Genomic DNA, 115696 nt, shown 5'->3' with positions numbered 1-115696 from the left:
AGGTAGAGTAGAAGTTCAGGCTGTTTTCTCTATTCTAATGGTTCTCAAACTGGTGATTCGTGACCCACCAGTTCGTGTAAAGCTTCCCCTGCCCCATTAAGGGGCAGGGAAGAGGAAAGGCAGGAAAACAATCCCCAGGATCATGTCCCTAAGGGGGGTGAAGGGGGTGCTTGCTTCAGAAGTGCTTTGTGATCACTCTGTTTGAACATTCCAGACCTCGGGGAGCCTTGCAAAAGACTGTGCAGGGTTCCCAACACCTCCTGCAGCCCTAACTACTTAAATGTAAGTGCAAGAACCCCCCTTAACCCCTTCAGCAATGCAATCCTGGGGATCATGTCGCTGCCATTGCCACTCCCCCACAAAGACTTACTGAGGGAGTAAAGGTCCCTTAAAGTATGAAAACCACTGCAAGTCTAATTTGTTGTTTACAGCCTTCTTCACACTGTTCCCTCCCAGCCCCAGGTGTCAGGTACCTTGCTTTGCACACACAGAATAGTCATATCAAGCCCTTGAGCACATAAATCTTTTCTTTAAAATGAATTGCATAAAATATTTTATCCTGTAAAAGCTTTGATACCACAAATACACAATGACCCTATATTTGTTTACAGATGTGGTTTATAAAGTATTGGGCTGTAAGACTTTGAATGGGCTTGGTTTGAATGCTTTCTCATGAAAAGTTCTTGGGAGTAGGGTGGGAGTGTATTTACAATAAGAAGCAACCCCCACATATATACACAGTAATCAGTTACGAAAACGATCTTTTTCTTTGTTCACAATACTAATTGTACTGCATGATTGTTGCATCGTTATAAAAGTGAAGGAGCCAACTCCATTAATAGGGCACATTAAATATAAATGTAAAAAACCAACAGCTCATTAAATCTGAAAAATAAGTTTTATTTTAAACCAGTGGCATTGTGTGATATCCTACATGGCATACACCAATTAGAGCAAAGTTCCTGGATATGAGCAAAATTACAGAATTTCTCTTTAAAGTGTGTATTTTCTGTCCAGAGTTCAAGCAGTAGAACAGCACCACACTAATGACAGGGAGTGCACTCCACAGGGGCTCCCATGCAGAATCTCTGCTTTGAAATATTCCCACTCACACATACAAATACCTACATGTTTTAAAATTCTTTTTTTCTGTATTCCTGCATGAAAATCACATTGTATCATTTACACATGAAATGACTGATAAAAATAGTCTTCCCATTATGTTTTACAGAATATATCTACATTTCCATCTGAACACCTAGACTGTAGGTCCAGCAGAGGGAGTTGATTTTGTTTGGTCTTAAGGAGGCCTCCGAACCAGAAGCATGAAGGAGCACTGCTCTCTAGACTCCAAAGCCCAGGCTTCTCTACAGAGAGTCTGACCTGAAGGGAGATCACTAGAAAGGATGATCTGATGGCTTCATTATCTGCATGCCATCTTTTTTTGGTGGCTTCTCTGTACAAAAAGGGATAAATACACAAAAACCCCAGATTCCTCATAAAACAAAAATACTGCAAAGCTTCACTCTTTCAGAAACAGGCATATAATCCATGCACGATACCTGCATTATATAAATTTCAGAAAATACTTTAAAAATAGGATCTTGGATACTCAGAATACCTGATGAACATAAAATACTTGAACTGATGCCCCCCCCCCCCAGTCCCAAAACTGGGAAATTTCAATATTACTTGATTTGTATAATATAGGAATACAATGAACTGAATCTTGTGTTCAGGCAAGTTGATAAGGATGCAAATTGATAAGCGAACACATTTTTAAAGCCACAAAAGGAAGAACAAAAAAGGTGCATGTTCACCTGCCCCCTTCCATCTTAAAAGTGCCCAGAACGTCAACAATGAGTTGAACAAGGATAGATGGATGCTGCAATTGTTTATGGCTCTGAACATGGTACTAAATAGAATAATTTATTGGTTGATTTACTGCCCCATTGCCTCCTCCAAGGTAACACAAATAACCCTGCATGCACATACAGCTACAACATGCAAAAACCCACACTCCATCTTAAGGATCAGATTCACGAAATGAACAGGCAGCATGACAGAGCGATTGCTGGGATGTTTCAGGGTAGGGCAGGGAAGAGAGAAAGAAGACCAAATTCAATACACGAGGGACACACTATTTTTGTCAAAGATCAGTATCCTGGCTACACTGATGACCAAACCCTAGAAAGTAGCAAGCTCAGACTTCATAGTCAAAAGGGCACTAAGCCAGACTCAGTTTTCCCCTCAGTCATTTTAAGGCACTAACTTTTTTTAAAAAAATTTTTTTAACCGTTTCAAACAAAGCCAGTCATTCATGGGTCAATTTTTCTTGTTGTACAGAATATTGGGAACAAACATTGGACTTACAGTGACACATTTCTTCTTGGGCAGTTTAAGAGTGTCTTTGTACCGGCTGTCCCTCCTACTCACCCCTTGATAGGCAGGGGCCATGCAATGCTGAATCTTCTCCCCACACTTTAAGAGGTCAGTGCCCAGTTCCAGGCTTGAGAATGACAGCAGCTTACGTAGTGAAATGCTTATTGGAAGTTTTGCTCACTTAAGCAGCAGCATAAAGGTACTGACCATAACAACAGTATGGAAGCCATACAAAGCCACAACACATTTCTCCTGTTTCAGTGTTAGGGTAATGGATGAACAGTGCATGTTCACATGCTCTCTTGCTCCTATGAGAAAAGACTGGGGAGGAGGGCTGACTCAGGATACTTGCCATTAATTATTAAGAAGGTACATGTCACAGTAAGTCCAACACCAGTGTTTGGGCAGTGGAGAGGGATATCCAAAGAAGTGGTTCAAATGTAAGGTGAACTCTTTGGTAGGTGATCTAAATTTGCACTGCCTGCTGAACAACTCCGAGGCAAGACTAAAGAGAAAAGCTCTGTATGGAGGCCAAGGAGGAAAGAAAAATTTTGAAGCTGCTCCTTTTCGATAAGGTGAGGATCAGAAGAACCTGAGTTATAGCTCCATGATGAGGCTTGATATGGACCCCTTCGATGAGAGCTTGTTCACCTCCTTTCCCCCAAGACAGGAATCTGGGATCTTGGCGAGCTTTTCAGCTTGAACTATGAGTATCCAATACTGTCTCATACTGGAGCACATTGCTTAAAAAAAATGTCCTGAGAAGGCAATTGATCATTTAAGCAGTTCCACAGCTACCAGCCACTTGAACTAGCAGCAGAGAAGTCCCCCCAGAACGGACTGGGGAGAAGGATGCAGATTCTGTGGTGTTTGGACAGCTCACTTCCCCTGGGAAGACTTCTCTTGGTTGTTTCCTGGTCTGCTCCACTGTGGCTTCTACTAAGCCTACGAGGCTCTTGCTACCAGTCAAAGCACAGCACAAAAGTTGTGAGCAGATGAAATATCAATAAACTGAGACAGCTCTTCAGTTTGAGGTTGGTGCTAAGGGCTTTTGCTGCTAGGCACTGCATTGTTGGCACTAGGAACTGGAAGTACCTTTCAGTATCCCTGGAGAAGTTGGTTCTTTTATCCTCTAAAAATTTTAGCCCATTTGTGCTTCCCTTGCTGCCCTTGACTCTCTTACCAGTGACCTGCCCTTCTGGGTATCTTGCTGTTTGGGGCAGGTTGAGAAACCTCCAACCCATTCCTTCCTGCTTCTCTTTATCCTCATCTGCATGGACGGTTTACCCACCTGGGCTCTGGTGGGCAGCACCCAAGAGTTCTGTTTTTTCAATGGAGCAGTCTGTCTACAGAAGAAGCTGTGCCCTTGGGAAAGGAGCCAGATGGGGAATTATCCCTTTGCATAACGATGCTGCTGCTTTTTCTCTTTAAAATTCTGGTATAAATTAGAGAAAGTTCCACAGAAGAATGGAGCACAATGTGACCAGAACTTGAATTGAGGGGAGAACATTCAACATCACATGGCCTGGTCTATCAAGGGGTGAGGAGGAGAGATAACCCATGCAAGGATACGCTTCACTGTCAGAGAAGAGGTTTTGGGTGTAAAGCAGTTATATGGCATGGAATGGAAAGACATCCCTTATCTTATCTTCTCTCACCTTGGTAAGCAGAGGGCACAGTACAGTTCAAGTAATAGTTCAGCTTCCATTATGTAAGTTCAAATCTTTTCTTGATAGGAGAGCCATTTAATGGCAAAAATTGCTACTGAAAACTCAGCTTCCCTGCATAATGTCTGCCTTGCCCCTCCGATCAGTGAAAGCTGGTTACCAACTGTAAAGGCTAAAAAGCAATCAAACAGATCTTCAGAAGCATGTCCCAGGCTGTATACAAAATACAAGAGAACACGCTGCATGTTTACACAGTAACTGCATAAATACTTTGCTCCAAATTCTCCCTCCCCCCATTCAACACACAAACACACGCGCACACACACAGACAAAAACCCGTCCACCAAGGAGAATCTTCACGACAAGAGGCACTTGAATGGTAGCTGGAGAATCCCTTGAAAAAGACCTCCTCACAGTGACATGGGACAAAAAGAGAAACAGAATCTCAGGACTCCATCTCCTCTTGGTCAAGCGGTGGTGGCACAAAGCTTACTACTTCATCATAGGTCAGGCCTGGTGGAGAAAGGGAGGGAGACAAAGATTTCAGTGCAACTGTAAGTAAGAGTTCTCTAGCAGCCACTACCTCTCCCCCGCCACCAAATCACTCCAAGTCATTTCAAGCCACCAAGTCACCTTTCAAAAAGAGCAAACACGGTCATTAGAGTAAAAAGTAAGCACTCTCAGATTTACTCTGGACCCAAGTAAATATGGATCAGTCCACAATCTAGGTAAAACAACAGGTAGTTACTAGTCAGCTCTAGATTCCTTTGGAAAGAACTGGTTATCTAGGCATTTCAATCTGGCTTCAGATCTGGTTTAGGAACAATGCACTGGTCACACTGGTGGATAGCCTACAGCAGGAGATGACACTGGAATTGTGTCCTCAAATATTCTCTTGGTCTTCTTGCAGCCCTCAATACCACTGTCAATGAACAATATCCTTCTGAACTATCTGGCAAGGTTGGAAGTTGCCAGAAACCAATGCAGAGCAGTGCCACCATTAGCATTTGTCAGATAAACTACAGAAGGAGGTACTGAGAAACTGCTACTCCACTTCACTGGAGTTACACTGTGGGATGCAATAAAGTTCCATCTTTTTCCTCAAGAAGCCTTTGGCAGAGGTTTTGTGGAGATTTGGAATGCAGTGTCCTCAGCATGCCAATGATGCAGTTCTCTGCCATCACCTTCAAATCCTTGTGAGGCACTAGCATTCTGAGTCACCAAGGGACTGAATTAGGGGTAACCAAAAACTCTCTCTTTCTGGTTTATCAAAAAGATGAACACATTGGTAGTGTAGGGTAGTGGCCAAGAGACTGAATTGCAAATCAGGACTCCCTAGTTCAAGTCTCATCTCTATTTTCAATTCACTAGGTGGCCTTATGCAAGCTATTCCCTCTCAGCCTTGGTTCTCCAACTATAATATAGGTAATAATAATAGTCACCTAACAAGATTGCTGTAAGGACAGCATCAAGACAATACATGTCTTGCACACTCCAAAAGTGCTACATAAAAATTTTATGAGCAGCAATTTGATATAGGACCAAGCAGAAACAGGGAGTGTTATGAAACTTCTCTTCATGAAATGAACCCTCCATTTTGGTCAACATTGGGGGATGAAAATAGCTCACTCCACTTTGATTTTTGACACATCACACAGCCTAATCCAACTGGCTGCTGGACATTCTGCTGCCTAGATGATACCTGATTGGCTGGGATTACCTCTGACAATGAAGAAGCAAATCAGAAAAAGCAACTGTGAGCAAGCAGCAGACAGCACAAAAAAGAAGTACCTGAGAGATTCTGCAAATCTCCCCCTGCCCAAAGGTTTAGCCCTGATTTGATAGCAAAGATAGCTGGTAAAAAACTGGATTAATTTCTTTGACAATGCAGAACTGAAACAGTACTATTTGTTCCTCACTATACAGGAGTTGACTAGTACTAGCACCTACGTACATTAGCTACATTATTTGTTGCATTTAAATACCATTATCTCTCCATCATAGAACTCAAGCAGTCACCTATCCAGGCACTGATAAGACCTAGACCTGCTTAACTTCAGTAAGGAAGCTTTATTATGCCCTCAGACCATGCCTCAGGCATTCAAGCTTTCATTATTTTCTGTCATGTTTTGTTCTCCTCATATGGGACACAGAAATAATGTCAAGTGAATAACATCTAACAAGACAGCTTGGCTCCCCCGAAACTTACTTTTCCATTCCTCAATATCAAGTTCTCTACTTTCAAAGGACTGATCATAGGGATCTGCCACTGGCTCATCATCGGGGTCGTGGTACTGAGCAAAATAGGCATGGGCCAGTGCTTCAGCAGCAGTGATTCGTTTGTCTGTGTCCAGCACCAGCATCTTCTCCAGCAAGTCTACAGCTACAGGAGACGTGGGATGGGTGGGAGAAGAGAAGTCAAAGTTATTTACACAATTTTGGGACTACCGTTCAAGCGGTCCATCAGGGTGGCATGCAATCCAGAATACAATCAAACGACAACAATTATATACAGTAGAAGTAGAAAGTACAGCAGTGCTAAACGCACAGCAAAGGTAAAATCACTTCACACACATTTAGAAATCACTGGGCACTTGGAACTGAAAAGACATGAATTGGTACCAAGTGAGCTTCCTTGGTAGGTTATTCCAGAGTTGGGGTGCCATGGCTTTTCCTGGATACTATCCACCTAACTACAGCTGTGACAGGACTACAAATAACTAAAGCACCCCTCTCCTGAGCTGTAAGAGATCAGAATCCAATCTCAGCAGCCTTCTGAAGAGTATTAGACCATTTTTCCAATGACAAAAACTTTAGTATCCAAGTCAGCGATTTTCAAACCTTTTCATCTCATGGCACACTGACAAGGCGCTAAAATGGTCAAGGCACACCATCAGTTTTTTTGACAATTAACAAGATATACTGCGCTGTCAGTGGGAGGCTTGCATCCCCCAATGGCCTTACTAATAAATGACTCTCCCCCCTCCCAAACTCCTGTGACACACCTGCAGACCACTCACAGCACACTGGTTGAAAATGGCTGATCTAAGTCATATTTGGGAAGGAACAGCTGACATTTCAAAATATGCCTGCAAGATATCGCTGTACTTTGTAAGGCAAAGCTTACAAAGCTGTAGAAAAAGTTTTCAGAAAGAAAACTATTAGTACTATATAAAAACAAAATTTCTCTCGAGCCGAATGTTCCCCATGAAGTTAAATTTGCCAAAAGATGCAAAAGCTTCACCTTGGTCAAGAGTGCCATGACACTGAAAAGTCAGAAAGTTCTTAACAGAATTTCAGAGTTTTATTTTTAGAAGACATTTGTTTTAAAATACAATTCGATGGAAAAAATATGCCATTTTTGAGTACCTTGGAGGGGATGTCCGAGGGTCACCTTTACAAAGCTCCATTTTAACACATTAACCTGTTGCACAATACCCAAAGAAGCCTCCTGCTCATCGTATACAGTTCTATTGTTCAATGAAATCAAACTGCTACAAGTCTTACCCAACGGATTGGCACCAATAAATACGTTTTCAAAATTCATCTTCGGCATGTAAGATAAGGACTGTATATAGTTTCTTGCCTGGAGAATAAAATGAAGTCTGTTAAATCGTGCCTCACCAAGATACAATAAGCACTTGGGTTTATCTTTTGATGCTCTGAGACCATTTTGGTTCCTCAAATTAGCTTTTGTTCTAGTCCTTCGAAGTCACATATCAACTACAGTGATTTGATATTTTTAACAAGTGCCAAAATGCATTTGGGTTGTGCAAGGCTGGAAAAGCATTATCCATTACATTATAGCACACACACGCAAGTAAGGACAAGCTCTGTAGGCAGCAGTGGCATTCAAATGTCCCCAGGTAGTTGTATATTAACCTGATAAAATATGTTACCAGTACAACATGCTAAAATTGTCATATCTGAATGCACAGGATGCTAAAGGCTGTTGCCAGTTTACTCAGCACTGGTTCACAATCCTCTTACAGCAAAGCAACACTATGAAATTAGAGCCAACTATGCCACCTGAAACTAAGTAATCACAGGTAGAGTATCCCAATAAAGGAATGTTTTGAACTGCAGATCACTATGCACACCTGTCAGGTCTCACCTCATGGCTGGGCATCCTGTTAATGAGATATGCAGGGGGTGTCCCCGTCAGACGCATGATCTGCTGAAGCTGGTTAATATCTTAGGTGCCTAGTCAAGGGCTTTGTTAATATTCCAGATTCAGAGTGAATGAGACAATCAAGACAATGGCATACAAGGCTTCTAGCCTGCACACAACTGGTGGGAATTGCTCTGTGCATCATACCATCTTCAAGCACAGGAATGTGGAGTAGACACACACACACACACAGAGAAAACCCTGTTAAGGACTTTTCAGCAAAGCCAGACTTTTGCTCAGTGGTTATACTCAGAAGACTCCTTTTAGAGGATATGTAAGCAAGGTCATTAGGCCAATTTGGTAAGGTTGCTACACAGATATTATTTTGCACTCTTCCTATCAGGCTTTACAAAGTTTAGCATTCACTCTTTTGCTGCATAAGACAATGCACTGAGGCTGCATTCTCCCTCATATAACACAAGAAGAGCAACATGCAATGTTAGAAAGCCATTGGTACTGGAGCAAAAATGTTTGTCAGTTAACAAAAAAGATAAAGCTGTTTTAATGGCAAGTAAAACCAAGCAAATGCCTGCATAATGGTTAAGAAACACATTCAGTGCATAACTGTTAGTTTAGCTTTAGCACATTTTTTCTATTCAGCAGAACATAACTATTGACTGCACTTAATTTTGTACTACAGGGAGGAAAGAAAACATGACATTTTAACCAATATGTGGTCTGCTTGTGTTGTAACTGTAAGCAGAATCAGATTATGTTCATTTAAGGAATATACTTTCTTAAAATAAAGGGTCATAGCAACTTATTTTCCCTAGGAAAAAATCTACCCTCTTCATTCTTTTTTCCAAAGTGTAATATCGTTTCCGGCAGACTTGCAATGAATACTTGTTCTTCTTAAGTAGGAACACATATTACTGGTTTAAGATCTATGCTGTGTGGATCAAATCAAATCCATATAGAGATATACAGGTCCAAACTTGTTAGACATGGATTTGACTCAACTCGAATGACCACTGCAAATGAGAAGAAATGTGCTGATCCCTGGAGAAGGGGAAAAATGCATCCCCTTAAAATCACAGTTTAAAAAACTACTTTTCTTACTGTTGCAGAGGGATAGTCATGAAAGCAATTACTGACAATCCATCATTCTCTCTCCAAGGCAACCAACCCCTCCCTTCCCCCTGAGCACTTGAAAGACCTGGCTCAGAGTGAAGCTTTCTAAGCCACTAGAGCAAGGGCAGGCAACCTTAAACACTCAAAGAGCCATTTGGACCCGTTTTCCGGAAGAATAAAAACACCTCAGGAGCCACAAAACCCTTTTGACATCTAAAATGAAGATAACACTGCATATATAGGTTTTTTTTTAACCTTTATGCTCTTATAGGTCCCATTTTTGTAATGTAGCCCCCTAGCTTTTAGTTAGTTTTGTCGTACATTCTTGTCCTGTGTTTTCAGGCGCCTGGTCCTCTATGGTGTTTTGCCTGATTTGGTGTTTTGCCTGAGTTGATATGGTGTTTTGCCTGAGACAGGGTTGAGCAGTGAAGTGGCTAAGTTTGCAGACGACACCAAACTTTTCCGAGTGGTGAAGACCAGAAGTGATTGTGAGGAGCTCCAGAAGGATCTCTCCAGACTGGCAGAATGGGCAGCAAAATGGCAGATGTGCTTCATTGTCAGTAAGTGTAAAGTCATGCACATTGGGGCAAAAAATCAAAACTTTAGATATAGGCTGATGGGTTCTGAGCTGTCTGTGACAGATCTGGAGAGAGATCTTGGGGTGGTGGTGGACAGGTCGATGAAAGTGTCGACCCAATGTGCAGCAGCAGTGAAGAAGGCCAATTCTATGCTTGGGATCATTAGGAAGGGTATTGAGAACAAAACGGCTAGTATTATAATGCCATTGTACAAATCTATGGTAAGGCCACACCTGGAGTACTGTGTCCAGTTCTGGTTGCCGCATCTCAAAAAAGACATGGTGGAAATGGAAAAGGTGCAAAAGAGAGCGACTAAGATGATTACGGGGCTGGGGCACCTTCCTTATGAGGAAAGGCTACGGCGTTTGGGCCTCTTCAGCCTAGAAAAGAGACGCCTGAGGGGGGACATGATTGAGACATACAAAATTATGCAGGGGATGGACAGAGTGGATAGGGAGATGCTCTTTACACTCTCACATAATACCAGAACCAGGGGACATCCACTAAAATTGAGTGTTGGGCGGGTTAGGACAGACAAAAGAAAATATTTCTTTACTCAGCGCGTGGTCGGTCTGTGGAACTCCTTGCCACAGGATGTGGTGCTGGCGTCTAGCCTAGATGCCTTTAAAAGGGGACTGGACAAGTTTCTGGAGGAAAAATCCATTATGGGGTACAAGCCATGATGTGTATTCGCAACCTCTTGATTTTAGAAATGGGTTATGTCAGAATGCCAGATGCAAGGGAGGGCACCAGGATGAGGTCTCTTGTTATCTGGTGTGCTCCCTGGGGCATTTGGTGGGCCGCTGTGAGATACAGGAAGCTGGTCTAGATGGGCCTATGGCCTGATTCAGTGGGGCTGTTCTTATGTTCTTATGATTTCAAGGCCATTCTCTGCCTGGAGAATTATGCCTACTTTAAGCAAATTAGCTCCCCTTCTTTCCCCCAACAAATGACCCTGGTTCTGCCCTGCAGTCCTGCTGGACCCCACCTCCAGGGTAGCTCGCCTGTTCAACCTGCAAAGGTCCTCTCTCCTGCCAGCAGCCTCCCACCACTACAGCAGACCCTGGGTCATCAGCAGGTCTTGGGCACAGCAGCCACACACCAAACTCCAGTGTCTCCAGCAGTCACAAAGTCAGAGTATCTAGGGCAGAGCCCAAAGTCAATAAGCCAAGTCACAGTCCAAGGTCAGATTCCAAAGTCAGTCAGTCAAATCAGTCAGAGTATCCAAGTCAATAAGCCAAGTCAGTCCCCTCTCCAACCTGCACTCCTTCTCCAAATCACACCCCCTTCCTGCCTCAGGTGCTCCTTATATCCCTGAGGGCCCTATTGCCTTCAAGTGGCTGGAGCTGTGCAGCACACTCTGTTGGATGCCCAGGCCTTACCCTTAAAGGGGCCACTGCTGACACCACATCTACCTCCTCACCAGATCTTCCAGGATTCCAATACATATGGTGGTTATGACATCTGCTTATCTTACATGGATACTAAAGAACTCCCCCCACCTTCCAGAGGCACCCTGCTGGAAGGAAAAAAGGACACAGACTCCAGAGGTGGAGAAGAAAAGAAGCCAGAGCTGGGGGGGGGGCAGCAGCCACAGGCCAGCTTCTGCCCTGCCTGCCTGTCCTCCCTCACTCAGGCTGCAACCTCTCCACACTATCCTGGGAGTAAGCCCCATTGACTACAATGGGACTTCTGAGCAGACAAGTTGGTTGGAGCTCTCAGGTTGCAGTCCTCTCCACACTTTCCTGGGAGGAAGCCTCACTGACTACTTGTGAGTAGACCTGCATAGGAGGGGGCTGAGGCTGCAGCCCTCCACACCTTCCTGGGAGGAAGCCCCACTGACTACAGCGGGGCTTACTTGTGAGTAGACCTGCACAGGAGGGGGCTGAGGCTACAGCCCTCCACACCTTCCTGGGAGTAGCCCAGGGACTACAGCAGGGCTTGCTCTCGAACAGACCTGCCCGGCTTGGGCTCCCACTCACCCGTCCTTGCACTTGGCCTTGAGCAGGCTCCAAGGCTGCCATCCCAGGCACCCTTTCCTGGGAGTAAGCCTCATCCGCTGTAATGGGGCTTACAACTGAGTAGACACACAGAATGTCTCCTCTGCTGTGGAGGAAAAGCCTCTCCTTGCACTGAGTGGGGACCTGAGTGGGGCTGCAAGGGCTCACAATGGCTGAGGAGGAGGGCGTCCCGCTGGAGAGTTGGGGAAGGGAAAAACAGGGAGCTTAAGCCTGCAGAGTGGGCAAAATTGAAAAGGGAAACCAATGCGGGGCAGGTGGGGGTGAAGGGAGAGGAGGGCAGTGAGCTCAGGGGGCTGAGGGAAGCAGCCTGCCCTCCCAACACAGGTGCCTCCTGTCATCCCCTTTGCCACTTTCACCACAGCAGACGCTGCTGACCCCTGCACTAGAGGAAGACTGATTGATGGATTCTCTGCCTAATCACTCTGTTTTACATCACAAAGGTCAGCAAGACCATTTTTAAATGTCCCTAGCAAAGGAACATTGTTTTTGAAATGGATTTGCTTTAATGTGTTTTTTGCCATCCGCATGGGATCTGGGAACCCTTGTGAATAATGAGACTCAACTTGTATATGTAGCTGCTGCTGACCATGGAAAACTGACATCCCAAATGAAACTGATAGGTACAGCAACGAAAACATTCTAATACCCAGAAAATAACATCTGGCAACTCTTTAGTCCCAGAGATGCTCGTATCACGATTTTCAATATTTTTCCAAATTTCCATTTTTTTCCCCGACAAAAAAAACACAACTGGTTTTCTGCATTGCTGTGACATTTCCAGAAATTTTACATCTCTAGATGCTTGCGCTGTACAGCATCTTCGGTACTATGGGATTCCATTATCACCACACACCCTGCCATGAGGAGGGATAGTGCATTACCTTGATTCCAGGGCAACACACATTGCCACATAAGGCTTGAGGACCTGAGCTTTCCTTTGCTCCAGATCTCCACTTGAAGATAGACCAATAGGCCTTTAAATATTCCAAGGGTGAAAAGATAGATAAGGAAATCACTACTGTCAGGCAGGTTTTGGCCTCTCCCTCTTGAGACATCCAAGAAGAAGCTCTAGAATATGCACCCAAAGGATAAAACACTACCCTGGATTTGTGCCAGTTTCCACACCAGCAAAAGCAGGTGCTATGAGGTGCCTGAGGTGAAGGTAATCAATGTTGCAGTTGGCTCAGCATCTTATGGCTACAACCTTCACCCTACAAGGAAGGGGGTAAAGGGAAGAAAGAGTGAGCAACCTACCCCTTTGTTCCAACCATGACTGGAGAAATCCCTTGTTGCCCATTAAATAAGGGAAGCACAGCTCATTTATTCCCAAGGGTTCAGAATGTAATGCAACAATAGAAATGATGACTGTATCTCTGACATAATCCATGTTGAAAGGAACTACATCAAAATCACAGTATAGCTCCACCTCGCAGTTACAGTACTGTAATTTCACATCAGTGAAAATTTCACTTATCAGTGAAAATCAGTACTGTAATTTTACTTATCCTCCTGGCAATCATTCTACATCTTATCAAAACTGTTTCCATGTGCATCTAGTCAAGACTGCACCCAATCCATATTCTACATCATATGTGATAAAGACAGCTATCTGGTATGAAGCTAAACAGAATCTTCATTTGCTGCTTCATTTCAAGTGTTGGATCTCACTGGGTGCTGCAAATTAATTTTGTTTTCACTACTCAGCATTCTATTTCCTCGATAAACTCTGGGACAGTGGTCAGAGCAAGGCTCAATCTACACAGGCAGAGATCGATACCACAGGTCATCTGTAGCCAACATAATTTAATAGCCATCCTATTAAATGAGACGTTTACCCTGACTGAGAACCTATCAACAACAGCACGCATTTTAGGAGATTGTTACAATGAATACAAGTGAAAAACTGATCTTCCAAGAACTTAATGCTGAAATACTACTCATGTAGACTCATTCTCAGGGATCTGTTACTCCCCTTACTCTTCTGCTAAAAAGCTTCTACTAAATCCCAGTGTAACTGACTACTTCTTACATAATTCTCTAGAAGCACGACAGCTTCAGGATTTTTGCTTTTCATCATCTGTGGCAATAGTATGCACAACTCATTTTAACTAGTGTATGCCATTTCCTAGCCTCCATCTGCCTAGGCTCTGCATTCCACAGAAGCCAAATTCTTTTCATTTTTCACATTCTTCTCTTCCCTGATCTTGCAGGTGAATGCCCTAAATATTGTTCTACCTTAAAAGCAGACTAAGTGCAGATAAGTTGAACTTTTAAAACTCATTTCCCCTCTTTTCCTGAAGAAAATTTCTACAGTATTTATTCATAGCCACTCAGGCACCTTGCTGAAGATATATTATAAATGAGTTCCTAATCAAAGCATTTCATTTATACCTTGTATTTCAGTTCCCAGGAAAGTGTCCATTTATAATCATTCATCCATGCTGAATGGTCATGAACCATAGCCTAACTGAAGCATATGAATATGAAGTTTCCTATCCTCAACTTGGCCCAATAGCCCTCTGCCAGCCCCCAATAATGCACCCATTCACAGAAGAGAAGGTCAGGATACAACTTAATGTATGTTAGCTATCACCACCCAAATGCACAGCCATCTCTATGGATAACAGAACCACTGAAACCCTGCTTCCACTGGTATCATTTTATAACTCTGTAATTTTAGCACTAGATAATTTTATGCTCCGGGGACAAAGCCAAAATGTTAGAACTAGAATTCACTGTATGAATGTGAGCATGATTCATAGTTGTCATGCTAGTTCCTAAATGGAACACTGCTCTCCCCTCCTGGAACATTCCTTGGATTGCCAGACCTGGGAGAACATTCAGTACTAGTCCCCAAAACCCAACCTTATCTAAGAAGTTTAATCAGACAAGTGCAACTGCACACATAGGATATTCTTATTAACATGTGTGTAACAGTGCACAGTAATAGCACAGAGTAAGTATACTTAATGTTCAGCTAAGCTTAGTATAGCCTAGAGATACAGAAGAAAGAAGCCAAAACACAGGCAAGATGGGAGTTACCAGTTACTAAAACAGTGCAGGGGAAAAGAGGAGAATTCAAAATGTGCCATGGGGAACACGCTGAAGGGAGAAGAAACTACACAAGGGAGAAGAAGAAGCAGCTTACAATAAAGCAAAGCAAAGCAAAAGGTAAACACAAAATCCCAAAAGGGCAGACATTACAATTAAGGTTTAAACTCACAGACTCTGAAGAGATTTTCTTCAAAAGATCAGCCCCTGGGGTTCCAACGAGTCTCAAAATGAGCTTCAACTGATCAATATCTAATGGTGGACCATAAAGGAAAATGCTGGGACAAATAAAATGAAAAAAAAAAATCATAGCAGCAGCCCGATAAAGTTAAACGGGGAAAACGGTCAACCAAATACCTTGATCACAATAACTGTAAACAAGATAGGTACACCTCTCATGTATAAGGTAGAAATCCCATAATACCCACCTGCTGAAAATCCTATGCCCAAATCTGTATATGTTCAAAAACTTTGGAACACTGTGGCAGTACAGGCAATACTGCATGTTACTGATTTATGCAAATAAGTGACCATGTGATTGATCAACTCATGTGAGAATTATAATTTCAGAAGGGCAAATTCATGTTAGATTGTGGCTTTTCCACTAATTGCATATCTTCCTGCTAATGAAAATGAAGCAATACCCAGTTCTGAGCGGAATAACTGCAACACAGAAACTATCTACTTTTTTGAATCTAAAGGATCATGGTTTTAAGGTCTAAAATTTTTCAAAATCTCTGTATGGAAAACATAATATAGTCATGCTTCTGCCAAAACGATCTATATGCAAGGACAGCTTAGTATTGTCTAAGATAAAATGGATTAACCTGTTTTGCTCTATTCAACTCTAGGAGCTATATTAGCTTTGCACTACGAATACCCACCCAGTCAGTTTAGTTCTCCATTCCCTCCATTCCAAACCACTGCCCAATTTTAGCACACTTATTTTGCAACTGGAATACTAGGATGATTTATATGCTAGTTAGGATTCTATTATCATTTTAGATCAGACGTGTAGATTCCCAGCCATTAGTAAGGTTATTTAATAACAGAAGCAATACGGCAAAAGACTGGCATGCATAGGTGTTAATGAATAGCAAAAATGACTCTTGATAACTATTTAAAGCCCAAGTCAAGAAGCACTACTGAGACTAATTTGAATGTTTAGAGCCAGCTTCTTTAGATTCCCAAAGCAGAACTTCTTGCAGCAAAAAAGGCAGTTAACAAACTAGGGCTGAGAATACATATTCAGTTAAAAAAGGACAGTACTTTATGATATATAAGATAACTCTCATCACTGAATTAACCTAGGCAATTAATCACAGCATTCAGATAGTAATTTCAAAGAATTAAGAGATCTGTTTGCTTGCTTTTTACCCAAGTTTATTTTTGAGACTTGGGTACTTGTCCTCTCCCTTACCATGTAGTTTTGCAGACAGAGAAGTGGAGTAACATAGCGGACAAGTGAAAGCCAGGAAGTGTAAATCTCTCATGTCCCACAAACACAAGGAGGATCTTTCTGGATGTTATTCTCGACTTGGGATAGTCCCCACAGTTAGATCAGGAACCAAGTCACCATGGCGAGAAGTTAATGTTTGAATAGAAAAATCCAAAGTTATTGAAAAGTGGGGTCATTTCACCTTTGAAGATTAAATCTTGGGCTAAGCCAAAAATCAATATGAAAGAAGCCAACAATCAGGTTACCCAAAATGGCTCATTATAGTGAGAAATTATCAAAATACAAGCAGCATGAATGACCTATTGACAGAATCTTAATTTTCTTTTACATTAACTAAGTGCTTGGGTCTCTCAAAAACCTCATCTAGTTAAATGTAGCTGCCAGGTATTCTACACTGAAGCATTAAAAGAAACCTTCTACGTATCAGAATTGCAAAATGCTTCAAAGGCATTATTTATTTATTTTATTAATTTATATCCCGCCTTTATGCCCAAAGGGCACACAAGGTGGCTTACAGCAATTAAAAATACAACATTAAAAACAATAATTAAAACAATTTACCAATAATTAAAAATCTAAACAAACCCCGTGGATCCTCATATAAAAAGCAAGAAAGCCAGCCAGCCTGTCAACAATTAAAAGCTTTTTGAAATTATGTCGTAATCTAATTTTTTAGTACATGTAGATACCAGAGATGCAACCCTACTTATGCCTACTTGCAAGTCAATTCCAATGAAAACATTGGGTCTTGTTTCCAAGAAAACATGGCTAGGATTAGGCTGGGAAGAATATGTTAATATGGAGATTAATAGCCAAACCAGGCACATTGTTTTTACATATTATATTGTCAAACTATTCTGATGCTTTGTAAACTGTATCTTAACTTAGAATTCTTAACTGAATTCTACTTGTATTCCGAGAAAATCTAATTCTCACATCCATCGTCATTCAGAGGTCTCTCTGATGCTCCTATGTCTGGAAGTCAAGTTAATGGGTACTGGAGAGAGGAGCTTTTCTACAGTGGCACTCAAATTATGAAATCTTCTACCTAGGCAGGTCCATCAGATGCCCCTGTCACCTTTTCAGTTTAGACAAAGTTAATCCTGTTCTCTTGTGCTTTGGCAATTCTTCTCAATGTAAGCAGCCCTTTCTTGCTGTTTTATCTTGATTTTTATCTGCAGGCTCTGTTTTAGGCTCTGTTTTAGGCTCTGTTTTAGGCTCTGTTCTCATTTGTTTCACTATATTTTACTGTTTTACTATTATGAGCTGTCTTGAGACAGTCCTGGCAAAATGTAGGATATAAATGCTTTAAATGATCAAACAACAATTTCCACTTTAAAAATACTGAAGCGTGGCTTCAATCAGTGATTTCCTGAAAGCTAGCTATTCTAGACTGGATTTGAACAGAAGTCTGGCACAAAATCTAATCCTTATCCATGGATTACTTTGGTTTATCTTTAAATATCAAAGCTTCAAAAGTCCATATCAATAGAAATTTCAAGGCAACTATATGCAATACATCTAAAATAATGAAGTAACTTCCTACAAAACTGGCTAATTCTAGTCTTTTTGTGCATATTTGAAAGATGAGTTATATCTAAATGCAAGAAATACATCTGATGCCCAAACTCTAATTTCTTTTCCAAATTTGTGTTTATGCTGCAGCAGTGAAGAAGGCTAATTCCATGCTTGGGATCATTTGGAAAGGCATTGAGAATAAGACAGCTAATATTGTAATGCCGTTGTACAAATCGATGTTAAGGCCACACCTGGAGTACTGCATCCAGTTCTGGCCACCACGTCTCAAAAAGGATATAGTGGAGATGGAAAAGGTGCAAAAGAGAGCAACAAAAATGATTACTGGGCTGGGGTACCTTCCCTATGAGGAAAGGCTACAGCGTTTGGGCCTCTTCAGTCTAGAAAAGAGGTGCCTGAGGGGGGACATGATTGAGACATACAAAACAACACCAGAACCAGGGGACATCCACGAAAGTTGAGTGTTGGGAGAGTTAGGACAGAGAGAAGAAAATATTTCTTTACCCAGCATGTAATTAGTTTGTGGAACTCTTTGCCACAGGAAGTAGTGATGGCATCCTGCCTGGATGCCTTTAAGAGGGGTTTGGACAAATTTCTGGAGGAAAAGTTCATTACGGGTTACAAGTCATAGTAGGTATGTGCGAGCTTTTGGTTTTAGAGGCAGGCTGCCTCTGATTGCCAGATGCAGGGGAGGGCACCGGGACTCAGTTTGGGTCTGTTGTCTTGTGTGCTCCCTGGGACATTTGGTGTGCCACTGTGAGATACAGGAAGCTGGACTAGATGGGCCTTTGGCCTGATCCAGCAGGGCTCTCCTTATGTTCTTATGTAGAAATACTATTCACTTGACTCATGTGAATACACTTGGTCATTCTACAAAAGCTTTTCTAAGAGAACAAGTAGAAATCACTAGGTACTGAAACCCTTCACATATCTTAGCAGCTGACTGAATGAACCTACACATATGTGCAAGCTAACATTAGATCTATCAATTGTAATAAGATGCTATCAATTATGTCATTTGTATATGGCTAGGCTAATCAAAAAAGTTGATAGCAAGCACAAAGCAGGAAAAAATTCAAGAGAAAGACTATGCAAAGCAAAAAACAGAAAAAAGTAAAGCATGCAATCTCAGAGAATCACCTCAACCTTCAAGACGCAGTACATTCCAATATTCCAGCATGCATAAAGAACACCTATTTGCCATGACAACAAGCAGGAAGCACTGCAGATGTCAAGCAGTTCATTCAAATAAAGCTAAGACTAAGTGCAAAATTCACGTGGGTATAGAAAGGCAAAAAACCCATGTCACCTTTTAAGGAAACTTTCCATCTTAGAATATGTTAACAGCAGTAATTCTACACCACAGACATCCTTTTCATTTGTTACCCCACATCCCTGTAGTATGTTTATACTGTAAGAATTTAAAAACAGATGCTTCTGTCCAACAAGTTAATCAAGAAGTAATACATGAAGACATGTTTGCCTTACCTTCAGTTGAGTTTCAGAACAAGTGACCACCCTTGTTTGGGTAGAGCTGAAAGAAGCAAAATGTGCAGTTGCTAGATAATTCAATTTTACTCTGCCGATATGCTCAAATCTCTGTCCATGTACCTGATTGTCTTCCAAACTTTGGAAACACACAAACCAACAGTGTAAGTGAACTCTGTGTACATTGTATTTACTGTACAAAGTTACAGTATAGGGGTAGTTAACCCCTGCTAACTGGTTAAGAGGCACTTTTTCAAGTGGGTGCTCCTCTTTTATTTAGCAGGGGGAGAGTAACTGGCCCACCTCACCCCAGCAGTGTTTTTTCTAGTGGCTATCTGCTGGTGTTGCATCTTTTTAGATTGTGAGCCCTTTTGGGACAGGGAGCCATTAGCTATTTGATTTTCTCTGTGAACTTTTTGTTGAAAAGCGGTATATAAATACTGTTGTTGTTGTTACTTAACTCAATAGTAGCAAGTAAGGGCACGATCAGCAGCTTCCATAAGACTGAATGGAGTCCAAGATATCAGAGGTTTGAGTGCCTCTTGCAAACCAGGTTTCAAGAGCTGAGCAATGACAGCTGCTTTTGCAATCTGCTGGTACAGCACTCCCGTAACGTGAGCATCCCAAACTATTCTTTGTCAGTTTGCATTATTTTTGTCAAGTGCAAAGCAGCACTGGTTACCACTTCCCAATCTAGCCTATCATGACTATCTGTGGAAAGCAAGCAACCCTTTACCCCAGACCATTAAGTTACAAAACACATGAACTAGTAAAAATAACAGTGGAACCCAACTCAATTTGAAATACTGGTATCTCTCTGTTTGTATGGTCTTAATTTGCCCTTTTTTGAAATACAACGATTTGCAAATTAAAGCTGGAAGTCTAATTTACTCTGACAATTTTTGAAATACCATCAATAAATAAATAAACCCAACATGTGCCTCCAATGGTTGTCTGTGGGGGACTCCCTCCACAGTCCCAAGATGACACACATGGCAGATGCCATTGCTTTCACTCATTCTACCTGCCTGCAGAGGAATAGGGAAGAAGTGGAACCCCAACCTTGAACTGAGCCTTGTAGGTGTTCAATTCTTCCCTCCCTCCTCTCCTCCAACAGGCTGGATGAGTGCAAACAACTGTGAGTCTCTCGGTTGTCATTCTCCTCCTGTTGCTGCTGCATCGATCTTTGCTAGCAGCTGAAGGAGTATGGTGGCAAAAGCAAAGGACTGTGTGCACAGTTGCCAGCTGAGCTAGGGAAAGGAAGGAAGAGACTCTATGCAGGCCAGCAGCCCTCAGGTAAGGGTGTACTACGCAGCCAATTTCTGAAAAGACAGAGATGACAAAGGTGAGCAGACAGGAGCATCTGCCTCATAGGAAAGGTTGTTTTCCTCATTGCTTTCTCAACCATTAGTAACCAGTCCCACTCTCATAACCTCAACTCTCCCCCATCTCACCTTAGCCAAGCAGAAGTTCTCAGAGTGAGTGTTAAATAACTTTTCCCCTAACCCAGGGCAATCCCATTGTTTCAGATGGGGAAAAGGGTTTTTATGAATGTGTTTTCAATATATCTGCAGATTTCCAGGAATGCATCCTCTGTGTAAACTGAGAGCTGTTTGTATGTCTATTCTGTTCTGTATCGCAAGGCATTTCTTCACTTATCTCAGAGAGAAAAGAAGAAAGACAAACAGAGAGGAAAACAAAATTAACAGAAAGGAAGTAGTAACAAGTTGAAGGAACAAGGACAGGGATGTAGACCATAAATGATTTCTACCTTTTTCTGCATTCCAGAATAACATCAATAGATGTGTTTATTTCTACATGAAGGCTAACCTCAGATTTGTCAAGTTGGAGATGTGACTTCAATACGCAGCCTTTTCTTCCAGGGGATATTAAATATTTGAATGCTGAACCCAAGAGTGTACCTTCTCTGCACCAAAATTCAATATACAGTAGCTTCCCCCATATTCATAGTCTCGGTTTCTACAGTTTCAGTTACCCGTGGTTCCCAAATTCCCCCATCATGCTCATGATTCACCCCTCTGTTTGCAAATGTTTTGTTTGTAAAGCAACATTAACATGAAGTGGACAGTAGAGGAAGCTCTTAGGAAAAGGAAGCAGACAGTGAGAACGCTAGACTCATAGCTGCTAGCGGAACACTAAAGGAGGCGACAGCGAAAACGCTAACAGAAAGTGGACAGCAGAAGCAGACAGCAAAAATGCTAGACTCCGTTTCCTGTTAGAATTCTCACTATAGTCTATTCTAGCGTTCCTTTAGCCACCACTAGTCTAGTGTTCTCGCTACGAGTCTAGCATTCTTGCTGCCTGCTTCCTCTTCCGAAAAGCTTCCTCTGCTGTCTACTTCTTGTTAGTGTTGCACTCAGGACTCATCTCTCTTTGAAGTTTCTCTGAGTAGTGCCCCAGAATACCTTGCAGCGCCACAGTAGGTATGAGGTAGCTACTATCCACGGTAGAAGAAATATATGTGGATACGGGGGGGTTACTGTATGCTTATTACTTTAACATGATAACCTTAGGGCCAGATTCAAGTAGATGTTCAACCTCATGCACAATATTTGTGTGAGAATAACGCAACATGATAGAATATCATGGTGTGGAAGGCAGGCTGTGTTGACCTTGCCGCTGTGGAGGGGAGCCCTCTAAGTGTAACATTCTTGGCATCCTTCAGTCTTGGAAGACTATGGTATCGCGCTCTGAATGATGGTTCTGGAACAGTGTCCTCTCCAGTGCGTGAAGACTGGGTAAAGTAGATATGGAGGATAGACTGTTACCCATAACAGTCTAGTGTAACAATAATGCCACAATTTGTATGAGCTTTGCAAGGGTGGAGATTTTTTTTAAAAAATTTTCTAGCAAGAATAACTAATATTTCCTACTAACTTGGTAAGACACACTTTTTCAAGTGGTGTTTCTCTTGTATTTAGCAGGGGGAGAGTAACTGTCCCTCTTCACCACAGCAAAGTGTTGTTTCTAGTGACTTTTGCTGGTGTTCTTCTGCATCTTTTTAGATTGTCAGCCCTTTTGGGACAGGGAGCCATTTAGTTATTTGATTTCATCTGTAAACTGCCTTGTGTACTTTTTGTTGAAAAACAGTATATTAATACTGTAAATAATATCCAGAAATCTATACCCATATCAGAAGCCAATACACTGATCTCCTCTTACATCTCTTGTTCAAACTTTTTCAAACTTTGGGTGTTAAATCTGAATGCCTCCTTGATGATGATGATTATAATAAATAATGGTATTTATAAGTGGTATTTATATACCACTTTTCAACAAAAAAGTTCACAAAGCAATTTACAGATGAAGTCAAATAACTTAATGCCTCCCTGTCCCAAAAGGGCTGACAAACTAAAAAGATGCAAAAAGAACAGCAGAAGATAGCCACTAGAAAAGACACTGCTGGGGTGAGGAGGGTCAGTTACTCTCCCCCTGCTAAAAAGAGGAGCACCCACTTGAAAAAGTACCTCTTAACCAGTTAGCAGGGATTATGCCAGTCATTTTCAACCACTGTGCTATGGCACACTAGTGTGCCGCGAGTGGTCCATAGGTGTGCCACAAGAATTTGGGGGCAGATCATTTATTAGTAGGGCCAATGGGGACGTGAACCCCCCACTGGCAGCATGGTGTGCCTTGTGAATTGTCAAAAACCTGATGGTGTGCCTTGACAATTTTGATGCCTGGTCAGTGTGCCACAACATGAAAAAGGTTGAAAATCGCTGGATTACGCCAACAGACTAATCTAGGTGGAGAAATTCTGATACCAAGATCATCACACAGAAATTTACATATTCCTTTCAGAAGGGAAGCATCATGTGAGCATGTCTCTAGCTACATGCCTTCGTGACTGGCATTCAGTATCTATATCTGTGACATTGGGATAAGAAAGTCACATTTAGAAGTCATGTTAGAACTAAATCTTGCATCTGCCCATTTACTCATTGCTTTTACAACTGACAAGCAGGCTTGTTGAGATCTTCTTGTGTTGGGGATTTTCAAAAATTATGACTGCATCCCTTTCCTTGCATCACCACAAATGTGATAGGACCACAAAACTGATGGGTTGCTGGAACAGGAGCACAAGTGCATAATAATAATAATAATAATAATAATAATAATAACTTTATTTATACCCCACCCTTCTCCCCAAAGGGACCCAAGGCAGCTTACAATAGGTTAAAAGCAGATTAAAACATAATTTAACAAACAGATAAAAACATATTAACACATTGACAGGTATCATAAAAAACAGTAGTCAGATAAAAAGTCAGGTAAAAAGAGTATAGAGCAGCAGATCATAACGGAATCAGGGCTGTAAAAACATACTAAAAGATTCTCAAGTCAAGGGGAAGGGAATTCCATAACGTTGGTGCCACTACTGAGAAGGCCCTATTTCTTGCCGCCGCCCCATGTACCTCCTTAGGCGGCGGCACTTGTAAAAAGGCCTTCTCTGATGACCTAAGGGGACGACCCGGATTGTACGGAAGTAGGCGATCTCTAAGATACCCTGGCCCAGAGCAGTATAGGGCTTTAAAGGTCAAAACCAGCACCTTGAATTGGGCCCGGAAACGAATGGGCAGCCAATGTAGCCCCTGGAGAAGCAGGCTGACAGGCCGTCGCATTCTGCACTAATTGCAGTTTCCGAACCGTCTTCAGGGGCGTTACAATAATCTAACCTCGATGTCACCGTGGCCAGGTCTGCATGATCCAAGTATGGCCGCAGCTAGTGCACCAGCCAAAGCTGAGCGAAGGCCCCCCTAGCCACAGCTGCCACCTGGGAATCCAGGAGCAGCTGTGAATCCAGGTGGACCCCCAAGCTGCGGACCTGCTCCTTCAGGGGGAGTGCAACCCCATTCAGTGCAAGCCGATAGTCCAGTACCTGCATCGAGGATTTCCGAACCAGGAGAGCCTCTGTCTTATCCGGATTTAATTTCAGCTTATTAGCCCCCATCCAGATCCTCACTGCTTCCAGACAGCGCTCCAGGCCCACAACTGCCACCCTGGAGTCTGCAGGAAAGGAGAGATAGGCCTGGGTGTCATCAGCATATTGATGACACCCCACTCCAAACCCCTGGATGACCTCTCCCAGTGGTTTCATGTAGATATTAAATAGCATGGGGGACAGAATTGAACCCTGCAGCACCCTGCACCTCAAAGGCCAGGGTGTCGAACAGGCATCCCCCAGCACCACCATCTGGGACCGACCCTCCAAGTAGGAGCGGAACCACCGCAAAACAGTGCCTCCAACTCCCAACTCGGCCAATCGGCCCAGTAGGATACCATGGTCGATGGTATCGAAAGCCGCTGAGATGTCCAGCAAGACCAACAGGGACGTACTCCCCCTGTCAGAAGACCTAAAACAGTTTCACTACATTTTATTTTGAAGAGGAAAGATTATCCTTTTGAAAAGAGACATATGATGCTCCAGTACAGAGCTTTAACTATGCTACTGTTTAAAAAGTACAGATCTCAAATAATGCATTTCAAACAGCTTTCTTGATGGGAACATCCAGTAGTTCTCATTTCGACAGGGCCTGACAAAACAGGCCTGCAATCATGTGTGCATCAAGGAGCATATCAGCACCAGAAAAAGAAGTTCATTCATAAAACTTGTATAATGTGTTACAGTATGTTAAAATGAAGGGTTTTGGGTTATTTTTAAATGCTTTTAAAGGATACGGTCTGTGCCAGGGAACAGTGTTCTTCCAGTCAACAGTTCAGCCATAATACACCCAACTGACCAAATATCAACTGAGGAAAAAGCAAAAAGGTAAAAGCCAGCACATCTCCATTGTCACATAACTAAACTAGTGGGTAGCCCAATTCTAAGAAGCTTAGTCAAAGCGTGGATTAGGAAAAAGTACACATTTCTATTTTGACAATATGACTTTGTGCAGATGCAGAGCACTGCACGAACATTACTTACAATATAAGTAATGCAAGAAAGTAAGAACATTACTTATTTATTTACTTATATTTATCACATTTTTATACCGCCCTTCCTCCAAAGAGCTCAGGGCGGTGTACAGAGCTGCTCCCATCCTTTTTTCCTCACAACAACCCTGTGAGGTAGGTGAGGCTGAGAGAAAGTGACTGGCCCAAGGTCACCCAGGAAGCTTCATGGTTGAGGGGGAATTTAATTACCAAAAGACAATTTAAAACTTGGTTATTCTATATTAGGGAAGAGTCAAACAATATGTGCAGTGGTTCCCAAACTTTTTAGCATTAGGACCCCACCTAAAAAATAGTTTCACTTTACTAGCTGCTTAAGCCTCTGTGGCTATAATGGTGATTGGGCAGCAGTGCTCTCCCCAAGCAGTAGGTTGTTTAACCCTTTATGCACATAGCCTAATCTGCCTTGTCATAGTTTCGTGACTCATCAAAAATTGGGTCATGACCAATTGATGGGCCATGGGCCCACAGTTTGGGAATTGTTAGGTTCAGATTTATTCATAATATAGTTCATATTGTTCCATAATATTTAGTACCTGTTTGATTGTAATGCATCCAGTTCAGCATGATTTCAGGAGCTCTGTACCACCTGGTGGCTACATACCCCGTCATCTCATCATCTGTGTGTCGGGCCAACCCAAAATCCAAAATCTGTAAAATAAGACAGAAAGCAATGCACTGGTACAATTTTGTGTGTGTGTGTGAGTGAATGAGAGAGAAAGAGCTTGAGTGTGCGTTTTCCATTTCATCAGCTACAACTGGGAAGGATGTGCAACTGAAGGGAAGAAAAGACTGAAACAGTTCCAGAAATAGGTATGATGAAACCTAGATTGTTTAGGGCAGCGGTTTTCAACCGCTGTGCCAAGGTAGCCTCAGGTGTGCCGCGGGGCCCGAGGAGGCAGACAGCAGCCAAGGGCGAGAGAAGCTGCTGCTGTGACCCTCATGCAGAGCAGTGAAAAAGGAGCAGCCGCAGCTGCTTTGCATCTCCTGCTGCTGAGCAAGAGGAAGGTTGCAACCCGATCCTCATTTACCTGGGAGTAAGCCCCACTGACTATTATGGGGCTTACTTCTGAGTAGACACACCTAGGATTAGGTGTCAAGTCCGTTGTCTGCACTGCATGCTGACTGGGCAACCAGAAAAGCCTGGAGGTGGTCTGGGTGGAGTGAGAAGGAGGGAGCCAGGGGCAGGCAAGCAGGTAGGAAGCAAATGAGTCTGCTGAGGCCACCAGCCTAAGAATGGGCTGGCTAAGGGACCTTCTAAGTTCCTTTTCCTTGCCACAGTTGCCTGCAGCTCCCCAAAGTGACCCTCCCTGCGTTGCCTTTTGCCTTTCAGATGAAGGGTGTAAGGTTACTTACTTACTGGTAAGTAAATGCCAGTCCCTGTGGCCCCATTAAGGACATGATCTTGGGGATCATGTCGCTGACTCCCTGCCCCCACACAGACTTTATTGTGGCTCAAACTCTCCCAGAGAATTTGAGAACTGCTTCATTAACAGTATACCAAGGTCTGTACAATCAGAGAATATTTGATATGGATCAAATAGAATTGCAAATGTGCCTGCTTTTTCATTTCAAGTTATTTAAGTCCTTTTTGACAAGAAAAAAATGATCACTAAGTTACTCATAAACAGTACATAGGCAGACTAACCCTAAAATTACCTTCAGCTCACAGTCTTCATTCACAGCTAGGTTACTAGGCTTTAAATCCTAGAAGAAAAATTAAAAAAAAATATCAGCATTGTGTTGCTAACAAATCTGTACCCACTCTAAAATTTTATATAGACAATGATAAATACCCTCAATCTTTCAATTCAATCCCCAGCGGTTAAATACAATCCCATCACAATTTATGCTTTACTGAGTTTCAGTAATCTTTATAATCATATACAAAACTACCCCTATTTACAAACACTTTAGGTTCCACAATAAGCCTTTCGTTTGCAAATGCAGTAATACCCCCACCCTGTCTCTCCTGTCTCTGTTGCTGTCACTGTCAGTTTCACTCTCCACATTGTCAGATTCACTCAGACACTTTCACTGGATGTAAGTGCTATGAATTTCACTGCGGAGCCATTTGGAATGCTCCTAAGCAGCTTCCATATCCAGCAGCAAGGATGCAAACTGGAAATTAAGACTGAAAGCATTGTTCGTAATTTGAGCATTCATAAGTATGGGAGAGTGTATTTATCTGGGAACTTACACCGTGTTTCTGCCACTGAAGACAACTTGTATCAATTCCAGATAAAGAAGTATCACGTCAATTTAAGCAATTTCTGCCCAACGTTGCATATATTCAACAGGGACCAAATGTGTACACCTGTGGGCTGGGCAGAAATGGGTTAAAAATACCCCAAAACCATTATTACAAACTGAACTGAGATACAGGAAAAACACACATATGAGGGCATTAATTTAACTGCTTAAACAAAAAAGCTTTCAATAAGTGAAAAATCACCAGAAGGGGGGCCAAGTAGGGGAGTTTCAAAGCCTAGTAGCTGTGACCATAAAAGATGGTGTCATTTCTCTCCCCCCCCCCCCAAATGAACTTCAGAAAGCAGGTCTAATGTTGAGCATAGTGGGCAGGCAGATTCATAGGGGGAGACACAGTCATTTAAACATATAAACATCAAGAATTAAAAAATTATGCCATATATATGCAAATTAAAGTTACAGTTCTGTGCTTTGCATGCACATACTGCAATACTGTTCAGCAGCGTTCAGTCCAATGCTGCAGTTGCTGCAATATATAAGGATCCAATGCCATATCTCTGCTTTCAATGCATATTTGTTATACTATCAAGAATACTTACCCTATGTATTATATCAGCTGAATGGATATACTGCAAAGTAAAAGATATTTTAAAGATTAGCTCCAAGTCATTGTTCTCCATTTCCTTATTGCAAAAGGCTCTCTGCTTTCTACTCAGATAAATCAAGTATTTAATGCTTTTGTAATGGTACTTAATCACTGTGGGTTTAAAAAAATGCAGTCTGCTGTCGTTTTGTTCATATGTATATAAACAAAAAAGCTGTACATTGTAGCTAGAGAAAGAGACATTCTGCCTGTGCAAGAATGCATCGTTTGCACAAGAGGCATCATTTCAGCATACACTTGGCAGCCCAACACATTTGAAACCTGTGTGGCGCTGGATTGTCAGATATGCTGGACTATTAGGACCATTACTGTTGGTTGGCAAGAAAATAACACAGAATGTATACAGTTATAGTGTGTGCGCACCCTTCAATATTTGGGAAAGTGCTGCTGCATTTTCAGTTTATCCAACTAAAATATGCATCTAACCAAAATATGCATCAGAGCAGGCCTGAGACCACCTGGTACCTGTGGCAGTGTGCCAAATGCTGCCCCTGCCCTTACCAGGTCATGTGCCAGCCTCTGCTTCTGAGAGTGGAAGCAAGTGGAGGGGAAAGAGGTGTGTGTTCCTGCCCATCTGCTGCCTGAGGTGACTGCTTCATTTGGTCTCATGGATGGGCCAGCCCTGCCTGTGAATTTGAGAGATCACATTGTGATTTGTGACAAGACTACATAGGAAGCATCTAGGAATTCTGCAGAGCTCAAGTTAAAAAGTTTTAAAGGAATATTTCTTGCAGGGCTCTACTGAACATTCCCCTGCAAACATTTTTAGATTAAATTTCAAGGTGTTTGAAACAGTTCCTCCAGAAGTTTTGATTTTACTGTGGTCAAGGGACTGTTTACAACCATTTTTCTGGATTGTTGTAGCACCATCATTTTTTCCTTGTTGAGATTTCCTACTTAATGTGATCATAGTCAATCAGGAATGATGAAATGAACAAGATGGTGTCACTAAGAGCAAATATAGCAGAATTCAGAGAGCAGTACTTTCTGGACTGGTAACATGAGTAATTTTCACCAGTCTGGAATGTGTAGCCTCTCCTCTAAGCCAGATAAGGCAGACCAGCTTAAAACTGATGAGAATTCTGATTGTTCATGCTGTAGATTGCATGAAGAGAGCAATCCATACTACTGCACTCCCCCCCCCCCGGCTCTTCCCCATTTTCCTTCAGGGAAGCATATAGCAGGGAGGGTATAGCAAGAAGAGGTTGCTTTCACAGTACTTTCTTTAGCAGGATATCCTGCTCTACAGAGTTATTCTCTCTTTCTAGGTGCAGACCTTGTAGCTCTGCAAAATTGAATGGAGGGAGGGGAACTGTTTTCACATCTAATAAAAATGTAGAAGGACAGATATATTCAAAAGACTCCTATGCATGGAGAACGTTCTTCTGAACACAGGAAGGGGAGCAGCAGAACGGGCAAGTCTGAGCAGATACAAGAGAGATTGTCTTGATTATAATGGTAACTTTGCCCATGGGCAAGTCATTTATATGGACCATGCTAAAGGGAATGGAATGATTATGTTTTCTGGTGGATTCTTAATTTATTATGTACAGCTAAGCAACTAAGATATTATATCTGGTGCAAATACCTTCAAACCACGAAGAATTTGATAGATAAGAAACTGTACATGATCATCTGTGAGCTTCTGACATTTCACAATGTTGTTCAGATCTGCTCCCATGAGGTGGGTCACAAGATATCTAGAAAATAGAAGTGAAGCATATTACATCTTTATGAGATAGCTGAGAAACTCGGGAGCAGGATACAAGGCTTAGATAAAGAAACATGCTCAGAACCACCAGCAGCTAATGAATTCTGCATTACATTTAGAAAAATACTCTGATAATTCCACTGTTACTTTTTCATAGGAAGGAAGTTATCATAGGAATACAATTTTCCATGTATGGCGAGAATGCAATATAAAGAATATAAACAATTATTCTATACGTGTATACTGTACCTCATCTCATTGTAGCTTATGATTTATGCCATTTAAAAATCCATCTAATAAAGAGAAATGCCTTAAAATTTCTATGCAATTGAACAGAGAAAGTAATGGCTTAATTATCTGTTCTACAACATGTATAAATATAGAGATAGCTGCTCCGATCCGTTCAGAGACAACAATTATAATACACAGATTGCTAGATCTCTGCAAGTCTCCAAGCCAAACAGAGGAAAGGTAAGGAAGACTCAGGCCATTTCAGACAAAGCCCTGACTTATGGGTTGGCTATTAGGTGAGATGGCTTAGATGACTTTTAAAGTGGATTCTAAACATTCATGGTCAGGGTGACCAAATCGTATAACCGCAGAAGAGGACAAGGCATAACAAAATGCAGAACATCCAAGAAAATGTAGGACATGAGAAAACAAAAGCTAAAAACACTCATCCATTGATTTCATGTAGTTAATTTAAACACTATATTACTTATTTAAAACTATTACATATAATTTATTAATTACAAGAAGGCTATGGACAGCCTGCAGGGGCCTGCTCACAGGGAAAAGGAGGACATTTAAATTCTTTTCCAGGGCACAAGGCAAAAAAGAGAGCGTCCTGAACAAAGAGGATGTCTTGTCACCCTGTTCATGGTAAACTATAATCTATCAGTGGTTATTAATCATGAAAGCTACACTGAACCTCTAGCTGCAGGGGCAGTAGATAACTGAGTCAGGTATGGATCCAGTATTTGTGTTGGGGGGGGGGGCATGAGCATTCCCAACTCCATAGCCCAGATCAACCAAGTGGGTAGACCAGGGCTCCTGGTTGAACCCTGGCCTCTGTGCCCAAGGTTTGCTGGGTGGGAAGACCTGGGCTCCTGCCTGGACTTGGAGCCCAGATCTACCTGCTGGGTAGTCCTGGGCTTCCATTTCAACTGTCCTCTGGAGCCATCTCTGCCAGGTGGGTAAATCTAGGCTCCCAGTTTGCCTCTGTGGCCAAGGTTTGCTGGGTGGGTAGACCTGGGCTCCTGCCTGGACTTGGAACCAAGATTAATTAATTTTGCTGTTGTCAAAAATTTATGGGCAATAAGGTCCATCACACAACCCATTCACTCCCTTTTCCATGGAAGACTGCATGAGCAGGGCGAGGTTGCATAGGAATTTACATACATTTCCCACTCCACCCATTTCCCAGAGCCATGTATGGACCAGTTCATAGGAAAAAACCATTTAAATGATACACCTTTTTAGATGAGGCCTGGAGAGAATGATACTTTTTAAAGTTGGCCATTTAGCTGCATCTACATTCTCCTTTCAAAAGGAAATAAACAGCAAACATGTATACTGACTCAGTCTTTCCATTTCTCCATAGAAGTAGAAAAAGGGAAGATGGTGTGTACAGGGTGTAGGACACCATTAAGAACCTATTAACAAAATACTTTTACACAGTCTTATTAAGACAGGAAGCCTGTCTCAACATGTGCTTTGAATTTATTACATACAAGCCTAACAGGTTTTAAACACAGCTATTTAGGACAGTTGCCATTTGATAATCCACTAGTCTTACCATGCAGCCACAATTATTCATGAGTGTCCTTTGCTATACTGCTGAAGAAACCAAGCCTCAGTCATTCTGAGCAACTGAACAAGTTCATGTGTTGAACAGGATTTTTACACTATTGCTCTCCTTGCTAATGTTGACTTTGAAAGAACTGCTAAACAGTTTGAATGAAACCATATGATCCTCCCCAGCTAAAGTTACTTTACACTCACTTTAGATTTCTGAGCCACCTTCACCCCACCCTGCAAATGTGAAGTTATTTAAGAGAAGAAGTATTTAAGAGAATACTTTAAGAGTATTTTAATACTTTACTTTAAAATACTTTACTTTAAAGAGTACTTTAATACTTTAAAATTTTCTTAAAACAATAAGTATCTGCAACTAAACAAGGTTCAAGGGATTCTACAACTATTTATGTACCTCAGAGTACTTTAATTCAACTGGCATAAGCTGACAGAACGAGACAACACTTAAAAAGGAATTACAGAGGAATTATGATACGTTCTCCTTCTAGAAGAACTAGAATCAAGGATCAAATGGCAATATTGCCTTGTCCAAAATCCATATATTACAAAGTCTGTTCAACATCTTTGCTATTTGAAACTGAAAATCTAACTTCTACTAACTCTGTGTTCCCTGATTTGTTATGTATAGACAGATTCACAACAAAATGACAAAACAATCCAATAAATAAATAGCTTAGAAGATATGTCTTCCAAGAAAAAACTTTACTGAGGACTGCAGGACAAAGTAGTGATCATTAAGTTAGAGGCTTATCAATGTACAGACATCTATGTTTTACCAGCTGTCCAAAATAGTTTCATCAGATATAATTGTTATGGAGAGCTGGAACAAAAGGTTGCTATTAAGTACAGATATAGGTGGCAGCTGCTGCTTCCCAATATGTACAGACATAGTAAAATAGATATCCATACCATCGCGTACATTTTTCAACATGAAGGGGAGCTAAGGGCTGCTGCCTTTATAGGAGAGCCAGGAAAAAGTAAAGCATTGTGCATCACAAAGACCTGCATGCTTTTTCAACAAAAGTGGTGCAGTAAGAGTTAAAACTTCACTTACTTGTTCTGCCTTGATGCACAGAAGCTTAATAACCAATTTAAGCTCTTAACTACTTGGGAATAGAGACTTTCTTCTGCAAACTTGTTCCTAAATCAACACTAGGCATTTTGAATTACTTCAAAAAGTAGCTGGAATACTTGCAATCATTTTCAAAATGTTACCTACACATCATTGAATTCCTCTAATGACTTTGCAGGTGTGAACACATCTAGAAGACCAATAACCTGTAAAAAGACGGGGAAAATGAGACAATTAATCTGGCTTCTCCTAACTGCAGTATATACAGTGTCCGAATTCTGAGAGTCTGCTACTTGTACATGGATTTACAACAGGACTTTCTCCAGATCCCCACTCAGATGCAATTTGAAAATAGTTCCTTTAAACTTGCCAATTTCAAATCCTTTGCAATGTTACTGGGGTGAGCTGCAAGTCATTCAAATAACTGCCTCACTGAACAATAGTCTCATCTCTGGCTGCAGGTTACTGTTCTCAGTGTGAATTCTTTTATTTAAAGGGGAAAATGTTTACAAGGGCAGGAGGTCTGGTCTAGAGAGTAGAGCCTCCATTTGCCTGAAGATAACATCCGCAGGTCGCCAGTTCGAGGCCACTGGCACTGTGCGACCTTGAAGCAGCTGACAAGCTGAGCAGAGTTATTCCATCTGCTCTGAGCATGGGAGGATGGAGGCCAGAATGTTGCGACCAGATCAGAAAGAAACATCTGAATGTTGTGGTTTCATGAAAGATAGAACCTTCTTTCAAATTGTAAAAATCCCTACGGGGATTTAATTAGCCTGCCTATGTAAACTGCCTTGAATAAAGTCCAAGGAGAAATCCAAGGAGGACCAAGAAAAGCAGTATAGAAATACCTGTATTATTATTATTAAGTGTAATTTTATTCTTTACTCCAAACATTCAAATTTTAAAAAGCAGGGGACCAAGCACATAAAAAAATGTAATACTAGCAATGAAAAAATGAAATGATATACAGCAAATGGAATCTAATTTGTTAGGTGCACTTAAGTATTGTACTACCAATTTCAATGAATACTGAAGGCAATGATGGACAGCAAAGCCAGTGGAACTAACCAGCCGCTACTACAGGGCAACTGGGAAGAGAGGAGAAGAAAAAGGAAAACATGCGCTTACTAGAATTCAGTGGGAGGCAGGTGGTTGTTTAGTCAGCTACTGTATGTTTACATAATACCAACCCAAACAATCCCTGCCTCCACAGCTGTTCATCAAACAGTGCTAGGTTGTTGGGGGTCCTAGGGAAAAATCTGGCACCAGGCCCTCCCCCTGATGGGCACTACCACTGTCATCAGTACTAAGAGTTCAAGATGGTTGGTTTGGCCAAGTGGGTCTTCTAATGGGCACGGGCTCTCAGGCCATGCCCCAACCTGATGCCACCTTGTCCTGACAAATTACCAATAAGAATGCATTTTCCTCTTCTCCTTCAATCACCCTCAATAGGCAATTCCTAACAGAGTTCACTTCAACAGTTACAAAATACCTTAAATGAGCCATCAACCTTTAAGGAAAATAAATTAAGGTATGAACGAATAACTCCCTGCAAGCTATTGCAAAAGACAAATTTACTGGGTTACTCACAAATTATGCGTCATCTTGCTTTGACTCACTGCTGCTTCAGTAATGAGCCAGCTAAAATAAATGGCTGTCCAAGTACTATTAATATATAGTGTACAAATGAAGCATTACTGGTACTGTCTTCAGTTGAGTACATCTGCTAATACAGCAGCCCAAGCAAGTAGGAAAGGACTTCAAATTTGATAAGAGAAATGATAAACACCCCCAGCCTTCAAACCACTGCAGCTATAGATTTCAGAGTTAGCCTTGTACACAGAAACTAACATTTGCACCAACAAGCTGAATACTGTACACATAACTAATGTGTAACAGTGCTTCCATAAACTCAGAGCCAAGTTTAAAGGGACAGTGCATGGGTGCACACACATGCTCCAAGTGCAGACAGGTATCTAAATTAAAACATGGACATCAAGAAACACTCCAATTTCTGAGGCGTTCATGAATTGTATACTTTATAGTATTTCTTCTAAAATATAAACTTTTTCCCTTAACTGCTAGTCACTATTTCAAAACAAGATACATCATTAGAACAGTGCTCTATTTGGATTAACTACGCAAGCACTACTACATGCCAACACTTTATTGAAACTAGCTAAGAAAATAACTCCACAACAGAAAACCTTCCTGCTTATTACCTAGGCTGCCCTCATTCAATAATCTCCAATTGTTCCTTCCAACCCACTGCTTAAAAAATCTTGTCTTCACAGTAAGTAGTAGCAGCTCAACAGCAACGTTGAAGCCTTTGCTTAACTCAGAATGCTGTAGTGTAACCAGGCCTCATACAAAACAGAATAAATGTCTGGAAACCTACAGTAAGACTTCTTGAAGAAATCACACCATTTAGTTTAGATCTATTCTAGCTACAGTTCTTTCTAAATGCACATTATTAAGTCTGCTGGGAGGGAAGGGCTGAAGCCACCTGACACTTCTCTGAATCACCACCCTTAGAAGTGCTTTTTTCATTTAAAAATATTTTCAGATTATTAGTACCCATTGGTGTGTAAACACAATCCTATCACCAATATACGGCTTAAGTATTTATCCAATATATCTAATTGCTTAGTTCAGGGGTGCTCAATAGGTGGATCGCGATCTACCGGTAGATCGCGAGGCAAAATGAGTAGATCGCGGAGCCCTGTCTCTCCAAACTGTTAATATGTCAGTTTTGTCTAGTGAATAGACGAAACCGACATATTTAGCTAAACTGACACTGAAACGGACACTTTAGCTGCTCTTCAGGCATGCAGCAACACAACTGACGAAACTGACTAGACTCCAGCAGGGGCTCCATACATTAAAGGGGGTGTCTGTCAGACGCTTCCTTCCCCCCTAGTAGATCTCCGGGCCTTGCTGGGTTTCAAAGTAGCTCTCGAGCCAAAAAGGTGTGAGCACCCCTGGCTTAGTTTAATGGACTTCAAGTGGGGTGTATTACAATAAGCCTGCGGTTTTCAATAAGCCAATTTACAATAAGACTTTGGTTACAATAAGCCTTTGGTTACAATAAGCCAAACTCTCCAGGAGTTTGAAACCCGCAGTAGGTCTTTGCGGGGACGGGGGGGAGGAAGCAGGGGCAGGGGGAAGGCAGCAATGCAATTCCCAGGATCGCGTCGCTCAGGGGGCTGCAGGGACTGGGATGCACCCTGCAGTCCCTGCAGCAGCCATCCCTGTGTGTGGGAAGCCCTGTGCGAGTGCCTGCAGGGCACCCCAGGTCAGGGAAAGGGAGACTGGGGCGATCACGCTCCGCTTCTGCTTTTGTGGAGGCAGAGTAGATCGCCCCACTCTCCCTTTCCCTGACCTGGGGAGCCCTGCCGAAAGTTGCACAGGGCTCCCCACACCCCCGAGAGGCTGCAGGAGGCTTGGGCAAGTGCACCCAAGCCCCTGCAGCCCCCCTGAGCGGTGCGATCCTGTGGATGGCGCTACTGCCTTCCCCGTCTCCTGGCTGCCACCGCCCCTTAAGGGGGCAGAGGCCAGGACCTACAGGCTGGGGCGTTTGACGCCCAAGTTTGAATACCACTGCAATAAGCAATGAAACTGGGAGGAAGATTAGGATTAAGTGATTTTTTTTAAAAAACTCACAACACAGTTCCTAGTACTGCTACAGATTTAAAAGTCTCACTGGCACATTTCTGTTAAAGTTCTAAACATGATCTTGCATCCTTAAATACAGAACTAAATCAATGCGTGGAAAAATATATTGTGGAAACCACCACCAGTGCTCCTAATGAGGATGATAGTTATGCAGTGATGTTGAAATTCATGGTTGAACCTCATTCACATTTTCTTTTTTAAAGGCCTAACATAACAGAAGGTTTCGTACAGAATAATCTTCACATTTTGGTATAGGCTCCATCTCTCAAGCTTACATTAAACACACACACACACACACACACACACACACACACACACACACACACACCTGAAAGTATTGCTAGAATACATAACTGAGCTGAGATACACAAATGAACTGCAGAAATCTTTCTGCCACTTTTGTACACTTGCTTATAACTAAAAGCATAGATCATGATCTGATGACTGTATATATTCTTGGATAGCAACCATTTTAGCAAAGGATGTGGACCCCTGCTAATTGGGTAAGAGGCACTTTTTCAAGTGGGTGCTCCTTTTTTAGCAGGGGGAGAGTAACTGACCCACCTCACTCCAGCAGTGTCTGTTTTAGTGGCTGTCTGCTGGTATTCATTTGCATCTTTTTAGAATGTGAGCCCTTTTGGGGACAGGGAGCCATTTAGTTATTTGATTTTTCTCTGTAAACCGCTTTGTGAACTTTTAGTTGAAAAGTGGTATATAAATACTGTTAATAATAATAATAAGATGAGCCAAACACTATATTCGTTCTTACAAATGCATTCTGCGCAATCATCCCAAAATTTACATAAACCCCTAGAACTGGGGTGGCCAACCTTTCAATTTAGAAGACGTGCATAGGATTGGGCTCTAAGTATTGTCAAAACCATGGGCAAGGCTTCTGCTGCAACACAAAATATCCTGCCTTTCTCCATGGCTCTGAACATACCCTTTCCCATCCTACTGACAAATTTCCTCTTACTTCTTTGTCTTTTACTAAGTGCCAAAATCACATGAGTATGCAAATGTGCAAGGCAGAAGCATGCATCCAACTTGTTTTTTCCAAAACACAGTGGGGTGGGGGAAGAGGGGGTGGAATCCTTGTCAGAACCAGGGCACCCCAGGAAAGAAGTCATTTCTTTTTCTAAGTGCTGTGCTTATCCTGAAAAGTCACCCCTCTAAAGGGCCAATTTGCTGCCAAACCAAAATCACTGCTTCAGGTGGCCAATCCCTGCTTTACCAATATAAAATGAGCACCCAGGACAAGAATGAAGCTTCCTGTGTGCCCTGGTTCCAAATGGAATTGTACCGCTGGGATGTTTTTAAGAAAAAGAAGCACTACTGATAGAAGCATGCCTCAGTAGCATGTTTCTATATTCATGTAATTTGGCTTAACTCAGTTCTTACCAAGATATTCTTAATTCAAGATCCCCACTCCCTTGCTAAAAAGCTGTGATGAAGCAACTTTGGGCCAAAGATAACAAAAGAAACCATGAAAAAAGGCCCAACCACATAACGATATTGTGAAATTGCTGCAGGATTGACTTCCTGTATACGCAGTAAGAACTAAGATTCTTCTACATTTTACAGGAAAGAATCAACTGTCCACGTAAAAGAGATGAACAACTAGTGCCCCACCAAAATGGTGGTGCTAAAAAAATGTGCAAAGAGAAGTTTTCATCATTATTAGGGGTAGAGGGACCATGAACATTGTTTAATGGTATTTGCCAAAAGGGCTTCCCAAATAAGTATTTGTTTTTTTTAATTTTTACCCTACCTTTCCGTCCACAAAAGGATCTCTCAGAGAAGCTATCAAACATTGACACAAGAATAACCATTAAAATACAATACTAAAAATATAACACAGCAGGGTAACAACATAACAAAAGGCAGCCTAAATCTTGATAGAAAACAAAACATATTCCTTGTGACAAAAGCATATTGGAATAACAGTTATTCCCAGGTGCTGAAAACCCATGAGGTTAGACAAGCTGTTCTGGGGTAAAGAATTCCACAGCCTGGGCCTCACTGATAAAGACGGGCCTATTCCACATAACCACCACCAATCCTACACATCCACAATGGTATTCTAAGTATCTAAAACAGTGGTTCCCAACCTTTAGGAGCCTGCGGACCACTGAAACAAACATTGGCATTGCCGTGGACCACATGCAACCCCCTCCATCCCCACCACACATAAAAAAATACAATTCAATTTGGTAACGCATGGGGGAGTGCATACTGGAAATGTCAGCTGTGGGGGTCCATTCTCTGCCCTCTCTAGTGGGTCATGAGGAAGCTTCTCACTGAGTGAGCTCTTCTCCATGGACTACCAGAAAGGGTAGAGAACAAACCCTCCTTCAGCTGGCACTTCTGTTACGTGAAAATCCCCTTTTCCCTTCCAAGTTGTGATTTTGTATATATATTATGGACTAAGATATCATACAAGCCAAGCAAACAAGCCCAATTTCCAAAAAAACCTGGTAAAGGTCACAAGTTGTGATTACATCCCCTCCTCCAATCAAGGAATGTCTCCTGATTATGCAAAACAAGCATGCACCCATGCATGAAGAAGGAAGAATGCATGGAGGAAGCATGCACATAGCATGCACATAGCACAAAGCATGCATGGAGGAAGAAGTCTATTGTTCTTTTGTTGTAGCTTTATCACTCTTAAGCACCTTATGCAAATTGCCTCCCTCCCCCAGAAGGTCAGCCTGGCTGGTAAGCTGACTTCCTTCCGGTTCATCACATACTCCACGTGTACCATTGTGAGTATACTGAGCATGTGCACAGCTCTGGGATACTTCCGGTCATTCTAGGTCAGCTTCCAGGTCACACACAATCCCTTAAAAGGAAGCTCCGAGCACATGTCTCTCTCTCTCTGACTGCCCTCCTGCGGGAGTGGTCCTACACGGGACTCTTCCCCCAACTGCCCCCCCCCCCCGGACAGGTAAATATATCTTGCGTCTAAACCCTCTCCCTTCTTCCCTATCTATTCCTCCCTTCTCCCCCATCTTTAGTTAGCAAACTGGGTTTAGCAGATTAAGGAACCCCTAAAATACTTCCCTACACCCTATCCATTTCTGATTCCTTTTCAGATGCACCCAAATACATAGCACATGCAGCCACCACAAGCTAGGTACACTAGAATCTATACTTATCATTTCTCCATGTGTATTATGTTTACCTTTGTGTGTTTTTGTAATAAAAATATAATCCTTTGATTGAAAGTTACCTTTCTCCCAGTCTCCTCCTTAAGCTAAACAAGGGATTTCTTTGCTCTACGCTGTCTTGTTATCCAGACTGCGATCCTAAGAGTTTCCAAAAGGCTAATATACTAATTCCCCTAAACAAAACAGCCTTTTTGGTAACACTTCACCTAGCACTGGACCATCAGAGAGAGTGGAGAACAGAATACCTATAGCCACAGCTAACACTTCAGTGGTCCATGGGGCAGTGCTCACTGGGCAAGACACCCAAAGTGATCATCCCTTTTTTTCCTGAGACCTTGCGAACCACTTCTTCAAGTCTCATGGACCACCTGTGGTCCCCGGAACACAGGTTGGGAACCACTGATCTAAGACAAACACACTGCCCCAAAGTTTTGTTCAAAAACACTAAGAGGCCTATGCTGTGCCACATTCAAACATTTTTATTTCTCCCATTCCTCCCTTCCTTTAAGGCAGTGTTTCTCAAATTGTGGGCTGGGACCCACTAGCTGGGTCACAAACAAATTTCAGGTGGGTCCCCATTCATTTCAATATTTTATTTTTAATATATTAGACCAGTGGTATTCAAACTGGGGTGTCGCGACGCCCCAGCCTGAGGGCCCTGGTCTCTTTTCCCTTAAGGGGTGGGGGCAGCCAGGAGGCAGTGGCACGATCCCCAGGATCGTGCCGCTCAGGGGGGCTGCAAGGGCTTGGGTACACTTGCCCAAGCCTCCTGCAGCCTCCCAGGGGTGCGGGGAGCCCTGTGTGACCTTTGGCAGGGCTCTCCAGGTCAGGGAAAGTGAGAGTGGGGTGATCGCACCTCGCCTCTGCTAAACCGGAAGCGGAGTGCGATCGCTCCACTTTCCCTTCGGACTGTGCTACAGGGACTGGGGTGCACCCTGCAGTCCCTGCAGCAGCCATACCTGGGTGCGGAGAGCCGTGTGCGAGCACCTGCAGGTCTCCCCAGGTCAGGGAAAGTGAGAGTGGCGAGATCGCGCTCCGCTTCCAGTTTAGTGGAGGCAGAGTGCGATCTCTCCACTCTTACTTTCCCTAACCTGGGGAGCCCTGCAGGTGCTCGCACAGGGCTCCCTGCACTCAGGGATGGCTGCTGCAGGGACTGCAGGGTGCACCCCAGTCCCTGCAGCTCCCTGAGTGACGTGATCCTGGGGATTGCATCGCTGCCTTCCTCCTGCCCCTGCTGCCTCCCCCCCGCCCCCGCAAAGACTTACTGTGGGTTTCAAACTCTGAGAATTTGAAAACCGCAGTATTAGACTTAATGCTACCATGATATATGACTACATTTGAGGAAATGTTACACATCTGTACTTTTAACAGGCTACTCTGTATATGTTTTTTACAATGATTGTAAATGAGACTTACTCCTGGGTGAGCGTGGGCAGGATTGCAGCCTAGGATTGTTAAAAATGTTCCTGTTTGATGATGTCACTTCTGGTCACGACATCACTTTCGGTGGGTACTGACAGATTCTCATTCTAAAAGGTGGGTCCTGGTGCTAAAAGTGTGAGAACCACTGTTCTAAGGAGCTCAAGTTAGTATACTTGGCTTCTCTCACCTTAATCTACCACACACGGTCTTTGTGAGGGTACAAAGGAGACACAGTGACTGGCCCAAGGTCATCCAGTAAAGCTTCATGGTTGAGCCTTTAGTTCAGATTTTCTTGGTCCAACTCTCTAATAACTATACCACAGTGGCTACAGCAGAATTTGCTGGGGAGAGGGGCAGGGAAAAGCTACAATAAATATTGTATACTACTACAGTTGCATTATTGCAGAAGGTAAGCAACCTACTTGAGATCTTGGCACTAAACTCTTCTACACAACAGCGCAATGGGAAGGAACATTTTTGCAACGTTCCTGTTGCAGTGCTCCAGAAATGCTGAGACTGTGAGGTATTTTGTAACAGTTCACATAGTTGAAGATTGAGACATTAGCAGAGTGATCCTTCCCCCCCCCCAACCAAGAGAAGACACAACAGGCAACACATTTCCTCCAAAATGTCTGCTATAAGAAAATTCTCATAATAATCCTACATTAAACTAATTTTAAAACCAGAGACTTCCACTTAAGAAAGACTTACCAAAAGATTTGCATTGCATGGGCTTAATAAGCACAACACACACAAACCTCAGAAACATGTGAAAGCATATAGACCCACCTTAGTACCAGTACAATCACATTCTTCCCTCGTTATCTCTACCTAGCTCGTTCCTGAAACTGGTACTTATTGAGAAAATCCGAATGAGTACAACTATTACATGAATTTCAATGGGAAATTAATTTCAATGTTCACTCCAAAATTACTCTAAATTCCTAATACCATAACAAAAACGTTGTTTGATAAACAAAACCACCAACATTACAGCAACTTAACCATGGGGATATGTTCTCTGAAACCCATTGTTAGGTAGGTTTGTTGTGCGATCATCTGCTCCTGTCTCCTCCCCTCTCACCACCACCCCCCCCACTCCATAACGTCTCCTGGAGCCTGCTATGGGGCAAGGTCCTCCAGACTGGGTCTTTCTAGCTAACCCTCTGCTAAGCTGGCAAGATGAAGGTTGCCACCTGCCACTGTACCCAGTGACAGGGACTGCTAGTGATTGGCATGGTTTGCCCCCAAAGCAGTCTGCTAGCTGGGTATCACCCCAATCTGCCAATTGGCTTGGATCACTAGCCAGGGTTGGAGACAATGGGATGTGTCTCCGTCAGCAATCACTGTCGATTGGTGCAGCCCACTCCCACAGTAGCCACACTCGCCAGGTATGGTCGCAGCCTGCCTCTAAACTGCCTAGTCCCCTTCAAGTGCGGGGGTGTCCCTGGCTCCCAGGGCTGGAGACTGCGGTAGAAAGATAACAAAAAGTTTAAAAAGGTGGAGGCAGGGGATGGCAGCAAGGCAGTGGATCACTGTCATATATGCAATCTGTCATTTACTGGAACATTAGTATGCAGCACATACTGTACCCCACATCAATAAAGTATTAACGTTGACAATGAAAAAGTTTCAAAAGTTCTAGCATCACATAATGAGGCTTAGTACCTTAAGCTTTAATTGCAAACTATGAGCAACTCCCTTATATTTTACCTGTATTTCCACTTTTCCTATGAATTTTTTAAAAAAATCTTCTATTTTTTAGGACCCATATTCACAGCAATTTGTAGAAACACAGCAAAAAAACACTGTAAAAGGGAGTGCATAAGGCACCTGGCTTGAAAGCATGGGGATGTGCGACCTATCGGGCAGTACATTTCACAAGAGCCATACTCTGTTCTTGGAGGGTCCTGAAAAGCGCTTTCCTGAAAGCCTGCAGGCACATACCCAAGAAAGAGGGCTTTTCTGGATCTCTGACTACCAGCGGGAAAAATCCAAAATTTGAGCCATCCTCCTGGAACTTCTTCCTGGGCATGCAAGCCAAATTTGATCCCTTTTCTGTCTTCAAAGTTCAAAGTGGAGGGTAGATATAACCATTGAGTAAAATAGACCTTGCCTCCATGAGAGACTTTGTTCTTATTTTTCTCTCACCAATCCCAGATCTTATACCAGGGGTGTCAAACTTCTATCATACAGCAGACAACGTTCATGGTGTTTGCTGAGGATCGGAAGTTATGTCATTAAGTAGGAACTGATGTCATTAAGGTGATGATAACCAGAAATAAGCATTTTTTCTCAATGAGGAACATATTAGCTGCAAATGACAAGAGAATATACAAATCCTGATCATATTTTAAGTTATGGGAGAGCCAATTATCACACTGGCTGCCCTTTCAGCAGCACAGCTTCTGCAGAGATAACACTTCGCAGTTCAGCAACCAACAGGTGCTCTGCAAATAGGTGCTTGGCAGAAGGAGCACTGCTGAAATTCCAGTCCACATGATAATTTGGCTCTCCCTGTGCCTCAGAGCTTCTTCCTTCTCCTACCCCTCTTGGCCTGCCACTTTCTATTGCCATTCCTTGCCTTCTGAGGTCCTCTTTTGTCTCTCCCTTCCAGTATCTTGGCAGAAGTGTGTTGCTGAAACACTGGCCTGCATGATAATCGGGCTATTCCATTTCCACCTTTTCTGCAGTGCTGCTCCTGCCAGATAAGTCACTTCAGAGCTCAATAGCTGATAGAAGCTCATGGTGGTGCTAGGAGAACCTAATTATCACAGATAAAGGGCTTCCAAAGGCCATATCTGCCCACATGACACCCTGCCTTATATTGAAAATCTTGATATGAAAAAAGGGGTGATCTTGTATGGATAAGTGAAAATCCTTACTTACAGTGAACATACTGATAAAAAGGGAAGAGTGTACCACACTTGGGGCTGGTGTAGACATAACATTTGACCAGTCTTAAGCATATTTAGAGGAAAATGCACACCTTCTCTGGCTCTTCTCTGTAGCCCCAAATCACCCCTGCCCCCCCCCCACTCTCCACCATGGCTTGGAGCTAATGTCAAAAACCCAAAGTTCAATTCTAACTGAGGATCTGCAGAAAATTGAAATGCATATCTCTAGGAAGCCCCTTGAACTTACATTTTCATGTTTCATGTGTTTAAGCAGACGCAGTTCACGGTAGGTCCTTTTGGCATGTATGATGGACTGAAACGGTCTGGACAATTTCTTCACAGCCACTCGCAGGCCAGTTTTAGCATCAAAGGCAGAGCTATAAAACATTTTCAGAAGTCAGTATTTACATCAAGATTGACATATTACTCATTAAAAGTGAATAACAACTATATCTCGGGTCCACTGAGAGAGTATAGCTTTAAAATTGTGTTCTAAAAGAAACAAGGTTCAAGTCTGGATTTCTATACAGTGTTTAAAAGGGGAGAGGGGAAGGAATCACAATGCAAAGCTTCATAGAGAAATGGTTATAGAACTAACTATATAAGAACTACAGGCATACCCCCATATCTGTGGGGATATGTTCCACAGACTCGCCCCCCCCCCCCGAAGATACAGAAATTGTGGATATGCACCCTGCACCCATTAAATTACCTTTGCTGTATTGGGAAAGCGCTTGCAGTGTGGGAGTTCTTGTTTAACCATCCTGCTTAAACTGAAGAGCCAAATTTGCAGGTACACTACACACTACAGACGGACTGCACACTATACACACTGCACTGCACACTACAGACGGACACTACACACTACACTGCACACTACAGACACTGCACACTACAGACGGACTAACAGGAATCAGGAACTCTTGCTTCCTGTTAATCACCCTCTAGTGCATAGGCTGATTGCCTGCATGTTCTGCTCTTCAGTTTATCAAGATCAGGGGTGTCCAAACTTTTTGGCAGGAGGGCCACATTATCTCTCTGACACTGTGTCAGGGGCTGGGGAAAAAAGAATTAATTTACATTTCAAATTTCAATAAATTTACGTAAATGAATATATTAGAGATGGAACTTATATGAATGAATGAAGGTCTTGCTATATTTGAAGGCCTGTAAAAGGTCTTGTGCAAAGCAAGACTGGCCGTTCCTTCGCTGCTGCTTCAGAGACATGAAACAGCAAGCAGCAGAGGGAGCCCTTGGCCCACAGCTTGTGCAAGAGGTCAAACAGCCTTGTGCTGACAGCAGTCGCCTCAGGTCAGTGTGGGCTCCAGTAAGTGTCTGGCGGGCCAGAGGCTCATTGGAGACTGGGAACTCCTTGCAGGCTGGAAATGGCTCCTGGGGCCAGGGTTTCGTCACCCCTAATCAAGATGGTTAAACAAGAACACCTGTGCTGCAAGTACTTCTTCAAAACAACAAAGATAATTTAACAGGCACACAGCCCCCCATCAACTGATAATTGAAACCATGGAGCCCTGCCTGTATTTGCAATTCTGTGTAGTCAGTTTCATCACACCATTTACTTATGCAGGATTAGCTGAAGAGCTTCCTATGTTTGACTGATAGCTGAAAAGAGTTCCCCTTACTTGGCAAAGCTCCCCTTTACATTAGGACTGTTAAGCTTCAATTCAAGATAATGGCTACTGTCTCATTTTTCTCAAGAAATGTGAACTACTATGTGTCTGCTTTCTAAACATATTACATCTGACACCCAAATGGAAGTAACTTTTGTTCTATACAAACATCTTATTCTTTGAAAAGTAACACAGGAAAAGTTATTTTATTTGGGCCCATAAATGTGCCCCTGCTCTGTCCACTGCCTTCATACTTATAAAAGAGGCCTCTGTTGCAAGAACTAGAAAAAGGTTTGGCTGCAAACTTAATTCCACTTCTGCTTTTTTTTTTAAACATCTAACACAAGTTCTTACTATTCTGAAATTGAGTACAAAACCAAGTCATTATGATTTCTACAATTTTACACGAAGACAATAAAAAGATGATTATGCTCCTTTTCCTGCATGCTTCCAACTAGATCCATGCAATTTTTAAAATCCATACAAAGTTTTGAGATTGTTACCAACTCCTTGAAGGTCTAAAACATAACAGATAATGAATAGTTCAGTAAAAAATTTTGTGTTTTGAACAGGTTTTGTATCTTAAAGAAATGATAATCTGAACAACCTACCTCATCCATAGCAAGCTATATTATACAAGAACATTTCCAACATAATCCCAAGCACTTTTACTTGGAAGCAGATCCCAAAGCATTCATTTGCGTGCTTATTTCCTAACAAGCAAGTTTAGGATTGCTGCCTCACTGGATCATTCTGTTTGTTCTTGACTATTTACAGCTCTTCAAGTACAGTACACAGACTAATGTTTAATCTGGCTTTACCCACCAATGCCTGACCAGCTGATGGACCAGCCACCCATTCATTGTTTTTACACACATTTAAAATAATTCATCCCCACCCTTTCCCAAGATCCTACAATGCCAGGGTCAACATTTCACACTACCCCATGTGTGCTTTGTATATTATGTTGACTTTTATCCCGCTCCCAAATATGAAAAGAAGAATCTATGTGGCTGTTTTCTCTCTAAAACCATAGACAAATTTCTGTTGAAAGATGCAAACATAACAATGAGATACATTCCAAAGCACCCTCATCTTAAATATTTCCATATTTCTTCAAACCTAGAGGTGCAAGTGCAGAAGTGTGCGGCAAACTAGCAACAAAAACACTCCCAAAATATCTTACAGCTTTAAAAATTGATTTGAACAACATTTGATGAGCAGACTCATGTCTCTCAAACTGATCAATCACTAGCAGCACAAAATAATTGATTTACTCAATTTCCGTTTCCAATTAAGCTCTTCAGTGTAATTCATTTCAAAATACTGCATTGTCTTCTTAATCAAATGCATGGGTCTCTTCAAATGTGTTCAGACAGTTTTTCAATTGTTCTGAAATAAAAATAAATATATAAAGCTACCCCTATACATAAGCTGCAAGGGAACAAAGTCTGAAAAGGCTCAAGTTTGACCCTGGTTAAGTCATATGCAAAGCCACTAGCACTTTATACCAGTTCAGGTAACAAGTTCAATATCTCTCAGGCTTGCAGTTAGTACATAAACGTGATCTCAGCATGCTAAAAAAGTGAAGAGAGATTCAGGTCTGTCTGCCCAGTACATAATATGCCAGACCTCAATCTACTACAGCTATCCTCAGGATTATAGCATATAGATATAATTGTATCATGTAGTCATAGAATTTGGTACTAGATGCACAGAGTTAGAATATCTACCTTCTAAAAACAAGCAGAATAAACATGGTACAACCTATAATATACAAATTTTATTCTTATGGCCAAAATTGGGAATGAAGGACTGGCAAGTTATCAGAGGTCCTGGGATACAGCTCCATAAAATATCCTGTATCAAGGGCATCAATCCCATACATTTACATGGAAAAGTCCCACTGAGGTGACATGCACAGGATTGCACTGAGAGATTGTTCACTGAGACTCCATGTGATTCTGTGTTCCTGTTTTATAGATTACTTACACGAGTTCTACAATCTGCTCAAATTATGAATATTTATGATTACTTAGCAACCAAATTTACTTTCCATATTACAGAACAGCTACAAGCTGTTGCTTCTGGAAAACGGTTGGCCACTCAGACACCAAGTAATGATCTCACTCCATAGTCTTGAATGTGTATAAATAAAAACAGAGGCCATGTCTGGGGCAAAAAAAAGTAATTAGGGTGTGTGTAGCTTCTAACTACTCTCAATGCAGATAGAATTTATTAAATAAGCAACATATATACAGGCTCTCTCCTGTATCTGTGGGGGATCTATTCTAAATACCCCTGCAGATATGGAAACTCGGGATACAGGGGAACTCTATAAGTGTAACCCTGCAGGAAGTGTTATATCCCCTGCAAGCCTTCCAGAATATATGCTCACACAGGCCAATTCCCTCTTTTGTTTTATTGTCAAATTTTGACCATTTTGAACACATACATTTCACTCACAAAAAAATAGCTTTTAAAAAGATACTTGTATCCGAGAATCTAGCACAGTCTATTTGATTAGACCAGGGGCGTCCAAAGTTTTTGGCAGGATGGCCACATCATCTCTGACACTGCGTGGGGGGGGGGGAATTAATTTACATTTAAAATTTGAATAAATTTACATAAGTTTTCATAAATGAATATATTAAAGATGAACTTTTATGAATGAATGAAGGTCTTGCAATAGCTCAAGGCCTATAAAAGGCCTTGCACAAAGCAAGGCTGGCCTTTCCTTTGCCGCTACTACTGCATCACAGATGTGAAATAACAAGCAGTGGAGGGAGCCCTCATCCCACAGCTCATGTGAGAGGTCAAACAGTTGACCTCATGCTGAGAGCAGTTGCGCTGGGCCAGTATGGGCTCCAACAAATCTCCAGAGGCTCACTGGAGACTGGAGGCTCCCTGAGGGTCGCATTGAGAGGCCTCAAGGGCCGCAAGTGGCCCCAGGGCCGGGGTTTGGGCACCCCTGGATTAGACTGAAGCCAGACCATCATGGATTTAGCTATTTGTCCTCCATCCTATTTAAAATCAAACACTGTATTTGAACATTACCCTGAAACACTTTGTTCATAACAGATAGGCAATGTGGAATCACAGTTCACAAGCAATTTGGGATACCACTGCACCTCACCCCCCCCCCCATGAAAGCACTTGCTGAGATAATGTTATTTGGGGGGTTCAGTGATAGCTTTACAGTTTCTACAGAGAAATCACAGCACCTGAAAAGGCCCCAAAATTATAGCGATAGCTTAAGATAATCTTTTCTGTTCTGTTTCTGTGCTATATGACAGCACTGCCTTTATGTGCAGTCATACTGACTAATGTTCTTCAGGTGTACCAGTTTCTTTATAAAATATTTGCATTATTTTATTTCGAACTAGCTCTGCAAAGATATCATATATACAGAATAGTTTTAACATTTCCACATGCAGGGTTGTCTGTAGTCATGGTAAAGTTCATGTAATTTGGGGTTATGCATTTAAGTTCTTTTCGTTGAGAAGCTCTTGTACAGCTAACTGCTGTTGTAAATGGCATGACATCAATGCAGCCAATGCATACAAGTCCCTATCCTGCTAACCTATGCTACCTGGAATGCCACCAAAGTTTCCCCACCCACCTCCTGGTTTTTTTTATTTCCCCTTCAGAGGCTGTGTAGTCAAAAACTTCAAACTCCCCCCCCCCATGTTATAGAAAAGGTTACCTTGCTTCATTTCCAGCAAAGTCAATGCAGTAAGAAAGAGTTGGCCTCACAATGGAGAGAACCATTTTTGGGTAATTCTCGGCCCATCTGTCTAACACAGCCATTTTCAACCAGTGTGCCACAGATGGTCTGCAAGTGTGCCATAGGAATTTGGGGGAGGATCATTTGTTAGTAGAGCCACTGGAGGAAGAGAGCCCTGTTGTCAGTGTGGTGTGCCTTGTCAATTGTCCAAAAACGGATGGTGTGCCTTGACAATTTTAATGCCTTGTCAGTGTGTCATGAGAAGGAAAAAGGATGAAAACTACTGGTCTAACACACCTGACAGAGTTGTTGCAAAAACAGCTTTGAGGAAGGGGGAATAAAACCATATACAGCACAGCTGAGCTTCTTGAAGAACAAGCAGGATTGCATGTAGAAAGTTCTCATCACTACAACCCCTTTCCACTATGCACTGCTAGAGCTATCACAAACAAAGCCACAACGTTACCCGACAGCAGTGGCTCCCAAACTGTGAGCCATGATTCCCTGGAGAGCCACAAAAACCAGCTAGGGGAGCCACAGAATCCTTGTGAAAAACCTGCCACCCTATACAATGAATGAGATTGTAGACTTTACGGGGAGCAGCGGCCAATGGCCCAGTAGATCCAGGGAGCTGCTGGGCCAAAAAAATTTGGGAACTACTGCCTGACAGCAAGGAGGCAGAGATCCTAAAGTCACCAAACTACTCAAGCTTCTCCGAAGAATTCCAAAGCTCGCCCAACGCCTCGCTTTGTGGTTCCCAAAGGAATCAAGCGCCCCCATCTGTCAAGGCTTGTTACTGAGGACCCAGGTTGTGTGTGTGTACTACAGACAAGGAGTGGATGAACGTCAGGAGGCGGAGAGGGAGCACAAGAGAGGATGGGGATGTGGGAACGCTGCGACAAGCGCCACCACGGCACATGAAAGCAGATGCCTTCTCAAAAGGGCCACATCACACACGGCACAACACTATTCACAACCCAAGGTGAGTTCTCAGCTTTTCCGTCTTGGGTGCACCTCAGAGCACAGGAGGACTGGAGAGACAAGGGGCCCAGCCCTGCCAGCTTCCCAGCACTGGTGCAGCCCCAAGGTGAGGGCTCAAGAGTTCTCTTGCCTTGAGACCACCCCAGGGGCTGTCTCCCAGTGCAGGAAGCAGGCAGGGCATGTCCCGTCGGCACAGCTGCACCAGCACTGGAGAGCTGCACAGGACTGGGCCCAAGAGCGCCATCCCCGCCACCATGGTCCAAGAGCCTCGGGAGGGGGGAGGGGGCAGCCCCGGAGAACCACCGCCGGTGGTTCTTCATGCCGCTGTCAGGGCCTCCGTCCCCCGAGCAGCGGGCCCGGCACGGCGACCGGGCTGGGGAGGTGGCCCGAGTCAGAGCCTCTGCACGCAGAAGCGGCACTCACCAGACGGAGCCGTACGCCCCGGACCCCACAGGCGAGAGGTTCTGGTAGCGCTCGGGCACCTCCCAGACGGTCTTGTTGAGCTCTTGCCGGTAGAACTTGGGCCGCTCCTGGGTCATCGCGACCCCGGGCCGCCCCGCCCAGCGCGGCGAGGGGGATCCTCGAGCAGGACCAGCTCCTCCCACTGCAGAGCGAGGGGGTTTCCCGCACGCGGTCCTGCCCTGCAGCCGCCTCGGCCACCGACCGTTGGCCGGAGAGCCTCGCGTGTTGCCCCCTCCCCGGCGGAGGGAGAAGGGGCTCGGCTCGGCTCTCGCTGGCCGGCTGGCGGCCGGGACTCCTGCAGGCGAAGCTTCCCTGCAGGGAGGGCGGCGGGACGGCTCTCCGACGCCGGCAGCCGAACCGAAGGCGCGCCAGCTGCCCAGCAGCGACGACGGCTCCGCTGACTGACTTCCCCCGACCCCTTCCTAGATGCCAGACCAATCGATCGCACGAGGTCTCGCGAGACTTTCGGGCGCGGCCTCAACATGGAACCTCTCGCGCGCCGCTGCCGCCTCCCCCCGAGTCGGGGTTGCGTCACTGACAGCCCAAACTCCTGAGCGCGCGGGCGAAAGGAAGTTCCAGGGAGGTTCCCTTCTCAGTCGCTGCGTGCAGGGTTAAGGCCTTGCTGCAGGCCTGCCCACTTTCCTGGGAGTAAGCCCCATTGACTGTAATGGGACTTACTTCTGAGTAGACATGCATAGGACTGGGCTCGGAGGCTGCAATCCTATGCACTTTCCTGGGAGTAAGCCCCACTGACTATAATGGGACTTACTTCTGAGTAGACAAAAGCACCAAACTAAGAAGGTGAGTAAAGTTTTTGGGCCCCATAGGAAAGGCTTCAAGGAGGGAGCGGTTCTTTGCTTCACCTCAAGAAGTAACTTTACTAAACGTCGAGAAGGCCAGAAAAAGTTTGTGTTACCGTTTTTGACTGCTACAAGCACATGGGCAGGAGGGTAGAGCCTCCATTTGCCTGAAGATTAACATCCACAAGGTCGCCAGTTCAAGGCCACAGGCACTGTGCGACCTTGAAGCAGCTGGCAAGCTGCAGCTGAGCTGTTCCATCTGCTCGGAGCGTGGGAGGATGGAGGCCAGAATGTTAAACCAGATCGGAGTGTAACACCTTGAATGTAGTGGTTCTTGAAAGAAAGAACCTTCTTTCAATTTGTAAAAATCCCTGTGTGGATTTAATAAGCCTGCCTATGTAAACCGCCTTGAATAAAGTCTTGAATAAAGACCAAGAAAGGCGGTAATATAAATACTGTATATTATATTATTATATATTATACTAGGCTACTTCCATTCCTTGGGCAGGTGCAAGTATCAATTCGGCTTGTATCAATTTGCACTTGTGCTGCTCCTTAACAGTAACATCTACATCAGGGGTGCTCAATAGGTCGATCGCGATCTACCGGTAGATCGCGAGGCAAAATGAGTAGATTGCGGAGTGCCAACCCCCCCCTTCAGGTGCCTCTGGGAGGAAACGCCAGGAGTAAGGCCCATTGTACTCAATGGGGCTTACTCCCAGGTAAGTGTGGCTAGGATTGCAGCCTAATCCTAGGCATGTCTACTCAGGAGTAAATCCTGTTATACTCAGTGGGGCTCAAGGTACACCAACATACATTGTACACATAAATGTTATATGTTATGATGGCGTGAACATTGTAAAAAAAACTCTGGTAGATCTCCGGGCCTTGCTGGGTTTCAAAGTAGCTCTCGAGCCAAAAAAGTGTGAGCACCCCTGATCTACATGCTTGTTTTGGTGCATGTCAACACATAATCCTATGCATGTTTACTCAAAAGTAAAGTCTCACTATCTCCAATGGGGCTTACTCCTAGATGTGTATGACTACAGCTTTAGGGCATAATCCTATCCAATTTTCCAGTGCCCATGCAGCTGTGCCAATGGGGCATGCACTGCATCCTGTGGTGGAGGGACAGTCACAGAGGTCTCAATGTAAGAAGGGTTACCTTGGGGCTGCATTATAGCAGCACCAGTGCTGGAAAGTTGGGATAGGCTTCAGCCCTCCTTACTTCTGGGTAGACATGCCTAGGACCGGGCTCTGGGGCTGCAATCTTATGCACTTAAATGGGAGGGGTAAGCCCCACTGAAATAAATGGAACTTACATCTGAGTAGGCATACATAGGCTTGCACTGTAAGAACAGTGTATGTAAACTAAAATATTTCCATCACACAAATTTAGGAAGTGGTTGGAAGCAACACCCACTGAGTTCAATGGGACTTGCTTCCAAGAGGGTATAGACTACAGCAGTGGTTCCCAAACGTGGTTTCCACTGGCAGCTCCCTTGACCTACTGGGCCACTGGCCTTAGCTCCCCATTACAGCTATAATCCTGTACATTGTATAGGCAACTGGTTTTTGGTGAAAATTACAGGGCTCTCCAGCAAGCTGGCTCACAGTTTGGGAGCCAGTGGATTACAGTCTAAAATACAGGATGGTGTAGTGGTGAGGGATTTGGACTTAAACCTGGAAGATCCAGGTTCAAGTCCTTCCTTGGCCATGAAGCTTCCTTGGGCCAGTCACACACTCTCTCTGGCTCGCTCAGCCTCATCTACCTCACAAGGTTGTTGTGAGAACAAAAGGAGGGGAAGAACCATGTACGCCATCCTGAGCAACTTGGGAGGGTAGTATAAACATGTGGAAAATAAAAAAAAAATACTGGAAATGTTCAGCTATATAGCCAATCCAAAAGAACTGAGATTTATACAAAGAAAAGCATGTCTGCTCAGAGTGTTGGGCAGGTTAGGACAGACAAAAGAAAATATTTCTTTACTCAGCGCGTGGTCGGTCTGTGGAACTCCTTGCCACAGGATGTGGTGCTGGCGTCTAGCCTAGACGCCTTTAAAAGGGGATTGGACGAGTTTCTGGAGGAAAAATCCATTATGGGGTACAAGCCATGATGTGTATGCGCAACCTCCTGATTTTAGGAATGGGTTAAGTCAGAATGCCAGATGTAGGGGAGAGCACCAGGATGAGGTCTCTTGTTATCTGGTGTGCTCCCTGGGGCATTTGGTAGGCCGCTGTGAGATACAGGAAGCTGGACTAGATGGGCCTATGGCCTGATCCAGTGGGGCTGTTCTTATGTTCTTATGATGCTGAGGTGATCTGAAAAGCATTAAATGCAGAACTTTTTGTAGGAGTAGAGCCTCAAAAAAAAATATTTCATGCCACACCATTAAGGCTGCACATTTATCTGGGAGTAAGCCCCATTGATTATCATGGGCCTTACTTCTGAGTAGACATGCCTAGGACTGGGCTCTGAGGCTGCAGTGCTAGCCACACTTTCCCACTGACTGTAAGGGGCCTCTCTGGAGCAGACGCGCCTAGGCCTGGGCTCCGACAACGGCCCCACGATGACGCCTGTTCCCTTCTTAAACGAGCCTTCTGGAACGCCGTGCCCTCCAGCGGCCCGCGGGACACGCAACAAGCGCCGTCCAGGGAGCGGGCCGCGGCCGCGGCGGCACCGGGGCCTCCGGGCCACGGCCGCAGGTGCGGAGGGCGCGGGGACGTCACAATCCCGTCTCCAGCGACGACCCCGCGCCCCGCCGCCTCTCTTGGTCCACCCCGAACGGCGAGGACTCCGCGGGGGGCGGCTCGGGCGGCGCACGCATGGGGCAGGAGGAGGCTGGCGAGGCGCCTGACGCGCGCCTGCCCTCCTTCTCCCTTGCGCAGGCCGGGCGGGGCCGGTGCCGGAACCGCTTCGAGCAGCCGGGGGGCGGGGCCTTCCTCAGCAGCCCCAGCTCGCAGGGGAGCGACAGTGGCGCCGAGGACATTTGGTGGCGCGCAATACGGCGCGCGAAGATCCCGGCGCTGCGCACGCGCCTGCCGACCTTTCCGCGGCCCGCGCAAGCGCAAGGCGGCTCTCTGGAGCGCACGCGCGCTGGGCCGGGGGGGCCGCCGTCTCTGGCCGCCATGGAGCGGAAAGGTGAGTGTGCCGGGCCCGGGCCCCTCTCCCTGTCGCCTCCCGCCCGCCGTCCAGCTCGCCCCGCCTGTCCGTTGGCCCTGCCCCACGTCCCCGTCGTGGCCCCGCATGTGGGTGGGCTTCTGGGTCGTCTCCTCTTCTCCTTCCTGAGGTGCGTCGTCTGTTCCTCAGGCTGCAGTCCTGTCCACGCTTTCCCGGGAGTAAGCCCCATTCACTGTAATGGGACTTACTTCTGAGTAGACGTGCATAGGATGGGGCTGTAATCCTGTCCACACTTTCCTGGGAGTAAGCCCCATTGACTGTAATGGGACTCACTTCTGAGTAGACATGCGTAGATTGGGCTCTCGAGCATTCCCCCCACCTCCTCCCAGTTTGCCCATGAAGGGGGTGACACTAATAGAAAAGCAAAATAGTCTGGGGTGAGCATGTGAGTCTGTCATGGGACTTAGCTGTGAACTAGTGCTTCTTGTGTAAAATAGCTTAAATCAGTGGTTCCCAAACTTTAGACCACAATCCGATACACACTTACATGGGAGGAGTAAGCTCTATTGAAATAAGGAGCTTACACTTGAGTAAACAATCATGGAATTGCCTTACATAGGAGGAGTAAGCCCCACTGAAAGAAATGGAACTTACACCTGAGTAGACATGCCTAGATTTGCCTTACATGGGAGGTGTAAACCCCATTGAAATAAATGGAACTTACACCTGAATAGACATGCCTAGAATTGCCTTACATGGGAGGTGCAAACTCCATTGAAATAAATGGAACTTACGCCTGAGTAGACATGCCTAGAATTGCCTTACATGGGAGGAATAAGCCCCACTGAAAGAAATGGAACTTACACCTGAGTAGACATACATAGAATTGCATTGTGAGACCCATGTGCAGATACTGAAATATTTCCACCACAAAGTTTAGGAAGCTACTGGAAACAACACCTGCTGTATTCAATGGGGCTTGCTTCCAAGAGGGTATACATTACAGCAGTGGTTCCCAAACATGTTTGACTGGTGACTCCCTTGACCAACTGGGCCATTGGCCACAGCTCCCCATTAGGGCTACAATCCTATACATTGCATAGAGTGGTGGGTCTTCCACTAGGTAAGTGATTCAGGAAATCATGGATGATGCAGGCTGCTGATAAGCAAACAGACTCTGCAGGCTGTGCAGTGAAATGATAATTTGGAGAAACATTTGGGCTGATGAAGTTTGAGTAACTTGAGAACTTCTAAATTTAAGGGAACTTTTAATCATCTCTCAAAAGCTCATTTTTCCATTTGCGATGTCCAGAGCAGTATTGGAGAAATTGAGACCAAAGTTCATGCTGCCTGGGCATTGTCTTGACCAGGAGTTTATTTTCTTCTGCTTCTCTGTTCTTCGACAGCAAGTCGCTCAAGAAAGGGCAGTATCTTAAATGTGAAGACATGAGTCATTTCCATATATTTCTTACTTCTCTGTTAATAAATCCTTGTAGAATTGCCTGGAGCCAAAGTAGAAGTTGAATAATCTGGCAACCTGAACCCAGGAGGTATTGAAACATGGATCAAAGTGGAACTTCATGTGCAGAATCCCTTGTAACTCATAAGCTGAATGGTTTACTGTTGGAAACACTGTTTCAGTGTATGGTTTAAGACAAACTTTTTCAATTGGTGGCTCCCTTGACCTACTGCGTCTGAATACACCTGAATAGACATATACCTGAACAGACATACATAGAATTGCACTGTGAGAACCATGTAGCTAAGCCACAGCTTGCCATTAGGGCTACAATCCTAAACATAGGGCCCTGGGTTTTTCATGAGAATTCTACAACTCCCCTGACTGGTTTCCTTGGCTCCCCTAGGACCTTTGGCTTACAGTTTGGGAACCACTTGCTTAAAGTAAAGTGAACTTGATAATTTGTGATAAGGGGCACAAAGGACAGCAATCAGGGAGGTGATTAGAAGGAACCCCTTGGGTCAGAAAAGCCTTTGACTATAAATACCCTTTTTCTGTCTCTGCACTCAGGTAAGGGTGGGCTTTTGCAGAAGCTAGATTGCAACTGAATTGTTTAGGTCTAGGGTCCTTGTGGACTTTTGACTGGAGTATTTGGCTCCCAGTGGTCTTCAGCATTTTTTGGTGTTATTTTTAGTCCTTTGACAATGCCCTACATACTGTAGCTAAGGGTGGAACTTAGAATAGCTGGACTTAGTGTCCAATGTGCCTGAATACTCAGAAGTAAGTCCCAATAGAGTCAATGTAGCTTACTCCCAGGTAAGTGTGGATAGGCTTGTAGCCTTAGTGAATATGACCTTGAAACCTGTAGAAGGAACCTTTCATCTATAAACTTGATAGATTTGATAACAATAGACATTTGTTTCCATAACCAGGGTTTCCTGACATTCCTTTCTGTTTTCTCTTTTTCCTAGTTCTAGCATTGCAAGCTCGGAAGAAGCGGACCAAAGCCAAGAAGGAAAAGACCCAGAAGAAGTAAGTGTGACTCCCGCTGCCATTTTAACCCCAGGATGAGATCATTTTGCGAACAGTGATAACTGGTGAAATAATGTGTCAGTCTGGCTAAGCTATGTGTATAACAGAGTGGGAAATCTTCCACACTTCCTACTGTTAGTATGCAATTCTATACATACTTTCCTTGGAATAAGCTCTATTGAATAGACTGGGACGTAGTTCTGAGTAGATATGTATAGCCTTGTAGTATTACAAGGTAGCTTATCAAACCCATCACAACAGGGGGGGTTGTGGAATGTTTGTGTGTATATTGACTTGTCCAAAATGGCATGTACTCTTCTGCATCTTGTAAATATAACTGGGTATCATTAAATTTAGTTTTGTTATGCTTTCTAATTGCATTTTCTATGAATTGTAGAAGCAGCACTTTGGAGATCAGTTTTTTAACGTCATTAATTCTTGATTTGCTGTGGCAACTTTTTCAGCACAAATGTGCTAATCTAAAATTGTGATAAGCTAAATGAATCAACTTTATTTAACCAATTTCTGCCCAGCCCACAGATCTACACATTTGATCCTTGTTGTGTATATGTAACATTGGGCAGAAATTGCTTAAAGACTTCTTTAAAGTGGTTTAATTTCATGTCATTTGATTTTGTATAAGCTTTTCTGAGAGCCGTTTTGACTGAAGAATGAAGGAGAAAATGCTTGAAATAAGTGAAACTTAACTGGAATTACATTGTATAGATCAAATATGCACTGTACTTCTGTCAACATAGGCCTAGTAATGATAAATATAACTGACTTTTCTGATTAATTCTCAGTTATTATTTGCATATACTCTGTTGCTCACACTTGCACAAGGGCTGAATTTTATTATTTAGGGTACAATCCTAACCCTTTATTGTCAGTACTTTCCAGCACTGGCATAGTGATGCCAATGGGACGTGTGCTGCATCCTGCAGTTGGGTGTCACTCAGGGAGACCTCCTCAAAGTAAGGGAATGTTTGTTCCCTTACCTCAAAGCTGCATTGCCCTTATGTCAGTGCTAGAAAGCACTGACATAAGGGGTTAGGATTGCGCCCTTAGTTGCTTAAACAGAAGGTGCAACCTCTTTATTGACACTTGAGAATAATGGTTAAGAAGAGTTTTTGTTCGCAGAGTGAAATGCAGCTTGCATCCATGATAAGGTTGCAGACTTCAGTGCAATTACACAGGCCTACAAAATTGAGTGTCAGAAAAGTTTTTCCCAAACTTTATAGTAGTTTGATATGAATTTGGGGTGCTGATTCCAAAAATGGCATCCGTTTTGCCCTATCATGTCTAGTTTTGGAGATATAGTATAGCCTCATTAGTGAATGGTTCAAGCAGCTTCCTCATGAGGAAGCCATGGTGTAGGCCATCTATGTGCATGGATGCCATGATAAGCAGTAATGGATGCTTCTATTTCCTATTTACTGTGTACAGTGCCATTGACAGCCTTTAAGCCCAGAACTAACCATGCATTTTTAGATTATCTTTAACTCTGTTCTCCTCATTGTTGCTATTGTAACCTTTTCCCACTTCCTGTGTTTTGGGGTTTTTTTTTCTCCATTTGGGAAAGATGTCCTAGCTCAATGGTGGAACACTGTTTTGTGAAAGGATCCCGTTTCAGTCCTTGGCACATTCAGTTAAAGTATCTTAGGCAATAGAACTGGGAACATTCTCCTCAGTCCCTGGAGACCTACCACAAGTAGGAAAAGACAATTGACAATACGTGAGGTAGATGTGGCAGTAGTTTGACTTGAAGTAAGATGAATTTATATACCCCTGTATTCTTGTCTCTGCCTTATACTCATGCCTGTGTGACACTTCTCTCACTGGCAGCTTCACAGCATGTCAGAAGAAATGCTACTATAACCTGTTCCCTGTAGAAATCCTTTGGGTGTAGCAAATCCTCTGACTTTGGCAGTCTCAAAGCACAACACTTTTGCCTTGATCTGATCAAGATTCAATCCATGATAGCTCATTGCACAAATATTTACTGGTCTTGTGGTGAACTACAGGTTGAGTCTTGTTATTTGCAAGGGTTCTGTTCCCAGAACTCAGGGGGATGGCAAAAATTGCATTAAAGCAAATCCATTTAAAAAACAATGACCCATGGCTCAACAATTTGAAAACAACCTTGCTGACCTTTGTAATGCACCAAGCCGACAATCAGTCTCTCTCCAGGCGCTTAGAAAGGCTTCACTCATAGGCAGCAATCCTTCCCTTTCTCAGGAGCCGTGGGGGGGGGGGGAGAGAAATGGAGGAGGTGATCATCACTACCATTTAACATTCTTTCACATGCTCAGGGGAAGGGAGAGGTCACTTACCTTGGAGTGAAGCTGTTCTAAGTGCTTGGAAAGAGAACAGTTGATGGATTGACAGCCAGCTGCCCTATCTCCCATTAACCAGGCTATTGTTAAAGGACTTTTTTCCTTTAATTTAAAGGAAAAATTCTCATCACATTGAGATAAAACCGTGGGTGAACACTCACACATTTGATTGTATTTAAAATCTGTATATTGCATCTTTCCTTCTGTAGTAAAACTTGAAACGAGTATTTGTCTATATGGCTTTATTATATAACCTAAAAGCATTATTTTCAAATTGATATAATGGCTTAAGTAGAATGGTTTTATCATAAATTCATCCAGAGCAACTAGCTTTGAGCTTGTGCTCCAGGAAATTTCCCCTTTTAAACACTTTTCTGGGCATAAGTCTGATTGAACACAGTGTTGCTTATTAGGGCCGTTGGTCATGAAAGCACAGGGCCCAGGGAAGCCACCCCATTTGCCCTAGTCAAGGAATGCATCTGACTGTGCTCCTGCTAGGGTTGATGGATACGTTCACTCATGTATATAACAAAAGCTTACCATATAAAACTGACTTCAAATATAATCTTCTTTTATGGAATAATTTTGAGAAACAGTGGTTGTTATGTATGTAGAGTTGTCAGTATTTTTTGCAAGACATCTCAAGCATATTGATGGGATAGAGATAATGTGAACTTGCATATATGTGCACAGAAGCTTATAGAAACTGTTACTAAGCCACCTGCCCACACATACCTGCGTTATTCATCTAAATGGAAAAAGAAACCAGTTTTTGTTAGGGTTCTTTGCATGGAGGCAATTATTACTCATTGCTGGTTACCATGCAAATTGCTATTGATGATTGCAGTAATGTGCATTGTAGTTCACAAGAACAAATAACAGATCTCTGTTTTAAACCTTATGCTCCAGAAAGAAGTGCACGCTCTGTGTGTGTGTGTGTGTGTGTGTGTGTGTTCATGTTCAGAGAGCCCAGGTGTCTGAAAATATTTGTCAAGCTTGATTGGTTGCAGCTGGACTCACTGGCAATCCTAGGTTTGTTCCTGTTTTCATGTTTGTTCCAACCACGGAAGTAAAATATTTTTTTTGAGTCAGCCTACTATCTTTTCTCCTGATTGCTGCAGAAACTCTCACTGGGCAGCCACTTCTTTTGGGAAATTGGGGTGATTGGCAGCGGAAGTGGCTGCCTGGCGTGAGTTTCTGTAGCAATTAGAAGTGAAGATAGCAGGCTGCAGTGTGGAACAGTAAGGCTTTGCCACCACTGTGCTGCGCCTCAGGGTCTACTCTTGTAATACCGAATGCCAGAGTTTGGAGACTCCTGCTCTAATAGGAAACATGTATACAGGTTGAGACTAATTATTCCTTGCACTCACATGGATGGCAAAAAAACACTATAACAAATCAATTTAAAAAACAAAGTTTCTTTGCTCCAGTGATTTAAAAACAGCCTTGCTGACCTTTGTGATATAAGAGTCATTAAGAAGACAATCCATCAATCAGTCCTCCTCCAAGAGCTTACAAAGGAGCTTCACTCAACCCCTCCCTTCACCAATGCAAACTGATCACCTTCCTTTCACTGCTCAGGGCGGAAGAATTGATGGATTGTTAGCCAGCTGCCCTTTCTCTCATTAAGGAGGCTGTTGTTAAAGGACTGTTCAGTTTTTTTAACTGATTTTAAAGGGATGCATTTTCCCCTTCTCCAGGGTACAGCACATTCCTTCTCATTTGCAGGAGCCATTCATGTTGAGTCAAATCCGTGTATAAATAGGCTGGACCTGTATATTTAAAAGCTATGAATTGTACAGCTAACATTTATTTTTGAAATTATAGCTATAGGAGTTCCCAATGTTGTTTACCTTTGAAGAACAACAATCATGCCAATGTGCCAGCTAGATTAAAAAGATTTTTTTCTGGTACAAACATTGTTTAGCATTAATATACAGTTCCACCTCTATTTGTGTGCAGTATATTCTTGTGCCATCATCATTAGTACTTCTCTGAGGGTGCAGTGTAACAGAGAGGCTATCTGTTGATGGCTATCCCTGTGATGATGACTGTCCCAGTGCTGCAGTGCGCAGAAGAGACAGAAGTGGCTGGCTGTCTTGCTTATTGTAGCCAGAGGGGCAAGAGGTGAGAGTCTTTTTCACACCTGCTGATAGGAAGTCAGAAGTTTGTGAATACATTGGGTCTTTGAGTTATGGACATCAGAGTTGCAGATGGCTGTGTTGGCTCTTTTGTACAGGCACTGCCTGTCCATTGTGGTACTTTTGCACAGTGCAGTAGTGCTGAGTCAGCAAGAGCCTGCTCTCTCAACTTATGTATGTTCTGTCTTCCAAGCAAACCTTTGGAATGGAATCAGTACATGTCGTAATGAAGTACTTTTTCTTTGACGTACGTTCCACTCTTTTGGAAAGCATACCGTCTTAACTTGCAAATCAAGGTTTTATTTTATGAATGAAGTGCTTGAATGTTTCACTTAGTTTCCACATTACAAAGTTAACTGCCATATTTATTTCAAATTATTTATTAAGAGTTTTTTAGGGGGTGGGGTGTGGTAGGGGAGCTGATGGGGGAATAGTCATCTCTCATCTTTGTACATTATTGCTGATGTAGCAAGTAGTGGCACTATAGCACATAGTGGCATTTATCCTGAGACTGACTGATTGCTGAGGCAATGAACAAAGAATTCTTGTACATGCTTTGCTGATATAAGCTGGATAGAACTTGAAAAATAGAACAGTAAAATCCTGAAGCTGTTCTCAGTAATAGAAGCCATTTAGTTCCAAAGCAAGTGATTATAACAGTGCTATTCAACCTCTTTCATCTCACAGTACACTGACAAGGCACTAAAATGGTCAAGGCACACCACCAGGTTGTTGACAATTGACAAGGCACACCATGCTGCCAGTGGGGCTCACATCTCCCATTGGCCCTATTAATAAAGGACCTTCCCCCAAATTCTTGTGACACACCTGTGGACCACTCGCGGTACACCAGTGTGCCACGGCACAGTGGTTGAAAATGGCTGGATTATAATCTACATGTTTTATTTTTTATAACAAAATGGAGACTAAAACCTCTGTGCGGGTCTGTGGAAGTCAGAATTTTGCTTATGACTCTTAGAAACAAGCACTTACATGAATTTTCTTCACAGAATAAGAATACAATGTTCATTTTTAGAAGGAATATAAATTAAATAAAGTAAGCATGTTTATTGCATATTGGCATTTCACATAAATATAGAATGCATATGAAAATACTTAAATCTAGTAGCTAAGACTGCAATTCTGCCATAAGTTTTGCACCAGGTAGCCTAGTTACATTAGTGAGACTTGTGCACAAGTTATTATACAGCCTACATTAGGTTCTACCTATCTAACAAAGTCCGGGATCCAAATTGTTGCTATGGGCGTGACCAGTAAAATGTCTGACAGGTGACACTGAGCTAGCAGACCTTCAATCTTGCCCTCCCACCATGTATATCACAATTGTTTTTGAAAGTGTTTTTTTTTTACGTCCCAATCCAGTGGGACATTTACAACTGCAGATCTATCTGCTGCTGGAAATGGCCCTGTGGCAGCACAAATGTTGCACTACTATTAGAAATGTTTAGGGTCTCCATGCACTTGCCAGTATCGCCCAAATGCCCCACCAACTCAGGTAAGGTGGCAGAGTGGATGGTTTGGGGGAAGGCAGGAAGTGGGGAGGGTGCTGAAGGAGGTGGATCTTGTTGGCAAAAGTGTACACTGAATCCTTTCCCCAATTTTTCAGCCTGCCACAACCTTTTCCTTTCCTCAGCAAAATAGTGTTGTTCCAAGGAGTCCCATAAGTGATTAGGTGGCCTACCAGGATATAAGTAAAAATCTTGCTGGCAGTCTGACCCTTTACTGAAGCATTCACATTGTCAGTGCAGCTGCATGGCTGAAGATGTTGGGGGATAGGATTGTACTGTAAGTTTCAAAAGTGGTTTGCTGTTTATTGTTTATTTTTCAAGTTTTATCTTGCCTATCTCCATCAGTAGACCAAGAACAAGAATCAGCAGACTGCTTATAAGCAAGAACAATAAAAAAATAGTAATATGCAATAAGCAAAATAAAGCCATCAAAAATAACATATGGAAGCTATGTATTTGATTTTCTCTGTATTGATTTGTATATTTGATTTTCTCTGTAAACCGCTTTGTGAACTTTTTGTTGAAAAGCGGTATATAAATACTGTTGTTGTTATGTAGATTTAAATTTAAAAAGGAAGAAAGAGGTGCAAGAAACCATAACTATTAGCATCAGGTCAATGCAAAGGCCTTTCTTAAAACCAAGTTTCAACCAGATATAGAGGCATATAAAGTCTTGGCCCAACTGACCTTTTTGGACATTCCACAAAACTGGTGCTGAAAAGTAAGCTATGTGGCATGAGAGACTGCTATTTGAGCTCAGAGCAACTGCTAGTTGCACTTCTTTGAATCCTAGTCTTGAACTCTGTGCAGCAAATCAGATAAGATTCTTGTGTGTTAAAGTAGGGGTAGATGCTTATGATGGAGTGAATTTCTAATTAAAAATGGTGTCATGCTGAATACACATCAAAACAAAGACAGTGTCAAAGTGAAACTTTCTGGTTTCACTAATGACTAAGCTGATAAAGTTCTCCTGGGTCTGTCAATGATAAGGTAGCAGTAGACAACACTGTACTTTGCTGAGTGTAGAGCTTCTTACTTGCATCTTTCTACATTTTAGTAACATCCTCAGATCCCTTTAACAAAGAAGTGTACAGTTTGAAGATCAGTAATAAAAAGGCTCTTAATGGCTCATCCACCACTAATGCAGTTTACAGAAACCTTCATGCATTTGCAAGGTTTGTTGTAGACACAAGCCTTGTTGAAAAACTGCCACTTCAGCTCTGCGGCTACAGTAACACAAGCACCATGCCCAAGGTACCTGTTGTGGTCACTGGGAAAAGAGTCACTCCTAAGGGATGGAGTGGGTTTTTTCTTCATTTTCAAAGCAACATGTAAATCTACAACCCCAATAAGTTTGATCTGTTTCTCTTAAGTCATTTCTGCTCAACGTTGCATACGCATGACAGGGATCAAATGTGTACACCTGTGGGCTGGGCAGAAATTGGTTAATAAAGGGGTATACTTCAATATGCAGCATTCAGCTGCTGGGAACCACCATACTGGAAGGCAGAACAATATCACCATTTGGGACCCTCCCACACACACTCAAAGATGCAAAAATAACTGCTGCCTACTGAGAGCTGGATAAGAGTACTGAATATCCTTGAGAAGCCAAGGTAGACTCTTTGGAAACCATCATTTTGTGTTGTATAACATAAAGTTAATAGCAGTGGGAAGGTTACCCTATTGCTGTTTGGTTAGGGCCTGGTTAGATTTCAGTGCACCCCTTTTGCATTGCATGCAAAATAATGACAGTTCCTAAGTGGCAGGGCTAGCATTAAATAGGGGTGGGGAGAGCTCATGTTATAGTGAAGGAAGATCTACTGACTGAAAAAGTTGCTAGATTGCTACTCAGACTTTTGTAATTGAGATAGGTGTAGAGGCCCCTATCTACACCTATCTCAAGGCAGCAGGCAAACAGACATAAGTAGTTTAAAGATTACTTAAACTTGAGTTAGTTCTCACTTCTGACATAAGCATAACAACGTGACAAAGGGTTGGGAACTTCTTTTGCCACTTCCTCCAACTTTTCATCCATCTTTCCGGAAGACTGCCTTGCTCTTTAAGAACCCTGAGAATAGGTTTAGGCCAGGGGTGCTCACACTTTTTTGGCTCGAGAGCTACTTTGAAACCCAGCAAGGCCTGGAGATCTACCAGAGTTTTTTTTTACAATGTTCACGCCATCATAACATATAACATTTATGTGTACAATGTATGTTGGTGTACCTTGAGCCCCAGTGAGTATAACAGGACTTACTCCTGAGTAGACATGCCTAGGATTAGGCTGTGAGGCTGCAATCCTAGCCACACTTACCTGGGAGTAAGCCCCATTGAGTACAATGGGCCTTACTCCCGGCGTTTCCTCCCAGAGGCACCTGAAGGGGGGGGTCGGCACTCCGTGATCTACTCATTTTGCCTTGCAAAAATCGCGATCTACCTATTGAGCACCCCTGGTTTAGGCTATGCTTGCAGCTGGCTATTGTGGGCAAAACTTCAGAATCTGTCCCTCCCTTCTAACCCTCCTAAGTACTAGTGCTGCTATTTACTTGTGAACATTTCACATCTCCAGAGAGCATCACATAAATTAACTTGCAAGTGTATCCACTGACAGTAAAAGATGCTAATCTGGTGCTTCACACAATAGGTTATAGTTCTTCCCAAGGGAAAGAACTATCTTGGCTGTGTAAAATGGCAGCTTACAACTGAAGCCTTACAGATTCATTTGCAAGCAAGGACTTCAGTATTCTCCTGAGTTGATATGATGGAGAAGGTATATTTCCTTTTGATATCTGTTCAGCCACCACTAGGAATGTTGCAGGTCAAGTGAGTACTTCTTTCATGATGTGCATGTTGGAACTTTTAATTTCAGTTTGCAGGAGGGACTGCTGACCACATCTACCCAGATCATGCATTTTCATTGCATCTTCTTTATCTGCTATCATTTAAATCTTTTCCTGCCTTTTCAGTTCCCTAGGGCCTTTTCAGTGCCTCTAGTGAAACCAGATGAGTTTCAGTTTGGTTTTCACTGTTGGTTGTTGTTGGTACCTGGTGCACTTAAAACTAAATGCCAGAATGAAGCCTATGAGTAAATATGTGGTAGATGTCCCATATGGTAGCCTAGAAAGATGTTTGTTGCTGCTTGTTTGGCTTGCTTATCAATTTGTGTGAATTTGTGGAATCAAAATGCTTGTCTGTTGGGATTAGGGTGACTTTATGAAATACTTTCTCCTTTCCAAATTTCCTAAGTCAAAACTGAAAAGTTATTGGCACCTAATTTTTTTCTATTCTGGCACCTTCAAGTGGACCTTTGAATCTTTTTCTGTTCCAATAATTACTGTGATCCTGATTTTCTTCAAGGAAGTGAATTACGGTATGCTGAAGATGAACCCCCAACTGATGATTTCTCAGTTTACGAAAATCGGATTTGAACTTTGACATTAATATCTCTTAAAAGACTTTGGAAGTTGATAAATGTCTGAGAAACATGATCAACCTTGTCCATTCCAAGTAGTAACTGAATTTTCAGGAAGCAAATCAGCTAAGAGCAACCCCATCAGTGATGCTGCAAGCCATTTACCTGCAATGCAGTGCTATGCATCTGCAGCTAGGTGGTGAAGGCAAATCTCTTTTCTCTCTTGCTTTGGCACAAAGCCTTGCTGTATGCAGGAACAGCCAGCACCCTACTCACAATTTATGCAATCTTGTTACCTGGAGCAGTGTACCGTTTGATTTTTGATGGCTCTTTCGAAAACTGTTGGTCCATCATCAGAGATTCATTCATCAATGGGAGTCCGTGCTTCATGCCGGTGAGCTTTCCTTTTGTTTCCTAGCAGTTTGTCTGGAAAAGGGAAGTTTGATTCCCTTAATGAAGAATTTTCCGAATTCCATGAAAGCACAAAAAAATCTGCCTGGGAACACTGCTACAACTCTCGTCTCTTCCGCCTCTCCCCTTTTTTACATGTAATTTCATAAGATACTTGATTTGGGGGGGGGGGAATAAAACCCAGAAGTTAAGCTGTAAAAAAACGGGTATATGTTCAGAAGTCTAAGATGCTATTTGGGCAGGAAGGCTATGTAATGTATTGATGTATCAAAATGGATTCTTTCAAGCTTCTGTTAGCATTCAATTTGTTTTTAGCAATATAGTGTTCTTGATAGCTGTTTGAAATGCAGTCTCTACATCAACCTTTTGTCCCTGTCTATAAGCTGGCATCCATAATATTTGAATGGAGTAAATAGATAGAAAAAGCTTTACAGGTTCAACCATTTGTTTGAATTAATTTTGTAAAAAGGGGAAAGTCTTTGTACAGTACATGCACGTTTTATCATTCTGGCCTGTGCAGACAATAATTTGGGCTGCATTTTAGGAGGGTGGGGCAGGAATAGTTGGGAGAATTGTATTGAGCATTTTAGAGGATGTAATAGTAAAAGTGCACATTATTTCCATATGGTAGTAGGATGACCATTGCCTTTTGAAACAAGATTGCAGAATGTGATTATATGTGGCCTCCTACAGTGTTCTGACAAAAATTAAGCACTGAATCATTTTGAAAGTATAAGGCCGTGGAACACTTAATTGCAAAGATGTTGAGCTGTCCTTATAACCATTAGTGAAGTGGCATTGTTACCCTCAGATGAAGGATCAGAGCAATTCTCAAGTGCCTTATGGAGATTTTCTAGTAACTTCCTTGCTGCAGAAAGATTGTGCTTGTGAGTGATTGCAGAATAATCACGGCATTTCAAGCAACATCTGTGACTTTAGAGGGACACTTACTGAAATCCAGTTTCCTGTTCTGTACCTTCTGTAAATATTGTGTGATTCGTATACCATACAGTATGCCTTAATAATTTTATGTTCTGGTATTTATAATGTAATTAATAAAAATAGCTTTGATGTGATGGGTGTGGCTTTTAGATGAATCGTATTAATATTTTGCTCCCTATTTCTTTAATACGTTTAGAATTTGATTAGCACTCTAATTTTTTTAATATCCTGCAGCTCACAAAGTACATATTAAGGCATTCTGCTTTGTAATGATCCCTGTGAATTTTTTTTTACTGTTAGATTTAGTGTAGACATTTTTTTTTTTTTTTGGCCAAATAAATTTGTGGGCAGTTTAAATAAATGCACAAATCATTTGAGACTGGAGAAGAGATCTTTAAGTCAAAATCCATTTAGCATGTTCCAGAAGTATGCATAAGCGCTATCTATGCATCAGATTTTGGGAGGGTTTGAGTATTTGCTCACCAGACTCCACAGTGAATGTATTTTACAGTCATCTTATGAAACTGGACATTTTGGCAAAGAGTTATTGATGACTTTACAAAATAACTATAAAAGGATTTATTTATTTATTAAAAGTACCATTTTTAATCATTTTTAGGAAATAATTGAAATGATGAATTGTTGCACTGTCTGCAAGTGCATTGACAGCACAATTCTGACTGGCACTTCAGCTGATGCAGGTCCCCTGCATTGGCTCCTGAGTGTCGCAAACATGTAGTATTTTTGTGCTAACTCGAGAGTAGACTGGGCCGGCATGGATGCCCAAGCTGGCTCACTGGAGGTGGATCCAGCCCATGTGCCTGACAGGTTAAGTTTGCACTAGGCGGTACAGGAAGAGAGTGATGGGAAGGTGTTTGGGGGAGGGAGCATAATTGTAGGCGGATCAGGCATGGATGAATAGAGAAGAGATTGAAGACTGGGCGGACTGGCCCAAAGCTCCAAACCACCCCCCCCCCCCAGCAAATCTGGATTTGCCCCTTAAGAATACACTGAACAGGAAGCTACAGACAATTCTGACTCTTTGGCAAATGTATTTGATATGTGTGCTTACAAACTCATTTGTCACATTCATACTTTTAGAATCTTAGGCGGATGCTTTAAAAATGTAATGTGTGAAACAGCTCTATCTTTGTGTTCGATGAGAAAATATAAAACAGAATTGAGGGCTGGCTGAAGAGGTGCAACCTTCATAAACATGGGTGGAAGCTACCCTAAAGTGTAACTACAGGTATTCCTGTAGTTCGTACTGTTTTAAGTTTTATTAACTAATGGCTATGATTTTTAGACTAAAATTGGGTACTGTATACACTTTATATGTTACAGAGTTATTGTTATGAATTTTACAAGTAGTCTAGATACAATACTGGCATGATTGCTTACCAACTCTTTTCAGACATTTGATGAAGTGACAAGACTTTATCATAAATATATGTAATAGTTTGGGAGCAGTTGAGAGTTTAGGCTTGTTCAGTTCTCCCTTAGCCATGGGTATACAGATATCCCACCTACTCTTGTTCAGTTTCAGAGCTAAGTAATCACATTCAGAAAAAAGCTTACTTATGATGTTTCTCAGGCCTGAAATTCAACATCGAGGCCCTTCTGCCCCTTCAGAGAATGATCTCCCTGAACAAGAAGAGGAAATTCTGGGATCAGATGATGATGAGCAGGAAGATCCGAATGATTACTGCAAAGGTGAGAAATAATAATTTTCAATAATCCACCCAGTTACCAAGGCCTGACTTGTTACCTCTTGTGTGTAGACTAGTAGGTAAACTTGCTTGGGGGAGAGAAATTGAAACTTATTTGTGGTAATTGCAGCATCGTTTGATAGACTTGGCAGCACAATCTTATGATTCATGTTTACTCAGAAGTAAATTCTGCTATGTTCAATGGGATTTACTCCCTGGTACGGGTACATAGAGTTGCAACTTAATGTTAATAAACTGAATGCAAAGTTGGCCACTACCCTACCTGTCTCCTGATAATACGTTGGATGCTGCCCAGTGGCGTAGCTAAGGTCGTGCAGGGGGTAGCAGTCACACTGCGCAACAAGTTTTAGGGGGGCAACAAGCTGAGCTTGACATTAGTGGCCAAAATTATGAAAATCTAGGTATGTACGAATACCATCATGTTACATATCATGCAAAATGCAATGAATCAAACCACATTAGAATATTTGTATTCTATCAAAAGTTATGGCCAATTAACCAGAAAACAAAAACACAACTGACTTAAGGAACAAAAAGTGGATTTCTTTAATTTAAAACTGACCTATGAAATGGATTTTTCTGAGAGTCAATGAGATGTTATTAAGATACAGCATGGAACCAATAAGGCAGCGGTTTTCAACCGCTGTGACACGAGGCTGCCTCAGGTGTGCCACAGGATCAGAGGAGGCTGGCAGCAGCTGCGTGCCCACGTGCGGAAGAAGCGACTGCTTTGAGCCTCCCGTGGCAGGGAGAACAAGCAAGGGAGCAGCCAGGGAAAGGGCTGGTCGCCGCTGCTTTGCATCCCGCGCAGCAGCTGAAGAGTCTGCTTGGAGCTTGCTCCTGCTACTGAGCACGACTCAGGCTGCAACCTGATTGTCACTTTCCTGGGAGTAAACCCCGTTGGCTACTATGGGGCTTACTTCTGAGTAGACATGCATAGGATTGGGCACGAAGGTGGTTGTTGCCTTCCTGCGTGCTGATTGCCCAACCAGAGGAGCCAGGAGGTGGGAGCTGCGGAGTGAGTGAGAAGGGGGAGCCAGAAGTGGGCAAGCAGGTACATATGAGCGAGGCTGCTGAGGCCCCCAACCTAAGGACTGGTTGGCTGAAAAGGGTTTTCCTTGCCAGTTTGCCTGCAATTCCCCAAAGCGATCCGCCCTGCACTTTGGGGCTTTTAGAGGAAGGGCACTGGGCCACAATCCTATCTACACTTTCCTGGGAGTAAGCCCCATTGACTATAATGGGGCTTTCTTCTGAGCAGGCATGCATAGGATTGGGCTTTTGGTTGCACTCTGTTTTCTCAAATACACAAGAAGGCAATTGTCATTTCTCTCCTCTTCAGTGCAATATTGTTACAGAGAACTGTGTGTAAGCATAATGTGTGCAGAAGTGCTTGAGTGGCCAAAATGATGTGTTGCTCCAGGGTCTTGTGTTGAACTTCTTAGTGTTGCCCAAGACACTCTCATCTCTTCTGTAGGGGACAGTAGTCCTTTATTTGATTTCTCCTTCTTGCTGGTTGATTAAAAAAGGGGAGGTTTTTTCTGTCAGAAGTTGCCTTTTGGGGCACTTGTAAATTTAGTTACTGCTCAACATCTGTGGGGGTTCCATTCCTAGAACCCCCGCAGACGCCAAACCCACAGATAACTGAACCCATGGGCCCTTACTTGATCTCAGATGCAACCGGAAGTGTCTTCTGGTTGCATTCGGAGATGTTCTGAGGCCATGAGTGGCCGCATGCCGCCTCTCCAGGCCTCAGAACGCCCCCCCCCAAAGTGTTGGAACGGTACGTCCAGGAGGTCAATTGGGACCCTCCACCATGGGTTTGGAACTCAAAGTGAGTCAAATCCTCAGGTTTCAAAACCGCAGTTAAAAATGATCCCCTGGTATTTTTGAATGATGGTGGGGTAATTGGAAATCCTTTGGAGTGGAGAGGCAAATGAGAACTCCGCTGGATAGGACCAAAGTTCCACCTTGTCCAACACTGTTTCCCATAGTGACCAACCAGATGCCTTTGGAAATGAAGGCAAATGATTGCAATGAAGACAACAGCCCTCCAGGTCGCTGCTTGCCAGCAGTTGGCACTCAGAGGTATTGTCATATCCCATTGTCGGGTATAATACTGACAGCACAACACAAATCTTGTCTTTTGCCAGTGCAGCACTTGCTGTACTGGCGTGAGCTATTGTAAAAGTGTCATAAAGCACTTTTACACCGCCTCGTGAGGAAGTGGTGCCAGTGGGAATGCCTATACTGGCATCGCATGCAGAGCCCCAGCTGCCGGCGCAAGTAGGTAAGGCGTGAGTGGCACAAGGACATGGGGACGATGGCTTGGGTGGTTGGATAAGGTGTGGGAGGTGGCAGAGGCCTCCTGCTGTATCCTAATGCCCACTCCTGGCATTACACCAGACTTTCTGGATTTGTGCAAGCTGAATAGGTGGCACAGATGCGAGAAACCCCGTAGGACAGGCTGGGGCTCAACACAAGAGTAAGGAGATAATAGATAAAAGTAAGGGATCTCCTTACCTCCAAGGAGACCTCCAGCTGCCTCATAACCTGCACTGGATACAGCACATGTCTTGCAGTCTAGCTGCGCCAGCACGGGTTAGAATTGGGCTGCCCAAGGTGTTTTTCTGACTAACCACTCTCTTAGTGAATAGGTATCTTTAATTCTTAGTTATAAAAAAAGGGGGGAAAGCAGCGTGGCTTGATCTTCTGAGGGCCTCTTTTCCTAGGCACTCATCTTCCATCCCTGCTTTACCCCTGCCCATACTTTTGACAGGAGAGCTGAAACCTGTTGATGATGGGGATTAATATTAGTTCCTTTCCTACAGTGCTAATCTGTTTACATTCTGTGTCAACAGTATGTCTATTATACTTCCTGTATTTTAAAATTTTCTATAGACTCCAAAATTGCAAGTGTTTCTATAACATATATACCAAAGTAGTATTGGGCATTTTCAGATGAGAGCTAGTCTAAATTTTGGGTACCTGCTAACCATGAAGAAAATTGCCATGTTCTGTATTCAGTGGTAGATTTTTCGATGTGGAGCCCAGTGGGACTTGTACTTGTTTAACTTCTCTGTGGCCTGATTCTCACATTCCTATGGTGGTAGACACTTTGCCAAATTGTGTGGATCCAAACTGTATGGAGAACCTTGTCTGAGATATGAGGTGTGGAGTTATTATGAAGTGATTAAAAATTGCATTGCATGTACAGCTTCCCACTGTTTGGTCTTTCAGTTAACTTGTTATTATGGCAGCAGCCACATCACAAAGATAATATGAGAATTTGGCTGGAATGCCTATCAGAGTGACTTATGAAATCTTTTTACTTGGGCTCCATGTATATTTGTCATAATTTGTAATTCAGTGCTGCAATGGTTAAGTGTTAAGACAGTAATTCTAGAGCAGTCACCTTTTAGTGTTAAATTTCTTTGGACAGGCTGTAGTTCAGTAGTACAGCACATGCATTGTGTCCATAAGGTCCTAGGTTCAATCCCTGCTGTTTTCAATTAGGGTGAAGAAAGGCCATTGAGAACTGCTGCCAGAGTACTGAGCTAGATGGACTAATGGTCTGACTTGGTATAAGGCAACTTCATATATGTTCACTTGCTGCTTGTCTCACCACATCTGTTTTCTATAGATATCAGTCTGATTCTTGACCAAGGCAGGGATTGAGTGAATGCCCTCTTTTGCATAAGTTTGTGTTCTTTTTTTAAATAATCGGGATGTCAGTTATGTACATATAGGTAGTGGCTCACAGATTTGATATGGTTCCTGTGCAGTCCTAATACTGAACGTGGCATCCAAAGTAGCACCCTGAAAGAAGTAGAGTGTTCCATACTACTCATGTGCCATACTGCTGAACTACAACCTGTCCAAAACAATGCTCCTGTTCTTTGAGAGAGTTTTCATTCAATGGAAACGAACAAAATACTATTCACAAGCCATCAGATGATTCTCTCCTCTCATGGTTAAGAGAAGTGACTTCATAGTAGAAATCTTACAGACCTGCTAGAATTACATTCTTTAGGACTTCATTATGTTTTAGCTGAGTAGTTCTGCTATTGCGTTAGCTCAGCATTTCCTGGCATCTTCTGGCAAAAAGTGGAAGAATGAGCACCTGATCTTCTGAACAGTTTCACTGAACTGTACAAATTAACACCCCTTTCAGCTGCAGTTCCAGTTGAGGAGGGTGAGCTAGTATATGCTTTCCTAGTTACAGATGGCACTTTTTAACAGATAAAGAATATCTCACAGTAGCATTTCTGCCCCATTAACTACAGATATTCTTATAAAGCTAGTAGAAAGTTAGATTATACAGTATCCAGTTTGTTTCCCTAGGGATTCCAATATTAGCTAATCTGGCTCTTAAAGTTCTTTAAACCCCAAAACTTTCCATTAGGTATTTTTCCTTCATTTGGGGGTATTTTTAGTAGGGAAATCAGTAGGGAAATTGAGAACTTTCCAAAGAAGCGGTTTTATTTGCAAATAATCACATTGGTTGTGGGGTGGATAATAATAATAATAATAATAACTTTATTTCTACCCCGCCTTTCTCCCCGAAGGGACTCAAGGCGGCTTACAACATATTAAAAACAATTTAAAAACAAATAAAAACATATTAACACATACTAAAAACAGCAGTCAGAGTAAAAATAGGTAAAAAGAGCATAGAGCAGCAGCAAGTCATAAAAGAATCAGGCCTGTAAAAAAAAATATTAAAAGATGTTAAAAAATGTTAAAAGGCCAAGAACTCAGAAGGCCTGTTTAAACAGAAGGGTCTTCAGGCCTTGCCGAAAGGTCTCAAGAGAGGGAGCCATTCTTAAGTCAAGGGGAAGGGAGTTCCATAGCGTTGGTGCCACTACTGAGAAGGCCCTATTTCTTGCAGCCGCCCCACGTACCTCCCTAGGCGGCGGCACTTGTAAAAAGGCCTTAAAAAGGCACTTGTAAAAGGCCTTAAAAAGGCACTTGTAAAAAGGATACATAGTCCAGCTGGAGGAAGGATAACACCATTAATTAGCACTGGCACTGTTTTATTGTTTGATGAGCAATTGGGGTTTATTCTCAAGATATCCACAGTGGAGAAATTAACATGACTTTATCCATACCCGTGCTCTCCAAGCTCTGTTCTTTTTCAAAACAACAAGGGTAAGTACATTGCTAAACATCACTGTGTTTCTTTTCACATTTTTCAGGAGGCTACCATCTTGTAAAAATAGGTGACCTGTTTAATGGAAGATACCATGTGATTCGGAAATTGGGATGGGGACACTTTTCTACAGTGTGGTTATCTTGGGACATCCAGTAAGTCTTTATTTTTGGATGGAATTTCTGCGAATTGCTTAGTGTACTGTTACAAACTAACATAAGACATTTTCCTTATCAAGTTTCTATTCAGACTACTCATCTCGTGCATTTTGTAAATAGTATAGTGAGAAACTTGTGTTACATTGTTCATGAAGATTGATTCATACTTTACCATTTTTTCAAGTTTGCCGTTTAAATAAACCTTTCAAGTTATTATTTGTTTTGGAGTAACTGTCCCAGTTTCACAAGGCAGCTTAATACTATTTTTTTTTATCCATTTAGGGGAAAAAGGTTCGTGGCAATGAAAGTTGTAAAAAGTGCTGAACACTACACTGAAACAGCATTGGATGAAATCAAACTGCTGAAATCTGTGAGTATCCATTGGCAAATGAATGTGACGTAGTTTCACCCTTAATACCAAAAATAAGAAAGTGGTTCATAGCTCTGTCGAACCAGTTCCATAAATCAGGATGAAAGGAGACACTACCTGGAAGAGTGTTTAGACCAGTGATTTTCAACTTCTTTCATATCACAGCACAATGACAAGGTGTAAAAATTGTCAAGGCACACCATCGATTTGACAGTTGACAAGGCACACCATGTTGCTGGCACATGAATCACATCCCCCAATGTTCCTGTTAATAAATGACATTCCCCCAAACTCCCACAGCACACCTGTAGACCATTCACAATACACCAATGTGCCACACTGCACTGGTTGAAAATCACTGGTCTAGACAGACATTTTAGGGCTATTTTTCCTGAAACTGTAGCAAGTAAGTTGCCTATCAGAATTTACAGGGAATATTGAAAGGCAACAAAAGATGGTTCCCCTGATAGTGAGTTTGACTCTATGTTTGGTCTTGCTTCTCATAGTTCTGAGTGTCTTCATTGCATTTCCTTAGCTGGTTACCTTCCACATATCTAGTAATATATTTTCATATTATTCCTAATAATACGTTGCAAAAACTCTTCAAGGTATTCTTATAACCAAGGAAGAAAAATGCAGAATTATGAGATGCATCAGCATTAGTTTAGAAATTAAAACAGGGAAAAGGTTCAACTGGAGAGTAAAGCAAGGTGTAATTGTGGCCATATGAATTTGACTAAAAATAGTTAGAAACGTTAACATCTTTGATTTTTCAATTTCTTATAAAGGATGGAACAATCAGTGACACACTCAGGCCTATCAGATTTGGTAGAAAGAGAATCAGTATTGAACATCTTATGATATGGTGGACCCACCCATACCCATGGGTTTGGTTCTAGAACCCTTCATGGATGCAAAAAAAGTGGATGCTGAAGTCCATTAATAAAATGGGTGAGGGATGGAAAGGAGAGAGCATGCTTGCCCAGAAGGAGTTTGGGGAGCTCTTGTGGTGGAGGCAGCCTGGCCTGGGTGAGCCCCTTTCCTGGGCCGCTTGCAGGTGGCTCCTGCGCTTCACTGCTCTCCAGCTTCACATGTTCAACCAGATGCTGTGCCAGTGATGTGAAAGACACACAACTGACCCTGCTGGCCAGTGGGAGGAAATTTTCTCCAGAAGCCCTGCCCAGCTCTCAGTGCACCTCATGTTATGTCCCATGGGTTGAGGTGATTACAGCCTCAGTAGGGTAACCCTACACATCGGTGCCCAGTGCACTGCATTTCAAATATTTTTTAGTCTGTGATTGGTTGGATCTGCAGATGCCATGGATCTGGTGGGCTCATTGTATTTAAATATCATTTTTCAACAAGAGTAGTTTGCAAAGTGGTTTACATAGCAAAATATTGTTTGTTTTCCTGCATACAGGTTCGCAACTCTGATCCAGCTGACCCAAACAGAGAGAGGTTGGTTCAGCTTTTAGATGACTTCAAAATCTCAGGAGTAAATGGTTCCCGTATCCTTTTAAAAGAACAAACCACAATGGGAGGAATTTAAGTTGAAAAATGTGCATGGTTGTTGTGTAATGGCACTGGGAAATGAACACTATCCCTGTTGTCTCTTCTTTATCCACAATAGATACGTAAAAGCTCCCTCTGAGGATTTGACTGTCTGCAGTGTCTAAGATCAGAATTCCTGGTAACTGTAGCAAGCATAGTCTGTTCTGCTTGTGAATGCTAATTTGAAACCTGTTTCTTACCTTTTGCTTCCATCCCCTGATATAATTATTATTGTTTAGAAGTGGGGAAAAAATACATTTTGCTAAAGTCATGTCGGGGTCTTAGCAACTTCCTGAGGAGTTGGCATAGCAGTGCAAAAAGCAGACAAAAAAAAAGAAGACTTAAATTTGTTTTAATGTAAGCTTTTGTGGACTGCAGTCCTTTTCATCAGATGAATGAAGTGAAATCCTCAATGGGCAAGTAAATATAGAAAAAAAATTAAACATTGAAGTCAGTTATTAAAAAGAAACGTTATTGCTCTTATAGCAAGCTTCAGGGGTGTGTGTGTGTGTGTTTATAAATAATGTCAAGAAATTTTTGTGCTCGAATATAAGCCCAGTACATAGACTATAATGGACAAGAGAAGTTAATCTAGATCAGTGCTGGCTGAACCCCAGCCCAAGGGCTGGATTCAGGGTTTGGCTGAATCCTTCCCTCCCATGACCGATACCTTCTAGTTCTGGAGCGCCATGGATCTTTGGTGCTCATCCCAGGTTGGGATGATGTGACACTCCAGCCAGTTTGCATCTTCATGGAAATCCAGGCACAATGCCCACTGGGGCATTGCACCGTAGACACAACTGGATGGAGCATCACATTGTCCCAATCTGGGAACATGAAGTCCTGCAGTGCTTCAGAACTAAAAGTGCCAGTCGTACCAGGAACCTTATTCCCAGTGTGCAGTGAGCACAACTTTGAGCGCCATTGATCTAGACTCTAGAGCAATGTGAAGTAATTGGGCATACAGTGCAACCTCAGTATCAGCAGGTCCAGCATCTGCTGATTTAACTCATGGTGGATGCCTGTAGATTCCAAGGACCACTTTAAAAACATTAAAAAACACCAAAAATTGTTTTTCCTACCTTTTTGTGGTCAAACTGTGCCATTTCCCAGCCTCTTCCACTACATTTAGGCTTGAAAGACCCACTTTTGGGTCTGGTGGAGGTTCCTGGCTCCTCCCAGCTTTGCCCCAGAATGTATTATGGGCTGCATCCACAGTGTGAGCTCCTACTAATGGGAAAAGCTGTCCCCATGCTTTCTGATGCAGTAGTACATAGCAGCATGAGTGGATCACTCATATAGCATCCTATGAGTGGATCACTGATACTCCAGAAAGTTACATGTTGAATTATGACAGAGAAAGAAGTGATGATTAATAACTAATTGCACCATTTTTGCTTTGTGACCGTATTTTCAGCAATATCTGAGATTCTGGATATCTCAGGAAATTCAGCCTTAACTCAGCTACAGATGTTTGTATGGTATTTGAAGTTTTAGGGCATCATCTTCTGAAATGGATCATCAAATCAAATTATCAGGGTCTTCCACTACTTTGTGTAAAAAGAATAATCCAGCAGGTATGTTCCACCTCTTTTTTTCATTTGTCTATGTTTGGAGCTAATTTTGCTAGATGTTGCTTACTTTTGAATGAAAGAAGCAACCTGAAAATAGATTAGTGTTTAATTGCTGAAACACATGCAATTCAGTGACAGTGATCACTGACAGTGCCGTGAGCTGAGTTCAGTCTCCTTGTTAATTGCTACATTTTGTCTGTTTGATTAGACTGTACCTTTGCATTGGGGAAAATTCTGTCACCCTACTGTGCTATAGCATTCTAAGAAGATTAAGAGACCTTTACGCAGTAAAGGTTTGCGCCACTTTGCGACGTTCCGGCTTATGCCAGAATTGCTTAACCAACAGCCATGTGGTGTGGTCACGTGGTCGTTGGGGGGCATACCCCAAACCTCTGAAAGCGAGGGGAGCTCTGCTCCCCTCCCCTCTGGAGGGTTGTCTGAGCCTCCCAGAGGCAGTGCACATCTGCGTGCTGCCTCTGCAAGACTCGGACTGAGGGAAATCGCATCTCTCGTGCGACCTCTGGTTTCCTCTGTGAAACTGGAAGTCCCGTGAGAGAAATTATTTCCCTCAGTCTGAGCTCCGCAGAGGCAGTGAGAGGATGTGCGCTGCCTCTGGGAAGCTCAGAAAACTCTCCGGAGGGGAGTGGAGCATCCCCTTCCCTGCGGAGAGTCCAGATTGCGTCAAGTGCTGTTTGACGACAGGGATTGTGGTCCCGATACCTGTTGTTAAGTGGCACACGACTGTATTTTAAAAATAAGAAATGTACTGTGACATCAGTGGTGCAGTTCAAGAGACATACAGTCAGTTCCCTTCATATGTGAATTCGCTATCTGCGAATTTGCTTATCTGCGACGGGCAGAATTGCCACCTTCCTCTCATTATCTGTGGCTCTGTTCTTGTTATCTATAAATCCAAATAATTATACTTCCTTTTTAGAAAGTTGTCTGGATTGGGTCAATTTTATGCATCAAAAAGGCATTGGTATTAGCTGTAGAGATTCGTCAGATATATTTGTGTCTGCTTCCAGACTTGCCCCACCTACCACCTTGGAGACTCCACTTGAACCTTCACAATTCTGGTGATAAGAGGCTGATGATGAGAGATCTCTAGAAGGCATCCTGAAGTCTGTTCTGGGGCAAGCCCAGGAAAGGAGCCAAGAGACAGGTGGAGGAGGAGATGGGTGAAGAAACCCACTCCTCACTGCTGAACTCTGAGGCCTTGTTGGGCCAGCAACCTTCAATGAGTCAAGGGATAGCCTTCATGGAGGAGGAAGCATCAAATGTTGAAAATGTTGATGAGGGATTATCACTCAGCCCCTTAGACTTCCAGTAAATATTCAGGTTCATAAAGTTCATAGGGTGTATGGTGAAGAGGGCCCCCTGGAACATAATCCCATTTTTCCCATAGGCTCAGTGTTTCAGTATCCACTAGGCTTTCCAAGAACCTAACCCAAGCGGATAACAAGAACTGACTGAATTTTTTTGTATCTTTTAGCTTTTAAATTATGGGTTATAATTTTTTTTTAAAGTATATTTGGGGGAGATTGTAGCGCACATCTAGTGTATGGAAATACAGGTGCACCCTGGTATCCACGGGGGTTACGTTCCAGATCCCCCGAGGTTAAGTGAAACCACAAATAATCGGGGAAGCTCGCCTCGTCTATGGAGTGTCTTCTGAGCCCACAGAGGTTGTGTGCGACCACCCATGGCCACCATGGGCCTCAGAATGGCCCAAAAGGGAAAGAAAAAGAACTTCTACTGTAAAACTGGAAATGACGTTTTTAATGCCTTATAAGATATTGGAAGGCCTGAGGAAGCTTATAAAACATTAAAAGGTCACTTGCGGTTTTATCGTAAAATCAGAAGTCGCTTTTTTACCTTTTCAGCCATTCTGAGGTCTGCATCAGTTGTGGATGGCTCTTGCGGCCTCAGAAGACCGTCTGGAGACAAGGGAGCCTAGCTCCCCTCGCCTCTGGAGGGGGCACGTGGGGAGGCTGTGAACCCGATTTTCGGATACCTGAAATCAGGGATATGGGATCTGCAGATGTGACCCCCCGTAATGTTGAATTGCACCTACTGAACTAGCAGTAGGTTGACGATCAAGAAACGATGAACCTTTTATTATTATTTCTATAAAAATGAAGTGTTCTTATTCCATAGTCTTGTGGTATTTGCTTTTTAAAAGTTGAACACTTTTGTCATATTATGTATATCACTACCAAATTTAAGTTCTTTCAGAACACTTTCAAATTATGCCATCAACCTTTTCTGTCATTTAAATTTTTTTCCTTTCACTCTCTAGGTTTTACAGGGACTGGATTATTTGCATGCAAAGTGTCGGATTATCCATACTGATATTAAACCAGAAAACATTTTGCTGTGTGTTAATGACCAGTACATCCGCAGACTGGCTGCAGAAGCAACAGAGTGGCAAAAATCTGGAGCCCCCCCTCCTTCTGGCTCTGCAGGTGCTTGAAATCCTCTCTTTCCAAAGTGGTTAGTTGGAATATGACCAACAAAGTGTCTAGATCAGTCTGAGCATTTTTACAAGGAGGAATATTTCAGTTTATGTCTTTAAAGTTTCATGAAATACTAATTATGTATTTCACAGTGAGCTAGCAAGTAGAATGTATACCCTCACGCTGATTTTTTTTTTTAAAGTGTTGTGGCTAGTCTAATATTTAAGTGAAGAAAAACAGCTTGCTTTTTCCTTTCATGGATTTTCAGGAGCAACATTTAGAACTTTGTATCAAACTCATTTGATACAGAAGGCTGAAATTAGCATTCATGCTGCCTTGCTGGGGACTGAAAGTGTCATCATTAAGCAGAAAGTTAATCAAAGCAGATGATGGCCAGAAATAAGCACTTTGTTCTCACATAGAAACTCATTAGCTACAAATGGCAGAAAAGAAAATGTGCCAATCTTGTGCATATTTTCAAGATATGAGAGAGCCCAATAATCACACTGGAAGAGTCCAATTATAATGAGGACTGGGTAAATGGGGCCGCATTGGGTCCATGGGCCACATTGGGTCCATGGGCCTTATGTTTGACACCCCCGATTTAGAAGATCTTGGTAATGAAGTGGGTCATGGAAAGAATCTTCTGAACCATTGTTTCTCACACATTTAGCACCTGGGACCCACTTTTTAGAATGAGAATCTGTCAGGACCCACCGGAAGTGATGTTATGACCAGAAGTGACATCATCAAGCAGGAAAATTTTTAACAATCCTAGGCTGCAAACCTTCCCACACTTACCAAGGAGGCAGTCCCATTTATTATCATTTGGTAAAAGTATATATATTCATATATTGAATAGTAAAATAACCTATTCAAAGTACAGGTCTGTCACATTTCCCCAAATGCAGTCACATACCTTGGTAGCATCAAGTCTACTATAATAAAAATAAAACATTGAAATGAATGGGGACTCACCTGAAAGTGGCTTGTGACCCACCTAGTGGGTCCCGACCCACAGTTTGAGAAACACTGTTCTAGACACTATGTGGCTACTTATTTGAATAAACTAAGATTTGCAGTTTTTCTAGTATCTTATCCAGAGATCAATTTCTGTAATAAACAGTCAACTTAGTCCTCATTCAGAAACAGAACAGAATTTTTGTCTGTATAGAAAGGTAGCCGCTTATTCAACTACATCTTATGGTGTTTACAAGTAAGCCCCAAGAAAATTCAGTTGTGTTTGACAAAGAAGTCACTATTTGTACCCCATCACATGTTCTTTAAGCATAAAAGCATGTCTTATGGTGTACATTTGTACTGCATGCGCACATTCACTCCAGTCCTATGCATGTTTACATAGTAAAAAGTTGAGTTGTCTGAAACCTTGTCCTAGATAAATGTGTGTAAAAAATTCAGTAAGGACTAGCTTCAGTTAGGTTGGAAAATCAGGGCTACTCCCTTTGGATCAACTATTCATATTCCTTGTGCTTGAAATATCAGAAGTCTTTTCAAATGCTTTTCCAAGCATAAAGAAATGGTGTGACTAGAATTGGGTAATGAAATATAGTAATAACCTTAGCTAGGTTACAAAATTACCCACTGAGAATTTCAGCTCCTTTCTGGGATAATGTTGTACCTGAAACACTTTTTTGTTCATGAGAAAGAAATGGTTAGTTATAATTCATTTTCCTTATTAAATTTTATATTATCTTTTATATTATATATATCTTATATATATATATTCTATATCTAGGTGTCCAGTGACAATGTCCTAAAAGAATGAAGTGCTAGTGTTGCTAACTTCTGCATTTTTGCTAAAGAAGTGCTCCTGGGTGGAAAATTACCCCTTTTAAAAAAAAAAAGTGACAGTTAAGATTGACATCTTCTGATTCTTGGCTGCTGTATCTAATTTGCAATGGCAGTACTGAGAGAAATAATACCACTACTCTGCTTCCTGCTAGTAGCCTTAGGGTATTGCTTAGTAATGGGCAGCAGAAGTGGTCCATTGCTATTATGTTCAGTGCTAAAAGACCTATCTAGTTGCTAAACAAGGTGGGGGGAGGAGAGAGAGAGATCTGAGCTGGATTCCTGCGATTTGCTAGAATCACTGTGCCTATTGGGGTGAAGGACACTGTTGGCATATCTTGTCCTGAAGACAAGTGACATATCTTCACTTCACTTGTCCTGAAGACAAGTCCTGAAGACTTGTCCTGAAGATACTTGTCTGAAGACAAGACAGTCACTACTGTCCTGAAGAGAGCAATGCAGCTCTGAGATAAGGGAACAAACATTCCCTTACTTGAGGAACAAACATTCCCTTACTTGAGGAGGCCTCCATGAGTGACACACAACTGCAGGTTGCAGCACACGTCCCATTGGCATTGCTATGCCAGTGCTGGAAAGCACTGACATAAGGGGTTAGGATTGCGCCCTAAGTTTTTTATGTCTGACTTTTCCTTAAGATCTGGTAAAGTATTTGTTTTCAACATGTAAAATAGCACACACCCCAAAGTTAAAGTGCAGATTTTTGTCCATGATGAGATCTAGCAGATCTAAGATTACTTGGAACATTTACAGTGCAGTTTTGTTGATTTTATCTGTAGCTCTAGTGGAAAGTCATTCAGTAGTAGATTATGGTGATGTAGTAGATTATGGTGATGATTTTCCGTTGTCAGCAGTACATCTGCAACTTTATTACAATCTAAAACACAAGCATACTAAGTGTTTCTCTTTTATTTCACAGTGAGTACTGCACCACAGCCCAAACCAGTAAGTGTGGAAACTTGTGTCTTTTTATAGAGTCAAACTCTGCACATCTTTGCATTACACAGCAGATACAATAATTCTGAATGATTCCTTCCAGAACTTGCAAAAGAGATGGTAGTGTCCCTTCATATTTAGATGTGTAACTCCTACTATTCCAAGGGCTCAGATTGTAGCATGTAATAGACTCTTTACTTCCTTCAGTTCTAGATACAGATGCCCTTTCTGCCATATTAGGGCAAACTGGAATTTGACATGTTAACAAATCCTGGCTTGTGCTAAATCACCAACTGAAGTAGAAGTTTTATCTCTTTGTACAAAGTGGAACACAAAAGTCAAAGTCTCAGTCATTGTGCTAAACTACAATTAGCACATGATTTCATGTGCTGTGTAAACCACATTTGAATAAACTGGTCTGTAGTGTCAGAAAATTCTTAGTTGTATGAGAGAACTGGAATGCAGTCAGCTATTCATGAGAACTGGCAATTCATGAGGCAAAAATAAATATGAATAACTGTTTTGTAGAAGTTTTGTGCTACAAAAAATATATTTGACATTTGTCAAGATGGTATGATGTCTGATGAATAGACTGTCACTACAAAAAGGCTCTTTATTTTATATCCTTCCTGCTGTAAAGATTTGGACACCATTAATTTCTTACTAGGCTTATGTAGACATGAGTGAGGCCCTTTTTGAAAGAGCTGATATGTATTAATGACTTATTTGACTTCCTTATGGTTGGATGGAAGATCTTGTTTTGGTCAATTTTCTCTTATTAATGGTCTTTATAGAAGTTATTTTTTTTATCTACTTCATTGTTTGCTATTGCAAGTAGATGCTTGAGGGTCAGTGCAATTACCTTACAGGCTGACAAAATGTCCAAAAATAAGAAAAAGAAAATGAAAAAGAAACAGAAACGACAAGCAGAACTGTTGGAGAAACGAATACAAGAAATTGAGGAGATGGAGAAGGAAGCAAGTCCTCCAGAAGCACGGCCTGAAGAACATCATAAGATTCCAAGACCACTTGAGCTACTCTTAAAAGAGAGCCCCCCAGATGAAGGATTACCAGGAAAGACAGGTATTGATCTCTAGAAAATACAGTATGTGCAGTGGATGTACTTGCTTCATTCTTTCAAGTTTAAGGAGATTCTAAAATAGGAATTCATAGATATTTATAACACCTGGAAGGATAGAACACTGAGTGCTTTACAGTGAGGTGTTGAAAATGTTATTTATTTTACCCATTGTGTTCAGTAAGACCTAGGCTGCAATTCTCTCTTACTCACCCCAAACAAACGCCTCTAACAATAATGTTACTGTAAGCATTGCCTAATAGTTAGGTTAGCATTTTCCCAGCACATCATGGACATCTGAGCTAAGGCCACTATCTGCAGTGATAGGGTACTGTTCAGCTGTATACACATACGCTGAGTTACTGCTTACTAAAGTCCACTGATTATTTCACTTATTTCTAAACTTCTCTTGTCTGATAAGTTCTCATTGTTCTTTTCTCTCCCCCTGCCCCCTTTAGATGTCCATTCTCCTGTATCAGAGCAAACTATCTTAATGGAGGGAGTTGTTGAAAAATGCAAAACAGAAATCAATTGCAATGGAATGGTGCAAATGACGACATTCTCAGAGTCCATCAACCAAGTGTCTGAGAGGCTTGAGGAGGACCTTCATAATGCCAATGACTGCAGTGGTCCTTCTCAGGAGGAAGAGGAGACCTGTAATTACAGTGAAAATAATGGTGGCTCAGAGAACACGATACAGGAAGCAGACTCGGTTATGCCCTTAATTTCAGAGGTTCTGGATTCAATGGTATGCCAGGGTACTTCCAATGATGAACAATATTTCAGTGAACAGCAAATCAGCAACTTGCAGGAGAGCATCAGGGCACAAATACCTTCAGAGGATGAGAATGAGAACAATGGGTCATCTGAGAACAACAAAGGTACCATGCATGCATTTGGTGTAAGAAATTGTGCAGTTGTAAGAGTCATTCTATAGACTCTGTAACCATAATTAGCATCTATGTAGAACTGTTCTAATGTGTTCAAAGATCAAAGTACATGATCTCAGTAATCCTCATCATACCACTATAAGGTAGCCTAGTATTAAAAATAATAATAATAATAACTTTATTTCTACCCCGCCTTTCTCCCCGAAGGGACTCAAAAGATTACTTTTCTTATATAGTGAATAAGGTTGAAAGAGAGTCCCTTGCCTAAGGCCATAAATAGTGTCTGATCTTTCTTCTTTATCAAGACCTGCATTTTTACAACATTATATGTCTTGCGGTCAGTAACTGGCACCATATTTGTTCTCATGAATGGCTAGCTCTTCTTTCCACATCTGGTCTTGAAGCAACTTAACAAAAGGAGGAGATAGGCTGTAGTTTGGAGGTCTACAGCTAAATTAGAGCAGAAGGACTCTTTATCAGATAGGTGCATCCAGTTTCAGCCCGATTTCTTACTTACCTTTGGGAAGCCAACCACACTGGCTGTGATAAGAGGGCCTATCTTGCAAATGTTCCCATCACCCCCTTCCTAGCATTTAAAGTATTAAGATACGGGGGGGGGGGGGTGATGGAGGGGAGCCAGGAGAACATTTGGTATAGGAACTGGGGTTTGGCCATCAGGGTATCTAATTTAGGAAAACTAGTTGCTGGCTGCTGTGAATTAATTCTTAACCCAAGTAAGGTACTGTTGGTGCTCTTATGACACCCAGTACTTTTAGAGGTATGAAGGATAGTGGCTACATTGATGTGGAGTTAACTGACTGTTATTCATGCTGTGACTAGGAAAATCTGCTGCTGGAAATTTCCTCTTTAATCCTCTTGAGCCTGGGAATGCAGATAAACTCAAAGTGAAGATAGCTGATCTAGGAAATGCTTGCTGGGTGGTAAGTTTAAAACGTTTTCCATGCTGGGTGAGAGAAGCTGTTGTAAGCTCTTTTCAGTTGTCAGTAGACATTTGTTCTCCTTATTTTTAAGTATGCAAATGAATTTGTGAATTCAAATACCCTTGCCAGGTCATCAGAGGTGACCATATCTGCAGTGTAAAAGAAGGGCAGATCCTTGTTTCCATGGCCATGTTGAATTTGAAGGCATGTGGAATACAGCAAGACTTCTCATTTTATCAGAGTACCTACACATCTCTTCATAATATTGGAGACATGACACTACTCCCCCAGCTTGGAGGAGCAGAATTCTGTCTCTAGTGTTGCACACTGGTGATCACGAATTTAGACAAGATACCAAGACTAGCCAAAATGTATAGACAGTTGTAAACAGACTGACTAGTTAGCATAGAAATCTCTTGATCAATTAAAAGATGTTGCCAGTGAATTGGGGATGGAACTGCTGTACAGTTACAAACCACCTGCTTTTCTTGCAGAAGGTTTCAGGTTCCTATGCTAAATAGTGTGCGTCAGCTTACCGCCAGCGCACACTGTCACAAACATGCTTTAAAGTATATTTGCAAGCCCCTAGCACTGGTAGCTCCACCACTCCACAGTCACCTGAATTGCCAGACACCAGAGAGGTAGGTGGGGGTGTGGGGGAGATGTGAGGAAGAGGCGTGCCAGGGGGAGAGAGTGGGGCGGTAGGGGAGGCAGGAATGGTGGAGCTCTGCTCCACCGCATCCAGAGCTTCCATGTTGGGCTGCAGGCCTGACATGGAGGCTCTTGATTCTATGGCAGCCCAAGGGTTGCTGCAGAATTGAGTAGCCTCATTATGAGGTTACTTGCCTTACCCGGGGGAAGGGGACAAAAGAGGAACCAGCTGCGGCTGCCCTGCTGTGTACAGGATGCCGCGGCAGCTGTTTCAGCACTTGGGCAGCCCCAGCACAATGGGCAGCTCAGGATTGGGCTGCCCATCTTTGGCATCCTTTGTAGGGCTGGAAAAGACATTCTGAAACCCTGGAAAACTCATGCCAGTCAATTTAGACCCGTGATTTTCAACCTTTTTTATCTCATGGCACACTGACAAGGTAATAAAATTGTCAAGGCACACCATCAGGTTTTTGGCAATTGACAAGGCACACCATGCTGCCAGTGGGGGTCTGACATCCCCATCGGCCCTACTAAGAAATGATCTTCCCCCAGATTCCTGAGGCACACCTGTGGACCACTTGTGGCACACTAGTGTGCCACGGCACAGTGGTTGAAAATGACTGGTTTAGACAATACTGACCTAGATGGACCAATGATCTGACTTGGTACAAGGGTACTTTCTGTGTTCTGTGTTTCTTTAAATGATAGGCTTAGTTTTACTACAAGTATTTGCAAAAGCCAATGATACTAGGTGCTGTCTTGGAAGAGATACTCCTCAATCTCAAAAGAGGGGTGGATCTATTCATACAGATATTGCAGCATATACTGTATTTTCCTATCTCAACACAGAGAATGTTTTTTTTCTTTCTGAATGTTTTGTTCACTTCCAGATTGATAATCTGTTTCATAGCAAATTCACAACCCAATCCTATGCATGTCTACTCAGAAGTAAGTCCCATTAGAGTCAATGGGGCTTACTCCCAGGAAAGTGTGGATAGGATTGGACTGTCAGTCAGCTTGTATATTTATTAACTAAAAATATGGTGAAACAATGTGCCCATTACCAGAAGGGTATGTAATGCAAATGCCTAAGGAGTAGAGTTGTCATTCACTTAAATACTTCATAGGATTGTCTCCAAAGTGGTGCTTATGTAAGCTGTCCCCCCTCCTACTTTTGGCAGCTCCCTGAGCCCTTGCAGCAAAAGCTGCGCTAGGGGCTGCTTTGAGAGGAGAAGTGTTGAAAAAATGTGGTGGAGGCAACCTACTGTGAGCAAAGCTCAGCCCATAGAAGCTGTCTCCCCCAAACCCTCAGGTATATGTTTGGGGGGAAAGGGGTGACTCCAGGTGGCTTTAGAAAGAAATGGTGGCGAGGATAGCTTGTGTGAGATCCTTGTTCTGCTTAAGAGACAACTGTAAACTGCTGTTTCATTAGCATGGTATGTCCCTGGGAGTGTAAAAATTCAAAGCGTGTTACTTGTTTGCTTTCCAAGTTTAAAACACAAACTCAAAACTCATAGTTTGTGGAAGGCTGATGGTGGGAGGATTGCAGCCAAGTTTGATGTGCTAATTTTAATGTAATTGATGTCTGGTGGACAGAACCCTGTTAGAATTGTGGCAAATAGAAGCAGTGAGAATGTATGCCGAGGACACATTTAAGTGAAAGGAAGGAACCACAGATATTTCTGTTGACTCTTATAGTTTTCCCTTTCAGTCCTTGCACACTGAGACCTTCCTGACCTTCAACTGGTGCTTGTTAATGCCAGGTTGCTGGCTAATAATACTTTTGTAATCCATGCCTCTGAATTAAGCTGCTAACCTGACTCCGTTGATTTGGCTGCTTGTTTGCTTCTAAGTCAAGTCACTGATGACCTGTGAGGCCCCCCAGACAGACCTGGCCTCAGCGTGTTTCAAATGCTTCCACCTATATGAATCCTCGTGTTTCATGAGGTATATTGATGAGGCCCTGCTTGTTTGTTTACTCAGTTGAGGGATTAAGATTGCAAGTCTGTGCACATTTGCTTAGGGAGTGTGACCTGTTGAAGTCAGTAGCACTTATTTCTGAGTAAATGCGCACAGGATTGGGCTGTAAACCTGTTGCGTGTGTTTAGCAAGGCTTTTTTGGTAGTGGGAGTGTCTTTCCCTTTAGATCTGCTCACACCACTTTATAATGATGGGTTGCAAATTGTGCAACTACAATCCATTTGCTTGTCAGATCTTAATCTCCAAAGCTGGGGCATAAAGACCCAAGAAGCTGCTACTTGTGAGATGTGTGTATTCTAGTACATTGCAGTTTATAGTAATCTCCCTCAATCTCAAATTTAACACAGTTTCCCTTCCTTCTGTAGAATAAACACTTCTCTGAGGACATTCAGACAAGGCAATATCGATCCTTGGAAGTGCTGATTGGAGCAGGATACAGCACCCCAGCTGATATTTGGAGCACAGCCTGTATGGTAAGTTCAGTCATCTTTCTTGGCTCTTTTGGTTTTTATTTCAGAGTTTTATAGGAATTGCTAATTTGCTGCATATTTTCTTACACCATGGTTAATTTTAAATGAAGCATTTCACTGAATGGAAATGAGCTCTTTTAGTAGACAGCATTTGGCAAGCTTTGTTTGTTTACATACTTAATGGCTGAAAAATTTTACTGGTCTGAAGTCCAGCCAATATAATGTCTTTATTCAGTTGCACTATTTTGGTAAGTGAAATGTTCTGGTCAATTTTGAAGTACCTTAGATACTCGCCTATACGGCGATAAATTTGTGCCCCAAACTCACGGGAGATTCGCCCCCCTCGTCTTATCTTCGCAGTCACCCAGTGGACAGAGGGGGCAAGGGAGCCATTTGCATGGGGGGCTTGGTAGGAGGATGGGCAGCTGCGCCTCCCCCCAGCCTTCACCCTGCCGCTCGCGCCTGAAACCTGGGAGGAGGCACGGCATGGGGGTTACCCTGCCCACTGGCGCTCCCCCACACCCTCTCAGAGCCCTCCACGCGCACACCCTGCCCCGCAGGGGCAGGGAGCAGAGCAGAGGCGTCTTGGCTGCCGCCGCCAGACCAATGGAGGGTCAGGGAGCGCTTGGGGATCGTCCTGTGCTACTCCCTGCCAGGTGCTCCCCGGCGCCTCCGTCCCTGCTGGCCGCAGCCGCAGGGCAGTGCAGGTCATTCCCCAGTGCTCCCTGCTCTCTGTTGGTCCGGCGAGCAGCAGCAGTAGCCAGGACACACCCGCTCCACTCCCTGTCCCTGCAGGCAGCGGGACTGTGGCTGGGAGTGCAGACAGAGGGCTGTGAGAGGTGAGGGAGCATCACTGGTAGGCTGCCCTCGCATGCCCTGCCCCCTCTGGGGCTCCTCCGAGGCTCCAGGCGCAACCAGCTGGGGGGAGGCACAGCTGCCCATCCTCCTCCTAAGTCCCCCCCAGGTGCAAATGGCCCCCTCCATCTGCCCGGGCAACTGCCCTGCATGCCCTTGCTGCTCCAGCTCCAGGAACGATGAGGGGAGCGCTTGGGTGCAGGCTGGCAGGAGGTGTAGCTGCCAGGAACTCCACATGAGGCCCGGAGGTGCCGCTGCCCTTCCTCCACAGAAGATCTACTTCCAAGTAAATCAGATGCAACTATGTGCAGCTGCACTTGCTCAGTCACTCCTTGTTGCTTGTCTCCCTGCTGCAAACTGCATTGCACACTCCCAATTGTGTGTTCTGAGCCTTTGGCTCAAGGCACCAGGCACTTTAAAGGAGGATTTGATTAATGGCTCTACTGGTATGCTGTTTCTGTTAGAGATAATTGGGCAAAACACAGAGATAGCAGAAGCACAAACCGCCAGCTGCAGTGTGTGGTGCTCAGAGCACAGGGGAGAATGACAAAAAAAGGAGGCAAGACCCAGGGAAGTACCAACACCAGAGTCTATTTACAGGCAGTATTTGCAAGTAGAAGGCAGTTCCAGAAATCGGCAAGCAGAGGCAGTCCAGCAAACAGTCCAAATAGTCAGCAGATCAGGTATCAGTCCAGCAGAGATTCGTGCAGCAACTCACTCCTACAACTCACACAGTGGAGTGTGCTTGTTGGACATTTATACTCCTGTCAGCCAATGGGAAAGGCCATGACCTCATCACTGAGGAATGTCATTGCATCACCCTGGGTGGGGATTGCATTAGTTTTTCCCCTCTCTCCTGGTTCTGTGCAATGACTCAGCACTTTGCCCTGATAGGCCCTTGCCCCATTGTCTGACAGGTATGCTTACATTTGCTTACACACAGCAGTAGTCTGGTAGGCCTGCCTTATCCAGCTACCAAATTGCCTTACTGTATGGGGCATATACTGTAACAGTTTCCAGTGCACTTAGAGCCCAATCCTAGGCTTGTCTACTCAGAAGTAAGTCCCATTAAAGTCAGTGGGGCTTACTCCCAGGAAAGTGTGGATAGGATTGTAGTCTTACTCTGATAGTGTTTACAAATAGTTAAGAATACAATTTTAAAAATTAGTGAATAAAAATGTATCTTATGATCTATGAGATAGATCATAGTTTTTAATAAATTAGAGACTATTTTTAATACTGTTTTTGCTATACTATGTATACATACTATATATGTATACATGTATGTATAGATGTATACATACTATGTATGTATACTGTGTTTTTAATACTATGTTTTTAAAAAATTAGTGACTGTACAGTTCTTAGGTAACAGTTACTGGTCGGTTATTTTTCAGAATCTGGCTCAGGTAAAATCAGACAAAATTAGTCAGACTCAGACACCCCCCTAAGTTTAACCCCCGACTTATCCAAGGGTCATATAAAAATCCCATGATTTTTTAATCAAAGCCTGCCCTTGACTTATCTGTGGGATCGACTTATATGCGAGTATCTGTGGTAGATTTGCTTGGCGGCAGAATCCTGAAATACTTTACAGTGTCATCTTGGTGCCATAGTAAAGAGTGGTTTTACCTCTGCCCTCATTCATCACTGCATACTATCTTTTCCAGTGACTGTTTACTGCTGTCTTTTTCTTCTCTTTAAGATTGTGAGTTCTTCAGGATGTATAACTGTGTTTGATTAAGGGCACAATCCTAACCAACTTTCTAGCAGTGGCATAGCTGTGCCAGTGGGGCATGTGCTGCATCCTGCAGTTGGGGGGCAGTCACGGAGGCCTCCTCAAGGTAAGGGAATGTTTGTTCCCTTACCTTGGAGTTGCATTGCTCTTATCTCTGTGCTGGAAGGTTGGTTAGGATTGCGCCTTAGCTATGTAAATCACTTTGTTAATTTTTGGGGTTGTCAAACAGTCTATGCATATTTTTAATAATTAGGATTGTGGCTATTTTGAAATAAAATGCTTGAAAATTGTGTGATGAAATTTTTCTTCTTCAGGCCTTTGAATTAGCCACAGGTGATTATCTTTTCGAACCTCACTCTGGTGAAGACTACTCACGGGATGAAGGTGAATAGTTGTCATGGGTTTTGGAAATGAGAGTAGTTGTAGCAGCCAGCATTTTTCTATAACTCACTTTTTTCTGAGAGATATCCTTGTTTTTGAGATGTTATGAAGCAAGTAAAAAAAAACTGAGCCTCAAAGAGTAGGTTGGACCCAATTTTTTTTTGGCTATACATAATTTTTGTGAGAAACAAGGCATATTCCATAAAGAGAGAGCTACCTATACTTAGACCCAATGGGCAATTTTCTAACAGTGCAGTCCTATACATGCCTACTTAGAAGTAAGACTTATTCAATGTAACTAGTTCCCAGGAAAGCATGTATAGCATTTGCAGCCTGTGTTTCATTAGTACTGGCATAAGTCCTCTTGATTCCATTGGGACTTAATTATGATTAACTATACTTGGGATATAACCCATTGACTTTAATGGGCTTGTGTATGTCCTGTAACTCTTGACCGTATTTTGCAGACCATCTTAGGTAGCTGAGACTTGCGGAGAGGGAGACAGAGACTGCATGGTTCTCTAAGCTAAACTTCTCTGCTTTCCTGCCATTTCTAAGACACCAACTTTTATAACAAGGCAAAAAATATTTATTTATGGAACTTTTATACTGCCTTTCAGGATCTCTCAAGACAGTTTACATTGACAGTATATTGCTCATAAACCCCATTTTTTTCAAATGGGTTTTTAAAAAATTATTCTATATATAATTCATAGAATCCTCAATTTCTCCAGATCTCTCCCTCTCAATGTGTGGTCATCATCCTGGTTGTATTCTTACACCTTCCAAGCCTTCACAGGCAGCTGCGGATCACACCATGACCAGTTCTTATCTGATCTTGTCTCTTGTCAAGCTCTTGTCAGCCGTCTTTTGTCAGCTGACTCTACCGTAGTCTACACACTTCACATTCCTCTGCGCGCTCTGTCAGCGACTGCTGGTCTCCCATCCAGTCCCAAGGCTAATCCTGCTTGGCATCTTCAGGCAGGGCAACAGCTTAGCTTCCAGACCATACCTCCTGCCTAACCGTTCCATGGGAAAACCATTCCTTGGTTATAAATAATACTTATACGGTAGTGGACTTTAGTCTCCACATTGGGAATAGTCTTTATTTTACACACACACAAAATCTCCATGCTGGCAATAGTCTTTATTTTTATTTATACATATTAGTGTTCCTTTTTGATTGAAAAAGTGTGTGTATTTATTTAAGACACCTACAATTAAAACCAACCACCAATAAAATAACAATTAACCATAAAATACAGAAACAACTTTGTTTTTAGGATTTCTAGACTCATACTACTGAAAACTGAACTGAGCCTTTTGTGATCAGCAGAACAGAATTTAAAGCTGAGTGATGTTAGAGGCATTACTTTTAAAGAAAGGGAACTTCAGAGGGTGTATATCTAAACCAAGCTTGCAGAAAGGTCAAGACAATTGGATTTCTAATGGGCTATGGGCTCACTATTTCTTTTTCCCTTTCTCCTGGATCAAATAGACCACATTGCATTGATCATAGAACTTCTGGGGAAAATACCTCGTAAACTCATTGTGGCCGGAAAATACTCCAAGGAGTTTTTCACCAAAAAAGGTAAGAGGGAAAGAATTTGCAGTATCTCTAGTGCCTGAGGTTGAAAGTCTGATGGCTTCTATCTGGAGAAGTGCTTGAATGTTCAGTTTTTTTCCTTTTAAAACCAACAATGAGCAAAGTACCATTTTAATTTCCTGGTTTAATTCTACTTTTGAATTCATTGGGAACAGAGTCATAATAACTTTAACCATTTTTGACCCTTTAAAACCTAAAGGGACAACATCTAAGTAGAACAAGTGGAGCAAGGGCTTTTGTAATCAGGAGATGTGATTACCCTTTTTTAATTTTTCTTCCAATAACATCATAAGAACATAAGAACAGCCCCACTGGATCAGGCCATAGGCCCATCTAGTCCAGCTTCCTGTATCTCACAGCGGCCCACCAAATGCCCCAGGGAGCACACCAGATAACAAGAGACCTCATCCTGGTGCTCTCCCCTACATCTGGCATTCTGACTTAACCCATTCCTAAAATCAGGAGGTTGCGCATACACATCATGGCTTGTACCCCATAATGGATTTTTCCTCCAGAAACTCGTCCAATCCCCTTTTAAAGGCGTCTAGGCTAGACGCCAGCACCACATCCTGTGGCAAGGAGTTCCACAGACCGACCACGCGCTGAGTAAAGAAATATTTTCTTTTGTCTGTCCTAACCCGCCCAACACTCAATTTTAGTGGATGTCCCCTGGTTCTGGTATTATGTGAGAGTGTAAAGAGCATCTCCCTATCCACTCTGTCCATCCCCTGCATAATTTTGTATGTCTCAATCATGTCCCCCCTCAAGCGTCTCTTTTCTAGGCTGAAGAGGCCCAAACGCCGTAGCCTTTCCTCATAAGGAAGGTGCCCCAGCCCCGTAATCATCTTAGTCGCTCTCTTTTGCACCTTTTCCATTTCCACTATGTCTTTTTTGAGATGCGGCGACCAGAACTGGACACAATACTCCAGGTGTGGCCTTACCATCGATTTGTACAACGGCATTATAATACTAGCCGTTTTGTTCTCACTACCCTTCCTAATGATCCCAAGCATAGAATTGGCCTTCTTCACTGCCGCCGCACATTGGGTCGACACTTTCATCGACCTGTCCACCACCACCCCAAGATCTCTCTCCTGATCTGTCACAGACAGCTCAGAACCCATCAGTCTATATCTAAAGTTTTGATTTTTTGCCCCAATGTGCATGACTTTACACTTACTGACATTGAAGCGCATCTGCCATTTTGCTGCCCATTCTGCCAGTCTGGAGAGATCCTTCTGGAGCTCCTCACAATCACTTCTGGTCTTTACCACTCGGAAAAGTTTGGTGTCGTCTGCAAACTTTGCCACTTCACTGCTCAACCCTGTCTCCAGGTCATTTATGAAGAGGTTGAAAAGCACCGGTCCCAGGACAGATCCTTGGGGCACACCGCTTTTCACCTCTCTCCATTGTGAAAATTGCCCATTGACACCCACTCTCTGCTTCCTGGCCTCCAACCAGTTCTCAATCCACGAGAGGACCTGTCCTCTAATTCCCTGACTGTGGAGTTTTTTCAGTAGCCTTTGGTGAGGGACCGTGTCAAACGCCTTCTGAAAGTCCAGATATATAATGTCCATGGGTTCTCCAGCATCCACATGCCTGTTGACCTTTTCAAAGAATTCTATAAGGTTTGTGAGGCAAGACTTACCCTTACAGAAGCCATGCTGACTCTCCCTCAGCAAGGCCTGTTTGTCTATGTGTTTTGAGATCCTATCTTTGATGAGGCATTCCACCATCTTACCCGGTATGGATGTTAGGCTGACCGGCCTATAGTTTCCCGGGTCCCCCCTCTTTCCCTTTTTAAAAATAGGCGTGACATTTGCTATCCTCCAATCTTCTGGTACCGTGGCCGTTTTGAGGGACAAGTTGCATACCTTAGTCAAGAGATCTGCAACTTCATTCTTCAATTCCTTAATAACCCTTGGGTGTATGCCATCAGGGCCCGGTGACTTATTGATCTTTAATTTATCAATGAGGTCTGAAACATCTTCTCTTTTAACCTCTATCTGACTTAACTCCTCGGTCAGGAGGGGCCGTTCGGGCAGCGGTATCTGCCCGAGGTCTTCTGCCGTGAAGACAGATGCAAAGAACTCATTTAATTTCTCTGCCATCTCTAAGTCTCCTTTTATCTCCCCTTTCCCTCCCTCACCATCCAGAGGGCCAACCGCTTCTCTGGCGGGTTTCCTGCTTCTAACATATTTGAAGAAGCTTTTATTATTCCCCTTAATGTTGCTGGCCATGCGTTCCTCATAGTCTCGCTTGGCCTCCCCTATCACCTTCTTACATTTCTTTTGCCACAGTTTATGTTCCTTTTTATTCTCTTCATTAGGGCAAGACTTCCATTTACGGAAGGAAGCTTCCATGCCCTTCACAGCCTCTCTAACTTGGCTGGTTAGCCATGCGGGCACTCTCCTGGATTTAGTGGAACCCTTCTTTCTTTGCGGTATACACCTCTGCTGGGCCTCTATTACTGTTGTTTTAAGCAGCCTCCATGCACTCTGGAGAGACTGGACTCTTTTTACCCTCCCTTTCAACCTCCTTCTGACCAGCCTCCTCATTTGAGGGAAGTCCGCCCGTCGGAAGTCAAGGGTTTTTGTTAGAGATTTGCCTGGTATTCTTCCCCCAACGTGCACGTCAAAACGGATCGCAGCATGATCACTGTTCCCCAATGGCTCAGTAACGTTTACATCTCTAACCAGGTCCTGCGTACCGCACAAAATTAAATCCAGAGTCACCAGTCCTCTGGTGGGCTCCGTGACTAGCTGCTCTAAGCCACAGTCATTTAGCACGTCAAGAAATCCGGTCTCCTTATCGTGACCAGAACACAAATTGACCCAGTCAATATGAGGATAATTGAAGTCCCCCATGATTACAACCCTGTCCTTCCTTGTCACCTCCCTGATCTGTTTCCTCATTTCAAGGTCCCCATCAGATTTCTGGTCTGGAGGACGATAGCACACCCCCAGTATTACATCGCTGCACAAGCCTGGTAATTTAACCCACAGAGATTCTACGGTGGAGTCGGACCCACCTTCAATCTCTACTTTGCTGGATTCTATCCCTTCCTTAACATAAAGGGCCACCCCACCTCCAACACGCCCCTGCCTGTCCCTCCTGTAGAGTTTATAGCCCGGGATTGCGGTATCCCACTGATTCTCCGCATTCCACCAGGTTTCCGTTATGCCTACTATGTCAATATTTTCCCTTGTCACCAGACATTCCAGTTCTCCCACCTTTGCTCGTAGACTTCGGGCATTCGCATAAAAGCATTTATACACGGAATGCCCCAGGATGGGCTGCTTATTCGCTCCTTTGTCCCCGCATCCTCTCATTGTGCCAAACCGTCTATCACATCCCATCTCCCTACCTTTCCCAATTTCTTCTCCTACCCTGCCTTTGTCTTGTTCTCTAACCTCCCCATCCTCATCCCATAGGGATGAGGAGTCCCGAACCGGATGCCCCTCGGCTCCTGTCGGCCTTCCCCTAGGGATCAGTTTAAAAGCTGCTCTGCCACCTTTTTAATGTTATGCGCCAGCAGTCTGGTTCCATTCTGGTTCAAATGGAGCCCGTCCCTCTTGTACAGGCCCCGCTTGTCCCAAAACGTTCCCCAGTGCCTAACGAATCTAAACCCCTCCTCCCTACACCACCTTCTCATCCACGCATTGAGACCCCTGATCTCCGCCTGCCTAGCTGGCCCTGCGCGTGGAACAGGTAGCACTTCAGAGAACGCTACCTTTGAGGTCCTGGCTTTCAGCTTCCTGCCTAAAAGCCTAAATTTGGCTTCCAGGACCTCCCAGCTACACTTGCCCACGTCGTTGGTGCCGACATGCACCACAGCCGCTACCTCTCCCCCAGCACTGTCTATTAGCCTGTCTAGACGAGAAGTGATGTCCGCAACCTTCGCACCAGGCAGGCAAGTCACCATGCGGTCCTCACATCCGTCGCAAACCCCCCTCTCTATGTTTCTAATAATCGAATCCCCCACTAAAAGAAGCCCCCGACCCCCCTCCCGCCGAGGAGTATCCCGAGTGCGCTCGGATACGGGCCCATCCCCTGGAGAAGGGGTCCCCCCTAGGGGATTGTTTCCCTCCTCTCCAGGATGACGTCCTCCAGTCCCGAGACTTCCCACCCGGGCAGCCGAGGAGCTGCACGCCTGAGGTTGGGACGAAGCCTGATCGTCCCCAGAAGTCTCCCCACGGTCCTCCTCTGGCTGCCTGCGCTTCTCCAGGTCAGCCACCAAGGCTTCAAGGGAGCGGACGCGTTCCCTGAGAGCCTGGAGCTCCTTGCACCGAGGACACACCCATGACTTATGCCCCAGAGGCATATAATCATACATGTGGCACTCGATGCAGAACACTGGATAGCCCCCACTCTGCTGCTGGCTGTCTGACTGCATAGCTTTTTTGTTGTTGTTGTTGTTGTTGTTGTTGTTTTATTTAGGGGTCCTTTTAAAAACCGTACACTGGATAGCAGCCCTCTTCTCAAGGGAAGAGGAAGGGCAGTGTATGGGGCCCTGGCCTCCTCGCCCTGCTGCTGAACTCGCCCAGATGCTAAACTCTTGTGCCTTACCTGGCACTTAGTTCCCAGAGGCCACACGCGTCTGCAGAGAGCCTCACGCGATGGCCTGCCTAGCTTTATACTCCTGGCTGGCTCCTCCCCCCTCCTTCCTTCCTGATTGAAAGGGGGCTGGCCTTCCCAGGTGAGTTTACAAAAGCTCAGGAAGGCAAATGGCTGCTGATGGGCGTGACCTACTCTGCAGGCTCCTGAATGGACTGCTTGAATTAGCCTACTGGGGCTCTTAATGGGTTGGGAATTGGCCCTTCCTAGGTCCTTTCCCTCCTAGTTCTGTTCTCTTAGGCTGGACTGTTTTTGTAACCTCAAGCTAGTTTTTATTTGGGTTTGTTTAATTATTTATTGCTCTCTAGATCCTGTGTCCCAATTTACTGACCTGTTTAGGTTATGTTCTAACTTAGATTAGGTTTAACCTGGGTTAAGTATAGGTTTAATTTAAACAAGTAGAAAAACCTGCTTTCCACTTTATCCTCCTCCCTTTCTTCGATTAAGTGCTACCTTAGGTGCAGCTAACTTTCAATTTTGATTTAAATGCCTGACCCTTGGGCACTTACTCACGAGTAGGACTCTGTTCTTACTCACGAGTAGGACTCTGCTCCTGCTCAGAGTAGCCCTATGTACCTCCCTTAGGTGCTAACTTTCAATTTTGATTTAAGGTTGCTTTAAAGGTAAGGTTAAGGTTAGAAGACAGGGAGTTAGAAAGACAAAGCGTTAGAATGAGTACACTTACCTCCTCCTCCTGCTCCTCCTCCTCTCCTTCTCCAAAACTCAGAGGTCTCCTTGCCTTCTCCTCGCCCAGATGCTAAACTCTTGTGCCTTACCTGGCACTTGGTTCCCAGAGGCCACACGCGTCTGCAGAGTCCTTTAAACATCACAAGTCCTTTAAAAAAAGGTTGTGTGGGCTTGACTTGGAACTGCTAACTTGGGCATCTTGTTCATCTTCTAATAGTAGAGGTTCACACAAACACTCACTGTAGCAAGTTTACTACCCTTCTGGAAAATGGGATGAGCACAAACCCTTGTCCTGAGCTTGGAGCTGGGGATGGGATTATCTCCAGTGTGTTGTGCTTCCAAGTGCCTCCGAAGCATTCCTTTCAAGTTGGAAAAGGAAAGTGAGAGAGTGCCCTAGCAGGTATGCTATGTTTTGTCACTTAGAGGCTCATCCAAAGTGCCGTGCTACTGTGGAAGCAAGTCCATGCTCAGCTCCAGTGTTTCATTGAGCAAGTGGCATCCTGTTTAAGAGTGATCCCAAGCAAGGAGCCATTTAAGGCTTTTATGCTAGTTGGCTTTTTCATTTCTCAAAAGAACTTTAATTTGCCATCTTCTAGATTTTTTTCATCTTTTTGGAAAGCTCTGCTCTTGGATGCCCACTTAGCCCCTTCCTTGATGTGTTTTCAGTGTCTGCCTAGGACTTAAAAAAAAATATTCTAGGCAATTTCATTTGGTTTGATTTGTATCTGCAGCTCTTTGACTTTGTAAATGTCTTTGTTCTTATCATTATCAATTTTAATTACATTAATCTTATTTCTATTATTGGGCTATTTGTATTTTGGGCTGGCTTGGGGGCCATTTTGGCAGGCTGTTAAAGGCAAATAAATAAATATAATGTTGAATCTTTGAAGCAATGGTGTGGAAGAGATGACCTGGAATACCAACTAATCAGTCATGTCCCGATAGTATACCTGCCTTTAAGCCATACGCAACAGGGAACAAATGTGTACACCTATAGGCCGGGCAAAAATGGGTTACAGTGTTATTCCCTGTTTGGGGCAGTATGGCTCATGTGTTACTGCTCCATACAAGCCCTTATATACTACTTGCCTAGTATCAGGTATGAGAGAAAAATTGCCCTTTTTTCTGTTGAGCGACGTTTTAATAAAGCAGCATTGGAGTCCTGCTGTCTACTCTGTTGGCCTTTCTGCTCCTGCTAATGACACCCTATTAATCTTTCTGCAATTGTTCTCAGGTGATCTGAAGCACATCACCAAACTGAAGCCATGGGGTCTCTTTGAAGTGTTGGTGGAGAAATATGAGTGGCTCCAAGATGAGGCGGCTGCATTCACAGACTTCTTATTGCCTATGCTGGAGCTAAATCCCGAGAAAAGAGCTACAGCAGCACAGTGTCTCAGGCATCCCTGGCTCAACTCCTAGATGCTCCAACTTGGCACTGTGGCCCCATTGCCTGGTTTACAGCCTAATATATACACACCTAGATGTCCCAGCTGCCCTCCTCCTTTCTCCCAGGTCATTTTTTTCCTTGTTGATTTTCAGAGCGAAGCTTCTCCTGGAGAGCTTTTGAGATTTTAGATAAATCTTAATTGTTCATGTGAGTTTGTGTACTTGACTCAGTAAGGACTGTTGTCAGCTAGTGGGTGTCCGAGATGTTTTGGTGTGATTGGGGTTTGCCAAAGAGTTCTTATGGAATGTGAAATTACCCCTGACTCTCTTTCTTGCTCAAGTACCTTACCCTGAAAGTGTGGGGAAATCTCCATTGGGACACACTCCCTTAACTATATTGCAGTCATCCCAAGGGGGATGTGAAGAGCTGTGAATCCCTCCTTAGCTCACTGACTCTGGGAGTCATTTTCTTAGTGCACATCCAGTTGCTGACAGTAAGAGGAGGAATGACAGATGGCACCAAGGTGGTAGCTCCATGTGGAGCACTGAACTCTTAAATTCTCTACTCATTCCTTAGGTGTCTGATCTGCTGCTTTGCTAATTTCTTTTTTTCCCCCCTTCAAACATACTTTTTTCTAGTTTTTAGGCATTTACTCTTTTGAAACAACCCTCCATGTTGATGAGTTTCTGAGTCCAGTGAAATAAGCTGTTCTCCAAAACCAGAGCATGTGATCTTGAATTACTTTCATGAGGGAAATAAAGGCTACAGAAATTGGCAAAAAGTAAAGTCTTTCCCATTTGGATCTATGCATTTGTTGGCTGAAGAGAGGCAGCCAGATTGCCCAAGTCCTATGCCAGGTACCTGCCCAGTGTACAACCCTAGGCAATATGTGGCCTGCCAGCCATGTGTCATGGCTCAGAAAGTGCTTAATAACTGCATGAGTTTCTGCAACCCAAATTGGACTGCAAAAACAGCAGGGGTCTGAGCACTGGGCATGCCATTTCCTGTTGCAATTGCCTTATGTCGTTAATGGCATTATGTTAGCCTTATGTTAACTGTGTATTTTTAGTAGAGAGCAGTTAGTTTATAGAGGAGTAGATTATATCCTTCATCTTAAACAATAAGGAAAGATAGCGCTGGAGGCAGTCTTTCCAGCCATGCTTTATGCTCCGATTTTCAACCACCGCGTTTTCAAAGGTTAATGAATGTAAAGATACCTTCCCTGTTAACTTATCTGAGGTGCTGGACTCTAGAAACTACCTTTCTGATAGAATTTCTTCTTTTCTTATGTATTAACATCAGGACAAATTATCCGGGAGTCAGCATAGTTTGGCGTTTTACCTCCCTAGCGATGAAGTGTCAAATTGTTTTCCAGAATCATTATAAACATGGTTCTGCAGCAAAATGCAGCATTTGCTTTTAAGGAAGGGAACTAGTTGTGATTGACTCTTGTAGCATTTTATTTTAGTAGAAAAGTCAAAGGGTAAGTAACACTAGTTTTACAGTGCATATCTCTTAGGCTTTTCAAGGTTATTAACAATCCCCCGCCTCCTGCTCTAATGTAAGTTTAGAGAAGCTGCAACTTCCAACAGCTCTTCCTTACCATGGACCAAATAGGCCTTTTGAGATTGCAAAATTCTCCAAGGCTGGAAACCGCTGGAGGACTTGCGTTTGCGGGCAGTGTGTGGGACAATCCAAGGCAAATGCTGCCAGCGGTGAGATGCTCTTCTTTTCTGTGTGTTTTGAAATCCCAGTTTATAGTAATCTTAACACCCCATGTCCTTAAAAACAAAGTAATTTTTTTTAAATAAAAAAAATCTGTGGTATTTTGTTTAAAAAAAACAACATTAAGTCTCTGCTTTCTGATTTGGCTGTAATGTCCTATGATGCCTGACTGGGGCTTTTCAAAATCTGTGCTGCATGCCCATTTAGGAGATCTTAAGTAAGGTTTTCTATGCACAACCTTGAGATGAAATGAAAAAGGGTCTAAAAGTTTTAATGAAATTCCTGTTACCTGGTATTATCTTCCTCGCCTCCCAAAGCACTTCTGTGCCTATCTAGAAAGAGATTTAAGATGGGACTCGAATGTATAATAATCCATACTCTCTCTTTGAATACTGTGAAGACTTGCTGGCAGGGAGAAGAGACTTTCCAATTTCGACACAATCTTGTTTGCTTCAACCACGTGGCTATCTGAATGGAGCAAAATGCTCATAGGTGGGGAGGGGGGGCTACATTTCTTTATTTTAATATAGATTTCCCTCCACAGAAGAAGGCCGCTACCACCTCTTTTGCACTAAAAGATAATTTCTGGGGTCATATAAGAGGTAATTTGTCAAGATTGCCTATGTATTTTGTGGCTCATGTCACATTCACTCAGCTTCCAAATTACCATAAAGTGCTCAATAACAGATTTGTATGTGTTTTGTTGGCCTAAAACAGGAAGGGGAAAAAATACATTTTTATTCTTTCTATCGGGTGCATTGTCTTTTTTTCTTTGTAAATGCAGCACAATAAACATATTATTAAATAATCCACAGGTAGTTTGCTATGCTGTGTGTTTATCCAGGAATTTTATACAGTAGTATGTCTTGTATGAATGGGCTGCAGTATAGTGCGAAACCTGGATTAAATATGAGCACTACTCATGCTGTTGCATTGGGCAGGATAGGGTAATGTAATTTCTGGAGGGCAAGGGAAGGAATACACTCAGAATTTTGACTACTGATAAGTTCAGAAGACAGTGGTTTTATTATGCTGACAAAAGAGGTAGACGTGAGTTAACTCTGGGCAAATTTAAATTCCAATGAGACACTGATCAGATATTTCATTATCACAATCTAAGTTAAAATGCACCTTGCAGAAATGGCAGTTATAGCTCTTCACTGGCTTGCTGTGTTAGTTGTTCTCCAAATAGTTGTTCAGCTATTCGAATAGTTGTTCTCCAAATGGGAAGACATGGGTAGTGGTAATAGGAATTGTCCCTAGATAGGATAGTTTGCCATAAAGAAAAACCTTGTTAACCAGAAATAGATCTGTCCTTGTCATGATAACTCTGCATTTGAGTCCGTCTATTACAGCAGCCCACTTGCACATCTGGAAAGTATGCAGAGCCTAATGCAAAGTCACATTACCCAATTGCAAGCAAGTTCAACTGGCCCCATGGCTCTTGTGGTGTTCACTCCTGATGTTCCAAATTGCTGTCCTAATACAGAGCTGCACAAGTACTTTTAGCCAGGTTAGGGGAGAAGACAGGAAGGACAGAGAGTGTTTTGGTTAAAGCCTGCCTCTTGGTTGTAAAGCAGTTGATTTTGAGAACTTGTATTGCTGCATATTTTGGAGCTGTTCATTTTTTAAATTATCATTTTTACTCTGCTTTGTGAACAACTTGATTAGGCCACACCAAGTGTAACAAGAACCAAATAAAACCAACCCCCCCCCCCCACATCAGAAAACTACACAAGCAACTATTTACCTAGCAGACTTCTGAGAATCACATGCATGCTAAGATGACTGAAAGGCTAAGAGGAGGAGTTCCAAAAGCAGTTTGCAGCACAAAATAGCAACCTTTTATTCCAAAAAGAAAGCCAACTGTTCCTATGGGCATAGTTAGCAGAGATTGAGGTCAAAATAGGCACTGTGAATATGTTTATGTGGCAAAATATAGACAAGTTTTCTATTTATCATTTTTTAATTTGAAAAATGCCAGCATATATTTAGGCATACACTCTAAAAACAGGAGCACATATAGCCACTTTGGGCATTGGAAAAGGCGGAATACAAATTCTTAAAATAAAATATTTCCCATACGGTCTTGGCTATCCTGCATTATTTCTTGACAGTCTAGATCTCTCTGTTCAAAGAATTTCATGAACATAACATGGAATCACCATAGTTCCTTTCAAGAAAAGTTGTTGAAAATTTAATTTATCGTCTAAGAAGGAGGTTTTAGCCATCTGTGGAAGTTGTTGCAAAAGAAGGAAGTTTTGCAAAAGAGTCTTCAATGTGTTTCTCCAGATGGCCTTTTCATGTTCTCTCTTGTTCTGGTGTCGTATGGTCAGGTGCTAGAAGTAGTTACTCTGTAGGTTAAATAGTTCTTCATTCATTTCCTTCTGCAAGATAAAGAACATTCCAATGTGTTTTTCCCCTCACAATCTGGGGTCAGATAACCTCTGTGGGGGTGGGTAGGAGGAACAGCCTCAGTTCTACCGGGTGCTTCTGCCCCAGGAATGTGAGTTATGACATACTTGGGGCAGAACCTGCTTGGGAAGGGAAGAGCTGAAAGAGTCTACAAATCCTGAACTTCCAATATTTAAACAGAAATGTCTTTAGGTATAATTCTTTATAGATGTAGAGTGGGGCTTTGCTCTTCCAACAGTCACTCTGGGGTGAAAGCTCTTAGGCCTAGCACTGACATTCATTGGCAAGCAGTGAATCTTAAACTTAATGCGCCAATAAGTACTGCATTGAGACTATCCTCTGATTATGACTGGGTGGACCTTAATTTCATGAAAGACTAAGGCCTGGGGACCTTTCAGAAAGTGGTGGTAGACATTGGGAAAAGGGTCACTTCTGCATGGAGTATTACATGGGTGTGTGTGGGACAGAGTTTGTATTTTGAAAAAAGCTGCATCTTTTCAGTATCATAACCCTAATTGCTAGGATCTATGTTCTAGTTGTTGTTCTTGCAGCAGCTACTGCATTACGGGCTGTGTGATAAGCACTGTATTGCACTCGTGCAGAATTTTTTACAGGTAGAGAAGCCACTTAAAATCTGTAAGCTGTTTGCATTAAATAATTTTTCCCGTCTTGGCAAGTGCTTAACTGAAAAGAGACTAAAGTGCACAGAAGCACCAGAGCATGGTTAGAAGAGAGACCCATGATGCAGCAACTTACTGAAGCCGAATAGGGCTGGGTCTGATCAGTAGCTAGACTACCTATTCATGCTGTAGCTCAACTTGAATTCCATTTTTTTTAAAGGGAGATATAAATGCAATAAAACAAATTATCAAAGCAAAGGTTTCACTGAGGCTCCCAGTCATGTGCAAGCATTAGTTTTAATAAACGGGCAGTTCAAGAGAGTCTATAATTCGCACTAAGCTCAACCAGACCATTGCATTGAGGCCAGAAGCAGCATTCAGATGCTAAGTCTTTCCATAGTCCTTGCTGTTCTTAATGCGTGTCTGTTATGATCTGAACTGATTTCCCCCATCATATTGTAACCCAAGAAAAAGCAAGGTTTTAGGCACCAAAATGGGATTACCTTTATTATCCACTTGGAAATCAGATGGGAGGAGGTTGTCTTGCCGGTTTCCTAGAACGAATGCCAAGAAGGAGAGGATGAGAGCATCAAGGATCCCAATGATACAAAGGATGTATGCCCAGCGCACTGTGCACACCCCCAGTGTGTATTTGTCCGTCTTCTCGCCACACAAGCGTTTCACCTCAGGCGAGTCCCAGCCGTCAGGGTAGAGCAGGCAGCCTATTGCCAAACCTGTAGCTGTAAGAGGAAGATGTTCTGCTATACAATCTCAAGATACATCAATGTAATGTGTACAGTTGTGTCTTGTCTATTATATGACAGATACCAATACAGGGTAATTGCTTTATGCAGAAAAAAATATGTGAATGTCACTCATCCTGGTTCCATTAATGTCTCTAACAACAGGACTCTAGGGAACATCTGCAGGTAGTGGAAGTGATGAGAACTACAGTAGTTATAAATGGAGCACTCTGCTTGTATTGCCCCAACTTTTGAAAGAAGCCATGTCCCCTGTAAACCTCCCCCTTCTCACTTAATACGAATATTAGTCGTCATGGAGATCAGCTGCTTCTCCTTGCTATCCTTAGTTCTTTTGCCTAACTACTGATGGTTTGAATTTGTGCAATTTTAAGCTTAATTTGAATCAAGTACTGGAAGCTATTTTCAGTGCCAGACCATTTTCTTTACTGTGAAATAACTGCAATCGGAGGGAAGGCTGCTCATTTACAAGGTACTCATTAGCTCAGTAGCATATTCTTTTCTGAATCATATCTGTGGTTAATTTTTATGTTACTTTGGATTGTGTCTCTAAGCACTTATGTATCTTGTATGCCTGCCACACCCACATAATATGTTCTGTTACAGAGTGAAAAAGAGCTTTTCTTTTTGGGGTCCTCATGTTGCAAGAAGAGGCTGTTGGGACATTCCTTACTCAGCTGCTTTGACAACATTCAGTTTTATACAAATCTACAACAGTAACTGGCCTACAAAATTACTTGCCTTTGGACCACCCATATTTGGTTGAAATGGTTGGCAACCTTCAGTCTCGAAAGACTATGGTATAAGCCTACAGCACCCGGTATTCAGGGACCTGAAATTATCATTTGTTTTAGGGCCACTTAGGACCCACTCCTATCCAGCTTTCTAGTGCCAATGCAGCTGCAGTACAATCTCAAGATAGGGGAGGAAGTGTTCCCTTGAGGATGCTTCTAGGATAGGCCCCAACCCCAGGATGCAGTGTGTGTAGCTGTATCAGCGCTAGAAAGCTGGAGCAAATTGGGCCCTGAGAAAGTTGTTTTCCATATCACAAAAGGCCTCCATGGCAGTGCTCTGGCAGCCCCCAAGGACACATTCAGTTAGATAGTATGTGGCCCAAGCCCTCTCTGGAGGCAGCAGCATCCTCTCAGTGATAATTCCTAACTGTTGTATGTACACTGCACCTCTATAATAGCTCAAACAACTGCCAGGAGTAATGTGAGTTATTATGCAAAGCACTTTTGTTACACGAAGTAGTCCAAAGAGTAAAAAATCATCATGACCACTCTACAAAAATTCCAGCCCTTTTTTCATACCACAAAAAAATGTACTACAGGCTTTATAAACCAAGGGAAGGTGATCCCACATTTAAATTGGGTCACCGGATATGCTGCATCTATCATTTTGTTTTGTTTGATATATTGTTTTAAGACAGATCTACACTCTAGAAATAAATTGGTTCAATAGTTATTACCTCTCCCCAGGAAGCAAATGGAATCCTATACAAAAGGACCAGGGATCTTTCTCAGCCCCTCTAGATTCCAGAGCCCAGGATTATTTGGAGGAAACAATGGCAGTTAAAGTGACACAAAATTGGTTGATGTTTGTAATGTGCACATGTTTTGAGAATTTGAGAGCTGCAGGGACCAAAGGGCTAAAAATCCCATTCATTCTGTGGTAAGATGGAACTGTCAATTGGTGGGCGTTCACAGATTATCAATCAATGTGCAAATTGGACCACATGGTGTCACAGGAAACACCAGATGCTTCTTACAGAGAAGAGAACGTAAGATAACTCATCCAAACAAACTGAACTGAAAACAATACTAGGATTGCTGCCAATAATAAAATATGGTATGTTTCTGTAGGGCTATGTTGATACAGTCTGGTTGTAAATGGAACTTCTAAGTTCTATTATTAGCAACCGTTGTTTGCCTGCTAACACAGAACATTCTGGCTGTGCATACATTTATCACCAGTGGCATGTGTGGCCGGAAAAAAAAATCCCATACGAAACTTAATCTCCACTGTGAACGCTGTTTTCTGTGACATATGGCAATTGATGCCCTAAAGTGGCCACAGTGCCATAATGATTGTACATCTAAATGTTGTGGTTGTTGGAAGATAGAACCTTCTTTCAATTGTAAAAATCTCTATGGGGATTTAAATAGCCTGCCTATGTAAACCGCCTTGAATAAAGTCTTGAATAAAGACCAAGAAAGGCGGTATATAAATACCGGTATTATTACTACTACTACTACTACTACTACTACTACTACTACGATATACTATTCATGAGTGCATCAAGTGGCAGTAATCTGTGCTGCAGAGCCATCTTTCGTGCTGATTGTAAAGGAGCTGTCCTCTTTCTGTCTTCCTTTTTTGCAGATACAATTGATCTCGCTCACAGGCAACTGCCACAGCGTCCTGGACTGCTAAATGTAATGAATTTTCTCTGTGCAGCAATCAGAGGCTCATTCACACACCATCTCCAGCAATCCTAGTTAGAGAAAGCTCCAACAAGCAGGCTTAACGCTCTCGTTCCTACCCCCCCCCGCCCCGATGCTACTTTGGGCTATGGTTTCAATTAATAATTAATGTGTGAGATTAAGATACAAAATAGATTCCATAAAGAATTTCTCACGGTTTTCCAGGCTCCTGTGCAGATGGAATACAAGAAAGTGTTATAAAATGGTTTGGTGTTCTTATAGTGCTGCTTTCTCAAAGGTCCAACACAGCAAAGTATTCTATACAAAGTTATGAGGTATCAGGTTTTGTTGTGAGGTGGATGGATGGTCATCATTCATCTAAATGGATTTGTTTGTTTAATACATGTATACCCTGCCTTTCTGGGCATCATCTCTCTGAAATACCTTTGAATAGTTTTGCTGTTGTTTGAACTTGATTATGACTACTGCTTCCAAAGTTTTTCTTTCCCCCATGTTACCATTGTTGAACCACCCTGCCCCACCCCCAGCAGCTAGATAAGATTTAGGCTGCAATCCTATACACACTTTCCTGGGAGTAGGCACCATTGGACATAATGGGTCTTACTTCTTAGTAGACATGCATAGGATTGTGCTGTTAGTCATCCAGGACAGGATCCCAAGCACAGCAATGGCTTCTGATCCAATTGTGGACTTGGTCCCTATGCTGCCTGGGGACACAGGACCGCAAAACCCCTCCCCCTCGAGAGGAGACTTACCGGTCAGTTCGGGAACCTTATGCAATGTCCCCTGCAAAAGCCTTCTGAGGCCTCCAGAGGGCTGTTAAACAGAACTTCCCCACAGGCGTGGTGTCCCAGAGCTTTTGCCCCCCCCACCTCCCCAGGACCGCCAGTGCCCAGACCCAAAAGCATGTTGCAAAAGTAGCAACAAGAGTCAACAAACCTTGAAAACCTATAATGTAGATAGATATAGACTGTCCACAGGAATAAGATGAGCCATCTGAATTTGGAGGCAACAGGATGAATCAGTTTGTGCAGAGTGGGGATGAGTGGGGCTACTGTATTTTTTTAAGCTTACTGGGTAGAACTATGAATGATTTCTTTCAATAGCTGTTGCTCAATTATTCCCTTTTTAGTTCCATCTCAAAGTCCAGGTTCATATCAGAAATGATGTCTAGACTAGATGGATGCGTCTTTCTAAGATGCCATCTGGGAGACTGCAACACTATGAGGCTGTCCAGCATTTTCAGCCATACCTGCAGAACAGGTTAGCTGAGCTCAGGTCATCATTCAGCATTAAAAGTACTATTCTGATGACAGCTTGTGTTCATTCAAGATGCTTGTAACTTGTGAAAACCTAGTATTGTAGAGGTGGCACTTGGCATGGTCTGCTGTTGGCCTCTCTGTAATGTAATATCATGATGCTTTTTACCATGCCTTGCATGCTTGCTTGCTTGCAGAAGATTTAGAAAGTAGGTCAAGTTGTTATATGAGACACCTAACTGTAGAAGAAAAGTTCCAGGGTGTTTCAGCCTCACATCCTTTGCTGACTATCTTGAATCATTTGCTGGTCACTGTGGAACTGTGTATTCCATGAACTGTAAATCATGACTTACAACCATACTACAGTATTGTTCACATGATTACTAATACCAGGGTGAAAAGAACTTCTGCTCTTGCCAGGCATTGTTAATTTTTCAGCTTCTCTTTAGCTTATTTCAAACTCTTTTCAAACAGCTTCTCTTCAGCTTATTTAATCTGAAGAAGAAGGTGGTCATAAGGGAGCAAGAAGTTTGACGTCTTGGAAAAATCCTTGCATGATCTGACCATACTGTCCTGATCTGAGGAAGGAAACTACTCTAGGTTTCATCTTGAATTAGAGAGGTTTCTGTTTAATTAAAGAGGCAAATTGGCTTAAAAAAAGTTACAGGGAAAGACAGTGAAATCTATATCTCATCACTCTGTCTCCTGAACAATATCTGCCCCTACCATTCTTGCTACCAGATTTGGAAAGGGCAAGATTAGAATTTCTGGCTTCAAAAGTTACAAAGAAGAAAATGGGAAGTTAAGGAGATCCTTTTATATATATTTTTCCCCACTAAGTTTATGTCAATAAATTCTATGAGAAACAACTAGGTTATCTACTAGGATTGTGAGATGATACAAAGAATAGCTAACCTATGTGTTCAAGGAAGCACTGGGCAACTTCCCCCTCTGCCCATGCTAGCCAGCAAACTGCTTTTGAAATAGAGTGGTTTCAAAGGTCGTTAGGAATACAGCATCATAAGGGGGTGTCTGTTGTTGAAAGGCCAGTAAAGCATTGTCTATGAAGCCTATAATGTAGTTATAATGGTTAGTCATCCAAATAGTCTTTATCAAGGAAGCTGAATTCTGTAATTGTATGAACTGATGATGGTGATTAGCAAAGGAGAAAAAAATTAGGGTTGGGTGTCTTAAAGATGATGATGGAGATAAAATAAACATGAGTTTACCAGGAAGTTAAATAGAACAGTGTGTGAGCCATGACACTCAGAGTGAAAGGCAGAGAGTCATAATTTAATAGCCCAACCAGAAAAATAACACTTTTATGATGCCAATCTTGGTATTTTATAAAGGCAGATTTTGTGAGCATACTTATTTTCCCCTGTCTCCCTCTTCCACAAGATACAGATAAAGGAACTATTTCATTTAAAAGATGAGACTACAGCTAGTTAAAATGAACACTATCTAAAAACTACATTCAAATTAGGGCATAACAACTTTCTCCTCTTGTTTAATCCAGTGTTTATGTGTACAGTAGAATAAGAGTGACTGCCTAATTAAGCCCTGACAGTAATAACAATGTTCAGAGAAAAGACACAGCAAGGCTCCTATGAGGTTTTTATACTTCATATACTACTCGTGGTCTTCAGATCTCAGTGTGAGAAGATGCTGAAATCCAATGCAGATACCTGAAGCCTCTGTCATGAATATTTCAAAAGAGAGATGTGACAGCCTTGATGCATTGCCTTCAAAGTTCTGCTTCAGAGGGCAGAAAGCTGGAGAAAATACATCATTGGAATTGCAAATAGGAAGAGCAAAGTTTTAAGGAATGCTCTAATTGCCAGTGGAATTGGAGTTGATCCATAAGCCTCCAGAGGTGGACCATCCTCATGGGCCCCCAAACCCTGGGGGGGGGGGGGGAGAGAAAGGTGCTGAAAATTTCAACCACACCTGATAATGAGCTGTCAATGACAATAAAGGTAATTTCACACACACACACACACACACACACAGAAAGAGAGAGACCCGCAAATCAGTCACACCTTGCCTAGGGAAAAAGGATAAAATGCGTGCAATGTGGCAATGGTGCGTTAATTTGAGATCCATGATTGTTGCACTTCTGTGTAATATGTAAAATAGCTCTAAGCATGCATAGCAAGCAGGATAGGTATTTCTTATTTGGATGCTGGTGTTCATATGGCAACATCACTATACCACCATGGCTTTAACACTGTCTTTATTGAGAACAACAACAAAAACTTAATTCAAAACTTGGTTTTGTTGATGTTGGTGATGTGCTAACCCCAAAAGCCATGGGTGATTTAAAGTATCTGTACACAGTTGGCCATGTCACATGAATTTGAGGCACTGACTGAAGAAGAGTGTGATGTTAGATGTCTATATTGTAGTTGTCCCACACATAGGCAGAAGCAACTCTTTGCTCTTGCAATTAGTTTGCTTCCACCTCTATCAATCAAACCCCAAAACAATGTTTAGGATAATGTTTTCACATCTCCCAGGGGTCCCTGATCAGGGTTGTGGACCTCAAGGAGCAATGTGGTCCCTAAGAATGATACTCTTGGCCCCAAGGCTCTACGTATCTTAGCTAAGTATGTCGACCAATCCCCCTAGGTTCCCTCTGCCCAACTCACCTGCAGCCAGCTGCATCCAGGCACACACCTTGTAGACGGTGGCAGCATTGCAGAAGAAGAAGAGACTGAAGCAGATGATGCAACCAATGATGAGGAAGGTGGAGATCCCCACAAAAAACATGGCTGTCTTGAAGGCACTGGAGGGAATGGTCCCAAAGTCCAAGGGGCTGCCCTTACAAATGAGTTCCCCCGTGAGAGCATTGCCAATGCAGTAGGAGTAAAGGCCAAAGTAGCCGGCCTGCGGGGTGTCAATGCTGTCCCCAATCCAGTACGGCTGGATGAAAGTCACCATCATGATCACCGCAAAGCAGAGCGTGAAGAGAGCCCACAGGACCCCCATGGCCCGGGCGTTTCTCACATAGTTGGTGTGGTAGATTTTGGCAGCCTCCTGAGCTGGCAGCATCTTCCCCATGGTGAGGCTGGGGGCAGGTGGTGGCTTTCTCTAGGAAGCAATGAGAGGGGCTCAGCTCTGGGCGCAGGCCCAAGGAGCTCAGGGGTCAGCAGGCGCTTGGAAGGCTGCGCTGCTGCTAAGACCACGAGGGGGAGCAGCAGGTGCTTCCCGGTCCCTGCCTCCAGCTCAGCACTTCGAGGGACAGCTCCGGAGTCTGGGATGCGAATGGGATTCCGCCGCCTGAGAGCTCATTGAGGCGCGGCTGGAGTCTGAAGAAGGGGGCTTAGCCGTGGCTCCTCCTCCTCTTCCTCCCAGTCCAGGCGCTTCCAAAGCGGCAGCCAACTCCTCCCCCGCCTCGCCCCCTCCCAGGGAAGCTCCTCCTGCCTCTTCCAGCTGCAGGAGGGGAAGCGCAACCTGCAGCGCGCATCTCCTGCCTGGCAGACGCGCAGTGCTTCAGCACCACGGACAGCGGCAGGGAACCCAGGGAGGGGCCAGAGGAGCTGGAGGAGTTTGCTCTCCGTAAACGGGACGTCGAAGCTCCTGGCAGGGGTTGGGTTGACGGGGTGCAGAAGTCTAGAGTGGAGCTGAGCACTTTGCTGTGAGCACTTTGGGGCTTGGGAAACGGGCGTCTGCACTGACATGAAACCAGTGGCGTAGCTAGAGGGGGTGCAAAGCACTGAGTTTTGTAGGGAGCCTCACCGCAGCCTGCAAGCGGCGCCTTCCCTCTGGAGCCATTCTGGGCGGTGGGAGCTCTTCGATGTAGCCAGCTTTGAGGAGGGGAGTGGGTCTTTAGTTTGAATGGACCCCTGGATCAGTAGCGGTGCAAAATCGTAAATAGTGCAGGTTCCCGAATGGAAGTGTAAGCAGCCCCCCCACACACACACACACGCCCACTCGCCCTGGACCCAGTCAGGCAGCAGCTTCACTGCTCTAGCTACATTACAGCTCCACATATAGGAGGGGTTTGGACACCCCTCTTGTTGCCTGGGAGCCCAATCCTATGCCTGTCTTTTCAGAAGGACGTTCCAGTATAGTCAATGGAGCTTACTCCCCAGAAAGTGTGGATAGGATTGCAGCCTGGGCGTCTTTATCTTCTGGGGTGGGGGGAGACCTTCAGGCCTTTGCATGACTTTTCAGAGCTTTCACAGGCTTTTCATTGAACAGGGACCAGGCAGGCTACTTGCTACAGCTGTCCCAGCAGACTGGTCATGTGCCTTACCAGAAAGGTGAAATTCCAGATTCCTAATTTGATGACCTGAAGTGACTCCTGGATTTACTGGGACACTTCAACTTTGCTGGGAAGGTCCCTGTGCTAGGAAAGCCCCATCCACAATTTTTACCAACATTTTTGCTCTGCCTGGTTAGTAGCTGAAATACTCTTACTCAAGCTACTGGCATTTCTAACAGAGGCAGTTTGGGGGAAGATTAGACTGCAACACCATGAAAGTTTTCTTAATGCAACCATGATCAGAGCACTGTTCTTGCAGTACATGAGCCTAGGGAACAATGGGTAGGCTATGCTCATCAGAAGGTGGATCTGCTTAAGGCAGGGACAGCCCGAGACCTCCTGGGACCTGAGGAGGTGTGCTAAATGCTGCTCCTACGTGGCTGGGATTTGACAGCCTCTGCTCCTCTCACTGCAGAACTAAAAAAGGAAAAGGAGAGGGTAGGTGAAGGAGAGGAGTGTGGTGGCCTAGAAGAGAATATCCAAGTCCGAGGATGGGAAGGTTAGAGAACCTTCTCTAGAGAACCTAGAGAACGTCCGAGGATGGGAAGGTTAGAGAACAACAAGACAAAGGCAGAGCAGGAGAAGAAATTGGGAAAGGTAGCGTGATGGGATGTGATAGACGGTTTGGCACAATGAGAGGATGCGGGGACAAAGGAGTGAATAAGCAGCCCATCCTGGGGCATTCCGTGTACAAATGCTTTTATGCGAATGCCCGAAGACTCCGAGCAAAGGTGGGAGAACTGGAATGTCTGGTGACAAGGGAAAACATTGACATAGTGGGCATAACGGAAACCTGGTGGAATGCAGAGAATCAGTGGGATACCGCAATCCCGGGCTATAAACTCTACAGGAGGGACAGGCAGGGACGTGTTGGAGGTGGGGTGGCTGTTTATGTTAAGGAAGGGATAGAATCCAGCAAAGTAGAGATTGAAGGTGGGTCCGACTCCACCTTAGAATCTCTGTGGGTTAAATTACCAGGCTTGTGCAGCGATGTAATACTGGGGGCGTGCTATCGTCCTCCAGACCAGAAATCGGATGGGGACCTTGAAATGAGGAAACAGATCAGGGAGGTGACAAGGAAGGACAGGGTTGTAATCATGGGGGACTTCAACTATCCTCATATAGACTGGGTCAATTTGTGTTCTG

The 115696-nt window shown here is 43.1% G+C and overlaps 3 protein-coding genes across 3 annotated transcripts; 1 reads left to right on the top strand and 2 right to left on the bottom strand.

Moving 5' to 3' along the window:
• Nucleotides 1-879: 879 nt before the first annotated feature.
• On the bottom strand, nt 880-51242 carry MAPK14 (mitogen-activated protein kinase 14). Its single transcript, XM_066622926.1, has 12 exons — nt 50797-51242; nt 44285-44414; nt 33021-33079; nt 29861-29972; nt 28208-28237; nt 27057-27104; nt 25934-26048; nt 25125-25196; nt 15114-15193; nt 7557-7635; nt 6259-6432; nt 880-4562 (listed from the first exon to the last, which is right to left on the bottom strand). The coding sequence occupies exons 1-12, from the start codon at nt 50910-50912 to the stop codon at nt 4495-4497; spliced, it is 1083 nt and encodes a 360-aa protein (XP_066479023.1). The 5' UTR covers nt 50913-51242; the 3' UTR covers nt 880-4494.
• A 3219-nt stretch (nt 51243-54461) lies between these two features.
• SRPK1 (SRSF protein kinase 1) lies at nt 54462-103588 on the top strand. The gene is made up of 16 exons (XM_066624220.1): nt 54462-54777; nt 57187-57247; nt 69613-69731; nt 74944-75052; nt 75338-75425; nt 76846-76933; nt 78447-78553; nt 80853-81018; nt 83756-83781; nt 84642-84855; nt 85309-85731; nt 86581-86681; nt 89678-89785; nt 92690-92759; nt 94255-94347; nt 100901-103588. Exons 1-16 carry the CDS (start codon nt 54462-54464, stop codon nt 101083-101085), a joined length of 2274 nt encoding a protein of 757 aa, XP_066480317.1. The 3' UTR covers nt 101086-103588.
• A 1413-nt stretch (nt 103589-105001) lies between these two features.
• Nucleotides 105002-113343, bottom strand: LHFPL5 (LHFPL tetraspan subfamily member 5). The gene is made up of 3 exons (XM_066624646.1): nt 112932-113343; nt 106317-106553; nt 105002-105009 (listed from the first exon to the last, which is right to left on the bottom strand). Exons 1-3 carry the CDS (start codon nt 113341-113343, stop codon nt 105002-105004), a joined length of 657 nt encoding a protein of 218 aa, XP_066480743.1.
• Nucleotides 113344-115696: the final 2353 nt, after the last annotated feature.

This window comes from Tiliqua scincoides, chromosome 4 (genome assembly GCF_035046505.1).
Source record: "Tiliqua scincoides isolate rTilSci1 chromosome 4, rTilSci1.hap2, whole genome shotgun sequence".
Classification (NCBI taxonomy): Eukaryota; Metazoa; Chordata; class Lepidosauria; order Squamata; family Scincidae; genus Tiliqua; species Tiliqua scincoides.
Note: the sequence above shows the minus strand (reverse complement) of the source record. Positions and strands in the feature narration are given on the sequence as shown.

Bases quoted from the DNA above. Each gene is read 5' to 3' on its own strand.
- SRPK1 (XM_066624220.1), top strand. From the start codon at position 54,462: ATGGGGCAGGAGGAGGCTGGCGAGGCGCCTGACGCGCGCCTGCCCTCC. The intron at 84,856-85,308 runs GTATTGATCTCT...TGCCCCCTTTAG, and splicing joins AGGATTACCAGGAAAGACAG to ATGTCCATTCTCCTGTATCA. The intron at 92,760-94,254 runs GTGAATAGTTGT...TGGATCAAATAG, and splicing joins AGACTACTCACGGGATGAAG to ACCACATTGCATTGATCATA.
- LHFPL5 (XM_066624646.1), bottom strand. From the start codon at position 113,343: ATGGGGAAGATGCTGCCAGCTCAGGAGGCTGCCAAAATCTACCACACC. The intron at 106,554-112,931 runs GTGAGTTGGGCA...TTCCTCTTACAG, and splicing joins CTGGATGCAGCTGGCTGCAG to CTACAGGTTTGGCAATAGGC.
- MAPK14 (XM_066622926.1), bottom strand. From the start codon at position 50,912: ATGACCCAGGAGCGGCCCAAGTTCTACCGGCAAGAGCTCAACAAGACC. The intron at 44,415-50,796 runs GTGAGTGCCGCT...AATGTTTTATAG, and splicing joins GGGGCGTACGGCTCCGTCTG to CTCTGCCTTTGATGCTAAAA. The intron at 15,194-25,124 runs GTATCCTTTAAA...GTCCACCATTAG, and splicing joins ACTGTTCCCTGGCACAGACC to ATATTGATCAGTTGAAGCTC.